This window comes from Schistocerca piceifrons, unplaced genomic scaffold, assembly GCF_021461385.2.
Source record: "Schistocerca piceifrons isolate TAMUIC-IGC-003096 unplaced genomic scaffold, iqSchPice1.1 HiC_scaffold_1521, whole genome shotgun sequence".
NCBI lineage: Eukaryota > Metazoa > Arthropoda > Insecta > Orthoptera > Acrididae > Schistocerca > Schistocerca piceifrons.
The window spans coordinates 7,828-152,006 of NW_025727371.1; the positions used below are offsets into that span (position 1 = coordinate 7,828).

Below are 144,179 nucleotides of genomic sequence, written 5' to 3' on the forward strand. Positions count from 1 at the left end.
CAACACACAAAATGGGGGTCATTATTCAATTTATCTTGAAAGTATGTGTGAAACACACTTTCCACAAAAATGCTCAGATGCATAACTCTCAAAATATGTGTTTGAACAATAGGTCTGGAATTTTTAAAGACAAGGTGAAGAAACCATTGGATTGTATAATTTTTTTATTAATCACAAAGAAACAACATGATTCAAAGACATCAACAACAGCATTGGAAGTTCAAGTGAATTGTCTGCCTCCAATTCTGATCACAGAGAAACACTCCAATAGGAAAGAGGGCACAACACCCTGCTCCATTTTCAAAAGCTGCAATGTCAAATATTACAACCTGTAACAAAAAAAGGTCATGTGATAAATATTGTTTACATATCGATTACAGTAACAGAGGCATATATGGTCTAATAGGAAGGGGGAACAGAAGGGCAGGACATGGGGAACAATGAACAGATGAGATGTGAAACCACGGTAAGTTAATAGTGGCGATAATGCCAGTTAATGACATGTGTGGGAAAAGCAACCACTCTTGCAACTCAGAGCTACTCTTGTTTCTGCAACTGATCTTCCGTTCTTTCATTTTTCCTATATTTCTCATGTTAATAATTCTAGTTATAGAAGGTTTTCTAACTAAAAGCTTATTAGCATTTTGTAATGAAACCGATAAACAATACAGTCTCATTCTCTAATGGAAGAACACAGTACATCGCGTTCGTAAATAACTTGATCTAACAAAACTTTTCATATGAGTATCTGGACATTCATTACATGACATTTAATTTTAAGTATCAATACAAACACTTACATAAAACATTATTTACACTCAAAACCCATTATTCAAAACTGATGTCCATATGTGTAACTGTTTACAGTAGCAATTATTAATATAGTTACTATTGCTAGCTTTAATATGGATTGTTAAAAAGTTTAGAACGTTAACTTAAAAATGAACTGTAAGCAAAATCTTTTCTGTTAAAAAGTTAATGTTGAAACCACTGGAGAAACATTATAATGTATTATTGTAGTCATCATGTACACTGAAATAAAAAAAAAAGAAAAATATTTGCAACACCAATAAGTAATTAACGTAGAGTAATGAAATTTCAGGAACATATATGTCTAAGTAACTTATTTAAGTGAGTAACGTTGCAAGATCACAGGATAATATAAGTGCGAGATACACCATTCCAATGTGATACACTAATACATTGAAATCCAGTGTAACTGCCCGAATGTAACGATGCAAACGTACATGCATTGTGCTGGATATGAGTTTGTGGGATGAAGTTCCATGCCTGTTTCACATTGTCTTCAAAACAGGGATGGTTAATGCTGTTTTTGGGAGACACTGGAGTTCTTCGATGATGTCCCGTGTGCACTGAATTGGAGCCAGACCTGGTGTTTAAACAGGTCAAGGCAACATGTTGACATACTGTACAGTATACACCCATGCCTCCATCTTTGCTACCCTCCCTGTTTACCTCTACCCTGTTGCTTCATAACCTGGGTTGTGAGTAACTGAATCCACTTTCTCTTCTTCCCCTTCTTTCCCCTCTCTCCTCCCCGATGAAGGAACAAAGTTCCAAAAGCTAGGATACGTAAATTTTCTGTTATGTTTTGTGTATCTATTGGATGTACTGGCCAGCCCCTCTATCTCTTTGTTAGTGTTTGTTTCACGTCTTTATATGAGATTTTCCATCATCACAATAATGTTAGTTTATAATTTATGGACAGCCTAATCCATTATTTCCTGTCAAGGTTTGAAACTTTAGTAAATCATAATTTTTGTCTTGGTAAAATAAAGGTGATTAGATGTTTCCCTCATGCACATGTAAGAGACTGTCAGTTCACATCTACGTTTATAATCTGCAATCCACCAGGAGGTGCAAGGTACAGGGTAAGTCCCATTGTACCAGTTATCAGGGTTTCTTGCTGTTTCATTCATGTATGGAGCGTGGAAGAATGATTGTCTGAATTTGTCTGAATGCCTCTGTGTGAGCAGTAATCATTCTAATCTTATCTTCACGACCTCTGTGAGAGCAATATGTGGGGGGTTGTAGTATATCCCTAGAGTAATCATTTAAAGACAGTTCTTGAAACTTTGCTAATACACTTTCTTGGGATAGTTTACAACTGTCTTCAACAGTCTGCCATTTCAGTTCCTTCAGTATCTCTGTGACACTCTCCCATGGATTAAGCAAACCTGTGACCATGCTGCCTTTTTTTGTATACACTCAATGTCTCCTGCTAGTCTTATCTGGTACAAGTCCCACACACTTTAGCAATAGTCTAGGGGAGGTCACACGAATGACTTGTAAGCATCTCTTTAGTAGACTGATTACACTTCCCCATTATTATACCAATAAACCAAAGTCTACAACCTGCTTTACCCACAACTGAACCTATGTCATCATGCCATTTCATATTCCTACAAAGTGTTACACACAGGTATTTGTGCGAGTTGGCAGATTCCGACAGTGACTCACCAATATTATAGTCACAGGATACTAAGTTTACACATTTCTAAACATTCAGAGCAAGTTGCCAATCACTGCACCATGTTGAAATCTCATCAAGATCTGACTGAATATATATATGCAGCTTCTATGAAATAGCACTTCATTACAGATAACTGCATCATCTGCAAAAATCCTGATTTACAGCAAGGTCATTAATGGACAAGAACTGCAAGGGCCCCAACACACTTCCCTGGGGCACACCTGAAGTTACTTCTACATCTGATGATGACTCTCCATCCAAGGTAACATGCTGTGTCCTTCCTATCAAAAAGTCCTCAATCCAGTCAAGAATTTCACTTGATACGCCATATGATCATACTTTTCACAGACAGTGTAGGTGTGGAACAGAATCAAATACTGTTAGGAAATCAAGAAACACTATCTACCTGTTGCCTTGATCCAACGCTTTCAGCAAGTTATGTGAGAAAAGTGAGAGTTGGATTTCATATCATCTATGTTTTTGAAAACCATGCTGGTTGATATTGAGAAGGTAGTTCCGTTCGAGATACCTCATTATGTTTGAGCTCAAAATATTTTTTAAGAATCTACAACAAATCGATGTCAAGGCTACTGGATGGTAGTTTTGTCACTCCTACAACCCTTCTTGCAGACAGGTGTGATCTGTAACTTTTTCCAAAAACTGGGTAAGGTTTTTTTGGATAGATTACAGTGAGAAGAGAGGATAACTCAGCCACAAATTCAATATTGAATCTGACTGCGATTCCATCGGGGTCTGGAGCTTTGTTTAATGATTTCAACTGTTTCTCAACACAACTGACACTAATACCTATTTCGTTCATTTTTTCAGTGTACGAGGATTGAACTGAGGCAGTTCTGGGTTTTTATTTGCAAAGGAACATTTGAAAAACGAGTTCAGAATTTCAGCTTTTACTTTGCTACCCTCAATTTCAGTTCCTGTCTCACTTGCTGGGGACTGGACACTAACTTTTGTGCCACTAACAGCCCTTACATACGACCAGAATTTACTTGGATTTTGTGAAATGTCATCTGACAATATTCTGCTACAGTAGTCATTGAAGGCTTCATGCATTGCTCTCTTGACAGCCAAACATGTTTCATCCAGCGTCTCTCAATCTATAATCCTACACTTTGTTTTACACCTATTATGCAGTAATCTCTGTTCCTTTAGAAGTTTTCTTTACAGTGACTGTATACCACGGAGGTTCCATCCCATTATGAACTGTTCTACTAGGAACCTATCTACTCAGTGCATGGTCAACTGTTCTTTTCAAGTAGAGGAAGAGCACCTCTACATGCTCCTGACCTGTGCTGAAAGTTTCGAGTTCGTCACTGAGATAAGATATTACTGATTTCTACTTAGTTAACTGAACGCATAATAAGAGGGAAACATTCCACGCAGGAAAATATATCTAAAAACAAAAATTATGTGACTTACCATACGAAAGTGCTGGCAGGTCGATAGACACACAAACAAACACAAACATACACACAAAATTCCAGCTTTCGCAACCAACGGTTGCTTCATCAGGAAAGAGGGAAAGACGAAAGGATGTGGGTTTTAAGGGAGAGGGTAAGGAGTCATTCCAATCCCGGGAGCGGAAAGACTTACCTTGTTGTTGTTGTGGTCTTCAGTCCTGAGACTGGTTTGATGCAGCTCTCCATGCTACTCTATCCTGTGCAAGCTTTTTCATCTCCCAGTACCTACTGCAACCTACATCCTTCTGAATCTGCTTAGTGTATTCATCTCTTGGTCTCCCTCTACGATTTTTACCCTCCACGCTGCCCTCTAATACTAAATTGGTGATCCCTTGATGCCTCAGAACATGTCATACCAACCGATCCCTTCTTCTGGTCAAGTTGTGCCACAAACTTCTCTTCTCCCCAATCCTATTCAATACTTCCTCATTAGTTATGTGATCTACCCATCTAATCTTCAGCATTCTTCTGTAGCACCACATTTCGAAAGCTTCTATTCTCTTCTTGTCCAAACTATTTATCGTCCATGTTTCACTTCCATACATGGCTACACTCCATACAAATACTTTCAGAAATGACTTGCTGACACTTAAATCAATACTGGATGTTAACAAATTTCTCTTCTTCAGAAACGATTTCCTTGCCATTGCCAGCCTACATTTTATATCCTCTCTACTTCGACCATCATCAGTTATTTTGCTCCCCAAATAGCAAAACTCCTTTACTACTTTAAGTGCCTCATTTCCTAATCTAATTCCCTCAGCATCACCCGACTTAATTAAACTACATTCCATTATCCATGTTTTGCTTTTGTTGATGTTCATCTTATATCCTCCTTTCAAGACGCTGTCCATTCCATTCAACTGCTCTTCCAAGTCCTTTGCTGTCTCTGACAGAATTACAATGTCATCGGCGAACCTCAAAGTTTTTATTTCTTCTCCATGAATTTTAATACCTACTCCGAATTTTTCTTTTGTTTCCTTTACTGCTTGCTCAATATACAGATTGAACAACATCGGGGACAGGCTACAACCCTGTCTTACTCCCTTCCCAACCACTGCTTCCCTTTCATGTCCCTCGACTCTTATAACTGCCATCTGGTTTCTGTACAAATTGTAAACAGCCTTTCGCTCCCTGTATTTTACCCCTGCCGCCTTTAGAGTTTGAAAGAGAGTATTCCAGTCAACATTGTCAAAAGCTTTCTCTAAGTCTACAAATGCTAGAAACGTAGGTTTGCCTTTCCTTAATCTTTCTTCTAAGATAAGTCGTAAGGTCAGTATTGCCTCACGTGTTCCAGTGTTTCTACGGAATCCAAACTGATCTTCCCCGAGGTTGGCTTCTACTAGTTTTTCCATTCGTCTGTAAAGAATTCGTGTTAGTATTTTGCAGCTGTGACTTATTAAGCTGATAGTTCGGTGATTTTCACACCTGTCAACACCTGCTTTCTTTGGGATTGGAATTATTATATTCTTCTTGAAGTCTGAGGGTATTTCGCCTGTTTCATACATCTTGCTCACCAGATGGTAGAGTTTTGTCAGGACTGGCTCTCCCACGGCCGTCAGTAGTTCCAATGGAATATTGTCTACTCCGGGGGCCTTGTTTCGACTCAGGTCTTTCAGTGCTCTGTCAAACTCTTCACGCAGTATCATATCTCCCATTTCATCTTCATCTACATCCTCTTCCATTTCCACAATATTGTCCTCAAGTACATCGCGCTTGTATAGACCCTCTATATACTCCTTCCACCTTTCTGCTTTCCCTTCTTTGCTTAGAACTGGGTTTCCATCTGAGCTCTTGATATTCATACAAGTCATTCTCTTATCTCCAAAGGTCTCTTTAATTTTCCTGTAGGCGGTATTTATCTTACCCCTAGTGAGATAGGCCTCTACATCCTTACATTTGTCCTCTAGCCAGCCCTGCTTAGCCATTTTGCACTTCCTGTCGATCTCATTTTTGAGACGTTTGTATTCCTTTTTGCCTGTTTCACTTACTGCATTTTTATATTTTCTCCTTTCATCAATTAAATTCAATATTTCTTCTGTTACCCAAGGATTTCTACTAGCCCTCGTCTTTTTACCTACTTGATCCTCTGCTGCCTTCACTACTTCATCCCTCAAAGCTACCCATTCTTCTTCTACTGTATTTATTTCCCCCATTCCTGTCAATTGCTCCCTTATGCTCTCCCTGAATCTCTGTACAACCTCTGGTTCTTTTAGTTTATCCAGGTCCCATCTCCTTAAATTCCCACCTTTTTGCAGTTTCTTCAGTTTTAATCTACAGGTGATAACCAATAGATTGTGGTCAGAGTCCACATCTGCCCCTAGAAATGTCTTACAATTTAAAACCTGGTTCCTAAATCTCTGTCTTACCGTTATATAATCTATCTGATACCTTTTAGTACCTCCAGAGTTCTTCCATGTGTACAACCTTCTTTCATGATTCTTAAACCAAGTGTTAGTTATGATTATGTTGTGCTCTGTGCAAAATTCGACCAGGCGGCTTCCTCTTTCATTTCTGTCCCCCAATCCATATTCACCTACTATGTTTCCTTCTCTCCCTTTTCCTACACTCGAATTCCAGTCACCCATGACTATTAAATTTTCGTCTCCCTTCACAATCTGAATAATTTCTTTTATTTCATCATACATTTCTTCAATTTCTTCGTCATCTGCAGAGCTAGTTGGCATATAAACTTGTACTACTGTAGTAGGCGTGGGCTTCGTATCTATCTTGGCCACAATAATGCGTTCACTATGCTGTTTGTAGTAGCTTACCCGCATTCCTATTATCCTATTCATTATTAAACCTACTCCTGCATTACCCCTATTTGATTCTGTGTTTATAACCCTGTAGTCACCTGACCAGAAGTCTTGTTCCTCCTGCCACCGAACTTCACTAATTCCCACTATATCTAACTTCAACCTATCCATTTCCCTTTTTAAATTTTCTAACCTACCTGCCCGATTAAGGGATCTGACATTCCACGCTCCGATCCGTAGAACGCCAGTTTTCTTTCTCCTGATAACGACATCCTCTTGACTTACCTTAGGGGGGGAAAAGAACAGGTATACACTTGCACACACACCCATATCCAACCACACATACACAGACACAGGCAGACATTTGTAAAGGCAAAGAGATTCGGCAGAGATGTCAGTCGAGGCAGAAGTACAGCGGCAAAGATGTTGTTGAATGACAGGTGAGCTATGAGCAGCGGCAACTTGAAATTAGCAGAGGTTGAGGCCTGGCGGATAACGAGAAGAAAGGATATACTGAAGGGCAAGTTCCCATCTCCGGAGTTCTGTCAGGTTCGTGTTAGTGGGAAGTATACAGATAACCCGGAGGGTGTAACACTGTGCCAAGATGTGCTGGCCGTGCACCAACGCATGTTTAGCCACAGGGTGATCCTCATTACCAACAAACACTGTCTGCCTGTGTCCATTCATGCGAATGGACAGTTTGTTGCTGGTCATTCCCACACAGAAAGCTTCACAGTGTAGGCAGGTCAGTTGGTAATTCACATGGGTGCCTTCACACGTGGCTCTGCCTTTGATCATGTACACCTTCGGGTTACAGGACTGGAGTAGGTGGTGATATGAGGGTGCATGGGACAGGTTTTACACCGGGGGCGGTTACAAGGGTAGGAGCCAGAGGGTAGGGAAGGTGGTTTGGGGATTTCATAGGGAACTAAGAGGTTACGAAGGTTAGGTGGACGGCGGGAAGACACTCTTGGTGGAGTGGGGAGGATTTCATGAAGGATGGATCTCATTTCAGGGCAGGATTTGAGGAAGTCGTATCCCTGCTGGAGAGCCACATTCAGAGTCTGATCCAGTCCTGGAAAGTATCCTGTTACAAGTGGGGCACTTTTGTGGTTCTTCTGTGGGAGGTTCTGGGTTTGAGGGGATGAGGAAGTGGCTCTGGTTATTTGCTTCTGTACCAGGTCAGGAGGGTATTGCGGGATGCGAAAGCTGTTTTCTGGTTGTTGGTGTAATGGTTCAGGGATTCGGGACTGGAGCAGATTCGTTTGCCACGAAGACCTAGGCTGTAGGGAAGGGACCGTTTGATGTGGAATGGGTGGCAGCTGTCATAATGGAGGTACTGTTGCTTGTTGGTGGGTTTGATGTGGACGGACGTGTGAAGCTGGCCATTGGACAGATGGAGGTCAACATCAAGGAAAGTGGCATGGGATTTGGAGTAGGACCAGGTGAATCTGATGGAACCAAAGGAGTTGAGGTTGGAGAGGAAATTCTGTAGTTCATCACTGAGAGTCCAGATCATGAAGATGTCATCAATAAATCTGTACCAAACTTTGGGTTGGCAGGCCTGGGTAACCAAGAAGGCTTCCTCTAAGCGACCCATGAACAGGTTAGCGTACAAGGGGGCCATCCTGGTACCCATGGCTGTTCCCTTTAATTGTTAGTATGTCTGGCCTTCAAAACTGAAGAAGTTGTGAGTCAGGATGAAGCTGGCTAAGGTAATGAGGAAAGAGGTTTTAGGTAGGGCAGCAGGTGATCGGCGTGAAATGAAGTGCTCCATCGCAGTGCGGCCCTGGACGTGCGGGATATTTGTGTATAAGGAAGTGGCATCAATGGTTACAAGGATGGTTTCCAGGGGTAACAGATTGGGTCGTGAAGGCACAAAGTCGGAAGTTGTTAAACCTTCAGAAACAAGATTTTCAAAAGTACTTCTTCTCAGATACCAATATTTTGCCCCTGTTTGTGTCGGATACACAGATGTCTCAGTTGTTATCACATAATTTGAGCGTAGTGACTGAATCTAGAAAACAGTTTCTTTTGCTTCCCTGTACCCCAAGCATTATGTGCAATGCAGGACTCCTAACAAGACAAACACACAGAGCACAGCCCTCTGTCTTCTCTTGCCGTTTCTGCAGTTCGGGAGCACAGTCCGGAAGTCTGACTCATGTCGACCGGACCGGCAGTGCGAAAATGGTCGACGTGGGTTCGAAGCCGGTGACAGAACGGACTGCTACAGCACGAGCAAAGGTTTTTGTGGGACCCAAACTGATGAAACTCGTACGAGAAAATGGCCTGAAGAAAGGTGACGTACTTAGCGTTGCTCGCCTGGCGGGAATTGTGGGGGCCAAGCAGATGTCCAGCCTTATCCCTCTGTGTCATAACATATCTTTATCCTCTGTGGCTGTGGACTCTGCTCTCAACTGTGTGATTATAACTGGCATGGCAAAGTGTAGAGGGCAGACGGGCATGGAGATGAAAGCTCTCACTGCTGTATCGGTGTCTGCCTTAACAGTGTACGATATGTGCAAAGCTGTGAGTCATGACATTGTGATATCTGAACTAATGCTTCTGGCCAAAAGTGGGGGAACTAGAGGAGACTTCCACCGGACATGAGCATCTGTGTGGGTCAGTGAAATAAGTTAAGTATACCTGGTGTGATGTAGGCAAATTTCAAAGTCTGTTCGTAGTTATCATAAATTATATACACATCGAATTGGCCTGAATATAAGTTGCACCTTTAATTTCGAAAAAGAGAGAAACTTAATTAAAAATAATTTGTCAAGTTGCCCATTTACAAAAGCTTTTCAAAATGTGATTTACCCTTAACCACTTTTTTTGTAGTACACTGTAGATAAATTACACACAAAAACAAAGCTTTCAGTTGCAGTTTTCATGTAAGACACTGTTAACTTCACTAACATTCATTGTTTTGTAACTGTCAGTATTTTTGTCACTCTCCTCCCAAAGTACAGTGCCGTCACTACAATCCCGGACATTGCATGTGCAGCATTTCTTGAACCGTACCTTTAAAAAGCACATCTGTTAGATGAATAACTGTGAGTTTGAAATTTGCAACGTAACTGTACCAAATTCCAAAATTTTCTCTCACTGTTGTTCTTCATTGGTGAAGAATAATATATATTCTTGATTTGTGACAGTATACCGCTGATGACGAAAAAAATTGGACCCAAAGATTTTGAGATGTGGTACAATAGAACTTTCACTCTAGTTGAAGCGGTAAGATGCAAATGTTGTATTCACACTTTTAAAAAGCTCAGAAAAGTGTTGTAACTTTTTCAGAAGTCTAAATCAAACTATGGAAACTCTCAGTAGGAACTTAGAAATATAGGAAATGATAGAGTGCTACTTACCATAAATACATGTTAAGAAGTCTATTTTTTTTTCTTTTAACAAATCTAGCACTGCATATTACTGCCAAATTAGTCATTACCTATGATTGCCCCAGTGGCAGAAGTATGTATAATAATGTCAAAACGTTTGTGACACTACACACTAGGAGAAGCTCAAGTTTCAGATACACGTTGATTGCGTTCTTGATGATGCTATCTACATGTTCATCCACACTCTGCAAACCACTATGAAGAGTATGACAGAGGGTACATCTCACTGTACCAGATATTAAAGCTTGTTCATGTTTCAAGACCATTTAACTCTTTCTCTGCATGCTGTAATTAATCTAATATTGTCCTCACGGTTCCTATGGGAGCAATAGTTACAAGGTTGTAGCATATTCCTAGAGTCGTCTTTTGGTAAGCATACTTTCTTAGGATAGTGTACATCTTATCTTGAAGCGTCTGCCAATTCAGTTATTTCAGCATCTCTGTGACACTCTCCCTTGGGTCAAACAAACCTGTGACCATTTGATCTGCCCTTCTCTGCATGCATTCAAATCCCCCATTAATCCATTTTGATACAGGTCCCACACATTTGAGCAATATTCTAGGATGGATCATACAAACGATTTGTAGAATGACTGCATTTCTATGGTATTCTACCAAAAAAAAATCTAACTCTTTCGCCTGCCTTACCCCTGAGTGGGCCCATATGACTGTTCCATTTCATATCCCTACAAAGTGCTTCACCCAGGTAATTGTATGAATAGACTTAATCCAAGCAAGACACCCTGATACTGTAGTCATACCACACTGCGTTTTCTTCATTTTGCAAAATGCACGATTTCACATGTCTGAACATTTAAAAGAAAGTTTGAAATTATCAAGATCTGACGAATGTTTGTACAATTTCTTTCAGACTGTACTTTATTCTAGATAAATGCACTATCTGTGAAAAGAGTGTTTTACTATTAATATTGTCTGCAAAGTCATTAAATTACATGAACACGAACAGCAATGGTCACAACATACCTCTCTATGACACATCTGAGGTTACTTCTACATCAGATGATGACTCCCCAGCCAAGATAACATGTAAGTCATTCCTACCAAAGTATCCTCAATTCCAGTGACAAATTTCACTCGATACCCCTCACGGTAGCAATTTTGATAACAAGCATCGATCTGGCACTAAGTCAAAAGCTGTTCAGAAATCGAGAAATACTGCCTGCACCTGTCGAGTCAGGAAGACGAAAGTTTTAAGGTCAGGTTGACAAAACCGATTTTTAATACTCTTGGAAACAACCCTAAAGTTTCTGACGTAGTTCAGGGGAATGACAAAGGGATCTTTGACAGGCTGGATTAAATCTAGGCAGCGTCTCAGACCGACCAGAGTTACAACTTTAAAGGCTTCTACGCTGAGCAAATACAACGGGCTGTTGGAGGAAGAATGCAAAGGCAGCTTCTAGTAATGTGCAATTGCTATTCTGCATGGTCTTTAATGGCCATTATCAAATTTTAAAAAATTAAGAATAACAATAACACAGTACACAACAGGAAGGGTACAGCAGACTTTCCCTGATAGTTCCTTACATTACCTTTCCTTGATTTTTTTTTTTTAAATGATAATGTTTCTAAGTCTTTCCTGGTTTCCATTTAAAGGTTTGGATTGTTTCAAAGATTAATTTACACATTTTTTAATATTTTAATGTATTCTAGGACAGGAACTCAAAGAGCACAAGTATAAAAAAACTGCATGTAGGACATTCATGTAAAGCTTCCCATTTTTAACCGCAAGGTAATGCCAGTCTATTTTGTTACAAGAAAATGAATCGGGACTTAGTTCTCCAGAGCTGATACTATTATAAGGAGTTGTGATGGAAGAACATGAGTTCCAAACAATGGATGCCTTGGATCTGTTTGCTGCTGCTTCTTTTTAATCTCTGCTGCTAATCCCATGAGTGAAAGATCTCTACCAATGAAAAAGTAGATTTGAATGACATCAAGTTTCTTCTCTTGTCGATAGTTGTTTCTACTGAAGAGAAATGAGTCTGGTCATCTTTGTCCATTTGCAGTAATTCAAAGGTGTCGTGGCACCTGACATGTATGCTTGAAAATAACAAACGATCAATATTTTAATTAACAAAAGTATTGACAGCAGTAAGCTGTATTTATGACATTCAAAAAGTTTGTAATAGCTGTGGACTCTTGTTTTATCATATCAATCCATTTGTGCCAGTGGCTAACAGAGTACCGTTCACGATCATGTCAAGTGGCAATAACAGTTTGCTTGCATCATAAATATTGAGTGTCAAAAGTTAATTCTAACAATATGAAATAGGACAGATTGCTACTCACCAGTTAGAGCAGGCAATGGGCAGCAGACAAGCATACTGAAAAAAAAAGAAACTGTCAGATACTATATACTCAAAAAAACACTTAGGTACTGAAGGAATTATCCAAATACCAAATAGGGCTGAAATCAGTAAATGTGACATACATGTGAAGACAGAAAAATAATTACAGTTTCAGAAAAAACTGGACGATTTATTCAAGAGAAAGAGCATCACAAATTGGATGAGATGGTCCACCTCTGGCCCTTATACAAGCTTGGCTCTGGCTGATTGAGTTGTTGGATGTCCAACAGAGGGACATCATGCCAAATTCTATTCAAATGTCACGGTAGATAGTCAAAATCTCGAGGTGGTCTAACGGCCCTGCCCATAATGCTCCTTACATTCTCAATTGGGGAGAGATCCAGCAACTTTGCTGGCCAAGGTAGGGTTTGGCAAGCACAAGGACAAGCTGTGTGCGGACAGGCATTATCTTGCTGAAATGTAAGCAATGTATGGCTTGCCAAGAAGGGAAACAAAATAGGATGTACAGTATTGTCAACAGACGACTATGCTGTAGGGGTGACATCCATGCCACACCTACAGCATAGTCGTCTGTTGACCAAAAGGGATCTGTTACGAAAAGAAATCGCGCCCCAGATCATCAGTCCTGGTAGTTGGACCGTATGGGATGTGACATTCACGGTGGTATCCCACCGTCTGGGGCGTCTTCAGACACATCTGTGCTGATCATTGGGCCTCAGTTCATAGTGGGATTCATCACTGAAGCCAATTATATTCCAGTCAATGCAATTCCAGACCAGGGACGTGCCTGGGGACACACCAGATAGCAGTGCGATACCAACCCGGGTGCTGGCTGCCATACAGCCAAATTAGGACTGATGGTCTACTGTGCCATTTCTTTTCATAACAGGACCCCTTTGGTTGTCATCTGTGTCACCATTACAACACAGATATCTGTTCACGATATTATAAACCCCATTTTGTTTCTCTTCATGACAAGCCATCATTTGCTTACATTTCAGCAAGATAATGCCTGCCCACACACAATTCGTCTTCATACTTGCCACACGTTATCTTTGCCAGCAAGGTCACGGGATCTCTCCCCAACTAAGTATGTCTGGGGCATTATGGGCAGGGCCACCCAACCAGCTCATGATTTAGACAATACAATGCGCCACTTGGATAGAATTTGGCTTGATGTCCCTCAGTAGGACATCCCACATATCTATTAATGCCAAGCTTGTTCAAGAGTCAGAGGTGGACCAACTTGCTCAATTTGTGAAGCTCTTTCTCTTGAATAAATGATTCAATTTTTCTGACATTGTAATTTTTTTTTTTTGTCTGTGCACGTACATCACATCTACATATTTCCATCCCACACAGATAATTCTTTCATGCTGCATAATGTTTATTTTTATCTTACGAGTGTAATCTAATGGACAGAGCCCACCTCAGCATAGGGAGTCTCTGCTGGTTGGGTGTGTGGAGGTGGACAGACAGAGAGAGGTGTACTAGGGGGACAGTAACAGTGTGTGAGGTTGGAATGGGAGCAGGGGAGGGCATTGAGGTGTGGGGCCACAGGTACGAAGCCTAGAAACTCTAGCTGCGACATATTCTTCACTCCTGTAAACCCCCGTTACCTAAACCTTTGCTAGTCTCTCTGTCTCACATATCTAGGCCTTTACCTGCTCCCACCCCAGCCTCACACCACCACACCTGCTTGATGAGGACTGTCCCATACTTTCTAATATCTAAAAATCTTCCTTCAATGCGCCAGTCTGCCACTCAGTGTCTCCTCTAGGTGGGGAGCAGAAAGCTATCCTATTTCATATTATTGTTATTCCATCCCAGATTTCCCAATGCTTAAAAATTAATTTTAGGCTTGCCGTAAAGTATTACACAAACACTAAGTGGTTATTTTTTCTGATATTCAAATTATATTTTACTCTCATTTTTGTCCCTTTATCTAATCAACTTTGCAGTGTGACATTTCTGACGAAAGTACGAGTTATTCAGAAAGTAGGTAAAAAGTAGTGAATTCTTCCTTTGAATCACTCTCACTTTGTCTCAGGCGCGAGCAAATGTGTGTACCCGTGTATGCGTTTAGCTGTATCAAATTATCTTCCCCAACACACAAAATGGGGGTCATTATTCAATTTATCTTGAAAGTATGTGTGAAACGCACTTTCCACAAAAATGCTCAGATGCATAACTCTCAAAATATGTGTTTGAACAATAGGTCTGGAATTTTTAAAGACAAGGTGAAGAAACCATTGGATTGTATAATTTTTTTATTAATCACAAAGAAACAACATGATTCAAAGACATCAACAACAGCATTGGAAGTTAAAGTGAATTGTCTGCCTCCAATTCTGATCACAGAGAAACACTCCAATAGGAAAGGGGGCACAACACCCTGCTCCATTTTCAAAAGCTGCAATGTCAAATATTACAACCTGTAACAAAAAAAGGTCATGTGATAAATATTGTTTACATATCGATTACAGTAACAGAGGCATATATGGTCTAATAGGAAGGGGGAACAGAAGGGCAGGACATGGGGAACAATGAACAGATGAGATGTGAAACCACGGTAAGTTAATAGTGGCGATAATGCCAGTTAATGACATGTGTGGGAAAAGCAACCACTCTTGCAACTCAGAGCTACTCTTGTTTCTGCAACTGATCTTCCGTTCTTTCATTTTTCCTATATTTCTCATATTAATGATTCTAGTTATAGAAGGTTTTCTAACTAAAAGCTTATTAGCATTTTGTAATGAAACCGATAAACAATACAGTCTCATTCTCTAATGGAAGAACACAGTACATCTTGTTCGTAAATAACTTGATCCAACAAAACTTTTCATATGAGTATCTGGACATTCATTACATGACATTTAATTTTAAGTATCAATACAAACACTTACATAAAACATTATTTACACTCAAAACCCATTATTCAAAACTGATGTCCATATGTGTAACTGTTTACAGTAGCAATTATTAATATAGTTACTATTGCTAGCTTTAATATGGATTGTTAAAAAGTTTAGAACGTTAACTTAAAAATGAACTGTAAGCAAAATCTTTTCTGTTAAAAAGTTAATGTTGAAACCACTGGAGAAACATTATAATGTATTATTGTAGTCATCATGCACACTGAAATAAAAAAAAAAAAATATTTGCAACACCAATAAGTAATTAACGTAGAGTAATGAAATTTCAGGAACATATATGTCTAAGTAACTTATTTAAGTGAGTAACGTTGCAAGATCACAGGATAATATAAGTGAGAGATACACCATTCCAATGTGATACACTAATACATTGAAATCCAGTGTAACTGCCCGAATGTAACGATGCAAACGTACATGCATTGTGCTGGATATGAGTTTGTGGGATGAAGTTCCACGCCTGTTTCACATTGTCATCAAAACAGGGATGGTTAATGCTGTTTTTGGGAGACACTGGAGTTCTTCGATGATGTCCCGTGTGCACTGAATTGGAGCCAGACCTGGTGTTTAAACAGGTCAAGGCAACATGTTGACATACTGTACAGTATACACCCATGCCTCCATCTTTGCTACCCTCCCTGTTTACCTCTACCCTGTTGCTTCATAACCTGGGTTGTGAGTAACTGAATCCACTTTCTCTTCTTCCCCTTCTTTCCCCTCTCTCCTCCCCGATGAAGGAACAAAGTTCCAAAAGCTAGGATACGTAAATTTTCTGTTATGTTTTGTGTATCTATTGGATGTACTGGCCAGCCCCTCTATCTCTTTGTTAGTGTTTGTTTCACGTCTTTATATGAGATTTTCCATCATCACAATAATGTTAGTTTATAATTTATGGACAGCCTAATCCATTATTTCCTGTCAAGGTTTGAAACTTTAGTAAATCATAATTTTTGTCTTGGTAAAATAAAGGTGATTAGATGTTTCCCTCATGCACATGTAAGAGACTGTCAGTTCACATCTACGTTTATAATCTGCAATCCACCAGGAGGTGCAAGGTACAGGGTAAGTCCCATTGTACCAGTTATCAGGGTTTCTTGCTGTGTCATTCATGTATGGAGCGTGGAAGAATGATTGTCTGAATTTGTCTGAATGCCTCTGTGTGAGCAGTAATCATTCTAATCTTATCTTCACGACCTCTGTGAGAGCAATATGTGGGGGGTTGTAGTATATCCCTAGAGTAATCATTTAAAGACAGTTCTTGAAACTTTGCTAATACACTTTCTTGGGATAGTTTACAACTGTCTTCAACAGTCTGCCATTTCAGTTCCTTCAGTATCTCTGTGACACTCTCCCATGGATTAAGCAAACCTGTGACCATGCTGCCTTTCTTTGTATACATTCAATGTCTCCTGCTAGTCTTATCTGGTACAAGTCCCCACACACTTTAGCAATAGTCTAGGGGGGGGTCACACGAATGACTTGTAAGCATCTCTTTAGTAGACTGATTGCACTTCCCCATTATTATACCAATAAACCAAAGTCTACAACCTGCTTTACCCACAACTGAACCTATGTCATCATGCCATTTCATATTCCTACAAAGTGTTACACACAGGTATTTGTGCGAGTTGGCAGATTCCGACAGTGACTCACCAATATTATAGTCACAGGATACTAAGTTTATACATATCTAAACATTCAGAGCAAGTTGCCAATCACTGCACCATGTTGAAATCTCATCAAGATCTGACTGAATATATATATGCAGCTTCTATGAAATAGCACTTCATTACAGATAACTGCATCATCTACAAAAATCCTGATTTACAGCAAGGTCATTAATGGACAAAAACTGCAAGGGCCCCAACACACTTCCTTGGGGCACACTTGAAGTTACTTCTACATCTGATGATGACTCTCCATCCAAGGTAACATGCTGTGTCCTTCCTATCAAAAAGTCCTCAACCCAGTCAAGAATTTCACTTGATACACTATATGATCATACTTTTCACAGACAGTGTAGGGGTGGAACAGAATCAAATACTGTTAGGAAATCAAGAAACACTATCTACCTGTTGCCTTGATCCAACGCTTTCAGCAAGTTATGTGAGAAAAGTGAGAGTTGGATTTCATATCATCTCTGTTTTTGAAAACCATGCTGGTTGATATTGAGAAGGTAGTTCCATTCGAGATACCTCATTATGTTTGAGCTCAAAATATTTTCTAAGAATCTACAACAAATCGTTGTCAAGGCTACTGGATGGTAGTTTTGTCACTCCTACAACCCTTCTTGCAGACAGGTGTGATCTGTAAGTTTTTCCAAAAACTGGGTAAGGTTTTTTGGATAGATTACAGTGAGAAGAGAGGATAACTCAGCCACAAATTCAATATTGAATCTGACTGTGATTCCACCGGGGTCTGGAGCTTTGTTTAATGATTTCAACTGTTTCTCAACACAACTGACACTAATACCTATTTCGTTCATTTTTTCAGTGTACGAGGATTGAATTGGGGCAGTTCTGGGTTTTTATTTGCAAAGGAACATTTGAAAATCGAGTTCAGAATTTCAGCTTTTACTTTGCTACCCTCAATTTCAATTCCTGTCTCACTTGCTAGGGACTGGACACTAACTTTTGTGCCACTAACAGCCCTTACATACGACCAGAATTTATTAGGATTTTGTGAAATGTCATTTGACAATATTCTGCTACAGAGTCATTGAAGGCTTCATGCATTGCTCTCTTGACAGCCAAACATGTTTCATCCAGCGTCTCTCAATCTATAATCCTACACTTTGTTTTACACTTATTATGCAGTAATCTCTGTTCCTTTATAAGTTTTCTTTACAGTGACTGTATACCACGGAGGTTCCATCCCATTACGAACTGTTCTACTAGGAACCTATCTACTCAGTGCATGGTCAACTGTTCTTTTCAAGTAGAGGAAGAGCACCTCTACATGCTCCTGACCTGTGCTGAAAGTTTCAAGTTCGTCACTGAGATAAGATATTACTGATTTCTACTTAGTTAACTGAACGATTAATAAGAGGGAAACATTCCACGCAGAAAAATATATCTAAAAACAAAAATTATGTGACTTACCATACGAAAGCGCTGGCAGGTCGATAGACACAGAAACAAACACAAACATACACACAAAATTCTAGCTTTCGCAACCAACGGTTGCTTCATCAGGAAAGAGGGAAAGACGAAAGGATGTGGGTTTTAAGGGAGAGGATAAGGAGTCATCCCAATCCCTGGAGCGGAAAGACTTACCTTACGGGGAAAAAAGAACAGGTATACACTTGCACACACACCCATATCCAACCACACATACACAGACACAAGCAGACATTTGTAAAGGCAAAGAGATTCGGCAGAGATGTCAGTCGAGGCAGAAGTACAGCGGCAAAGATGTTGTTGAATGACAGGTGAGCTATGAGCAGCGGCAACTTGAAATTAGCAGAGGTTGAGGCCTGGCGGATAACGAGAAGAAAGGATATACTGAAGGGCAAGTTCCCATCTCCGGAGTTCTGTCAGGTTCGTGTTAGTGGGAAGTATCCAGATAACCCGGAGGGTGTAACACTGTGCCAAGATGTGCTGGCCATGCACCAACGCATGTTTAGGCACAGGGTGATCCTCATTACCAACAAACACTGTCTGCCTGTGTCCATTCATGCGAATGGACGGTTTGTTGCTGGTCATTCCCACATAGAAAGCTTCACAGTGTAGGCAGGTCAGTTGGTAAATCACGTGGGTGCCTTCACACGTGGCTCTGCCTTTGATCATGTACACCTTCGGGTTACAGGACTGGAGTAGGTGGTGGTAGGATGGTGCATGGGACAGGTTTTACACCGGGGGCTGTTACAAGGGTAGGAGCCAGAGGGTAGGGAAGGTGGTTTGGGGATTTCATAGGGAACTAAGAGGTTACGAAGGTTAGGTGGACGGCGGAAAGACAGTCTTGGTGGAGTGGGGAGGATTTCATGAAGGATGGATCTCATTTCAGGGCAGGATTTGAGGAAGTCGTATCCCTGCTGGAGAGCCACATTCACAGTCTGATCCAGTCCTGGAAAGTATCCTGTTACAAGTGGGGCACTTTTGTGGTTCTTCTGTGGGAGGTTCTGGGTTTGAGGGGATGAGGAAGTGGCTCTGGTTATTTGCTTTTGTACCAGGTCGGGAGGGTATTGCGGGATGCGAAAGCTGTTTTCAGGTTGTTGGTATAATGGTTCAGGGATTCCGGACTGGAGCAGATTCGTCTGCCACGAAGACCTAGGCTGTAGGGAAGGGACCGTTTGATGTGGAATGGGTGGCAGTTGTCATAATGGAGGTACTGTTGCTTGTTGGTGGGTTTGATGTGGACGGACGTGTGAAGCTGGCCATTGGACAGATGGAGGTCAACATCAAGGAAAGTGGCATGGGATTTGGAGTAAGGCCATGTGAATCTGATGGAACCAAAGGAGTTGAGGTTGGAGAGGAAATTCTGTAGTTCTTCACTGAGAGTCCAGATCATGAAGATGTCATCAATAAATCTGTACCAAACTTTGGGTTGGCAGGCCTGGGTAACCAAGAAGGCTTCCTCTAAGCGACCCATGAACAGGTTAGCGTACAAGGGGGCCATCCTGGTACCCATGGCTGTTCCCTTTAATTGTTAGTATGTCTGGCCTTCAAAACTGAAGAAGTTGTGAGTCAGGATGAAGCTGGCTAAGGTAATGAGGAAAGAGGTTTTAGGTAGGGCAGCAGGTGATCGGCGTGAAATGAAGTGCTCCATCGCAGTGCGGCCCTGGACGTGCGAGATATTTGTGTATAAAGAAGTGGCATCAATGGTTACAAGGATCATCCCAGCCACCCCATGTCCCATGCACCCTCCCACCACCACCTCCTCCAGTCCTGTACCCCGGAAGGTGTACACGATCAAAGGCAGAGCCACGTGTGAAAGCACACACGTGATTTACCAACGAAACTGTCCATTCGCACGAATGGACACAGGTTGGTTGGTTTAAGGATGAAAGGGACCAAACTGCAGAGGTCAACGGTCCCTTTTTCCAAAATACTAAAAATACCCACAGAGATTAAAAAATGTTCAACAGAACAGGAGACAGACGACACAGAACAAAAGAAACGTAGACAAGGACCAGACAAAACGAAATAAAATCACACGGAGTGCGACGGTGGTCAGCCGACCATAGGAACAAAAAAAAAGGAAAAGTCAACCACCGAAAACACATTAAAAACTGAGTTTAAAACCGTAGGCCAAAGGCCAAAATCAACAAATAAAACACACGCATTTGTATTAAGCGATAAAATCCCCCTGCCTGAATAAAACGCAAAACTAATCCGCTATGGCAGAGTCGTCAGTTAAAAGCGCAGGGAGCCTATCAGGCAGCGCAAAAGTCTGCCTGAGCACAGTTAAAAGGGTGCACTCCAACAGAATATGGACCACCGTCAAGGACGCCCCACAACGACAAAGAGGTGGATCCTCACGACACAGTAAATAACTGTGCATCAGTCGGGTGTGGACAATGCGGAGCCGACAAACGACGACTGAGTCCCTGCGGGTGGCTCGCAGGGATGACCGCCAAACAGTCGTCGTCTCCTTGATACGACGGAGTTTGTTTGGCACGGGCAGGTTGCGCCATTCAGTGTCCCAGAAATCGAAAACTTTGCGGCGTAATAGTGCCCGCAAATCAGTCGCCGGGAGGCCAATCTCCAGAGGTGGTTTACTGGTGGCCTCTTTCGCCAGGCGGTCAACATTCTCATTGCCGGGGATCCCAACATGGCCTGGGGTCCACACAAAGACCACAGAGCGGCCGCTACGTGCAAGAGTATGCAGGGACTCATGGACAGCCATCACCAGACGAAAACGAGGGAAATACTGGTCGAGAGCTCGTAAACTGCTCAGGGAATTGCTACAGATAACGAAGGACTCACCTGAGCAGGAGCGGATATACTCTAGGGCACAAAAGACGGCGACCAGCTCAGCTGTGTAAACGCTGCAGCCATCCAGCAAGGAACGTTGTTCAGAACGGTCCCCTAGAGTAAGCACATATCCGACACGACCAGCAACCATCGAACCATCAGTGTATACAACGCCAGAGCCCTGATACGTGGCCAAGATGGAATAAAAACGGCGGCGGAAGGCCTCTGGAGGGACGGAGTCCTTTGGGCCCTGTGCCAAGTCGAGCCGAAGGCAAGGGCGAGGAACACACCATGGGGGTGTCCGCAAAGTGGCCCGGAAAGGAGGTGGAACTGTAAAAACCCTAAGCCCGGAGAGAAGTTCTTTGACGCGGACCGCGATCGTACAACCTGACCGGGGCCGATGTTCAGGAAGATTGACAACCGATTGCGGGAACAGGAGACGATAGTTTGGATGCCCGGGCAAGCTAAAAACATGGGCAGCATAAGAGACCAGTAAACGTTGGCGCCTCAATCGCAGTGGAGGGACACCTGCCTCCAGAAGTATGCTGTCCACAGGGCTGGAGCGGAATGCTCCTGTCGCCTGTCGAACCCCACAGTGGTGAACGGGGTCCGGCAGTTGCAACGCTGAGGGCGACGCTGAGCCATACGCCACACTCCCATAATCAATCCGGGACAGCACAAGGGCTTTGTAGAGCTGCAGCAGCGTATTACGATCGGCACCCCAAGTTGTGTTGCTGAGGCAGCGAAGGGCATTCAGATGCTGCCAGCACTGACGCTTGAGCTGACGAATATGTGGAAGCCAAGTAAGCCGGGCATCAAACAGCAATCCCAGAAAATGGTAAGTGTCAACAACCCTGGGCATGGCATCCTGAAGATAGAGCTCAGGGTGGGGATGGACAGTTCGACACCGACAAAAGTGCATAAAACAAGTCTTCGCAGGAGAAAATTGAAACCCATGAGCTAGGGCCCATGCCTGCGCCTTGCGTATGGCTCCCTGCAACCTACGTTCTGCAACACTAATGGTGGAGGAGCTGAACAAGATGCAGAAATCGTCAGCATATAACGTGGGTGATACAGACGACCCTACTGCTGCTGCAAGGCCATTAATGGCCACAAGGAAAAGGGGCACGCTCAATACTGAGCCCTGTGGAACGCCGTTCTCCTGGATATGAAGTGAACTATGGGATGTGCCAATTAAAACGCGGAATGTCCGAACAGGTAATAGATTCTGAATAAAAATGGGGGGAGAGCCCCGGAGACCCCATCCGTGCAACGTGGCGAGTATATAGTGCCGCCACGTCGTGTCATATGTTCTGGAGAGGTCGAAAAAGATGGAGACAAGGTGTTGGCGCCTGGAAAAAGCAGTGCGGATTGCAGACTCAAGAAAGACCAAAGTATCGGCGGTGGAACGGCCCTGACGGAAGCCGCTCTGGCACTGAGCCAGAAGACCCGAGACTCGAGCAGCCAACACAGCCGTCGACTCACCATACGTTCCAGTAGCTTGCACGGAGTATTTGTCAAGCTGATGGGCCGATAGCTATCCACAGTAAGCGGGTCCTTACCAGGCTTCAGCACCGGAATGATGGTACTTTCTCGCCACTGCGACGGAAAGACACCATCGCCCCATATGCGGTTGAAGATGACAAGAACACATCGCTGACAGTCCGGGGACAGGTGTTTGAGCATCTGATTGTTGACGCCATCTGGCCCAGAGGCTGTATCGGGGCACTGTGCCAGGGCACTTTGGAGTTCCCACAAACTAAATGGGGCGTTATACGTCTCAGGGTGGCGAGAAGCAAAAGAAAGCCGTTTGCCTTCCTCCTGGCGTTTAAGCGCGCGAAACGCAGGCGGGTAATTCCCCGACGCAGAGGCCCGAACATAGTGCTGTGCGAAATGCTCGGCGATTGCATCAGCATCGGTGGATACCGCCCCGTTGACGGTAAGCCCTGGGACACCTGTAGAGTGCTGCACTCCAAAGATGCGCCGAATCTTCATCCACACCTGGGAGGGTGAAGTACGGGAACCAATGGTGGAAACGTACCTCTCCCAGCACTCCTGTTTCCGCCTCTTGATGAGCCGCCGTGCCTGAGCACTGAGACATTTGAAGAAAATGAGGTTCTCCAAAGACGGGTGCCGCTTATGTCGCTGAAGAGCCCGCCGACGTTCTTTAATGGCTTCAGCGACCTCCGGAGACCACCAAGGCACTGCCTTTCACCAGGGGCACCCTAACAAACGAGGAATGGTACGTTCCGCAGCGGAAACAATTGCTGCAGTCAGTGTCTCAACCGCCACATCGATGGTACCGTGGGGGAGAGATGCAACAGTGGCAGCAGAGGAGAATGTTTCCCAGTTTGCCTTGCTAAATGCCCATCTAGGCAGGCGTTCATGGGATCGACACTGGGGTAGTGAAAGGAAGATGGGAAAATGGTCACTACCACACAAGTCGTCATGGACTCTCCAGTGGACCGATGGTACAAGCCCTGGGCTGCCCAACGACAGATCTATGGCCTAGAACGTGCCATGCGCCACACTGAAATGCGTGGCAGCGCCAGTGTTTAAGAGGCAGAGGTCGAGTTGGGAGATGAGATTCTCGACATCTCTGCCTTGGCCAGTAATCTTCGATCCACCCCACAGGGGATTGTGGGCGTTAAAATCCCCAAGGAGAAGAAAAGGCGTGGGAAGTTGGGCGACAAGTGCAGCCAATTCGGTCAGGGAGACTGTACCACCTGGAGGGAGATAGACACTGCAGACGATTATGTCCTGGGTAGTCCTTATGCGGACAGCCACAGCTTCCAAAGATGTTTGAAGGGGCACAGGAGCACTATATACAGAGGTAAGGACATACACGCAGGCTCCACCTGACACACTATTGTAAGTGCTACTGTTGCAGTAATAACCCCTGTATCCACAGAGGACAGGGGTCCGCATTGCCAGGAAACAGGTTTCCTGGAGAGCAATGCATAAAGCAGGTGTCATGCTTACAAGCTGACATAGCTCAGGTAGATGGCTAAAATAAGCACCACAATTCCACTGGAGGATTGTACAAAGCGTGTCCTGTACAAGCATTCAGGCACTGAAAATGCAAATTACTGGGCAGGGTCACATGCTGCCACCGACTGAGTGACGGACGTCGCTACGGCCATCATTTCTGAGGAGACGGCGAGACCCAGGTCATCAGGGGACGCAAAGAGCTCGACCTCATCCTCAGAGGCTGAGCTGACAGGAAGTGTTGGTGCGGGAACCACTGGGTCCTTATCCTTCTTGGAGAGCTTCCTCTTCTCTCTCTTGTCTTTGGGAGGAGGGTTGGCATGCTGGGAGGGCTTTCCTGACGCATTATCAGGAACAGAGGAAGAGCGTGAAGCCCTTCGACCAGCAGCTGGTGGCTTCTTCAGCCACTGGCTAGTGTCTTGTGAGACACTGGGGAAGTCCTTGGAAGGGACTCCCCCAAGGGATCCCTTCCGAACAAGTGAGGCCAGAGGAGGCTGTTGCGTCTCCGGCTGAGCAGCCGGAGAGAGCTGTCGCTTCCCCGGCTGAGGAGCCGGAGAGGGCTGTCGCCACTCCGGCTGAGAGGTGGGGACCGACGTCCCCGGTTGCTTGGGGCGCACTGCTCCCAAACCGGGTGTTTTGGGAGCAGTGGAAGAGAGAGTGGCCCCCACCGGTGGTGGAGCAGGCGAAACGTGACTGTTCGGTGGGCCAACTGTGAAAGGAGTCTTTGCAGGAACTGGTGGCTGCAGTGTTACAGCAGCATAACTCTTCAACATAGGTGTGGGGTTGAGCCATTCTAATTTCTTCCTCGCCTCTTGGTAAGTTAAACGGTCCAGGGTCTTAATTTCTTGTATCTTCCGCTCTCGTTGGTAGGCTGCACAGTCTGGCGAGCAGGGAGAATGATGCTCCCCACAGTTAACGCAGGTGGGAGGTGGAGCACACGGAGCATTTGGATGCGAAGGTCGTCCACAATCGCGACACGTGGGGCTGGCAGTGCATCTGGAGGACACGTGTCCGAATTTCCAGCACTGGAAGCATCGCATAGGGGGCGGGACATAGGGCTTGAAATCGCACCGGTAGATCATGACCTTGACCTTCTCAGGCAAGCAGTCGCCCTCGAAGGTCAGGATGAAAGCACCGGTAGCGATCCTATTATCCTTGGGTCCCCTAAAGACACGACGAACGAAGTGTGCACCTCGTCGTGCCAGGTTCGCCCGTAGCTCGTCATCAGACGGTAGCAGAAGATCTTTATGAAAGATAATCCCCTGGACCAAATTTAGTGACTTATGGGGAGTGACGTTAACAGGTATGTCACCAAGCTTCTCACAGGCGAGCAACGCCCTTGACTGTGCAGAGGAAGGTGCTTGTATCAAAATGGCCCCGCTCCGCATTTTGGAAAGAGAGGCCACTTCCCCGAACTTATCTTCAAGATGGGTCACAAAGAACAGAGGCTTAGTCCCCAAAAATGAATCCCCATCAGTTCTGCTGCACACAAGATATCGCGGTGAATATGGCTCCTGTCTGTCCGCAGCCCTGCGTCCCTCCCAGGGCGTGGCTAGGGAAGGGAACGATTTGGGGTTATATGCCACAGCGTTAAAGTCTACTTTACCGCGCTTAGAGACGTTGGTGGTCGTGCGACCACCGGATTGAGATTGTACCCGCTTCATTGCGGGGTATCCGCCCCGATGCCACCCACTCCGACCAGGGGCTCTCTCCATGGGTGCCATCCAGCCACAGCAAAGGCCACCTAGCAGGATGGCCGTTGCCGGGAGTCCTGATGCCCCGGAGAGACGGGCATCTACTCCTTGGCTTACGTGGGGAGGCGGCAGTGCAGGCATCGGCAGTAAGATCCCTGTTTTGTCAGGGGCTACAACCTAGAGGGTGCATGACGACCCCACCACAACAGGCTGGCTACCGTGCTGGATTTTGGGTGCCATGGGTAGTCCATAGTGATCGTGGGTGCAGATTATGATGCACTAAGGGCGTAACTTACACAATCCATCAGGTGTGTATGCCCAAAATGAGGGATGGAGGGCGCAGTTACGACACCCAGACGATAAAGAGTGCCAAGGTCTTAGGGCACAGAGGACTGATGGTGCACCACGTAAGGGGTCCTTCCCCAAAAGGCTCTTACTTCTGTTGAATTTGGAAAAATGGAGGTCAAACCCTAATGGGGACCATCACATTAAAGGCCGAAACAGTTGAGACTCCTTTTAGTCGCCTCTTACGACAGGCAGGAATACCGCGGGCCTATTCTAACCCCCGAACCCACATGGGGGAAATGGACACAGACAGACAGTGATTGTTGGTAATGAGGATCACCCTGTGGCTAAACATGCCTTGGTGCACGACCAGCACATCTTGGCACAGTGTTACACCGTCCGGGTTATCTGGATACTTCCCACTAACACCAACCTGTCAGAACTCCGGAGATGGGAACTTGCCCTTAAGTATATCCTCTCTTCTCGTTATCCGCCAGGCCTCAACCTCCGCTAATTTCAAGTTGCCGCCACTCGTACCTCACCTGTCTTTCAACATCATTTTTGCCTCTGTACTTCTGCCTCGACTGACATCTCTGCCGAATCTCTTTGCCTTTACAAATGTCTGCTTGTGTCTGTGTATGTGTGGTTGGATATGGGTGTGTGTGCAAGTGTATACCTGTTCTTTTTCCCCCTAAGGTAAGTCTTTCCGCTCCGGGGATTGGAATGACTCCTTACCCTCTCCCTTAAAACCCACATCTCTTCGTCTTTCCCTCTTTCCTGATGAAGCAACCGTTGGCTGTATATCTATATCTATATCTATATCTATATCTATATCTATATATATATATATATATATATATATATATACACACACACACACACACACACACACACACACACACACACACACACAAAGATGTAGTGACTTACCAAATGAAAGTGCTGGCAGGTCAAAAGACACACAAACATACACACGAAATTCAAGCTTTCGCAACAAACTGTTGCCTCATCAGGAAAGAGGGAAGGAGAGGGAATGACGAAAGGATGTGGGTTTTAAGGGAGAGGGTAAGGAGTCATTCAAATCCCGGGAGCGGAAAGACTTACCTTAGGGGGAAAAAAGGACGGGTATACACTCGCACACACACACATATCCATCCACACATATACAGACACAAGCAGACATATTTAAAGACAAAGAGTTTGGGCAGAGATGTCAGTCGAGGCAGAGGCAAAGATGTTATTGAATGACAGGTGAGGTATGAGTGGCGGCAACTTGAAATTAGCGGAGATTGAGGCCTGGTGGATAACGGGAAGAGAGGATGTATTGAAGAGCAAGTTCCCATCCCCGGAGTTCGGATAGGTTGGTGTTAGTGGGAAGTATCCAGATAACCTGGACGGTGTAACACTGTGCCAAGATGTGCTGGCCGTGCACCAAGGCATGTTTAGCCACAGGGTGATCCTCATTACCAACAAACACTGTCTGCCTGTGTCCATTCATGCGAATGGACAGTTTGTTGCTGGTCATTCCCACATAGAATGCGTCACAGTGTAGGCAGGTCAGTTGGTAGATCACGTGGGTGCTTTCACACGTGGCTCTGCCTTTGATCGTGTACACCTTCCGGGTTACAGGACTGGAGTAGGTGGTGGTGGGAGGGTGCATGGGACAGGTTTTACACCAGGGGCGGTTACAAGGGTAGGAGCCTGAGGGTAGGGAAGGTGATTTGGGGATTTCATAGGGATGAACTAACAGGTTACGAAGGTTAGGTGGACGGCGGAAAGACACTCTTGGTGGAGTGCGGAGGATTTCATGAAGGATGGATCTCATTTCAGGGCAAGATTTGAGGAAGTCGTATCCCTGCTGGAGAGCCACATTCAGAATCTGATCCAGTCCTGGAAAGTATCCTGTCACAAGTGGGGCACTTTTGTGGTTCTTCTGTGGGAGGTTCTGGGTTTGAGAGGATGAGGAAGTGGCTCTGGTTATTTGCTTCTGTACCAGGTCGGGAGGGTAGTTGCGGGATGCGAAAGCTGTTTTCAGGTTGTTGGTATAATGGTTCAGGGATTCCGGACTGGAGCAGATTCGTCTGCCACGAAGACCTAGGCTGTAGGGAAGGGACCGTTTGATGTGGAATGGGTGGCAGCTGTCATAATGGAGGTACTGTTGCTTGTTGGTGGGTTTGATGTGGACGGACGTGTGAAGCTGGCCATTGGACAGATGGAGGTCAACATCAAGGAAAGTGGCATGGGATTTGGAGTAGGACCAGGTGAATCTGATGGAACCAAAGGAGTTGAGGTTGGAGAGGAAATTCTGGAGTTCTTCTTCACTGTGAGTCCAGATCATGAAGATGTCATCAATAAATCTGTACCAAACTTTGGGTTGGCAGGCCTGGGTAACCAAGAAGGCTTCCTCTAAGCGACCCATGAATAGGTTGGCGTACGAAGGGGCCATCCTGGTACCCATGGCTGTTCCCTTTAATTGTTGGTATGTCTGGCCTTCGAAAGTGAAGTAGTTGCGGATCAGGATGAAGCTGGCTAAGGTAATGAGGAAAGAGGTTTTAGGTAGGGTGGCAGGTGATCGGCGTGAAAGGAAGTGCTCCATCGCAGCGAGGCCCTGGACGTGCGGGATATTTGTGTATAAGGAAGTGGCATCAATGGTTACAAAGATGGTTTCTGGGGGTAACGGATTGGATAAGGATTCCAGGCATTCGAGAAAGTGGTTGGTGTCTTTGATGAAGGATGGGAGACTGCACGTAACGGGTTGAAGGTGTTGATCTACGTAGGCAGAGATACGTTCTGTGGGGGCTTGGTAACCAGCTACAATGGGGCGGCCGGGATGATTGGGTTTGTGAGTTTTAGGAAGAAGGTAGAAGGTAGGGGTGCGGGGTGTTGGTGGGGTCAGGAGGTGGATGGAGTCAGGTGAAAGGTATTGTATGGGGCCTAAGGTTCTGAGGATTCCTTGAAGCTCCGCCTGGACTTCAGGAATGGGATTACCTTGGCAAACTTTGTATGTGGTGTTGTCTGAAAGCTGACGCAGTCCCTCAGCCACATACTCCCGACGATAAAGTACCACGGTCGTGGAACCCTTGTCCGCCGGAAGAATGACGATGGACCGGTCAGCCTTCAGATCACGGATAGCCTGGGCTTCAGCAGTGGTGATGTTGGGAGTAGGATTAAGGTTTTTTAAGAAGGATTGAGAGGCAAGGCTGGAAGTCAGAAATTCCTGGAAGGTTTGGAGAGGGTGATTTTGAGGAAGAGGAGGTGGGTCCCGCTGTGACGGAGGACGGAACTGTTTCAGGCAGGGTTCAATTTGGATAGTGTCTTGGGGAGTTGGATCATTAGGGGTAGGATTAGCTGAGATGAAGTTAATGCTACAGTTGTACATCCAGAAGCCAAAAGAAGGAAAGCGTTGGGAGGTGGAGGAGAAAGTGGTATGTTATCTACAAAAAAATATATATGTAAGTGGTATAAATGTCAACAACGTACACAAACAATAGTGAACCAGGGAAGAGCAACAAACATTATGATGCGGAATGTCTAGCAAATAACACAGTGCCCCAGGTGTTTGAGGATTTTTTTTTTCTGAGAAACTAATGGATACTATTATTGAACAAAGCGAAATTTATGCTTGCCAACATAACAGAATAAATTTTCTGCTAACCAAAGAAGAACTAAAATTATTTATTGGCGTACTACTTCTGAGTGGTTATCATAAGCTTCCCCACAAGAATAAGTACTGGGAACAGGTTCCTAATGTCGGTGTTCCTTTAGTCTTCAACTCCGGGTCAAGAAATAGGTTTTGGGAAATAAAGAGATTCATTCATCTCAATGACAACTCCAAAATAGACAGAAACGACAAGATGTACAAACTGAGGTTATAATTTGAAATGCTGAAATAGGAATTTGGTAAATTTGGCGTATTTCATTCAGAACTCTCAACTGATGAAATAATGGTACATTATTATGGCAAACATTCAGCTAAAATGTTTCTGAGGGGAAAGCCTATCAAATTTGGATATAAAATTTGGTGTCTTACAAGTTCCAATGGCTTTCTTTATAATTTTTCACCATACCGTGGCAAGACTGACAACAAACAGGAGCCCTTAGGATTGACAGTCTGTCACGCTGACCACTCAGCTACCAGGGCGGACAGCAAATTGATGGGAGGACGGGTGAGCACAGATGTACGACTAGATCCAGGAAATCATTTCTTTGTGCCAAGTAAAACACAGAAGAGATGTGCTTACTGCAAGAAAAAAACAACAAAAATTTGTGATAGGTGCAATGTTGGTGTACATGACAAGTATTTTGCTTCATTTCATACTGAATATGCATTCCATAATATTAAAATATTCTTTATTTAATGTTTGTGTTGCTTCTTACAATATTATGCATGGAGAATAAGATTGTGAATTTGGATAGCGCATTTGGCCAATGTCCCAAAAATGGGACGTCTGTAGTTTTTGTTCTAATAAACTGAAACTTTTCAAAACAACTTTTTATTCAATTTATCACTCAATGTAACATATTTATGTATAAAAGTTCGCAAAAAAAAGATCCAATAGTGTTCTGGCCGGTAGAGCGTTAAGGGAAAACCAGATGTAACACAAAATGTCTGGCAGAAAATCTGCTACAGGAACTACATCACAAACCCCGACTGCTCACATATTATGCAAAGGACAATGGTAACTTCCGAAAATTCTCAAAAATACACATTTATTTGCATTGATATACAATGAAATTCAGGGGTGATGTATACTTTGGCTGAGCTGTGAACCACAAAGCATTGATTTGCTACGTAAATTACGTATACAAAACACTGGTAGCACTAACTTACAAAGTATAGTTTTGCAGGCATCTCAAAATTCTGAAACTAAACTATTTCTCACATAATTGGACAACAAAATAAGAGACAGACTATTGTGAATGAGGATGATAGGCATACTGTTCTAAAAATTTTTGAAAGAGCACAATTTAGTTTAAGCCTACAATTGACGCTAATAGTACTAGTTTATCACGGGATTCCCAAATGTTTGAAATTTCACAACATATCAGAATTCAAACAAGTATCGATACAATCAATGAAAAATTACGCAGAAGTGACATGAACAGCAAAATATACTAATATAGAACTTCAAATAGACACATTATCTAGTACAAACAGTCCCCACATAAGGGAAAATTCCTAAGTCAGCTTTATTTAAATGGGTAAATAAAATAAATAACAAAACTGGAAATTGTCCCTCCTCTTGCAATGGATTGCTACTGGACAACTGCTTTTGTACATTAAATGGAGAGTACAGTACACATCTAATTAACACCAATGGATTTATTTTCACAGAATAACAATCTTTGGATACTGTACTGCATAGTGTGGGAATTCTGAGACATTCTGGGTTGCTGCAGAGTGATTCATTTTCTAAAATAGACAGTGTAGTGGTGTACACTGTTAACACACTAGGCATATTACACGGGCCACTTGTTCACTCCTTTTGTACACACATCAGTTAGACTGAGGTAGCAATGGAGTTTAAAAGAAGACATTCATACATGGCACTGAATTTAAGATAGAAGTGAATTTAAAGCAGTATTTGGAATCTCTTCATGCAATAAACCAACAGTCTGCTGCTGATGTAATGATTTCTGAGACACACTCTTGAAGACTGAAGTCAATAATGACAGCCACTACTGAAGGAAACTAGCTTCACCTCTGGATAATGATGACTGAAGAGGACAGCTCCCCACTGTCTCTACCAACAAAATGAATGCAATCTTTGAATCAGATCAGAACTAGTTTGTTGAGTTCCTGCATGGCAATCTTCAGATCAGAAAAATAGTTGTGAAGATCAGAAAAATAGTTGTTAGATACAACACCTTTTAACACTTGAGTAAAAAAACTTGCTGCTAAATCCTGATATTAAACAGTTGAAAAATTTGATTCTCAGTGGTCAAAAGCAGCATACAATAACTAATGACAGAAAACAACTGTACCAATCTTAGAAACAAACATGTGATAGACCTTCTCAGAACACACCCATATGGCAAAAGTGAAAAAGAGGACACAAAGATTATTAATGTCATTGGATGAAAACGATACTTTTCAACTTAAGATAATATAGTTACTAAAAATATTTTTAGTTAAGCAACTAGTTTCAGCTCGAAAAGCCATTTTTCGGTTTACACACATAGCAGGGTCTCTCAGAAATAAAAAGGCAGCAAACTCACACTATGTGCTACTGTTCATCATGGCTTACAAATTACAGTAGAAATGCTACTGTTTGTTGTACTTTAAAAACATTTAAAATGGCTTTTTGGGCCAGAACTAACTGTACAGGGTGATTCAAAAAGAATACCACAACTTTAAAAATGTGTATTTAATGAAAGAAACATAATATAACCTTCTGTTATACATCATTACAAAGAGTATTTAAAAAGGTTTTTTTTCACTCAAAAACGAGTTCAGAGATGTTCAATATGGCCCCCTCCAGACACTCGAGCAATATCAACCCCATACTCCAACTCGTTCCACACTCTCTGTAGCATATCAGGCGTAACAGTTTGGATAGCTGCTGTTATTTCTCGTTTCAAATCATCAATGGTGGCTGGGAGAGGTGGCCGAAACACCATATCCTTAACATACCCCCATAAAAAAAAAAAAAAATAAATCGCAGGGGGTAAGATCAGCGCTTCTTGGAGGCCAGTGATGAAGTGCTCTGTCACGGGCTGCCTGGCGGCCGATCCATCGCCTCGGGTAGTTGACGTTCAGGTAGTTACGGACAGATAAGTGCCAATGTGGTGGCGCTCCATCCTGCTGAAATACGAATTATTGTGCTTCTTGTTCGAGCTGAGGGAACAGCCAATTCTCTAACATCTCCAGATACTGTAGTCCAGTTACAGTAGCACCTTCGAAGAAAGAGGGACCAAAATCTTTATTGGCTGAAATGGCACAGAAAACGTTCACCTTAGGCGAGTCACGTTCATACTGAGTTGTTTCCCGCGGATTCTCAGTGCCCCATATACAGACATTGTGACGGTTGACTTTCCCGTTAGTGTGGAAAGTTGCTTCATCACTAAACACAATCTTTGAAACGAAAGATTCATCTGTTTCCATTTGAGCAAGGATAAAATCACAGAAATCGATTATTTTAATCTTATCAGCTGCAGACAGTGCTTGAACCAATTTCAGACGATAAGGTTTCATAACTAACCTTTTTCGTAGGACTCTCCATACAGTTGAATGTGGAATTTGCAGCTCTCTGCTAGCTCTGCAAGTCGATTTTCCTGGGCTGCGAACAAATGCTTGCTGGATGCGTGCTACATTTTCATCACTCGTTTTCGGCCGTCCAGAACTTTTCCCTTTGTACAAACACCCATTCTCTGTAAACTGTTTATACCAACGTTTAATACACCACCTATCAGGAGGTTTAACACCATACTTCATTCAAAATGCACGCTAAACAACTGTCGTCGATTCACTTCTGCCGTACTCAATAACACAAAAAGCTTTCTGTTGAGCGGTCGCCATCTTAGCATCAACTGACGCTGACGCCTAGTCAACAGCGCCTCAAGCGAACAAATGTACAATTAAATGAAACTTTATAGCTCCCTTAATTCGCCGACAGATAGTGCTTAGCTCTGCCTTTTGTCGTTGCAGAGTTTTAAATTCCTAAAGTTGTGGTATTCTTTTTGAATCACCCTGTATAATTAAGGAGAGGTCTTATTAAAATACAACAGCTTAAATGGAAAAAATATCACCTTCATTCATTATGAAGGTTGTCGTAATGTCAGAGACATTTTGAATGTATCACACATATGTAAATTTAATTACCTGAGCAGATCAGTATCCTTCATCACTCCAAGTAATGTTGTAAACAGGATATGCAGTCTTCAGAATTTCTACAGTCTTGCTGTGGTCTGCCTTCCCAAACCCCTGAAATGAAGCAGTCCTTGGGTATTTTAAAACTAAAGTACAATTAAACAGTGTGCTACATATCACAATAATAATTAAACACTAAAACGAGAACTCTTAACTACAACTACATCATAAGTAAACAATGTGCTTGTACGTACACTAAAACTGCATCTAATACAGAGCACATGAAACCGTAAAGCAATCTGAAATTTTCTACACCACACATCACAACACAAAAGCAGCAGAAAAAGGGAGTGTGTAAAGACCTTCAGAACAGATGTGCAAGATGCAGCATCAGAATTAATTTTTCTATTGATGGGTCTGGCATTGTACACAACACTGAAACACAAGCAGCAGTAACCGTGCAAAAAAATTAAACACGTACCCACAATCTGCAACTGTATTAACTGTGTTAAATGAAACAGGTAGGTCACAAAATGTGTGAAACACAGTCTGAAAAGTATAAAATAGGTGCAAGGGGTACAGAGGAATCATTTGGTCTGCTCCAAGTGCAAGGAATTGTTGATTTGAGTAATTATGACAACTGTCCTGGCAACTGGAAAAAGTCTTGTAAAAACACCAGGCTCACCACAATCCATGTGCTGCCGTAACTATACTCAATCAAAAGATACAGAAGCTGGTAATAATAATAATAATAATAATAATAATAATGTCATAAAATTATGGGACAGAAGATCCTCTCTCTCTCTCTCTCTCTCTCTCTCTCTCTCTCTCTCTCGCGCGCGCGCGCGCTACATATACAACTCTCTCTCGCTAAATATACAAGTGGAAGCAAGGATTGTGGCCTCAAAAGTAATCTGAAAGGTGTAAGAAAAAATCCTGAATCAGATTGAACAGCACAGTTGGTATCAGCATTGTCCACGGGATCAGCATTGTCCACGGAAGGCAAGGTTTCAGGATGTAGTCCTGGCCCGGCACATAGTTTTAATTTGTCAGGAAGTTTCATAATCATGGCTGCTACCCAGAACAACAGTAGCCATTTCAACCATAACACTTGTCCACAACACCACGCCCAAATTATTGTACACGGTTGTAAGAAGCATGATGATGATTTACAGGTATTAATATCTGGTGACATTTACTTCTGACCATCTAACAAGGTATTCTATAATTTGTGCCATGTAACCAAAGCAGAAACTGCTTTCCCATGGAGGAGCTTGGCGTATAACATTCTTAAAAGCTTTAAAAATACTTGAATTATAGGGCACACAACGTATGAACAGAAACTTCACTGTTCTTAAAATACTTTTTGTTAACTGTGGTCTGCAGCTTATACGAATTGTAGAAATGACATCATGTAACACTTTAAGCTGTTGATAATTTTTTTTTACGATGCAACCAGTTTTGGTCAAAGACCATTTTCGAGCACCTGTTGTTCCCACAGCATAGAAACAGGAAAAATTCAGGCAAAAAGGATATTTCAAAATTGTAGTAACAATACATACAATGCTTGTGGATATTTAATTTATATTTCTGACATTGTATTCTTTTGATATATATAGTTTTTGCTGGTAATCAAATTCTGTAAGTGTTGCTTGTATTGTTACTATAATTTTCAAACATTCTTTTCATCCCAAATTTTCCCGTATCCGCGATGTATATACAACAGGTGCCTGAAAATGGTCTTCAACTGAAACCATTATGGTCTTCAACTGAAACCAGTCACACAGTAAAAAATTAAGTTGAATAACAGCTCAAGATGACACATACTGTCATTTCTACAACTCACTGCTTTTGGTACTACCTGTGAGTAGCTGTACACTTTGATGACCTTGACACTGGGGTCATGCTGTATTCTGCCACCACCAGTGCACTCTGTATCAACGCCGAGGCCTTTCACCCTGTCCATCGTCTCATCGTAGATGTCCGAATGGAAGCCAACTCACTTGTATCCTCGCACCTAGTAACAGGAACCATAGTCAAACTTTGAACAAAATGTATCAAGAGTACTAAGCAAGAAGAAAACACAAAAGTAGCAACGTGAGTGGAAATTGTGGCATCAAAAATAATCTGAAAACATAACTTAAAGGAGCTGTTGTTATATCCACTATCTATAGGAAACACACACAGGAGCTTCTGTTTCTTTTTTTTTTTTTTTTTTTTTTTCCCCATACCTACGGCAAATGCAAATGAAAGCTTTTGTATATTCGGACATGTGTTCTCTCGGAAAACACTGAACATAACGTAAATCATCTAGCTGACAAGGTAGTTGGCAACATCAGCACATGGCTTTTGGAGAACGGATTAATACTTCACTGCCAACAACTGAACTCTTGTAAAATAGAAATAGTCTTGTCCTGAGCTGGTCGAACAGACATTTTAAATTCTTAAGACTGAAGATAGATGAAAAGCTCTCTCAGAAGTATCATGTTCAACACCTTAAGCAGAAAATGAACACTTCTGTCTTCACTATACACTATGTCTTGGACACAAACACAAAAGCTTGTTTACTTTTGCTCTGTTATCTCATATGGTGTTATAGTTTGGGGCAATTCTGTGCACTTGGCAAGAATATTCTCATCCCTGAAAAATGCAGTCAGCAAGCTCTGCAGTGTCAGCTTGTGAACATTCAGGGTTGCCGCAAGTTTCCCCAAGTGACGTTCCCCGATTTCCAGCAAGTTTTAGCATTTTTCCGTGACAAATTTCAAGGTCTCAAGGGGAAGTAAAGACAAGTTCACAAAAAAAAAAAAAAATTGTAAGGACTTCTGTATTTCTTCCCCTCATGAGCAAAAATCTTAAGTACTAATTTCAGCATCTTTTGTAATGAACAGTTTTTAGATGGAGAAAGAAAGACAATGGTATATAATATTCCATTAAGACCACTGATGTTATTTTATTTCAATAAAACTAAACATATTTGGTGACACAAATACGCATTTCCTTGGAGTCACAAGACAGATTTAAAATACCTACACTGATTTCAGAAATAACCTCAGAAAAAAGTAGGCCTATTGAAAGAAGTATATAAGGCACGCCAAAATATACAGGTACATAGCATACAAACCGCCTGTGACTGCCACAAGTTGTTCTTCCTATCGCTCATACTTTCTAATATACAGGGTGTACATTACATCTGGGAACACTTTCAATTATTTATTGCACAAGAACCAAACATAGCACAGATATCACACACGTCATTTTGAAGAGAAACCCTGAAAGTTCTTTTTCATGTATACCACCACAGCATACTTTGGTGATTTGCCGATAGCACCAGTCATAAATATGGCAAGTTCAGGTGCGGAGCGAACTTTCTGTGTGTTGGAGTTCGACAAAAAAAGTGTGTGCTACAGCTGTTCAATGGATGTTTAGAACAAAGTACGGTAAGAAACCACCAACAAGGAAGGCACAACAAATTTATTATGACGGGTTGCTTGTGCCCAGCACAGAGAACCAGACATCCCAGTGTGAGTGAAGTGAATTTGGATTGCATACGAGAGACATTCATAAGGAGTCCAAAGAAATTGGTGCGTCGTGCATCCCATGAACTCGAAATGGCTCCACTGACTGTGGCAAGTCATGCGACAGAAGTTGTCTATGAAACCATTCAAATTGGAGCTAGGGTAGAAGGTCAATAACGACGACAAAGACAAGTGTTTTGAGTTTTGTTCACAGTTGCAACAATTGAATAAGGACGGGGATGGAATTTTGATCGCTTAAGTTTTAGCAATGAAGCCACTTTTGACACTAATGGGAAAGTGTACAGGCATAATTGTCGAATCTGGGGTACAAAGCATCCACACGAATGCATTGAATTTGGGTGTGATTCGCTAAATGTAAATGTTTTTTTGTGCTTTGTCGTGTCGAAAACTGTACGGGCCATTCTTCTTCGCCAAGAGCATTGTCACTGGATATTCCTACTCGGATATGTTGCAGCAATGGCTGATGCCTCAGATGCAATTGGGCTCTCCGTTCATCTTTTAGCAGGATGGGGCTCCACCCCATTTTCATCGTGAAGTTTGTGGGTACCTGAATACGGAGCTGCCGCATCGATGAACTGGCCGTGCTACAGAAGGGAACAGCTGTTTCATGAAATGGCCTCCCTGATCACCAGATCTCACTCCGTGTGACTTTTTTTCTGTGGGGACACATTAAAGATCCGGTGTATGTATGGTCTCTACCACGTGATGTAGCGGAGCTCCGGGAGAGAATACGAGAAACAAATATCACAATTGACGATGCCATGCTGGGACAGGTATGACACGAATTCGATTACTGTATTGATGTCTGCCGGGTCACTCATGTTTCGCGTACTGAATGTTCGTAAAAAAAAAAAAAAGATATGTACATCCTGTATAAATTATTTTCTAAGCCCCAAAATGTACTAGAATAAATAAAATGTTTATAAAACAATGTACCGCATAATGTACTTGCAGTGAGAAAGTCACAATTCCTGAACTCCATCGCCCGTGGCCTCTGGCCTGCCGAGGAGCACCACAGTCCTGATTCCTCGGATAAATCACGAAAACCCACTGCATTATACCACACACAAACAGAGCCGGCCTGGGAGCAGATCGGCGAGACTAGATCCGATGGGCAGGGCTTGCACATTATTGGGAAACGATGGGCTTCAAATCGGCAGCCCCAATCCGTTAGAGAGACCCACAGAAATGGCCTGTGGTTTTGGCCCATCATGGAAGTCCATTCATGTGGCCAGCTTTACACAAGTCACTGACATTATGTTGACGAAATGAGATGGTGGTGATAAATCCATCAATTTGTGCAAATACTCTGAGAATTAATGCTAATGAAGATAGGTAGCAACTCACCGTAAAGATGATCGCTGAACCATGGACAGACACGTAGAAAAGACAATCACACTCTCACAACTAAATTTTCGGCCATAGCCTTTCTTAGAAAATAAAACACACACACACACACACACACACACACACACACACACAAAAATCACTCAAACACAACTCGTGCACATATGACCGTTGTCTCCAGCCACTGGGTCAACAATCTCCAAGAATCATATCAAAACAAACCACCCCTCACGCCTCCCATCGGCAGCTACTAGGCTAGTGGCAAGAAGTGGTGGCAGCACTGACTGCAAGCTGAGGGGAGTGGTAGGAAGTGGAGAAGCAGTAAGAATGAGGGAGTAGGGAAGCGGTGCATGTATTAAGCTGCATCCAGCCAGCGACGATGCAGGAAATCCCAGTAAACAAACTGTTTCATCTACTGAGACAAAAAACAAGATTTCTCCAGGTTTTTTTTTCCAAATTTCCCAGCAGGGCAGAAAAAAAGAGTGATACATGTAAGTATTCAAATCCACACACAAAGGTTACCTCGTGGTATGCTACAATTCTGCACAAGAGACCCTCACAATACATGAGAACTTCTCTATGCAACATGTAATTTATCCTAATTTCTCTTAATTTCATATTTTATTAATTCTGTAATTTTTTGTTTATAAATTTTATATTCAGCTATCTGTAAACTAGGTACCACCTCATCCCACGAGCTTTGGCTCAAAGTCTCAAGATACGCGATAAAAAAAATAAATGTCAATCCCAAAACCTCACACGCCAATATAATGATCTGCATGCAATCATTCTGTTGATAATGGCACATTAAATTTGGAAAAAAAAAACTGATGCCCTTGATAATTCAAAGCTGTCATTTAAAGTCACAATTGTATGTATTATAGAACACTGTACAGGAAAAATGGAGTTGTAAATGTAGCTGTGTTTTAGTGAAAACGACGTTTTTTCAAATGATGGAGAACCAATGGAATACTTGTTGGTAACATCTGCTCTATACCATAAACCAGCACAGTACGGCACTTTATGAAGTTTAGTCAAAGGCCTGTTTTGTGAGATAATTTCTTTCTGGAAGTTGAATGCATTGCTTCCGTCACCAAAGCAGGTGTAAAAAAAAAAAAAAAAAAAAAAAAAAAAATTTGCATTCAGCCCCCTCACATCATTACGTCATCAGTGCAAACCAGACGATATTTCTCGTGTAAATCTACACGGCTATCTGGCAGTTCACACTTAAGGATACAGGGCATTTTTCCAGCTCAATATTATATTTCTTTCAGGCACTGTTTATAATGTATATGTTTCAAGATTTTTTGTTGATATCAGGTAATAGAGCACACTTTTTAAACAAATTAGAAGTATTTTGAATATTTTTGAACCTGCTTAGAGTTATTTAAAAAAAGTAACAAGGAAATTCTTCCTCAAACTGAGGTACCATTTAATCCAATGTTATACATTTGAAGGAGACCAAATTTTTACCAGACATTCATGACATGGCTGAGATACTAGACCTATTTAATTCCACCTATTACGTATATTACAAGGATAAAAAAGTATCACATCTTACATTTTAATATTTATAATTTTTTCAAAATAAAAATGTTATTTTTTCTATGATTTAGCTGATTCTGCAATAAAGCTTAGGTCTACTACATAAGTATGGACTACCAAAAGTTACAGAAAAAATTAGAGCAATGCTTTATAAACTTTAGGAAATATTTGTACCTGAATTCTGAAGAAAACAACTAGCGGGAAATTGCGAATGAACATATGAGTCCAATTAAACTGTGCCTCAGAACATTCCTGAAGCATAGTCTACATCCTGCAGCCTTTCTTCATCTTCAAGCTTCCTCTTGGCATTCCTTTTAGCACTTCTTGCTTCTTTGGTAACTTGAAGAGCGAATCTTTCAGCTTCATGCACCCGTTGTGTGTCACACAGAAGAAATTGATCTTTCATATTAGAGCAACATTTTATGCCTAAATTTCTCAGGACTTCCTACCTTCCTATCACTCCGTCATTGAAACATAGCACACCATCTAGTACACCAACTTTTAATGTATTTAGTCCTACAAAAACATTCTTGAGTAATCTTTCCCGTATGGAATGGTTGAAACTTTCATTTGTATTCTGAGTGCCCCCATGAAGACCTTTACCGTATTTACTCGAATCTGAGCCGCACTTATTTTCCGGTTTTTGTAATCCAAAAAACAGCCTGCGGCTTAGAATCGAGTGCAAAGTAAGCGGAAGTTCTGGAAAATGTTGGTAGGTGCCGCCACAACTAACTTCTGCTGTCGAATATATGTAGCACTACACAGGCATGCTTTGCAGGCACAAAGATAAATACTGGCGCCAAACCCTCTGCATGAGTGCATTAAAAAAAAAGGGGGGGGTGGCAGACAAGTTTTTCCTCCGTCTCGAGTTTCGACCACTGCATTTTCATACATTATCCAACGAAGTAAATACAAATTCCGTATTGTGCACCTTTGAATGTAGCAGCATTTCAATGCGCTACGAAAATCCGACTGGCAAGACTGTTTGGGATGTTTGTCAATATGGCCAACTTTACGTTCTGAATTTTTTCCTAACTGTGAGAAGAGATGGTTCCTTATAGGAACTTTTATGAATTGTGAATAGCATGCAGTATTCTCTTCACATAAGAATAATTAGAATATAAACATTTTGCCATGTATTCTTTCGTGTTTGCTGCTAACTCATTTAAATCCTGTCTGCCTAATAAACTACGAAACTAGAGTGAGGCAACAGCAAATGCGGAAAAATATAGATATCATCCCATGTTTATATTTGTATTATTCTTATGCCTAATAGTGATACAGTCAGAAATGAAGCATGGCAATTGACTAGATTTTTAAATCTAAGATGACTAATTTCAGTGCAGAATGTAATGTACTAAAGAGGTGCCTGCAAAGATTTTCAAACGGAGAAAAATTTTCGCTAAACTCCCGTTCAGAATATCTTCTATCATACGCTGTCTATTATTTGGTTCTTGTTGATCATTCTCAAAGAAAGCAGGAGTGTAGGTAACAGCAAATAGCAGTCTCTTGCCATTGTTTCGCTAACGAAGTACGCGAAAGAGGAAGGGTACCCGTATAATACGGACGGAGCGCCTGACGCATAGCAATGGCTACCTGGTAAAGCTTAACTACTGAGCTTACGACTCGAACCAAACTACTGTAGCTGTATCGTCATTCATTTGACCTAAATTGTGTCTCATATTACAATGGACCAAGTTTGTTTCGATTTGGAGGTGCGGCCTAAAACTTTTCTCTCCCCTTGAATTTCAAGTCTCAAATTTCAGGTGCGGCTTAGATTCGGGAAAATTTTTTTTCCTGGATTTCGAGTCTCATTTTTCAGGTGCGTCTTAGATTCGAGTAAATGTGGTACTAAGCAAAACAGGGTCCACTCAGATCTCTAAAAATTGGTTTTATTTCATTCATAACAGGCTCAAGAAGATAATGCTTATGATATTTTGATAGTATATTTGACCACTTTCCTTTGCTTTTTGGTAACCACACCTAAGAATCTGCTCCTTTAGGACAAAGTCCATGAACAGTGTGGTCATCTGTGGACAACTTATGAAAGTAGGTGACCCATACAGCTTTCCTCATTGCTGTATCATCATTCAGAGGTGCATTTTGTCTAATGGCCAGTCCTTAATACCTCTGAAGGAGGTCTGTTTCAGTTTCTGTCAATCTGTCTCAGCCAGACAGAGATTTTCAATCAGATAGCAATTTTCCTTTCATTTCTCTTCTTAGCTTCCTCAATCTAGCACCCATCCTCTTTTGCACATGTCCACAACACTCCACTTTTGTTACGAAGCTATCACCATAAACTTTGAACTCATTAATTTTATTGAAAGCTTTAGAGTACCCATCACCTAGGTACTTTGTATATCTAACGTTATAAACGGGCACTGACCTCTGAAATAATTTTAGAGCTCCATCACACTCCATACCTCTACTGTAACCATCATAATTATTATAACACTGATGTTCAATATGTCCTTCAGTGTTACTATGTCAGATGTGGCAATAATTAGATATGCACTCAACATCAACAACTTTTCCATTCTCCACAGAAGTAGCACTTAAAACACCATTCAAGGAACGATGTCCTCGATGTTGTCATGTCCCATCAAGTGCAACAGCAATGTCCCTTGTTTCACTAATATTAACAGTTTTTTCTGCTGCACATTTCATAGATGCTTTAGACACAACCGTCAAGGCACCTAAAAGTATTCTTATGTACTTGCTGAACCTACTGGGAGGAGGAAGGTCAATCAAATGACAAAACGTTTGTGCAGCCTTTTTTTCCTTTTCCTATTGCACGCATTGCGTACACTAACCTCAAATTCACATCATATGAATTATGCACAATGTTCAAAGTCATTTTCGAGGTAGATTTATTGCAGGATCTACACAGACCAACTAATTTTGACGCTAAACCCTTCCTGCTACTTTGTTGTTCAGTTATTTCCAGACAGCCTACACCATCACATTGTTTACATTTTTCCACTTTCTTTATCAAAGAAGATAAGATACCCACACCAACAACAACAAATCCACTACAAACAGCGTCATTTTTAACACAAAAATTTGAATCACCAGGAGGCGTGCCATGTGCGAATTTCTTCACTGAAGAACTGACACGTAGGTTACTTTCAACAGTGTGGCTTGTTTTGTTTGTGAACTGGTTACCACAGAATTTCCTTTCATTGAATTTCTTGATGTGTGGCACACTAACAAATATGTATTTTCACAAATATATGTAGCGCTTGGGAAACAAACGTTTATTAACATGTGAACAAACTGCTTCAGAACACAAAAGTAAATACTTGCAAAGATAATCATTTACAGATGCTAGAAACCTGCACTGTTACCAACATATACAATGTATCATACACATAATCGCTGGAAACAGAAAGAAAGTGCACAGTTCTTTTCAAAATAATACTAGTTTCTGTAACAGAAATAAAGGGGGCATGGCAGTATACAAGGTGTGAATGTAAAGTAATGACACTGATGTGAAAAAAAATGTTGCTTACAGTTTTAGTCAATTTTCGTGTTGTCTCCTTCAAAGTTCCCTTCTGATTGCACACACTTTTTTTAGCACTTCTGGCATTGATGGTAACATTTCTGGAACTCATCTTCTGTAATATCCTCCAAGACCTTCGTCACAGCTTTTGGGACATCTTGTGTTGTTTGAAAATGGTGTCCTTGATCGCCATTTTGATTCTTGGACAGAGAAAAAAGTTGCACAGAGCAATATTTGGTGAATAAGGTGGCTCTGGCAGTATCGAAATTTGTTTTGAGGTAAAAAATTACTGTACTGACAGAGCAGTATGGGATGGTGCATTATCGTGATGCAGAATCCAATTATCAGCAATGTTATTATTAGACAAACCGTTCCTCGATTGATGTGCAGTTCTCCTGCAATCATTTTCATGGATAACCTTCTATCAGATTTTATGAGTTCATGCACCCTGGCCAAGTTGACATCCGTCCGTGAGGTTGACAGTCGTCCACTGCAGTCTTCATCTTCAACATTTGTTCTGCCTTCACTAAACATTTTATGCCAATCAAAAACTTGAGCTTTTGACATAACCTCCTCTCCAAAAGCCTTCTTAAGCTTACCGTAAGTTGTCATCGCGTTTTCACTCAATTTAACGCAAAAAGAAATGGCATACTGTTGCGCAATATTATGCAGTTCCATTTCCGTGATGAGAGACACTAACACGTGTTAACTTATTACAGCACAACTAATGACTGAGCAGTTGCTTCAACATGCTGCTTGAACTAGAAGCGGCTTATAGACCAAGGTCACAGATATTGTGCCTACGCAAGCCTGCAGGGGTGCCACATCTTGCAAAGAAAATCAGTCTCATTACTTTATTGTCGCACCTCGTACATGACCGTAACTTTAAAATTTGGTATGTATAGGTCATTTTTCATTTCAAACCCTACAGTGTATATATCAATGTAATCAGGAAAGACTATAGAATTTAATAAAGTCATTTAAAAAATTTTGATTTTTCCACCATTTATAAGTATCCTGTATCCTTAAGTGTTCGGCAGAGGATTCATCGAAAAGCCTTCAGACTATTTCTGTAACATTCCCCTCTTCAACAGCTTCTGTGGGAGCTCTGATTTCTCTTACTTTATCACGATAATAATTTCTCCTTATGTAGGTGGGTGCCAACAAAATATTTTGCCATTCAGAGGAAATTTCTTGAAAACATCTCATCATAACAAAAAACACCTTTGTTTTAACGACTGTCACCCCAACTTGTATATCATGTCAGGGTATATGCGGACAAGGAAAAAAAATTCCCAGATTTCTCAGTCGAAAATACACTTTCCCCCAAGTGAAAACATACTTTTTCCTTGTTAACTGACGGTATATTTTCTCTTGGAACTGTATACCTTATAAGTCCTTTGATTATGGTTTTATACACGGGCGTAGAATTTCCTGGCGCTTTAAGAAAAAAAAAACACGCATTTTGGAACGATCTTTGATGTGCAGCAACATGTATGCTGCATATTTTTGTATTAGGAAAGTATAAACTCGAATTCCACCAAACACCGCATGTTACTTTCCAAAGCATTGAAATTGAGATTGGGATGCGCTTTTGTAAGTTAGTCATAGCTCATTTCATGCGATTTCGCCAGCCGATCACAGCAGGTATTCAGAGCTTAGGACACGTGATGTAGTCAACCAACAGCAACATCACTGTTAAGTAGCGCGAACACACAAACAGAAAAAGTTAATGGCTCAAATTAATGCAAATAGTGTTGCTAAACGAAACGCAAAGCCTTCACATATAATATTGGTCTATCAGATTAATACGCTGCAAGAGAAGCTAAGCTTTCTCGTAAAATGTTGGTCTTTTATGCGCGTATTACAATTTAAGATGTATCACATAAAGGTGCCAGTAAAATTTTTAATAACGACATAAATGTCTGATCTTCCAGGCTCAAAATTCATCTAAATGGCTCATCATCAAAGAGTTGATTTTTAAATGAGAGTCAAACACTTTGTGATTTAAGAAATTCATCGTACATTATCTCACATAGTTCTGGTGTAACTGCTAGAATGGTACTTTGATGGTAACGATTTTCAACCCACCATTCGAAATATTTTCCCACGACCTGTTAGAAATAGGTTCGTTTCTGCAGTTGCCAGAGAGCGCCAGATGACAGGCGTCACCGCGCAAGCGCAGCTACGATGTCGTAGGGAGCCCGCATGTTCGTACGTGTGAAACATTAAAAGATCTTACATTATGTAAGAAACAAGACATCAGAGGATACTCCAAGAGAATCGGAATTTCGTGACCCATACTAAAATGTTCACATTTAAAGTGCAAATTTGTATGTCCAGAATCCCACGACCATTAAGCTTTTCTATGTGGTTTTTGGGATGTAAATTTTCTTGGAGTACCAGTACTGTCCTGTCTCATGTTTGGTTCTTTATTATGGCGTAATGCCAAATGTGCTAGAAGTTGAAAATGTGCACTTGAAATGCAGCAAACACAGTGTGTGGAATTAAACACTTTGTCTCAAATATATTGTCTGCCTTAGTGGAAAAGATTAATGAAAGAAGATTTCTTTGGCAAGCCAACAAAAATAACTTCATTGTTCTAAAAGGCAATTAACGCTTGACTGTCAGAAAGATGGAAATAAAATAAAATCTGCAACTAATAACACCGTTTAGCCTTCCATTATTATGTGAATGTATTTTAATTCACTTGATAGCTCCCGGCCACAGAAATCTGTTTTGTCTTCATTTGATGTGGGAGCAGTAAATGAAGAGGAAACAGCAAAAACACTAAATGTAAAAATGGGTCACGTGTAGACTACCCACTTCCCAACTGTAATTCAGACTGTTCTGCGCATCAGTCCCGGATCTAGGGGGAAAAATGGACGGGTATACACTCGCACACACACACATATCCATCCACACATATACAGACACAAGCAGACATATTTAAAGACCTCTTTTGTGGGGGTGTTGTGAGGGTGACATGGTATTAGAAGGTGGAAAGTGTAACATGAGGTTGAAATGAAAATGAAAGATAAAAATATATGGGGAGAGATAAAGGTGAACTAGAAAGCAACTGGAAATCTGGTATGAAAAAAGGCGAAAAAGTGTTGGTTAAGTTGATCCTGTGGTGAACTTGGGTTGGTAGACAGCGATGTGCATAAAGGTTAGGTGGTTGTGTTGCCGCTAAAACACGTTAAAGGACGGAGAAATTCGGGAAAATTTCAAAAAAACGTGTAAATGTATTAAAAGGAGTGGTGTTGTGGTGAAAGATTACGAAAATGGGGCTAACAATTGTCTGACGAAGAAATAATGACGTTAAAACCTGTGGGGAGCGGCTGAAAATGATCAGTGATGTGCAAAAACGGAAGTGGAAATAAAGTGAAAGTTCTTAGAACTAGCCGAAATGGTTGTTTAATACGTGAAAGCAGCTGTTATTCAACTAGAAACGGTGGATTTTATAGCAGCGGTAGTGTTGAAAGCGGAAAATAAAATTTTTTTGGTTATGTTTTGGAAGTGGGTTACATATTATTGAGTATATATAGGCGGGATAAAATTGTATAGTAGATTACGGTAAAAAAGGGAAGGTGAATACAAAGTGAGACTACTGGTAAAAACAGAAAGAGAAAATAAAGGAAAATAAGACGACAGGAAAGATTTCGAAATGCAACAGCGACAATAACAAACGTAATTGTTGGGTTCAAATTAATGATATGGTTATAATAGAGGGAAACATTCCACGTAGGAAAAATATATCTAAATACAAAGATGATGTGACTTACCAAATGAAAGTGCTGGCAGGTCGACAGACACACAAACAAACACAAACATACACACAAAATTCAAGCTTACGCAACAAACTGTTGCCTCATCAGGAAAGAGGGAAGGAGAGGGAAAGACGAAAGGATGTGGGTTTTAAGGGAGAGGGGTAAGGAGTCATTCCAATCCCGGGAGCAGAAAGACTTACCTTAGGGGGAAAAAAGGACGGGTATACACTCGCGCACACACACATATCCATCCACACATATACAGACACAAGCAGATATATTTAAAGACCTTTTTTTTTTGTGGGTGTGTTGTGAGGGTGACATGGTATTAGAAGGTGGAAAGTGTAACATGAGGTTGAAATGAAAATGAAAGATAAAAATATATGGGGAGAGATAAAGGTGAACTAGAAAGCAACTGGAGATCTGGTATGAAAAAAGGCGAAAAAGTGTTGGTTAAGTTGATCCTGTGGTGAACTTGGGTTGGTAGACAGCGATGTGCATCAAGGTTAGGTGGTTGTGTTGCCGCTAAAACACGTTAAAGGACGGAGAAATTCGGGAAAATTTCGAAAAAACGTGTAATATGTCTGCTTGTGTCTGTATATGTGTGGATGGATATGTGTGTGTGTGCGCGCGAGTGTATACCCGTCCTTTTTTCCCCCTAAGGTAAGTCTTGCCGCTCCCGGGATTTGAATGGCTCCTTACCCTCTCCCTTAAAACCCACATCCTTTCGTCTTTCCCTCTTTCCTGATGAAGCAACAGTTTGTTGCGAAAGCTTGAATTTTGTGTGTATGTTTGTGTGTCTGTCGATCTGCCAGCACTTTCATTTAGTAAGTCACATCATCTTTGTTTTTTACATATACACACACACATACACACACACACACACACAAAAATATGTTCATTTTGTAGTGCACGTCTTTCTGAAGGGTCTGATGCATGCAACATGTGTGTTTGAGGAAATGTAAGACATGTCATAAGTGTGCCAAAGTGCAGTGTCTCGTCTCCTCACACAGCATTCTCCTATCGCACGTCACTGTACTTCGCTCTGTGGAATTGAAATGTGTATATTTTGTAATGGATGCCATCAAACCATATTCAGGACAGTGGAAATTAAAATGTCCTGTGGTGCCTCTCCTGTTTACAGTTGGCCGGTTTGACATTCTGTCCCTCTTTTTTTAAAAAAAAGAACTCTTCAGAAATGTGCACTCTTTGTTCCCTATCAGCTAACAACTTGCTGCTTTGTGTGACATAAAATTAAATATAGGATATATAAACCCAGTAAAGACATGAGACAAGCAAGACAATACATGTTTCTTCAATCCTTAGCTCCTAGAATTTTTTACCCTCTAATCTTGGTACAGCTTTACATGGAGTGCTTTCCTTCTGTGAAAGAATCTATTACCTCATCAAAGTTCGTCAAACATTTTGCTACACGAAAAGTCGAAATGTCGTTGCCTAATACTGAAAAAGCTGTTAATACAAATAGGACCCAAGACTGGTGTTGTTTCCCGATCTGATTACACCTATTTTGTCACTGTCTGCTAGATAAAACAAAATAGGCCTTTCTAATACTACAACAATTGTAATACACACAAAATAAATGAGACTGTTTTGGCACAAACGGTCTGTTTTGTAAGGACAGAAAATAATTCACAAAGTACCAATATCAAATGCCTATTAGGCCAACTACAAGCAAAAAGCTTTACGTTAGGAAATAGTTTCACACTTCATTCGTACACTCCAGTTCCTCAAGCACGAGATCGAAAAGTAGTAGTATGAAATTTTTATACGAACTTGGAATCGTCATATTGTTCCATAATTTGTGTGATGCCCCCATTTCTTCTCCTTCATCATTCTAACAAACAGTCTTGTTATCGCTAATTCTGTAGCTATTCCTGCCAATGCCAAAGCTTATTTGCAGGTTAACTTCATTAACTCTACCAGAATCACCGGTTTAGCTATCGCGTGATTATTCTCCGGTTAGGCGTTGTTACATGGTCGTACAACACATTTTCCGTGCTTCTTCCGGAACAGAACTTAAAGTAGCTGCTAGCTGGGGACTGTACAACTCGCCCTTACTAGTATAGCGATCTGCCCAAAAATTTTTTGTCAAAATTTCATTTTCTTGTATACACCGCGAAGGTAATACGTAATCATTCTTACGTGTTATTCGTTTATTTCCACTCCTGTAGTCTGAATCTATGGATTCCGCTAGTAATTACAACAACGCTCATCATTCGCAAACACAATCAACCACACAATCAGACAGCGGTTGGTATTCATCCGTTCAGCCGCTCAGCTCTGTCAGATTCCACTGACAGAGGAAGCATGTACACTATGCACGCATTCACAAATCAACTTACGATTCATTCAAAATCAACTTAGAATGTGTTAAAAATGTTCAAAAACCGACAGGGATGAGTTTCAAAGTAATATGAATAATCGATAAACTAACGAACTAACGTGCGCTGGATGCGAGTCGCTTTGTGAAACAAGGTTTCCTCCCCCCCCCCCCCTCAAGAATATGAATTTGCCCCCCCCCCTAGATTTGGACCTCCTGCGCATGTATAAATCTAGCGGCTTGGGCGCTCCAGTAAAATTTTTCCCGGTAGCATCTAGCTGCTTGCTGCGACTGCTTACACAGCCAACAATTTCTGTAGCCAGAAGCGGGAGAAGGTACTACTCAACTGTGCATGCGCATGATCGAGCTCGTAACTGCTAAAATGAATTTAATGTAAACAGTTGTGACGTCACGCTCAGCGGAGGCAATTTGCTGTTACGAAGCATTGCACAGTCTTCCTAAGGCCTTTGACACATTTTACTGTTGGCGGACACTTGTATGAGCACTGTTTTGTTGCTGTATATGGTGCATTTCCCTTGAAATTTAAGTTTTATTTTCGTTTTTTCTCTTGTTCATGTTTTATTGCTGCAGTATTGAGACACAGTAATATCCTTGTTAGAGTATCGGTTCTTACCAATCAAGATTACAAAAATTTAACTGAAAACAAAAACAATGAAAAATTTCCCGGGTTTTTCCCCGGATCGTCCGGGTCGTATACACCCTGCATGTCCATGGCGCACTCCCCCTTCTTAGCTATAAAACAACATAAGTTGCTCTTCTTTGAATGCCTTTTTATGTCCTCTGTCAACACTATCTAGCAAAGATACCATAGCACACAGGGCCATAACTGTAGTTCAACAGTGTTTCAGTGAAAATCTTTTGTGCGTTTTCAGTTGTATCGCCATCCACCATCTCACTTCCAATTTAACAGTAAACACTGAAACACTATGTTATGCAGATAACAACCAACCTTAGGCTACAATTCCCCATTGCAAGTCACCGACATCAGAAGAAAAATTCAACTGAGAAAACTGAAAAATGATGCTAACGACTGTCTCTCAAATAATAATGTATCACAAAGTTGACCAAATATTAGTTTACCAGTTACTGACCACTAATTTGCTCGGTTCTTTGCCATCAGGACCCTCTGGACCAAAGACACGTATTAGAACATACTTAAATGTTCCTTCTGGGTCGATATCCACATCAGGAACAGCGGCAAGCTTCTCTGCTGCTGTCATTAGTGTCCTGTTAAACAGATGTTAAAATTATTCCAGGAATATTTATATACAACAGGTGAGAGAAGAATAGTGCTGCAGTCACAATGTAAACAATACAATTCTGCATCTAGGATTTATACTGGAAACAATGTTTCCTTCAGAGAAATAATGATCTAATATTTGGATTTTGAAACGTGTGCCTATTAAGTAAATACAAGCATTCCGTGGAAGATCGTACACCATCCAAACCATAAAACTATCAATTAATTGTATCCAAAGGGAAACATACTTGAGAAAGCCATAAAATTACAAAGAGAGACAACTGCATTCTCGTAGAAAGAATTCGCTGGGTGAATTCCTTCATGTTTGGTGGACTGAAAAATATTTTTTAAAAACATTTATTGGTTATCGTTTAGAAAGAGCAGCCATTTTTGTTTCAGGCTTTCTTACACTTTTATAAGCGTCTGTGGTTTTTTAAATTATTCAGTAATGGATTGCCCCAGACCTTTCATATAAGAGGTATTTATTTCAGCAGACACTGGACTATAAATTAAAACCATGATCACCCTGCTGAATGTATTAGGGAATACACTTTTAATGTCCCAAAGTTGTTGGTTGTAAATTTAAAAAACCCATTTTTAATACTATCTTTCCAAAGAGTAGTTTCTTAGCCTTAATACATTTTGTGGTATTACACTACTCAGTACAGATACCTTTTTTTTTTTTTTTTTAGAGAAACAATTATGACAAGCTTATACTTAGAAACACTTTAAAAACAAATCTTTTGAATTTTTTCATTCTTTGGTCTGCAAATCTTTGTTAATGGACCAGATATAAATCTGAAAATTACACATTTAATAGCCCTTTATGATATCAAACTTCTGTATAAATTTCAACCTTGAGATTCCATGGACAAAAAAAATTTCAAATATGAGTCAAAAATATGTTTCTTACTGTTTGCAATATCTGGGCTGATGGAAACAGTGTATAAATTACATAATTTAAAAATATCTAGGATAACTCTTTAAAAAATGAGACAATTCATTACATTATCCCGTTCTCAACTTTTTTGTTTTTGCTACGTTGTTTATTGAACAACAGAGATATTTCTTCACTCATGTTGGGCACAGAGTGAAATGTTCGCCTAGTCACAGTCATAAATTCCAGGGGAGAAGACAACTCCTTTAATGCATTTTTAACAGGCCTCTCATGTTGATCCTTTTCAAATTTTTTAAATGGGGTTCTTGGTGCTGGTAAAATGTAACATCCACATCTTGGTTTTGACGAGCAATGTTACCAACTTTGGCAATCCACCACTGTTCATCATAGACACAAGCCACTATGTCCTTACTTTGAAGTGTCAGTGGTACAAGTTTTCCACAGTGATGACATTCACTATCAGAGGATGTTGATGTGAACTTACAGTTGAGCAAGTTGTATGACTGAGGTATAAAACAATGAAAAGATCGGGTGCCTTTAATCTTCTGACAAGTTTTGAATCTTTCCTCCAAGACATTGGCATAGAGTTCTCATATTTCCTCACATTTAATGAAACATACGTCATCCCTTTTACCTATTCTTTACAGAATTTGAACATTTCTTGACGTGTCCAGATTTGGTTCTCATAGGTCCGTTGCAGACTAGATTTTCTGACAGCTCGCTTTGTTGTACCCTTTATGCCATCACACTCATTCTTCCCAGGACATGATGCAAAAAAGTGCTATTCTGCACCGAACCAACAGTCTTTTTTTCTTTGAGAAAGGAGATATTAATATTTGTTTGCTTTTATATTGGCTTGCAGCACCATCAGAGAAGTTCATCAGTTTGTTTATGGAACTGTCGTGCTGTTTTACGTAGTTTGTTAACTGCAGGTGAAAAGCATGCACTGCTGTAGCTTTGTGCTCAAAGTAATCATTTGCAACACAAAAACTATGACTCTAGTCTATCTGGATCTTTATAACAGAACACAAATGGACAAACTGTGGCCTGTTTGTTTACCCAGTGGCGCCCTTGTATTTCACTTGAACAACAAAGGAATAGTTTTCAGAAAAGTCAGCAAGAGGAAGAACTATACATTCATCAACTGCCAAGGTTTGCTTTTGCCCTTCAGAAATTTATCCTGACTTTGGCAATTAAATGACACACTATTGAGTTTTCAAGGTTAGTAACCAACACTTAGAAAAACTATTCTCGTTATTTTGAGACTCCATTGCTCAACTGCACACTTCAAGGGCTCATTATTAGCTAAGTGTGAGTGAACAGATGTTGGTGGAAGGGGGATGACAACACACAGATTTGTACAGGCTTGTCTACATGTACATGGATACTCTGCAAATCACATTTAAGTGCCTAGCAGAGGGTTCATCGAACCACCTTCGCAGTTCTCTATTATTCCAATCTCGTATAGAGCGCAGAAAGAAGGAACACCTATATCTTTCCATTCAAGCTCTGATTTCCCTTATTCTATTGTGGTGATCGTTTCTCCCTATGTAGGTCAGTGTCAACAAAATATTTTCACATTCAGAGGAGAAAGTTGGTGATTAGAATTTTATGAGAAGATTCTGTTGCAACAAAAAATGCCTTCCTTTTAATGATGTCCAGCCCAAATCCATTATCATTTCTGTGACACTCTCTCTCATATTTCGCAATAATACAAAATGTGCTGCCCTTCTTTGAACTTTTTCAATGTACTTCTGTCAGTCCTATGTGGCAAGGATCCCACACCGCGCAACAGAATTCTAAAAGAGGACGGACAAGCGTAGTGTAGGCAATCTCCTTAGTACTGCCAATAAATTGCAGTCTTTGGTTAGCCTTCCCCACAATATTTTCTGTTTGTTACTTCCAATAAAAGTTTGATATCATGAAGATCCATTAAGTGTGTAATTTTCGGACTTTTATCTGCTCTCCTTACAAAGATATTGTAGGTCAAAGAATGAAAAAATTCAAAAAATCAATTTTTTAAAATAGTGTACATTTTGTGTAAGCTTCTCACTATAAGAAGTAGTTATACTGTATAGTGTAATAGCACAATAAATATTAAGGCTGAGAAATTACTCTTACTTTGGAAAAATACAATTAGGATTGATAAAAAATCTACTCACCAAGTGGCAGCAGAACTCGCACATAAAAGACGGAAGAGGGGTGAAGGAAGAGAACTGGAGAGGTCTAGGAAAATTGGTAGATATCGGGAAAGTGACCCAGAACAGCAGGTCACAGGAGACTTACCGTAAGTAATGTCTTTCCTTCTCATCCCGTACAGTAAGTCTCCTCTGACCCGCGGTTCTGGGTGACTTAACCAATATCTACCCCTTTTCCTAGACCTCTCCAGTCTTTCTCCTTCACTCGATTACTTCCCCTTCCACCCTTCTGCCTGAAGAAGGAGCCACTGGCTCCAAAAGCTTGCCAATTACAGCTGTCTTTTATGTATGTGTTCCGCCGCTGCTTGATGAGTAGAATTTTTATCTATCCAATTAAATAGTTTAAAGAATACGCTTTTTTAGCTTGCAATCAACAAGTTTGAGCCATTAAAAGTAGGGCCTATATTAAGGAATACATTCAGCATGGTTATCATGGTTTTTAATTTATAGTCCAGTTAATGTTTCTTCAACTCAGTACTGAATAATTTAAAAAAAAAAAAAAAAAAAAAAAAGGAAGGAAAAGAAAAAAAAAGAAAAACAGATGCCTGTAAAAGCAAAAAATAGCCACTGTTTCTAAATGTTGAGAATAAAATTTTTTAAAAAATGTCTTTAAACCCATTAAACATTCGGGAATTCATCCAGCAAATATCAATTTTTTTCTGAAATCAGTGCACCCAACAACCTATATTTTTCTGTTGAGGCTGTCCGTTTTGAAGTATCGTATATTACTGCGTGTGCCAAAATGGCGAGAAATTTTCCAGATTTGAGCGACTTTGTAATGGAAGATTTATACCATGTTATGGAGAACACCCGAAGCTCAATACAATGGGCTAGGCAACAAGATCTTATGAAGAACGATATGGTGTGTGAAAATGGGTATTGTGTTGGATACAACGAGATGAAGCTGGAGAAAACTACAGGGAAAGATGGCGAAATTTGGAGCTGCTCCATTGGCAGGGACTGTAGAAAGAAATGTTCAATCAGGAAAATGTCATTTTTTGCTGGCAGTCATTTAGACATTTCTAAAATTTTGCAACTGTCTTACATGTGGGTTTTCGAACTCAATAGGCAATAGTTTTTAATGAGGGAGCTCAAAATTGGCAGTGAGCACACTGTGGTCGATTGGTGCCAATTTTGTAGAGATATCTGCCATGAATATTTCTTAATTGAGCCAATAGTTTTGGGCGGCCCTGGCCATCCTGTTGAAATAGACGAGAGCTGCTTCGTCAGCACCATCGAAGTCATAGGTGCGAGAGCAATGGGTCTTTGGTGGTTATGACGTTGAGACAAAGCAAAGCTTTATGGTTGCTGTGCCACAACGTGATGCTACCCATTTGCTGCCAATTTTGCAACAGTATGTTTTGCTACTGGAACCACAGCTGTTTCTGATTTGTGGCAACTTACAACACCATAGGTAACTTGGGCTACAATGATCTGGCTGTTAATCATTCGCTTTATTTTCTCGATCCCTTTACAAACGCAACCACAAATCACATGAAGTCAGTCTGGCAAAAAGCTAAAGAAAAAAATCCTATAAGGCCTTTCAGAACTCACCGTGCTATGCTGAATAACTACCTGGCAGAATTTCTCTGGCGTCAATGTTTTGGGAAAATCCATTCCACAATTTTGTTATTAATTCCACCTTTCTTGAAGAGAGAGAGAGAGGAAAAAAAAAATTAAATTCCGTGCATACATATGCAATATGTCATTTTTGATACAAAAAAAAATTTGAGACAGTTAACTGATTTTTTTTTTTTTTTGCATCCAAATGAAAAATAAGTACTTTTTTGGTGAAGAGGGCGTCAGATATGACTGTAACACTCAAGTTTTGAAATAAAAAAATTTTTGGTATTCAGCGCATATATATGCTTATATCTTCAGAAATACGTGTTTCCTTCAAAAATAGGTACTTTTCTCGTGATCAGCGCATGTACTCCCTAGACTGCATAAGTGCCACGAAAAGCAGGATCAGATGTTTTCCTCGACCTATACAGCTGAAAGGAAGCCCAGATAGCAAGGAACCAATACAGCTGATAGGAAGCCCAGATACCAAGGAACCAATAGCTACAACCCAAAGAGTGGAATCAGACATTTCCCTTGACCTATGTAGCTCAAATGCAGCTCTCAATACCTACCAGCAATAATAATAATAATAATGAAAACAATGTAAACTTCACACACCAACATAACTCAAAAAACACCACAAAAACCAAAACCTTCAACAACTCGAAAACGCAAAAACTTGTATATACACCAGATCAATTAAAACCAACCAAAGTACGATAAATGTAAATCAGACAGAACATCAGAATTACTACAGATTAAAACAAAAATAAAAGTTTATTACCAACAAAAGCATGCAACAAAATCACCTAGGTTGACCGCCGCTACCAGTACGTACACACACACACACACACACACACACACACACACACACACACACACACACACACACACAAAACTAATCAAACCTAACAAAATGCCACACACATATATAACCATCACTGAAAAATGAAGATTTCCAAATCCACATTGCAGCACTGGCTACCCAGACTCAAATAAACCCATGTTACCATAGTGATAATGAACCCAATATCACATGTTAAACTCAACAAACACAAACCAATTCAAAAACACACACACAACACCATTATCTCATGGGTCAAAGGAGACAGGTGGAATAGAACACTTCCAATAGCCCCTTAACTTAGTTCCTACCTCACACAGACAGACAGGATGTGAGGACAAGAATGAATAGTTCTGAAAAATAAGATTAGTGTTTCACTTTTAAAAGTGTTGATCAGCAGTAGGGCCTCCTGGGATCTTGCTTCCTTGACTATCAGTAGTGACCAGCCATACTGTTTCTTTATAAAACAATTCCTTAATAACTTCATTGTTTAATATTTGGATTCTTGCACTGATGTCACCTCACGTGTAAGATTGTTCCCCCTATTGTTATCTAGACAACAAACTTCAACTCTAAGACTTGATATCACGGTACATAAAAAGATTTTTACATGTTAGTCTGAGAACGTGGACAGTGACTAAGAAGGCATACCCTAAAATTGCACTTACTTTAAGTTTTCAAAATGTCACAACCCCTTTCTTCTGTCATTTATCACTCTTTAACCTCTGGCAACAATCTGTTAATATAAAAACTGCATTGTTTTTAGAGTTCATGTTAAACCACAGACCTCTCTATAACTGACTGGTTGGAGAAAGGCAAGACAAAGAACTGGTTATGAACTGTTGTGTCCAAATCAATCTTTGAAATGCCAACAACAGGATTAGTTAAAAATGTGATACCAAGCTTATGAACGACAACACCCTTAACGTGGTGGAGATATAAGACACAGAACTGATCAACTGCTCACATAACTAATAACACGAAAACATTAGCGAAATAAAATGCTAGAGACTAACAGGATCTCTGTGAGAAAAGGTAGTTTTGGGCCCATGATGTTCTTTCTATTAGTCCTTCAAATATATTAAAAACTTGAAAATACCAGACCACAATTCGAAAATGGAGCCTCACATAGGTACTTAAATGTATCTATGGAATGACCTACCTTAAATGTATCTGTGGAATGACCTACCAACCCAACCTATCCTAGATATATGTTTACACTAGTCTACAGATCAGCCTGTCAATGTAAATGAACACATATATACATCTTGTATGCCACAAGCATTCCCCCAGTCGAACACCATCTCCAGTAGGCCTAGACTTAAAGTACACCTAGCAAACAATACAGTCTAAGCTACCAGCCACAAAAAATAAACTTCATATTATGATCAAAACACACACTCAAAATATTTCACTGAAACAAACAAAATATCATAGATGCCATATGACATCACAGTTCATATAGGCTACCTATGGCTCATGTTGTTCACTGGACTCCAAACACGTTTATTTTTTCACACACAAGCATTTATTGCTTAGTCCAGTTTCTTGAATAAGTATCATGGGGCTATCATGGTTAAGTTTGTCAAATTAACTCTCAAAAACATCTTTTTGATAGCAATATTCTTGAATACTGGTTGTTTCTAAGATTCCACACCCCCTTCAGAATACCAGCTTGGTGCTTTCTGGGGTTTAGATATTAGCTACACAGTCATAGTTACGCTACCAAGACCTTACCAATGATTTACGCTACAATTGAAACAAAACTTATTCACAAATCCAATTACAATAGCTACACATTTCATGTACCGGTATTCGTAAATACAGATCTTTACATACTTGGTTTAGGTGAAATAATGCCAATGTGTCACAATTATTTCGATGTGAGCAATGAAACTTCACGTAAAACATGACTGCGATACAATGCGTAATAAAATAAATATACCGAGGTCTAGAAATAAGCATGATTACACATAAAAGGGATGATTAATACAGTTCAATACTAAAAAATCTGTATTCAACAAAACCGTAGTCCTTCAGAACTGGAGGGGTGCGACGGTAATGGTTTTATTTTATCAGTGAAATTACATACCAGTACTGGATGTTACTAATGCTCCAAAACATCAGACAGTATATACAATAATGGTATGCGACAACGAAGGGAGATTATTTTAGGACGTATTTTCATCAATTTTGAGATGTTATGACTCGTAATAGCCCTGGAGACGTCTTTTACAACAATCGAATAATTTGTAGCAGTACACCGATAAAAATAACTGCTTGCAGCTAGCAAGTAATCGCGCAACGCGCAACCAAACTTCGAACACACAAATAACTTCTTAACCCGATACGATTACATGACAATGGACACCATACGCATACTCAAAATAACAAACCTAGATAAACACAGCACTGTATTTCGTACGCCTCCAAACAAACTGCTTTTCCGAGATTGTATTTTAATAAATGAAGACATACCGGAGCAGTGGATTTTAATAATGCCGACAACCAAAGACAACAAAGCAACAGAACTACGCACTAGAACAAGCCAGTTTATTTGATTAATTTAAAATGTGAAGGAAACAGCAGAGTTGTTATTTGCTGACATGAATCCATGGCTTTTTAGATTAAAGTACTGACTTCGAAAGTGGGGGCATTTGATGACAGAATCAAAAATCATTATTGACGAAGCCAATCCAATCCAATAGAGACCGTAGATCTTACACTAATAACTAAACAAGAAATTTGCAGAAACTTACCTCCGCTTATAAAAATGTCCACAGTGTGCCTTAGAAAAATGTGTAGAAGAATGAAACTCAAGGAGAAAATACGAATTGCTTTGGAAGTAAAGGATACTTATTATAAATGTCACTATCTTTATAGTAAATTTTGCATATGATTTTTACCGCTTAATTCTTTGGTTGCTATTATTGGCTCATTGTAACACGAGAGTTTCTTATTTAAATTTGAACAAAACCATTAAACAGAGGCACATTTTCGAAGTGTTGTTTGACTGTTTTAGTCACTCAGTACAAAACACCTTCCTATACTCTTTACTAGTTTCAAAAAATGGTTCAAAAGGCTCTGAGCACTATGGGACTTAACTTCTGAGGTCATCAGTCCCCTAGAACTACTTAAACCTAACTAACCTAAGGACATCACACACACCCGTGCTCGAGGCAGGATTCGAACTTGCGATCGTAGCGGTGGTCTGATCACTGAAAATATTACTGCAACTTTTCTGAAGTGTATAATCCTCGACTCATTTGCCAGATTTATGCATTCTGTAATCTCACTAAATAGCTCAAGGAAAATAACAGAGACAGTTCTATCCTTCTCCAATCCGTGCATGTATCATGTCTTCAGTGAATTCGGCACCGACAGGACATTACGAATTTTACTTTTTTAAATGTCCAACCACACATGCATATTTCCTTGTCCAGCAGTTCATTCGGTTGGGCAGTCTCCAGTATACGTTTCCTTCTGTGTTTTGTTTGTACAGCACCAATCATTCACATAGATTTTAACTTATTTTTTTGCCAGTGCACTGTTAGTATCTGCGAAAACAAAAACTGCTGCACAAGCTCTGCAAACAACAAATGTGATCTTACAAAACATCAAACAATGGTTCTTCGACAATAAAATGAAAACAAATGAAGAAATAACACAACAAAATCTTACATGTAGCCTTACAAATGTTGCATACCCCGATAATATGGAGGCTATCAAACTGCTGGGATTCCTGGTTGACAGCAAATTAATAATGAATGAACAAACAGTGTATGTGTGCTCCCAGCTCTCCGATGTACTGCCTGCAGAAAGTAAGTTGACACTCGGCGCCGTGGCTTATGGGAATGACTGTAAATGGGAGATGCCTCCACTGTCACTCGCTTCAGCCACCGCGCCGAGTGTCAACTTAGTTTGTGTGTACAGTAATATACCTTCTGAGGAGAACAGGTGTATTAGCTGACCCATACCTTATAACAGTGCATTATGCAATATTTAATAGCCACATCAATCATGGGCTACTGTTATGGGGATATTCTGAAGGCTGCAAGAATGTGGCAGTGCTACATAAAAAAAGTAGTCAGAATCTTTGCATCAAGCTAAAGACTGCAGCACTGCAAGCCTATGTTCACCCAATTAGGAATAATGAAATCTACATCCATTACGTGTTTTTATACCACATCAGAGTAAAAGAAAACCAAGGTGTTATCTGCATGAGGCAGGACATGCATAATCATGAAAGGAACATTGATACAATGGTTGCTTTAAAAATATTCAACTCATTGCCCCAGAAGTGCAGTTCCTGTCACCAGGACCATTCAAAAGGACAACTGCACAAGATATGAAAGAGTAATCTTCTCTCTCTCTCTCTCTCACACACACACACACACACACACACACACACACACACACACACACACACATACACCGAAGCGCCAAGGAAACTGGCATAGGCATGTGATTTCAAATACAGAGATATATAAACAGACAGAATATGGCAATGCCTATGTAAGACAAGAAGTGTCTGGAGCAGTTATCAGATCGGTACCTACTGCTACAATGCCAGCTTATCAAGATTTAAGTGAGTTTGAACATGGTGTTATAGTCAGTGCAAGAGAGATGGAATACAGCAGATCTGAGGTAGCGATGAAGTAGTGATTTCCCCATATGACCATTTCTCGAGCATATGGTGAATATAAGAAATCCAGTAAAACATCAAATTTACGACATCGCTGTAGCTGGAAAAAATCTTACAAGAATGGGAGAAACGACGACTGAAGAGAAGCATTCAGTGTGACAGAAGTGTAACCCTTCCGCAAATTGCTGCAGATTTCAATGCTGGGCCATCAGTGTGCAAACCATTCAATGAAACAGCATCAATATGGGCTTTCGCAGTCGAAGGCCCACTTGTGTATCATTGACAACTGCACAACACAAAGATTTACACCTCGCCAGGGCCCGTCAACAATGACTGATACCATGTTGCCTCTTTTCAAATTGTATCGAACGGATGGACATGTATGAGTATGGAGACAACCTCATGAATTCATGGACCCTGCATGTCAGCAGGTGACTGTTCGACCTGGTGGAGGCTCTGTAATGGTGTGGGACGTGTGTAGTTGGAATTAAATGGGACCCCTTATACTTCTAGATACGATTCTGACAGGTGACATATATGTAAACATCATGTCTACCTGCCTCCATTCATGTCCATTGTGCATTCCGACGGACTTGGAAAAATCCAGCAGGTCAATCCGACACCCCACACGTCCAGCACTTGCGCTGGCCTCCAAACTCTCCAGACATGAACATGTTTGGGCATACCTGGGATGCCTTGCAACAAGCTGTTCAGAACAGATTCGACCCCCTTCTACTCTAGCAGACTTATGGGCAGCACTGCAGGATTCATGGTGTCATTCCTTCCATGACTACTTTAGACATTAGTTGAGTCCATGCCACGTCATGCTGCAAAACTTCTGCATACTCGCGGGGGCCCTACCCGATATTAGGCAGGTGTACCAGTTTCTTTGGCTCTTCAGTGTGTGTATCATATATATTTCCTTATATATATGAAAAATGATAAATAACTCTTAATCATGACAAATAACAACCATCCTGTGGTTTTCCACACTCATGCAGCATATTTGTTTGCAGAACCATTATAGCCGTAGTTACGGCATGAGTGAATAAACACCAAGTATGAAGAAAAAATTACGACTAATCGTGGTAATTTAGAAATCTGATAATTTCCGGTATGAAAAACTGTCATCATACCCACTCCTGTGTGTGAGCTTCGTCTGAGGCGAAACGACGGGAAACGCAAAGCGGTCACAAGTCAGTGTAGTGCGATTTAGGTTTAACAATAAGTTGTAAAACGAAGGGCAGCAGCGATCGAGTATTCGCTGCTGCATGGTGGTCTTACGTAGCAGCGGCGTGCGAGACGAAAGTGGAGGAGGCTGGCAAAGAAGGCGTGGCCAATATCTTATTCACAATCTCTCGACGTCAGCTATTATCGACTGATCGAGAAAAAGAAGTAGTCCATCTTTAGGCAAAGCCTTTACAAACTATTTCATTATGCCTAACTTTATATGTAGAGGTGGCAGGAGGACGTTATTTGGATCTACAAGGTTTTGTGTAGTATGTTCTTCTCACCAGGGTTTAAAGACTTCCTCACAGACGAGTTCTTTCTGTACCAGTGTTCATCCCTAGCCCTACTGTCCCATTCACACAAGAAACATGGAAATTTGGTAAAGCCACCTTGCTGACCAAGGAGCATGCATGTTACTTTTAGATTGCCACATATCATCCAACCATGAGCAGAATAGCCTATTTTATTTAACATTTTTTCTAGATTTTCATAGCTTTTTTTCATGTGTACAGAATGTCCAACAGGTATAGATGCATACATGTTACAATTGTCTAATAAAACAGCCTTAAAACTAGTTTTGGATGAATCAATAAACAACCTCCAGTCTTCCTTGTTGTATTCAATACCAAACTCATTCATCAGACCTGGAATGTCTGAGCAGTGCACTAAATCACCTTCTTGTTGAAAAAAGTTGGAAAATTGCTGTTCAGTCTTTCTATGCATGTATATGCTGGTTTCAACTGCTAGTAAGTTCTTTTCTTTTAATCTAAAGCCAAGCAATTCAACTTTTTCTTTCATTAAGCCCAGATCCCTAACCAAATCGTTAAGCTCGGTCTCAGTAAACAATTTGGGCTCTAGACTTTCTGTATTACATTGGAATTCATCATCATCTGGTTCATCTAAATCACATTGTGCATCAGAAAATACTTCTGTTAGAACAGAATTTAAATCATCTGGTGGGTCAGGAAACAGCAAATCTACACCATACCTTACTGGTCGGATGGCAGATGAAAGGTTAGAGTAGCTTATTACCTTTTTTGTTTTCCTCATAATGACCAGTAATATCAACACTGCAAAAGTAGCAATCATCGGAATGATTTCTTGGCCTCCTCCATATCATGGCAACAGCAAATCTAAAGGCTTTTCTCTCCTTTTTGAACCATTTTCTCAGGTCTCCAACACACACACAATATGCCTTGTGTGGCGCCTAAAATTTATCTTGATCACCAAGTTTAGATCGAAAGTATGATAGATAAACGTTTTTCAAAAAGTCAACAATGTTTCTTTGGTGTTTTTAATCACAAATTCAACACAAATGTAACAAAAACTGTCAGTAGAGTTTTTACAACCACAATTAAACACTGTATTGAGCACATGTACAGGAAACGAGAAAGTGAAGTTAGATTGACAGTATACAAACCACCATCTGTTAACACAAAAATAGAATTGACCTTTTGTGCCAGCAAATGTTTCTCATCTACATTTATTACACCTCATTTTAAATTATTTTAACTATACAAAAGCTGTTAAATTCTTTAAAAAATCGCTTAATTTAATGAATTTAACTGTAAAGTGTGAAGAAATGGTGGGTGATACAGTTTTTGAAGTATCATATTTAGATTTCCCATCCTAACAATAAAAAGAATAAGGTATTTTCACCAAAAAGTTTTCCATTGTTGGTCTGTGTAATTATTTGTTAATATGGATTTCTCTTCACTGTAACTTTTCTGGTGCTGTAAGCTGTATATTTTTCTCAAATTAGTAACTTTCTGCTAATTAGGAGATAGCATTTCTTTGGAAGTACAGTTGTACTGACCATTCATATATGATGCAAAAACACTTGATAAAGGTTTGTTTTCAAATATGAGCTGTAACGTTACATGCATTCTGCTTAACCTTAATGAAAGTTATCTTAATCCATTTTGACATATAAAAAATGTTTGTTTTGTTTTTTCTCTTGCATGCAATAATTCATATTGTCACACAGTATGCAGTTTCATGGCAAGTCACATCTCCGATGGAATAAACAGCCGAACCAGCAAGTACCACAAAAGTAAAGTAAAGCAGCTGCCGTCATTCCACCTTGCAGACATGTGGCGCCCATCCTTACCCATGTACATGCACAGACAGTCATAAACTTCCAAACAACGTGCTATTCTAGAACAACAAACTTATAAAAAACCGGTATGCTCACTATGATACTCATCATTTGTCGGCCTGGTAGACATTGTGCAACACATTACCTTACCCAAGTGGTATGTTATACTGTATGTCACCTTTTTGTGTATGTAAATGATGTCATCACAACCGCAGGACATAGAGAAATAAATAATACTGCTAGTTCAGATTGTACATTTGTCTTCAGAAACGAAAATTGTTAAAACTTTGTAAAATAAAAACCCTTTACTTATGGTATTTGAACTAAGTAATATTTCATATAATTCCATTTCAAAACATCTTTACTCATGATATAGCCCTAACCTTACTTAATGATTACTTGTGGATTACTTACAAAGACTCATTAAAAATTTATCATTTCAATGTATCTGATCTCAAATACTATGCTTGAGGTCGGATAAACACTGGTGCAAAGTAACCATTCTTCAATAGGAATTTGAATTCTTGAAGTAAGTTATAGTCTTAAAATGTTATGACCATATATTATTTTTTCATTGTCTCTATTTATGTATGTGGACCAGCCACAATGGTGGCTGGTAAACCAGCTGTACCTCTGTTTTAATTATCAATGGTCTATTCAGACACAGTGAGTATTCATAGCCTAGTCATGCTGACTGGACATGGAGTAATTATTAATTCCTATTATGAATTGATCATAGTTGTATCTTCATCTGGATTACCAACTAAACTTGTGAGGAAACATAGGCTTAGGAGCCTCATTTCTTATTTCCTCTACACTTCCTTCAAGTAGGATAAGGTAAGCAGGCAGTTAACCTACTTATTCTAAGTTAAGCTAACATTCCCTAAAAATGTGTATAAACTAAATCATGTGATTTAACCATCCAAAATAAGTAAAAATTCCCCTCGTAAAAAGCTCCTAGCAAACAAAGGTACTGCTAACCATAAGAAAAGTACGAAACATTCTAAGGAATAGTTGTGAAACACGCAAACATCCCAAGTCGTTGGATGTATCCATTCAGTTCTGACAGCAAATTATAGTTTTCCATAGACACTTCGAGCTTTTCGGAGTTTATATATTAATCTGTCAATTCCAAACAATCAAATGTAATAAATGTTGAGAACAACTAATGTAGTAAACTCGTTAACTTCCTACTTTCTGTGTTAAGAGCAGCACACAAAGTTAAGACAATTCTGTCCTAGTTATCCATTTCTGAAATGAGTATAAGAATTAGACCACAAAACTCAGGTTCGTTCCTATATTTTGCAACTTTGGAGTAATCCTCAAAGCTAATAGTATCCTACTTCTGCAGAAACCCATAAATACTCCTCCTCCTACAGAAAAATCCTTCATAAAGACCATTCAAATTTTATAGCTATATTGGCCCTATATATATGCCTCCATTTTTCCTCCATTTAAACTTAAGTAATACTCCCTTTATCCCACCTGCACTATTCATAATATAATTCATGTATATATGCGTATCATAGCCTGTTCATTATTACATCACTCCCATTAAACCGCTACTTTCTCGTCTTTCCTCTTATAACTTTAGTTACCTTAATTCTATTGTATTTTGAACCCATACCTTATTACTGAGCTTCCTCTTAAATATACTACTGTCTCTTAAATATACGACTGTCTCTTAAATATACTACTCTTTGTTCAACTCAGCATGAGCAAGAAACATTATTTTGAGTAAAGTCATCTAGACCGAGATTAAGATTTTCTTCATTTATTACACCACTTCAGCTCCTGCCACTATCAGAGATCGAAAAGCTTAGAACTTACAGAACAAGGTTGTCCTTGACAAAATATATGTTGTTCCTTTTACAGAGTAGCCTTTTTGGACTTAGAATGTAATCTGGATATTCTTGCCATTTATTACCATCTCTCTATGTGGTGATGGCTATGCATGTAAGAGAGAATCTATTCAGTTCTGATGTCTCTTCTGACCTCTTGTTCTTTTTAAATGTGAGCTGTGGTAAATTATGGTGACTTCTGTGAGTAATGAGTAATTCCTTAATAGTAAATGCTATCTTCTCATGCATACTTATTTAGATATTACTCACAAAATATTTATTCTCATCTATTATGTAGTGAAGTTCATAGTCAGTGTGAAATAGTGACTTGTCTTGCTTCCAAATTGTTCGGTAATTGAGTAATTCAACTCATGCTTGCCAATATTTCAGGTAATGAAAGCTGTTTTTCTTTGAGCTCCCTCTCCTGGATTCGATTCTCCTTGGTACAGCTCACAACCCAAGTTGAATTATTATACATCAATGGCTAGTTTGAACACCTGATTCACTTTAGGATGATGCTTTTGCTGTAGCTTGGTTAATATTGCTAAAGTCTTCTTTTGTACTTTCATCACAGTTCCAGATAGTTTTCTATTTCAATAAGTTCGATAAATGAGCATCTTTCACAGCCTAGCCTCTTGCAAAGCTCCTATCGAATCCAGCCAAATCTAAAAGTGATCATAGATGCTTAATATTTCTAGTCTCTGGACAGTCTTTTATAACTTGCATTCTTTCTGGTCTCGCGTCCGTCGGCTGTCGTAATTTAATATATTATTATTGTTGTTATTATTTTTTGATTGTTGCCGACTTACGTGGTGGCCCTTAATAAAAATGATATTTCATTTAATTTTGATTTACGATTAAATGCTTTCCTGAAGTTCTCCTTTTTAGCAATATTAATCGCAAATTATTTGTTACGTTAATGAATGTTAGACTTGCTGAATCTTAAAACATGAGCATATAAGCTGAACAATGTAATAAACTTTTCATATTAATTTCCTCGGCTAGTCAGCTCACTTTAAAGCAAAAGATCTTTAGTTATTAATTACAATTGCGGCCCACACACGCGCGAGAGTATTTTTTCTTACATCCATTAACCATTGTATTGTAGTCGGAGTCCTGGCTCTGGCTCTCGGCTATGGTACTGAAAATAAGAATCTTAAAGCTACGTATTTCTGCAGCTTCATGCGACCGTGGAGAAAAATTGATATTATGTTAATAGCGGGCGAGTATTTCGCTTCCGCTAATTTTTCATAAGTTAATATCGCCACGTAATGGCGTCGTTGGCTGCATCAGCCGCTGCAATTGTTGAACTGTAAATTACTTGAATGCAGGTTAATTCAAGGAAGGCGGACATGAAATCGGGATCACCTCTTATAAATTAAAAGTGCACAATAATATTAAATATATTTATATAATATTATTATATTAAATATATATATAATCTGCTTAACTCATACAAAGATGCTTACATTTGCCAGCACTCGTAAGATGTCCATCTATACACAATCAAGACAAGAGAAGAAGTGAAGACTACTAAAAAAATTAACGAAAGAGCGTATCTTGTTGTCTCTTTAGATCACTTTGTTATATTTCTCTGCATTGCATTTCTTTGCATTTCTCGACAGAGGAATTATTATTTTACGGCTACATGATAAAAATATATCATTCAATTTTTAAATGTCTCTTCTTTATAAATACTGTTTTTTAAGTCTTTTCGTAATATAGCACTGGGGACGCTATATACTCATAAAATATTTATTCTCACCTATTATGTAGTGAAGTTCATAGTCAGTGTAAAATAGTGACTTGTCTTGCTTCCAAATTGTTCGGTAATTGAGTAATTCAACTCATGCTTGCCAATATTTCAGGTAATGAAAGCTGTTTTTCTTTGAGCTCCCTCTCCTGGATTCGATTCTCCTTGGTACAGCTCACAACCCAAGTTGAATTATTATACATCAATGGCTAGTTTGAACACCTGATTCACTTTAGGATGATGCTTTTGCTGTAGCTTGGTTAATATTGCTAAAGTCTTCTTTTGTACTTTCATCACAGTTCCAGATAGTTTTCTATTTCAATAAGTCCGATAAATGAGCATCTTTCACAGCCTAGCCTCTTACAAAGCTCCTATAGAATCCAGCCAAATCTAAAAGTGATCATAGATGCTTAATATTTCTAGTCTCTGGACAGTCTTTTATAACTTGCATTCTTTCTGGACATGGCTGTATTCCCATTATTCCCACACTGTGTCCCAAAAAGTCATCTCTTGTCACCAAAAGTATGTTTTAGAAACTTTTATTAGTAACCCTTTTTCTTCCAGTCACCTCAAAATATATATCAATAATTGTCAACAGTCTTCCCAAGTCTTGTAGACTATTAATAAATCATTGACATACATTATTAATTCTTGCACTAATTCCCTCCCTAATAAATATTGAGCAGGAATGAAAACTGACACAGGAATGTCCAATTCGGTAATGGAGTAATTCAATCATGCTTGCCAAGACTTCAACTAATGAAAGCTATTGTTCTGTGATCACCCTCTCCTGGATTCCATTCTCCTTGGTACAGCTCACAACCCAAGGCGAATTGTAATACTTCCATGGCATTTACTTTAAACTGTAAAGATTTTCTTTCAAATGAGAAGGCTGTGTATGGCCTTGAGTGTTCATGTAATGCTACCTGCCAGTATCCTTCCATGAAATCTATGGAAATATGAAATTCTGCTTCATCAAAGTTAGATAACATCTCTTCTGTACTCAAGATTCTAACCCTTTCTGTCTCTTTGTGTTTATGGAGTGATCATGAATCTAAAACTAAATGAACACCTACCACAAGTCTCTTAAGTACCCACAACAAACCCTAAAAATACATTGAGTTATGTTGCTGTCTATCTCCTTTCGTATTTCATCTCTCACTGCAATTCGAAGGTTTATTGGTAGTGGATATGACTTGCAAAAGGAAAAAAACTGTGTCATCTTTTACTTTAAAGTTACAGAAGTATTCCTTCATTAGTCCCAAGTTATCTGTGACCACATCTTTATGTTTTAACAGAATACCTTCTAATTAAAATTTCTGTTCTTCTCGCACTACAGGTGATTCTCTTGCTGTCGATTAAATGCCAACTCCTCTTGATTTAATACCTCCCTTCTTTTTCTTGTTTATTTTCATCTGTTGCAATAATATCAGTAAACACAACTAAATGAATATGCTCCTCTGATGATGGGCCTTGCTTAGATTTCAATGGATTACTTTGGAAAGCTATGCTAGCTACCTTTCTACCTATTTTCCACACAAATATTTTCTGGTTGAAATCCAATCGATAATAATTATCAAGTAACCAATCTTATCCTAACAGGATATCTATGGCACCAGCAACAATGTTTGATGGAAGTTCCACTTTTTAATCGTAACTGGTAGTCATGTTTCTTTTTTAATTTGCTTCCCTTTATTACAGGTGGTTCAAGTAACACACACTCCCATTACTGGTACTAGGAGGCAACAATATTTCTTCCTCATTAGCGCTAGCCATGGTGTAAGATTAATGATATTTTATGCACAGAATATAGGTGAACATCAACTTTCTTTCCAAAAATGTCACTCACTACTATTGGTTTACAATGTTCTTCCTTAGCTGTTACTTTTCCTTCTTTAAACAACTATTCAAGAATAGGTCTCAGCCATGTGAGGATTACTGTCTTCTCTGAATGAGGGCCTACTATTCTATTATTAGTTTGGCATGGATCTTAGTGTCAAATCTCTTTCCTGAACTTCAGGGTGAATTTTACAGCAATTCATCCACAAAGCTTTAATGTAGCAAAAATTATGTTTATATATTTTTTAGTAATAGGTCAAATTTCGGACAACTTTTTCCATAATGAATCATATTTCGACCAAATTTTTTTCCAGAAATCCAAATGTTTGTCGTATTTTTAGGTACACAAGAATATAAACATGAAAATTTTGCTGACATGACAATGTTTGAGGTAATGTTGTCACAATTAAACACAATTACTACAAAGATTTATTTATCGGGTTTATATTAGACAAGCAGTGTAACACATTATGTAGTCCATTCACTGATGTAAAGATTGTTGCACAGAGTCTACAAAACATTCTCGAAGCCAACAAGGGTGGCTTCTGGCGTAATAAACGTAGCACAAGTACTCGCCCCATTCAGTTTGAATACAAACTTAGTCCTATTCGACGAAACCAGGGGAGAAATTCTTCAGCAATGACAAGGAAATATTATTTTATAAACTATATGAAGTTAAGGTTAATGGGGAAACGGCTTTATAGTGTAAAAACACTGCAACACCTCCAAACACAGTAGCTGCACGAAGATAAGTGCTGAAAAGGACAGCAGACGAACACTGTTATTTGAGTAGACATGTCCATCTTCAGAGGTGCAAGAACTTGTTTAAGATGGTGGTGTCTTGCAATGTTCTATTGGAGAAACTGAAGAATCCCCGCTTCAGACAGTTCTTGAAGTACAAAATAAATCCAGTTCCAGATGAAGCTACGCTGAGAAACGACTATTTATCTGTGTGCTACGAGGAAGTGCTCGACAAAATACGAACTAAAATTGTTGACCAAGAGATTAGGGCGTCTATCGGAAATCACCAATTTAGATAGGGGTTAAATTGTAAATACTTTTGTTGGTGTTCTTAAAGTTGACGGACCTGGAGAAATGTTTCTCCTAAGGGTGTGAAGCTCTCAGCAGAATAAACAGCTCGACAACCGCCTTTGCGTTTGACAACTCAATGAAGCTACTGTCGCTAGTTGGTGTGAATAGAGACCAATAAATGGTGCTTCATACATGGCTGTAGCAGCCTACAGACTTCAGAGTCTCTATCCCAGTGTGGCACACATCACTTGCCTTGCACACGCATTGTACAGAGCTGCAGAAGAGGTGAAATTAAATTGCACTGATGTGAGCCAACCGATCTCCTCTAGCAAGAAAATCTATGTGAAAGCTCCACTAAGAGTACAAAAATTATAGAACAGGAGCTTCCCTCCATTTCCCCCTCAGCTTGTACTTACACAATGAGGTTCTTGGGTTAATGTTGTTGAGTATTACTGTACCTATTACACCAAAACAAGACGATCTTTTCTGAGCCTGATAGTGATTAATAAAGTGCTATCAGAACTGCGAAAGAGTTCTTTGCAGATACGTTGTCTCTAAACTTGACATACATCAACGCGCTGTGTCGTCCGAACAAGACACAGGTGCAAAGATGCGAGCTGGTGCCAGTGCCATAGAGACTCTCCACTTGCGCGAGTTCCACCTGCGCCACTGTCGGCGCACGTGCGTCTCGCGGGCCCCGAGGAATCGCTTCATGACGTCATCAGAAAGGCTGAAAGCGTGACAGCGCTGCCTGGTGACTAGCCCTGTTAACAACTCTGTTGACGTAAGTGACGTCAAAACAGCGTTTATACAGACCTGCCTTCAGCTGTTGTTTTGGAACGTCAAATCAATCCGGATTGTTTGAATGAATCTTGCGTTAACAGAATTAAATGTAGAAAGAAGATTTGAATGCGAATAATCTCGATTATAGTGACATAATAATCCGCAGCGTAGTCAAAGTTACATATTAGAGTCTTACGTGATTGATTGAAGCCAACTGATTACAAATTATTAGTCGAAAGGCAGAGTGATTTATAGCATAACACATATTACGCATTGAGGACAATGTGTCTAAATGTTTTTAACACATTAACTGCAGCTTACTAATGTAGACTAACTACCACTGAGACGTTTGCAGCACGAATTTGTCTTTGAACCCATACCAGCAGTAGCAAATGCGGAAAAACGAATCAAATATGGTAAAGGATACGTAGTGGAACGCCCATTGCATTTTTCCAGTTTGTGTACGATATCTGTATGTAATATGCATCAAAACACGTCGGATGCTTATTCATTTTCTAATATATGTTTTTGTGGATGACCTAGAAGTTTTATTATTTTTTTAATTATGAGAAATGCGTTAAATGTGGGAAAAATACATTTAAATATGCCGCAAACAAATATTAGGCAAAGCCACACGTCTGTCTGTTACCACAACCTTTATTTCTCATTCGCTGTGTTCCACAACTGTCAACGAAATGATCTCTTTTTCACCCTAATCTATACCTTAGACTATGCTACAAATAAATTTATAACTCCAGCCAAGGTTTCTAGGGAAAATGGGGGGAGGGGCGGGGGGAAGCGGGCGGAATCCAGTATAGTGCTCTAGCCCAGATATGTGCTCTTGCCCAGTGTCTGTTACCGATATGCTTAAATTTTTATCGTTTTTCTGTAAACAGCTATATGCCATCTTCCTGTGTGTAGTTTCTCAAAAATCCAGTTTATGTGATCTTAAGATAAAAAGAGCTCACTGAAGGAATATTAATAGATTTAAGCAATACTGACATCTCCAAATTGTAAGACTGCTATAGATGCAAGTCACTGACTGTCAGTGTGTATCAGTGGGAGAAAACATTTGAAGTAAATCACGAAGCTTTAGGTTAGTTCAACTATTACTTCTTAATGTAGTAAGTAGTCACAATTAACTTCCGTATTTTGATGTATATACATACTACACAAGCAACCAAATGGTACCTGGTGGAGGGTACCTTGTACCACTACAAATCACTCTTTCCTGTTCCACTCGCAAATAGAGAGAGGGAAGAAAGGCTATCTACTATCTGAGCCCTGTTTTCTCATGCCCTCTAAATTTTCTCAATAGTGTTATAAAAAAAGAACATTGTTTCTCCTCCAGCAATCCTCACACGAGTTTGCCAAGCATCTTCATAATACTCGCACATAGTTTGAAACTACTGGTAACCTATCTAGCGTCCAACCTCAGAGTTGATTCAGTGTGTTGCTTAAATCTGACCTGGATCTCAAACATTGGAGCAATACTCATGAATGTGTCACATAAGTGTTCTATACGGGTGGTGTAAGTGATCTTCCCCTCATTTTCAGTCACAAAAGATATTCATCTTCACAGAGGAAGGAAGTAATGACCGTGACAGCTAGAAATGTTTTGTTTTTTTTATTCAAGTTCTGTTTTTCTCTCATACTTCGTACAAAGCAATGAGTACTGTCAGCCCTGCATAAAATGATAAAATTAAAATCCTGTTAATTTGAACCGTAGTGTTAACTAGCATATGCATCCTTGAGTCGAAACATTACATTTAATTATAATTATAGAAGGAGAGACTAATAAAATATTTTTTTTATTTTGTATTTTTTTTAATATCTTAGGATATTCAGTTTTCTGCCTGATGGCTAGCGGCAACCTACTGAAGACTTTCGATCCAAATGTGAAATTCCATTCTGAATCGTAGGCATGGATGTATAGTCTTCATGGACATTGTTTTTACTTCCAGTATTTTGCAAGTTCATTTAACTGAACGGAGTAAAATTACCCCGATTATGGACAACAAATACTATTAGGGAGTAAATATGTTGACATGTAAGTGAAAGACTCCGAAGGGCCCTGAAGAGACTTCTGTAAGAAGCTGCGCTATCGATTTTACACAATACTTTTACTCACATGGATAAAAAGTTCTGTTGACTTGCCACATCAGATTTGAATAAAACTGCAAGCTTTTCATAACAGCCTCCATCACCATCATCAGTAATGGTACTGAATGGTATGGTGTACTGTAGCAGCACATTAAGTGTTTCAATTGAATTGATTCTGCATTATTTCTCTTCCCCATGTCCTTGACATTAATGCTACCAAGTTATGTTCTTGTATGGTAATTAGTTTCCACATTATAACATGTTAAATATAGAAAGTTTAACCGTAACCAAGCAGTAGTTTTCTTTGATGACAATATCAGTTCCAGTGCACAACTGAATTTCAAAATCTGTCTTGTGGGGTGAAAATCCATTACTGCTGCAATCTTGTGCTGACAATGAGATGATTTTCATAGAAATACCTAATTATTTCATTTGTAATACAGTTTCATAGTTTTTGTAGTTGCTCATGATCTTTACACTTGTGTGCAATGGATGTAGCATCGGCATACAGAACTATCCTTGAATTTGGGGAGCAGTATTTTGTCATTTACATAAATCAACAAAAGTATCCCAGTACAAAGTCCTGGGTACCCTGTATTACATATCGGCAATGTCAGATCTGTGTGTGTCACTCACCATCCTTAAGAGTGAAAACTGATTTGTGTTAGATAAGGTTTTATTAAACTTTGACAATTATCAGCATAATTACCCAGCTGTTTTCCCAGAGTGTTTACTATCTCTCTCTACAAGCAACTGATAGAGATTAGCTAAAAAAATATCTGTACTTTCAGATGGAGGTCTTTCTATATCTAAAATTATGTTTCCTTTCCCATCTATAGCTTATCACAGAAAGTTCAGTAACACCTTCAACACGTAACGAATTACATCTTTGAGCACCAATTATTGCCACTTTTTGCAACATCACCATAAGGTTTGATATCCCTACTGAAAGATGAGCAGAAATTCTTTGTTAATGGGTGCATAATAAGATTCTTTTTTGGTATACCAGTGCTCAGTAATAACTGAAACATCTGGTTTATTAAAACATGCTGTTGTTGTTGTTGTGGTCTTCAGTCCTGAGACTGGTTTGATGCAGCTCTCCATGCTATTCTATCCTGCGCAAGCTTCTTCATCTCCCAGTACCTACTGCAACCTACATCCTTCTGAATCTGCTTAGTGTATTCATCTCTTGGTCTCCCCCTACGATTTTTACCCTCCACGCTGCCCTCCAATACTAAATTGGTGATCCCTTGATGCCTCAGAACATGTCCTACCAACCGATCCCTTCTTCTGCTCAAGTTGTGCCACAAACTCCTCTTCTCCCCAATCCTATTCAGCACCTCCTCATTAGTTATGTGATCTACCCATCTAATCTTCAGCATTCTTCTGTAGCACCACATTTCGAAAGCTTCTATTCTCTTCTTGTCCAAACTATTTACCGTCCATGTTTCACTTCCATACATGGCTACACTCCATACAAATATTTTCAGAAATGACTTCCTGACACTTAAATCTATACTCGATGTTAACAAATTTCTCTTCTTCAGAAACGCTTTCCTTGCCATTGCCAGTCTACATTTTATATCCTCTCTACTTCGACCATCATCAGTTATTTTGCTCCCCAAATAGCAAAACTCCTTTACTACTTTAAGTGTCTCATTTCCTAATCTAATACCCTCAACATCACCCGACTTAATTCGACTACATTCCATTATCCTCGTTTTGCCTTTATTGATGTTCATCTTATATCCTCCCTTCAAGACACCATCCATTCCGTTCAACTGCTCTTCCAAGTCCTTTGCTGTCTCTGACAGAATTACAATGTCATCGACGAACCTCAAAGTTTTTATTTCTTCTCCATGGATTTTAATACCTACTCCGAATTTTTCTTTTGTTTCCTTTACTGCTTGCTCAATATACAGATTGAATAACATCGGGGAGAGGCTACAACCCTGTCTCACTCCTTTCCCATCTACTGCTTCCCTTTCATGCCCCTCGACTCTTATAACTGCCATCTGGTTTCTGTACAAATTGTAAATAGCCCTTCGCTCCCTGTATTTTACCCCTGCCACCTTCAGAATTTGAAAGAGAGTATTCCAGTTAACATTGTCAAAAGCCTTCTCTAAGTCTACAAATGCTAGAAACGTAGGTTTGCCTTTTCTTAAACTTTCTTCTAAGATAAGTCGTAAGGTTAGTATTGCCTCCCGTGTTCCAACATTTCTACGGAATACAAACTGATCTTCCCCGAGGTCCCCTTCTACGAGTTTTTCCATTTGTCTGTAAATAATTCGCGTTAGTATTTTGCAGCTGTGACTTATTAAACTGATAGTTCGGTAATTTTCACATCTGTCAACACCTGCTTTCTTTGGGATTGGAATTATTATATTCTTCTTGAAGTCTGTGGGTATTTCGCCTGTCTCATACATCTTGCTCACCAGATGGTAGAGTTTTGTCAGGACTGGCTCTCCCAAGGTTGTCAGTAGTTCTAATGGAATGTTGTCTACTCCGGGGGCCTTGTTTCGACTCAGGTCTTTCAGTGCTCTGTCAAACTCTACACGCAGTATCTTATCTCCCATTTCATCTTCATCTACATCCTCTTCCATTTCCATACTATTGTCCTCAAGTACATCGCCTTTGTATAAACCCTCTATATACTCCTTCCACCTTTCTGCCTTCCCTTCTTTGCTTAGAACTGGGTTGCCATCTGAGCTCTTGATATTCATACAAGTGGATCTCTTCTCTCCAAAGGTCTCTTGAATTTTCCTGTAGGCAGTATCTATCTTACCCCTAGTGAGACAAGCCTCTACATCCTTCCATTTGTCCTCTAGCCACCCCTGCTTAGCCATTTTGCACTTCCTGTCGATCTCATTTTTGAGACGTTTGTATTCCTTTTTGCCTGCTTCATTTACTGCATTTTTATATTTTCTCCTTTCATCAATTAAATTCAATATTTCTTCTGTTACCCAAGGATTTCTATTAGCCCTCGTCTTTTTACCTACTTGATCGTCTGCTGCCTTCACTACTTCATCCCTCAGAGCTACCCATTCTTCTTCTACTGTATTTCTTTCCCCCATTCCTGTCAATTGTTCCCTTATGCTCTGAAACTCTCTACAACCTCTGGTTCTTTCAGTTTATCCAGGTCCCATCTCCTTAAATTCCCACCTTTTTGCAGTTTCTTCAGTTTCAATCTGCAGTTTATAACCAATAGATTGTGGTCAGAACGCACATCTGCCCCTGGAAATGTCTTACAATTTAAAACCTGGTTCCTAAATCTCTGTCTCACCATTATATAATCTATCTGATACCTTTTAGTATCTCCGGGATTCTTCCAGGTATACAACCTTCTTTTATAATTCTTGAACCAAGTGTTAGCTATGATTAAGTCACGCTCTGTGCAAAAGTCTACAAGGCGGCTTCCTCTTTCGTTTCTTCCCCCCAATCCATATTCACCTACTATGTTTCCTTCTCTCCCTTTTCCTACTGACGAATTCCAGTCACCCATGACTATTAAATTTTCGTCTCCCTTCACTACCTGAATAATTTCTTTTATCTCGTCATACATTTCATCTATTTCTTCATCATCTGCAGAGGTAGTTGGCATATAAACTTATACTACTGTAGTAGGCATGGGCTTTGTGTCTATCTTGGCGACAATAATGCGTTCACTATGCTGTTTGTAGTAGCTAACCCCACTCCTATTTTTTTATTCATTATTAAACCTACTCCTGCATTACCCCTATTTGATTTTGCATTTATAACCCTGTAATCACCTGACCAAAAGTCTCGTTCCTCCTGCCACCGAACTTCACTAATTCCCACTATATCTAACTTTAACCTATCCATTTCCCTTTTTAAATTTTCTAACCTACCTGCCCGATTAAGGGATCTGACATTCCACACTCCGATCCGTAGAACGCCTGTTTTCTTTCTCCTGGTAACGACGTCCTCTTGGGTAGTCCCCGCCCAGAGATCCGAATGGAGGACTATTTTACCTCCGGAATATTTTACCCAAGAGGACGCCATCATCATTTAATCATACAGTAAAGCTGCATGTCCTCGGGAAAAATTGGAGACATTGGAGAGCTGAATTTGGAATACCACCACCAACAAGAGTAACAATTCTAATAATCAGAGATAAGTTTGAAATCGAAGAAACAGTGCACAATGAGAAGAAGAGACATAGCGGACGAAAGAGAAGTTCAACAGACAACGAGGGTTTTGATGCAGTAATCCAGGCATACACACGATCCCCGAAGAAATATGTGAGGCAATGCTCTCATGGGGCTGGGATCTGCAGAAGCAGTGTTCATACAATTTTGCCGTCTCAGAACTTTAAGCCTTACATTCCAAGACTTCTCCATGCTCTTAACGAGGATGATCCTGATAGACGAAGCGAATTTTGTGAGTGGCACATTAACAGATGTGAAGAAGAGCAATGTTTCCAAGATCGAATTATTTGGTCAGATGAAGCGACGTTTGAACTTGATGGAGCAATTAACAACCATAATTGCGTGTACTGGGCCAGGGAGAATCCATACGTAACTGAGCAAAGGCATATTAATCTACTAGGAGTAACAGTCTGTTGTGGTCTGTCTTCTAGAGGGTTAATCAGGCTGTACTTCTTCAATAACACTGTCACGGGTGACTCGTACTTGGAGATGTTGTAAATGATAACTCCTGGTCTTAGCGTTGTGTCTGGAAATGAAGATTATTACTTTCAACAGGATGGGACGCCACCTCACTTTCACCTGGATGTGAAGGCATTTCTCAATCATACATTCCGTACCAGATGGATAGGACGAAGATGGAGTGTGGAGTATCCTGCTCAATCTCCAGATTTAACTCCTCTAGACTTCTTTCTTTGGGGTACTCTCAAGAATACAGTTTACACTGTGAGACCACACACACTGGATGACCTTAGAGAGCAAATTAAACAAGTCTGTGCTGCTATTCCGTTGGAAACAATAACATTGGCATGTCACTCAGTTGTAAGTCTTTGTCGACAGTGTATTGCGATGGACAGACACCACTTTGAACATTTACCATCTTAAGTCGGGCCATGAGGCACCTAGTACCACTAAAATTGTATTTCTAACCCCTTTCATTAAAGAGATGTTCAGTTTCAAAGAATGTATACATTATTTTGGGACATTCTGTATTTCTTATAACTACCAGGATGCCAACTATTACTATAATATTTTGGGCCAAATAACTCTAGCATTAACTTTTCCTGTGTGCTGGGCAACCAGTACTTCTTAAACATTTCCTGAAAATCATTCCAAGAAGGGAATTCTTCGAATGACCAGTTCCTCATTTAGCACCATCCTCTTCCAAATAACTCAGGGAAAAACAGTTTTTTGTATTCATCACAACACTTAAGCAGGGACTTATAAAATATTTTTAAAAACATGTAGAATGTACATCTGCCTCTGGGTTTAACTTAATACCTCCAGTTTCAATATTTGCATAAGTAGTATCCAATTTATTATTAAAGTCAGATTTTAATTCTGCAAAAACCTTGAATAGCTCTTCCATCTCATATTGGCATATGGTAAAACCATAACGAGTTTGTACCTAATATTCTACTGCTGCTAACTTGAAGCTAAACAAGTGCTGTATCGTTATAAGAAGCACAGTGGAAAGCTAGTGTGCAGGGGTTTACTCCAGTTCACTACTACCAATGTCACATCATCATAACATCTGTGCTTAACATACAAAGGATTACACCATAATATAATTGTGACATTAAATCTAAAATAAATGCTCCAAACTTCATCAGTGTATGCTTAAGTATATTATTTTTAACATTTTAAGGTCTCAGAATGATCAAATGAATATGAAGGGCTTATATCAATAATTGTACAAGTCCATTTTTGTTCATTCTGAGATATAGAGTCCTAAAATTAAATGAGAGCTGAAAAATCTGCAGTTGAGGTACCAGAAATATTCAATTATACTATTGAAATAAGCCCTTCATATGTCAGGCAAAATATACGACCTTAAGAAAAAATAGTGGCACTAAATAATAGAACTAGAGAGCTAAAAACTGGTCATAATATACAAATGCACATCATGTACATCACAATCAAAAGTTATTTGGGTTTTTATGAAAAATTAAAGGTTCTAAATACTAGACTTAGAAACATCCTCAGTAAGATGTAAACATCTTCTATATGTAGCACCAATAAGTTACCTCTATTGGTTTTCAAATTATTTACTGAAAACCAAATTTGAAATGAAGTCCTTACTCATAATTGATTATCATTTGTATTTGTAATAGAAAGTTGTACTTATAGTACGCAATTGCAATAATGCAGTAATACAGCTATAGCAAGTTTCGAGACAGTTCATAAATAACTGTGAGAACAAGGAATCTTAAAAAGGCAGTTCAGAGGTCATGTTCTACTGTCGATTCCGCTTTAAAAAATTGTAGCCAGCTAAAACATTTTAATAACTAAACCAAACTTAATTCTATTTATATACAAATTGAGAAGATTACAAATTGTTAAACAATTATTATTAATTAATACGTGTCCGAGAAATGGGCCTTTTAGATTCTGACCCTGTCCCTAGGACGACTGATAGCAGATGTTCCCTTTCGTGGTCCACTGTGGCCATATATAAAAATGGCCAGAGAGGCAGTTAGGAGAGACATTTTGAACCTGGATATCAATATGTTCATGTCAGTCAAATGCCTGCTTGCCTGGTGTCTTGGACGACGTCAGAGCTTGGCAGAGTTGAATGCGATTTTCCATAAAAGCTGGAAGTGAACCTGTGAAGATATTCCACTATCCTGGTTCCCTTAAATTTCACAGAAGTAACTGTGTGTCGCCCACATTGCTGACAAAACCACGTGGCAAGTGAGGAAATTATTTTTCCGCTATATTGGCAATGAAGTAACTTTTGGTGATTAGAAATCAGGATGATATACCATTTTACTTGGAAGTTCCCACAGTGGTCATCTCTGTACTGTTAATAGTGCTGTTTCTGAAACGATTATTATTATTATTAGCAGGGATATTATTATATTTTGTACATGTGAACTTTTACAGAATGTAGCAATCAGTTAAAACTCAAAAGTTTTACTAATAGTCGTAGTTCCTGATCCTGCTGAGTAAGCAGCAAAGAGGCACATTTTCTTTCAGTGAGCATAAAGAGGAATCTGGACTTGCAGACTGGAAATTATGCTCAGTATGTTCTCCACTACTTTCTGCCAGATTGCAAAATTAGTTTCCAGGCTCTTGTAATTATCAAAGGAAGGTGTAAAGCATGCACACAAAATTTAAGTGCTTATTCATAACTACATAACAAAAGAAATGACCATTTGAATATTTACCCGCGACCCCATGAACTGTCAAGCTGGCGTATATATATTTCGTTCAATGTCTCTGTTTTTGGATGTAGACACTTTTAAATTATTTCACAGTAGGTACTACTGTCACAAAAAAGTAGTATGAATTAAGTACAGCTCACCACAGTTGCTGTGCAGTATGGTGTGTAGCGGACACTGATGACGAGCTGGATCACTGTGCCAGGTGGACTCCATTGCTGAAAGTTAATGGGTGGCTGACACATTCACTTCTCAATTCTATGACATAGTTGTGGAACCAATGAAACAGTTTTAGTCCTTAGAAATTGTGATTGACGATCTTCCCACTCATTCTTCAACAGCAGAGTTGATGGCTTTAATAATTACTCATCAACCAAGCAGGTATTCTAAAGTTTCTTTATTGAATTGCTGGTAATCGCTCGTGTGCTACTGTAATCTCAACTATTGGTCACATAGTTAAGAACAACAACAATATTTTTCGATGAAACCTCCTTCAAAATCGTTATTTTTTCCTGGGTTTCTGTTTATTTTTCTTATCAGATTTACAGCACAGAAGTAGTCTGGGCTCTTCAATGAGTTGTCAGGATGAAGTGTTTTCCCTTTTGTGAGACAGTATGTTTAGATTACGGCCATTATTTCAATTTATGATCTACTTCTTTATTGAGTGTTCTGACAATCATGTAATTCTTCTTTAATGTGGACTAATTCCCCACTGCACCTCCTCAGGTGGTGGAAGCTGTAAACTTTGTTAATTAATTATTAATTAAGATCAACCTCTACACAATTCTCATATTCTTCAAGTTTAAGATAGACCTTCTCTTTCAGCCACTTTAGTGAGACCTGAGGTACCTATGAAGGTAATATACTAAAACGTCTTGTAACTAGACACTTGTAACTACACTGCGTTTTCTCTAGTTGTTTGTGTATCTGTTTTTAATATTTGATAAGTATTATGTTTGTGCACAGGCTGCCTTAGGCTATACTGGCGGTGGTTTTCTTTTAAAGCAAGGGACAACTGTGTATGAAGAGACATGTAACTATTAATACAATTTACTGTTTGGAATAAGGCCCACAAGATGTTTCAGTTATGGAAACAGCTAATGCTCTACTCCTGCTACATTTTTTTTCTCCAGGAGAATCACCCCACCCAACAAAACCAAATCTTATATGAAAGTGAAAGAATGCACAATATGAACAAAGTTACAGTTTTTCAGAAAGACATTTATGTAGTTTACTCAACAGATAAAATCTGCATCCATATACATGCCAAATAGTTTACCAGATATTCACTGGCATTAAACCAAGTATTTGATAACTTGAAGGACTCACCGTTTTGTAGTTTCAGTTTGTTCACCTCTTTTCCAGAATTTGCAGTCATTGTGTCATCTGCATCATGTACAGATATACATGACAAATTACTCTGAAGATCATTAACAAACATTGCAAATGACAGTGCCTGAAGAATTGATCCTTAGGCAAAGGTTCCAAGTCGTGGATGCCATAATGCCTTGGTATCTCCAGTTTACTAAATCAAATACATTACTCAGATCAGCTAGAGTGACTTCAGTAGATGGTTTTGGTTCAAAAGAAGCTTGCACGAAAGAAATAACATTTTCACATCTTTGAATATGAACCATTGGGGCCTGAAACCACACTGAGACCTAGTGAATTATGAACAGTGTGTATAAAAACAATCATATGATTTCGTACATCAACATTTCTGAAACTAAAAATAAAATATACAATGAACTTTGTTTTTTGATGAATGGGATACTCAAAAAGTTTTTTCAACTTAAAAGGTCATATTTTTTATATTAAAGTTGGATATGGGAGCGGACATCTTGTAGCAATCACTTGGGAACATCCAGTATGCTAATAAGGAAGTTATCTGCTTGAGACAGCATTCATTTTAAAATCATTTTTGAATGAGTAACATCAATTTTGAAATCTTTTTTGAGCTATATTTGTGGCTCTGTAGCAAGATCTAGTACATGTATGCAAGCTGTCATGCCACCTCACATTAAATTAGAAGTAACACTGAAACATCTGGCAAACTGAAGTCACTGCAATATTTGTATATGTTTGTTTCACTGGTGCAGCACTTATTTTGTAATCAAAATTTACAAAGTTGTGGAGAAAAGTAATTACTCAGTAACAGCACCAATATGAACAATGTCATATTTGCATAGTATTTTAATGATGGACAAGAGTAGTTTTAATTCTCTAAAGTTAAAAATTAACTTCTATTTCGCCATAATACTTACACTCAATGACTAAAGCAAGACCTTATTATCACTATACTGAAATAAAAAATACCTTTACAGTATTGAGTGTTCTGCTGTAATATGAGCTTCAACAAGTCCATTCTGCCAGTAACGATACTGTTTAATCATTTCATCGCTTTGAAAGATGATATGTTACTCTGATACAAATAAATGATTATAAAGAGTTGTTGAATGTTAAAAAGATGTCCCTGTCACATAGTTTAAGAAAATTTTGTCACTTTAGAAGGTATTCATTTACTTAGTTGAAGAGCAAGCACATTATTTTGGTATGACGCTAACTTTTCACGTAAATAAACAAACGATTCTAGATCTGTGCTGTTGAATGAATCAGAGTAGCATGAGAGCAGATCCACTAATCATAGTTGCTGAAACTTGTAGATGATGGTGGAGGAGGTAGAATGCCACTTAACTTTCAAAAGTTAGGTGTAAGTTGGTATAACAACATGCAAATTGTATGTTTCCACACATATGTTGAATTATGGGAGTGGTAGCAGGAGATCTACTTGTAAGAAATTCATGCCAGTAGAAACCCAGTTTTAGAGCCAGGTATGGACTTCTGATTACCAAGAGCAGGGGAACTGGCCTTTGTAGCATTGTGACAACAAAATGAAAGATTAAATTTGTGTTAAGTAACATTAACATCATAGATAGCTTTTTCACACTTTCTGCTTCTACCTAATTTTATGTTAATGATAATCCAAGGAGATGGGATAGAGACCATGATGTGGAATATGAACTAGAAATAATTAAAAATACAGAAACATTATAATTAAAGTTAAACTTTCAAACCACTGTAGAAATAACACCACCGGTCAGAATAACTTCAAATTGATATGTAATATTATCGGAGATGGGGGAAAACGTATGGCAGAAGAAAAACAAATAGTTACAAAATGTAGCAAAAGAGGGCCCTGTAAGCATCATGATTTAATAGTGGTCGACTAAAAATGAAGAATGAATCATACAACGATACCTAAGGTGTATGTTTGACTTTAAACAAACTGTACTACTCAGTGTGCATGGGTGTACAGTTGTGATACTGTTAATTAAGTAAGCCCATCCACCATGGCAAGGTCATATCACATAAGATGGGAAAAATCGATTTTTAATGTCCTGAGGTCAAAACCGCATAAAAAGCATCACTCACATGGGTTTTTAATTGTTCTGAGGCATAAAACCACTTAAAAAGTATCAGTCACATCGGTTTTTAATTGTCCTGAAGCCAAAAACCGCATAAAAAGGATCAATCACATCGGTTTTTAATTGTCCAGAAGCAAAAAAGCGCGTAAAAAGCATCAATAAAAATCAAATCGTATTATTAATTTCCATGTGACTGGCGCAAAACATGTGCAGTATGCAGTCCACCGTTTTCCACAACACTATGCCTATTGACACACAGTCAACATGGGTTCAGAAAACATCGTTCCTGTGAAACACAACTAGCTCTGTATTCACATGAAGTGCTGAGTGCTATTGACAAGAGATTTCAGACCGATTCCGTTTTCCTGTATTTCCAGAAGCCTTTTGACACTGTACCACACAAGAGGCTCGTAGTGAAATTGCGTGCTTATGGAATATTGTCTCAGTTATGTGACTGGATTTGCAATTTCCTGTCAGAGAAAAAATGGTTCAAATGGCCCTGAGCACTATGGGACAACTTCTGAGGTCATCAGTCCCCTAGAACTTAGAACTACTTAAACCTAACTAACCTAAGGACATCACAAACATCAATGCCCGAAGGAGGATTCGAACCTGCGACCGTAACGGTCGCGCGGTTCCACAATATAGCGCCTAGAACCGGTCAGCCACCCCAGCCGGCCCTGTCAGAGAGGTCACAGTTCGTAGTAATTGACGGAAAGTCATCGCGTAAAACAGAAGAGATTTCAGGCTTTCCCTAACGTAGTGTTATAGAGCTTCTGCTGTTCCTTATTTATATAACCGCCCCCCCCCCCCCCAACCCACGAACCATGGATCTTGCCGTTGGTGGGGAGGCTTGCATGCCTCAATGATACAGATGGCCGTACCGTAGGTGCAACCACAATGGAGGGGTATCTGTTGAGAGGCCAGACAAACGTGTGGTTCCTGAAGAGGGGCAGCAGCCTTTTCAGTAGATGCAGGGGCACAGTCCGAATGATTGACTGATCTGCCCTTTTAACACTAACCAAAACGGCATTGCTGTGCTGGTACTGCTAACGACTGAAAGCAAGGGGCAACTACAGCTGTAATTTTTCCAGAGGGCATGCAGCTTAACTGTATGGTTAAATGATGATGGCGTCCTCTTGGGTAAAATATTCCGGAGGTAAAATAGTCCCCCATTCGGATATCTGGGCGGGGAACTACTCAAGAGGATGTCGTTATCAGGAGAAAGAAAACTGGCGTTCTACGGATCAGAGCGTGGAATGTCAGATCCCTTAATTGGGCAGGTAGGTTAGAAAATTTAAAATGGGAAATGGATAGGTTAAAGGTAGATATAGTGGGAATTAGTGAAGATCGGTGGCAGGAGGAACAAGACTTTTGGTCAGGTGAATACAGTGTTATAAATACAAAATCAAATAGGGGTAATGCAGGAGTAGGTTTAATAATGAATAAAAAATAGGAGTGTGGGTAAACTACAACAAACAGCATAGTGAACGCATTATTGTGGCCAAGATAGATATGAAGCCCATGCCTACCACAGGAGAACAAGTTTATATGATCACTACCTCCGCAGATGACGAAGAGATTGATGAAATGTATGATGAGATAAAAGAAATTATTTAGATAGTGAAGGGAGACGAAAATTTAATAGTCATGGGTGACTGGAATTCGATAGTAGTGAAAGGAAGAGAAGGAAATGTAGTAGGTGAATATGGAAAAGGGGTAAGAAATGAAAAAGGAAGCCCTCTGATAGAATTTTGCACAGAGCGTAACTTAATCATAGCTAACATCAAGAATCATAATAGAAGGTTGTATACGTGGAAGAATTCTGGAGATATTAGAAGATATCAGATAGATTATATAATGGTGAGACAGAGATTTAGGAACCAGGTTTTAAATTGTAAGACATTTCCAGGAGGAGATGTGGACTCTGACCACAATCTATTGGATATGAACTGTAAATTAAAACTGAAGAAACTGCAAAAAGGTGGGAATTTAAGGAGATGGGACCTGTATAAACTGACTAAACCAGAGGTTATACAGAGTTTCAGGGAGAGCACAGGGGAACAATTGACAGGAATTGGGGAAAGAAATACAGTACAAGAAGAATGGGTAGTTCTGAGGGATGAAATAGTGAAGGCAGCAGAGGATCAAGGAGGTAAAAAGAAGAGGGCTAGTAGAAATCCTTGGGTAACAGAAGAAATATTGAATTTAATTGATGAAAGGAGAAAATATAAAAATGCAGTAAATGAAGCAGGCAAAAAGGAATACAAACGTCTCAAAAATGAGATCGACAGGAAGTGCAAAATGGCTAAGCAGGGATGGCTAGAGGACAAATGTAAGGATGTAGAGGCTTGTCTCACTAGGGGTAAGATAGATACTGCCTACAGGAAAATTCAAGAGACCTTTGGAGAGAAGAGAACCACTTGTATGAATATCAAGAGCTCAGATGGCAACACAGTTCTAAGCAAAGAAGGGAAGGCAGAAAGGTGGAAGGAGTATATAGAGGGTTTATACAAGGGCGATGCACTTGAGGACAATATTATGGAAATGGAAGAGGATGTACATGAAGATTAAATGGGAGATATGATACTGCGTGAAGAGTTTGACAGGGATTGTGATATGGTTAAACATACTTTCTTTCTAGAGATAGAACACAGCCAATCAGCTGCAAATTGGCTGGTTTATTAAAACCCCTTTACCAGATTTTCAACTTCTATAAAAACGTCTTCTTCAGAAGGCAATATAGACAGTGTAAGCAAGTTACCAATGGAAACATACATACAGATACAATCATATCATTTTTTTTAGCTTCTATTTTTGAGGGTGAATGGTTACCTATTAATTTAAATTTCAGGAAATTCGCTGTGAAAGTTATCAAGATGTTGCTGACCTTGTTGTTGGCAAATCTAAACATCTGTGTCAGCACAAAAATCCAAAATGTCTCGATCAAGGTACATTCAAAACGCTTCCTGAATTTGCCAGCAATCAGAGTCTGAAGTTTTCGACCAGTTGATTGCATCACTCAAGAGTAGATTTGGGAACCAATCTGCAAAATTTTTCAAATCATTGGAAAAATTTACTCTTGGGCATCCTACAGGTGTCGATTAAATTGTAAAATTTTTAAAAAAAAGATTTTGATGGAGAGAGATTGATAAGTGATAGAGACATGTTTTTGTAAGTTTTGAATAGATAAAATGAGCACGAAAAGAACTTGAGAGGAGGTTCTCAGTTCTTAAAAATATTTGAATGGGCAATGGGACTAAATCCTAGATTTGTGCACTTCCTTCGTTTGCCTATTACATTTATCATCCTTTCCTAATGAACGAAGGTTTTCGTTTTTACATCCATCGAATCTTATTTAAGATCAATCGACTTAATTATCTTGTTATTTTACATATTGCTGAGAGTTACTGTATCACAAATGAATATTTAGACACTTGAAAAACACAAGAAGAAAAACGAACATATACACAGTTGAATAACGCAAGCTTTATTCAAAACCAAACCAAACAAAGGCACATGACCAAAAGGTAAAAGATTACACACTTGTACTGCCAACTGCTGAAAACAAAGGTACAGAGTTCAGTTATTAAATTTGCAAAGATGAAAAAAAAATACAGCACCACTCTCCCTTATTTACTAACTTACAGAATCCAGTATTATTACACAACCATTGAAATCTAACTGAAAACAATGGTTTCGTTGATATGTCAGTAAGTTGTCCTTCAGTGTCCACTTTTAAGTCTGTAATTTCACTAGCACTAACAAACGTGAACAAAGATGTGTCTTATACGAATATGCTACGTTTGTCGATGAAATTTAGGATTCTAGGCTCGCTGGATAGCAGCTTTGCTATCAATATGTAAAATTGGTGTCGATTTCAACTGATCCAATTGTGTGAAAAGCTTCTTCATCCGGACTATCCCTCAAGCAGCTTCGCTAGTGGCTACAATCTCAGCTTCAGTTGTGAATATGGAAACAGAAGATTGCCTTTGACTAATCCAGGAGATAGGTGCCTCAGAATAAGGACAAAGAACACCTGATTTTGAGCGCCCTGTGCCAACATCTCTACTCGGATCAGAATCACCATAGCATTCAAAAATCCCCCTTTTTGAGCTTTTTTATAAACAAGCCCATAATTTGTTTAACCTCTCAGGTATTGTAGAATCCTCTTAAATCACGACCTGTGGTTTGTCCAGATTTGTAGATACCACACTGACAGCATACGCAGTATCAGGAACTGTCCCACACATCAGAAACATTAGTGTTCCGACAGCTAGTCTGAACCGAAATTCAGAGTAATGATGACTTTCTTCTGCATCACTGTCACTCGCAACCGAGGTAGATATAGCCTTGCACTTATTCATGTTGAAGTGCTTTAATATCTTCTCTGCAAAATGAGACTGACGTGAACAGATCCGTCTTCTTGTTAATCAGTTTCCAGTCCTAAGAGAAATGATGCAGGTGATGAAGTAATTTTGAAATCTTCTGTTAAATCAATGATAAATTATTGTAGTTACTATTCACTGTGAGCTGCAATCAAACCATCATCAACATAAAGCACAAGCAGTATTTTATTTAAAAAATGGCTCTAAGCACTATGGGACTGAACATCTGAGGTCATCAGTCTCCTTACTTAGAACTACTTAAACCTAACTAACCTAAGGACATTACACACATCCATGCCCGAGGCAGGATTCGAACCCGCTTCCTTTGCAGCAACGTGGTTCTGGACAGAAGCGCCTAGAACCGCAAGGCCACAGAGGCTGGCGAATATTTTATTAGAGCCTTTCTATCTCATGACAATACAAGAATCAGCTTCGGTCCTCTGGAAGCCAAGTTTAGAGATATGATTACTGAACTTTTCATTCCAGCAACAAGGAGCCTGCTTCAGTCCATGCAAACCTTTCTTTAAGCTACATTCTCTCCCAGACCCATCATCACATCCTTCAGGTTGCTGCATGTATGTGGTTTCTTTCAAATCATTAAAAAGAAAAGCTGTTGGAACGTCAATTGCTGCAACACAGAGTAGTGCTTCATTAGTAGACACTCGAGTTACAAGACTAAAGGTTTTATCTTAGCCAACTCCACTCCTCTGAGAGTAGTCCTCCACCACCAATCTTGAATTGAATTTATTGACTGATCCATCAGCATTTGTTTTCACTTCGTATACCCAACTGTTCGGAATGACCCTCTTTCCTGGTGGTAGTTCAACAAGGTCCTGTGTTTTATTTTCCTGGAGAGTTTTTATTTCACAATCCATGGCTTCCTTCCAGCCAGACTTCATGGCTTCACTGAATGTTTCTGGTTCTTGGAACCATGCTGGGAGATGCATCACACAATCTCTAAACTTTTGTGGAGCACTGAGAGTTGACTAATCACGCAGAGGAAGTGAGGCTCCTTCATTTATGTCTTCTTGATCTTCCTCCTGAGTGACTTCATGTATATTCACACATCTGTTAGACTCATCAATAATGGACTGGTCATCAGTCTGATGTGTTGAACCCTGCTGATTTAAAAGTAGTCACTGGGGAAATTAATGTTTCTCAGATTTCAAATGCCTCTTCAAAGATTACATCTTGTGATCTAATGAGTTTACCCTCCTCTTTCCAATAAATTCTGTAATATCGTATCCAATAAGAATTCCTTTCACTGCTTTCCAATCCGTCTTCCTTCTCTGATGTTTCGGAATATAAGCATAGCAGGTGGAGCCTGTCTTCTGCAAACGTTTCAGTCTTGGTTTCTTGCTATACCATAGTTCATATGAGGATATCCCTGGACTATTGGAAGGTCTGTTCAGATCAAGATGTAGGTTGCAGTATTCACCATCTTCGCCCAAAGCTTTTGTGGAATATTTCCATGTGTATGCATTATGGCTCTGCCAGTTTCCACGACATTGCGAAATTCTGTTCCATTGTCACTGAGAAGTTCCTTGAAGATATATCCAGCAGTTTTTGCTTCAGCTATGAACTGACATAACTTATTTGCAACTTCAGATTTTTCTTTGATGAAATTTAGTCTACTAAACTTCGTATAATCATCATTAAAAAGTACAAAATACCGATATCCCGTTATTGAATTCTGAAACCGACCACACAAGCCTGTGTTCTGAAGTTCTCTTCCTGGAGCCAAATGGCAAACGATGAGCCTTGCCATAAATAAGCCTTCACACAGTTTACTGTCCATTTCCAGATTGATGTTTAGCTCGCTGCTACATACAGACTTCACATGGCGCTTGTTTTGGTGTCCAAATCTTGAATTTATTTTTAGATACAAGATAGATCATTTCTGATTTAGCTAGCTAAAAATACTGGAAAAAAGAGGACGATCTGATTCTAAAGATGAATATATAAGGGCAACTAGTGCATACAGGGACAACCAAAATCCTTACTGTTGTTTTAGCAGAGTATGTCATTAACTGCCCTTTGAACTGGAGATGTTATTCAGTTCTCTAATGTAATGTGGGAAGTTATTCTATAGCTGGGTTCCTGCCGTGAGAAAGACTTCATGAAAATGGTTAGAGTGGCACAGAAAGAATTTTGTTATGATGGGAATCGGTGTTTCTGTCATGTTTTCAGATAAGTGCGTTGAGATCGAATAGATACATGAGGGTCAGTGTTTGTTGATATGACAGTAGATAAGACAGAGAATATGGTAATCTCTGCACTTGTCTCTTGCAGCCAGAATAGCTGTGCAAACGATGGTGAAATATGGTCAAAGAGTCGAACATCATGGATATAACGATCAGAGGGGTTCACAACCAGTTACAGGCACCATGAGATTTCCTGAAAAAGGCCTTGTATGATAATATTGCTGTAATCCATAAGTGGAAGTGTAAGTGTTGAGGAGTAAATGAAACAATAATTTTTTACTATGACAAACGAGACATAACGAAGCCTCTGGTGGTTAGTAAATGAACTAACAAATCTGTCTATACTAAAGACACTGCTGCTGTTTATAGGAAAATCATGGTACTAACACCCCTATCAGTAACTGTTGCCTCTGACAACAGACTGAAGCTATTTTCCTCTTTGGAATGACAGTTACACTGAGGGCTCAAGTAATCTTAGTTTATGGTATAATTGTTTAGATTAATTTTTATTTATTTATTTATTTATTTATTGTTCTGTGGGACCAAATTAAGGAGAAATCTCCATGGTCATGGAACGAGTCAATACATGAAATTATAACACGATAGTAGAAACAGTTAAAATGAAATATAGGATATGTATTAGGCGACAATTCGTAAGTTTAAATAAAGAAAATCAACATGTAACACTGGCATTTGCTTAATTTTTCAGCTCTTCCAGGAGCTTCTCGACAGAATAGAAGGAGTGAGCCATGAGTAAACTCTTCAGTTTACACTTAAAAGTGTTTGGGCTACTGCTAAGATTTTTGAGTTCTTGTGGTAGCTTATTGAAAATGGATGCAGCAGAATAGTGCACTCCTTTCTGCACAGGAGTTAAGGGAGTGCATTCCACATGCAGATTTGATTTCTGCCTAGTATTAACTGAGTGAAAGCTGCTAACTCTTGGGAATAAGCTAATATTGCTAACAACAAACGACATTAAAGAAAATATATACTGTGAGGGCAATGTCAGAATTCCCAGACTATTGAATAGGAGTCAACAAGAGGTTCTCGAACTTACACCACATATAGCTCGAACAGCCCATTTTTGACCCAAAAATACCCTTTTTGAATCAGAAGAATTACCCCAAAAAATAATACCATATGACATAAGCGTATGAAAATATGGGAAGTAGACTACTTTTTGTGTTCAACTGTCACTTATTTCAGATACTGTTCTAATGGTAAATAAAGCAACATTTAGTTTATGAACAAGATCCTGAACATGGGCTTTCCACAACAGCTTACTATCTTTCCAAACGCCTAGGAACTTGAACTGTTCCGTCTCACTTATAATATGCCCATTCTGTCTGATCAAAATATCGGTTCTTGTTGAATTGTGAGCTAGAAACTGTAAAAACTGATTTATCATCAAATTATTTTCCACAAGCCATGAACTTATTTCATGAACTACATTATTTGATAATGTTTCAATATTACACACAAGAACCTTCGCTGCCAAGCTGGTGTCATCAGCAAACAGAAATATTTTTGAATAACCTGTAATACTAGAAGGCATATCATTTATATAAATAAGAAACAGCAGTGGCCTCAGCAACGACCCTTGGGGAACGCCCCACTTAACAGTGCCCCATTGGGACTGAACATCACTACCACTCTCAATATTGTGGAGAATTACCTTCTGCTTTCTGTTTTTGAAGTAAGAGCGAACCAATTGTAAGCTACTCCCCTTACTCCATAATGGTCCAATTTCTGCAGTAATATTTTGTGGTTAACACAGTCTAAAGCCTTAAATCTTACAACTCAATTTTGAACCACTTCCATTTGTCCAATTGCCTTCAAATCCTCCGTAAATACCTATGCAGTTCACATGACAATGTATCAACTGATGAAATGACCATGTCGACAGGATTATCCGACCTGGCTGCTGCTTGCCACCTCCAAGTTTGTGCCGCCTGAGGCCATGCCACTCCCTCATCTCTCCCCCCTCCCATGCCATCTCAGCAACTCTCCATACTATGCAACTGTTAAGCCTATCTCACAAATGTGGTATTGTGGAAGGAGCAGAGCTACTATAGAATGATGTTTTGAGGAACACAAAAACTTATGGTGGAATAACTAATTTTACTTCTCTCTAGAAGTTTTGTTGTATTAAGTTTCACTGGATACATCTGTTCACTTTGGTCTTTCAACTACTCAGTGATGCCAACGCCGTCATCCAGATGGTGCAAACTCTGATGAGGGCCCATAATTAAAAGACCAAATCTGGTCAGAAGTCTACATTGGCTATGATGAAGACTGTTTTTAAATAATTTTATACAGCTTTTCATTTTATTATGAATGTATTCGTATTTCTTAATGTTCGTTTCCTCCATGCCATGGTATGATAGATACCACACATGGGTCGTGTGTTAAACATTGGACATCTCTTCACTCACATACCCATGAAATGACATCATAATATATATCATCTTATCTCCTATTTCAGTGACATATAACTTGGTGGTTCCCCTGTCTGTAGAAATCTGGACACCACAAAAAAGAGCTAAAGAGTTAAGAGCTTACAGTAACACAGTGGCACTTTCTTGTAAATGTGGTACAAGATATTATACAACAGTGCTGTGCAAAGTTTCTCGTTTATGACGTGAGTGAGCAGTGAGTACTGAAAGAATATACTGAACTTTCTAATTGTATTAGTTAATTATCACATCATGCCAAAATCACAGTATATACAAACTTACAGAAAGGAGTGGTAGGATATGTTGGATATTAAGGAATGGATGCCACCAGTTGTATCAGAGACAACTACAGCATTTTACAAAGCATAATAAGGGCAAAATTATACTATTTAAAAGGTAATTTCCAAGAATGTTTACCTATCGAAGTCGCAGGCTCCAAACAATAGACATCGAACGTGCCATTCTAAACTGATCACGCGACTGTGATTATGAGCACGTTTGTAGTGGTCATTGCAGCAACGACAAAAGCAGAGCGTTACTGAAATAGTTGTAATTACAAAGGAAACGACTTACCTCACTCGTCGTCGACGTTGTCGTCGTGACAGAAAGTCCATTTGATGTGTATGCTATGAGAAGCATTCCCTTTTTGTCGCAACCTGAGTAGATTCTGCCAATGTCACGCAAAAATATGGGTAGAGTGTCACATTTCTGACAAAAAATTCAAACAATTTTCTACATTGCATAAGCATGGAATTAGATTCTATCACGTGAGGCAGTCGGCCAAAGAAACATCTACAATACCAGACATCCCACTCACTACTGATATGAATCGTTTGGTTTTTCCTAGTAACTCGGATATATCGATTTAGAATCACATGTTCGATATCCATCATTTGGAGCCCGCAGCTTGGTTGGGCAAATTTCTTGGAAATTACCATTGAAAACATCATTTTAAAGTTCTAAGCAATACTTTCCAGCATCTATTTCATTTAGTAGTAATGTGAGAATAAATTCATGTTTAAAAGAGTTGATGAAATCACAGGTGCGAAAAAGGCCGAAGTTAGATCAGCATTGTACATTGCAACAGATTCTGAAATAATGAGTACTGATTATCTGCCACAATTATACAATAAGGTATTTCCTTTGAGTGACAGTAAAACAGTGACCCTCATCTGCATGTGATGTAATGTATGGGCATAACTGCGAATTTACTCAACTCGCATTTCACTTTCTGTTAGTGTGAGATACAGCCAAACTGAAATTCAATCTTACTATAGATGAATTGACTGACATCTCAGTATCCAAATTATTAGCAGTTGCTGGGCAATATTACAGCACACAGATGAACGAAATTTTTGGGTATTGTTGAGCTACTAAAATGTAATTATGCATTTTTAGGAATAAAACAACTTGATCCAAAAAATATTCAGGGGCTCAAAATAGACAACACCAGCATGTTGCATGGTGTTAACAGTGAGGTATATGTTCAGATGAAAAAATAATTTGAAAACAATTGTTTTGTTCTTCTGCTTTGCTTCTGTCATTAACAACAGTTTGAACTTTTTCATGCTACAGAGGAAACTCTGCCCAGAAACTATTATGTACTTATGCATGAAACTCATGAATAATTGTCATGTTCTTCTCAGTGCAACTTTAAAAAAAGTTTAGGCACATGCACATTTATCGTGAATAAATTCGCAATACTTGCTTCTTATACAGTACCACAAGGATACATCCATTAAGATGCATTCTGTTATCGATGGAAACTGGCTGCATTCTGGTAGCTGTTGAATGTTCATGGGTGCTGCCAACGTTAGCTACATAACAGTGTTGTGCTCCGTAACAATAGTTAGCTGTTATATAGTAGTGATAATCAGTAGTGCAATGTTGTGCTTAGTGATTGTTTATATTATTTACCAAAATGGGCGAAGAGGCTATACCTTGACCTGATCCTTCTAGTGACTCGCCACCAACTTTTGTGTCACTTCTGCAGCTCATTAACCTATTACACATTCTTATTTTCCATGAGCTGTAAGCTGGCTGCTCTTGGAAGAAGGAGGCAGGGTGTGTATTAGCAGTGAGTGTGGTACGTACCGAATGCAAGCTTCCACCTCCAGCATCCTCCGTGCAGGAGCCAAGTAAAAGTATGTGATCGATCTAAAAAAATCAATAAACTTTCAATCCGAGACTGCGGATCCCAATAAGTTATTAGATAGTTTGGCCAATTTAGTTCGGTCCATAAGAGGCAGCATAATAAATCCCACAGCTAAAATTGATCCCATTCAAAGCAATATTGCTAATCATATTGATCCATCCCCATATCTCTGTTACTCGGTCGAAAGTGAACTAAAACTCTCCAGTCTGTCCGATGACGAAAAGAAAACTTTATGGCACAGATGAATTTTACAAAAAAAGCTGGTTGAGGAGTTTCAAAATACCCATGCAGATAACTTTGAAGTAATCCACCAAATGAAATTGCTAAATATTAGAGACACCTTGAGAACAGTGAAACATTCTATTACTGGTTTGGTATTAGTTAATGGTATGAGTTTTAAGCAAAATGACGACAATATTGAAAACCAGAGGGGAAACGTTAGCTATATGAAATGGATAACTCAGACATCCACTTCTGAATTCTGCCAAGAAGTAAGTACAGTGATGCCAGAGGTGAAAATCATTTTACAAAATTAGTCTCACTCTCATTTTCAGTGTTAACTCTAACATGCTCCAGTGCAGGAGCCAAGAGAATTTTTAGCCAGGTAAACTTGGTGAGAAAAAAAACCTCAGAAACAGAGTTAAAAAGAATTTACTCTCTGTTATTATGACTGTAAGATATGGATTGAAATGTTACCATTAACTGTTCTTCATCTGAAGTCCCAGCAGAAATAGGAAGCTTGTTGGTACAAATGCCGCATATGCGAGAGTGACCAGTGAAATCTACAGCACCAAGAAAAGAAATGAACTTGAGGAGAGTGATACTTATTTTTGCTGGATGAGTGTTTTTTCGTATTTTTATTTTTTTATGTATTAAACACATTGCTTGTAGCTTAATCACTGTCTTGTAATGTGTAATTTTGGACCCACACGAAAGGAGGGACTTTTTGTTGTATGTATTTTTTGTTAGTTGGAAGTCAAATTCAAGTACATTTTTTTATGGATCCCATTGCTTTACTTTCTCTGCCTCCCAACTAGTCCATTCTCTGAGATATTTACCCAGTCTTATACCACTCTTAATATTTGTGTTCCATTCTCTGACTTCTTTCTCAAGCCCACAATTGAACAGCAATGCTGAGAATCCATCCCTCTGTCGCACTTACGTTTTTATTTCAAGGGATTCCGATAGTTCGCCCATAAATTTAACGTACGAAAATGTATTTGTAAGGGTCACTCTATCAATCGAATAATATGCTTTTTTGAAATCAATGAAGGATATTATGTATGTTTTTGCCCTTGATTTTTGGTATGCCATGATGTTTCTGAGGTTTAGTATTTGTTCTGAACATGATCTAGCCTTTCTAAAACCTCCCTGGTATTCCCTGATTTGCGGGCCCATTTGCGGCTCTGCCCTGTTCAAAAGGACCTTAGAAAGAATCTTGTATGTTATATCCAGCAGTGATATTCCTCTGTAATTGTTGGGGTCTGTCTTCAAACCTTTCTTGTGGATAGGGTGGATGAGAGCTGCTCTCCATTCTGTCTGGATCTCTTCTTCTTTCCAGATTTCTTCGAAAACACACTGAAGGGATGTAATTGCATTTTTGTCAGTTTTTTTCTATAGTTTGGCTATTATTAGGCTTTCTCTGGATGCTTTGTTGTTTTTAAGTTCTGAAATGACCTTCTGTAGTTCTTCAGTAGTCGGTGGTTCTGAATCTGGCTTCTCACGGTTATTTGGGATGGATTCAAATTTTTCAAGGATGGGTTCACAATTCAAGAGTTTCTCAAAGTAGCTTGCTAGTAATCTGCAATTTTCTGCGTTATTGTGAGCGATGGTCCCATTTACATCTCGAAATTGGAGGGTGGGTGCTTTGTATCGTGATTACCTCTGTTTGAAAGTTCTGTAAAAGCTTCTTGTGTTGTTTTTAGTAAATTCTTCATCAGTTTGGAGGAGAGTTTTGTTTTCATGTGTCTTCTTAATCCTTTTAATATTTTTATCTACCAGTTTTCTAACTCTAATGAAATTCAGTCTACTTTCTGTGATTGCCAGTTTTGCCATGCCTGTTTCTTGTTTCAACGAGGGTATCACATTCCAACGACCACCAGGCATGTTTTTTTACTTTTTGTGTTAGGTGCTATCCGTTCAGCTGTAGTAATGAGGTTTTCCTTGATATCCTCCCAGCTTTGGTGTCTGAATGGTTTCTGTTGCTTTTGTGAATTCATCTGAATTTAATATCTTTTCCGAAACACTAAACATGAATTTCAAAGGCCAAATGGAGAAACTTGAGCTAAAGGAAAGAAAAATTTTAACAAAAATTATAGGACCAAAATTTCAAGACAGTTAGATTATAGTCATCAAAAATGAAACTCTCTACAAGAAAACTGAAAAACTTTCAAATACTATGCGAAAAAGGAGGATAAATTTTTATGGTCATTCTCTGAGAATGAATTCCAAGAGATTAACCAAACAAATCTTTGACTTTTTCCGTAACCACAAAACGAAACCCAACTGGTTTAAAGAAACTGAGAAAGACCTAGTAGAATTAAAGATTTCAGAAAATTCACTTATCGATCGAACAGCCAAATTAATTTCTAAAGATGAAAACATAAGGTTCCAAAACAAATCTACACAAAAGTCGAAAGCCTTCATCTCGGAAGAAGAGAGGAAAAGAAGATCAGATAGAATGAAGAAATACTGGACCCTAAGAAAGAACAACGCGCAAAGAAATCATTGATCCAGCGTACCCCAAAGAGGGTGAAACGAAAGAAGAAGAAGAAACATATAAATTATATTTTAGCCATTTTTGGCCGTTTTGTGAGAATGTTTTAGTATTTTCATTGTATGATAGTTGGCAACCCTGCGACTACTTTTCAAATGAGCGCCCAATTGGAATTGATATTGAGCATATATTGTAGCTTGTCACACATTATTCTATGTGGATATTTAGTAGTAAATAAATCTCACAAGGTATAAAAATATATAAATTTTAATATTCGTGTTTAGCTACTATGTAGCATTGATACGATGCCGAAAAGTTGTTCGTTCTAAAATAATGATTTGCTGTTTCCGAAACATTGTTATTTTGTGTTTGTCATTAATGCTTTTGGTTTGTTGAGATGAAATATTAAGTGTTCAATGTTTTATGATTGTGTTATTTGTCGTATAGATTCCTGTACATCGTATGTTGTAGAACTGCCCTCGTAATTGGATATACCCTTTAGAACAACATTGTTTATCATTCACAGTGACGGCGACATATGAAAAAGATAATTTTAGTTCAGAAGCTGACAGTAAAACTCAACGACTGAGTTCAGTATATATGAAAGTATTTGTAGCAATTCCGTGGTTGCTCGTAAACAGTGAAAGCTGATTGTTTTAATATCGTAACTGCAAGTAGAGTCCTTGATTATGTTTGAGTTTAATTACTAGTAAATCTTGAAGTTCAGGTATGAAACGCTTACAAATAATAGTGAAATACATTTACAATTGTTAGTTTTGCTATCAGTCTGTGAATACATAACAAACCTAAAAAAGCCTATTTAAAGAAGTAGATTAGTGATCGCATACTTCGGTGTGAAGCAATCAATCCAGAATACTGAAAAAAAACAGTGATTATTCGTTTGCCAGCTTTCTAGTAATAATTATTTCACTGAGAATTGCATCTAATTATCTAGCAGTAAATATCATACGGTATCTATTAAATACTGGACAGCGATCATTATTTATTTATCCGACATACTTGCGTATCCTTTTATGTGGGTCCCATCAGTGCCTTAATGACATGTCATTTCGTTCGGCTGTTTTTCTTTGTTTACAGGGGTCATCCCACAATGATATAGGATTTGCCCTCACAATACGATAAAAATAAATAGCTCCAGATATACAGATATATAGAATATGTAAGATTACTTTTATCAGTCGTCAACCACGACATTATCCTTCTTGGCATTAGCCTGAAATGATTTAGGAAAATCATGAAAAACGTTAATTAGGATGGCCAGATAGAACAAACTCCATCCTACTGAGTTTGAAGTTAGTAACTGAATAAGCACACTGCCTCATTCAGTTGACCCCTATTGTGCAGTTTGCTCCAGATACTTATAAAACATTGTCACTAACTCCAGTCTGTTTAGAAAAACTGACTCTGGACCTTTACAAGTCACGTGCATGTCTGCCATTGTCATAAAAACTGTGTGAGCTTGCCCCCACCCCCCGCCCTAGTGTGATGTTGAGCTCAGGAAAATTACAAGGCACACACTGTAGATCTTTTTCTTTTAAAAGAATTTCATTATGACCACATATTGTGCTGTGACAGGGTGCTATAGTTATCCCTTTCCATTATTAACCACTGTTCAGACTCATGTAAATGATTCATAACTGTGTACATTACTTATGAAGAATGTTATAGCTGTCTTTTTAAACAGATATATTTTAGTAATCTCTCTCATTTTCTTGGATAGGATGTATTATACAGTTTTATTTTCTGATAGAAAATGCTGTTTTGAGGTTTATGTTTGTTTTTCCATTTGTAAATGTAAGTCTGAATTGGCTCTTGTTTCATGATTATGTATGGAACTACTAGCTGTTACCTGCAGATGCTCTGGCAGATCAGTTGTCCTGTCATGACGGGTGATGAGTAAGTAGGCTATTTTACATGCAGTAACATTAGCAACCCTCACCTGTCTGCCTGTTTGAGTAACCATAGCTTGTAATATACACTGCCCCTCCTCCCAACTTCTGCAATGCACGAGATGGCTGCATTGCTGCCAAGCAGTGTGTGTGGAGGGCCATGGGCAGGAGCACACATCTATGCATTGTACTATTGAAGTGGCAACACATTATATGGTGTATAGCTTACATTTTGGTACAGATTTAATATTTTTTTAACATGACATATGTTCACTGATGTAAAATAGCTACAGCGGTTTGGTTGTGAAAAGCTAACAGGCAACACATACTTTTGTTTTTATAATATTAGTAAGGGTTAGTGGATACTTAGTAGACCAGATGTTCTGCCCAATTTGCGCAACAGATTATTGGATGTAGGCATACTCACTCGGTACGGTAAGTATAGCCAGTTTTTATAATAATTCTTTACATTGAGCCTTAACTTCCTCTTAGGTATTATTGTTACGGCCCTTTTCTGAAATTTAGAAATGGTGTTCAGAATATCATAGGTAAGAACTGAGTGTATGTAGGAATAGTATGTCACCACAGGACATTGGCTGTTACACACTGATAGTAGAACCCTAAGAACATAACATGCCGATGACATTCTTTTGTCAGTATATTTGTGTATTCATTCCACGTTAATTGACAATCAATATTCATTCCAAAAAAATTTGTGTTGGTTACAGAATCCTTAGATGTATCATCAGCTTAATGCAAAATGCTTGTTTTCCCTTTTTATGCAGGTGTGCACACTGTTTTCTTTATGGTCAGTGTTAATTTATTACATATCGCGTAATTGTAAAAGATAAGAAGTGAGTAGGTATAGATACATGTTCCAGTCTATGTGGTCTATGTCTATGTTGCTTAGACACCATACATGCCTGTACTGCCCAGTTGTAAAAGATTAGAAGCCAGCAGATATGGATATTGTCCCAGTCTCTGTTCTGAAGGGGTGCATATACAGCACACATGCCCCATTAACAAATGGAATAAATGAGTCCTTCAATTCAGGTATTTTTCCAGAATACCTAAAGCATGCACAAAGTTGTGCACTAAAGAAAGATAAGGTGTAAAGTATTGAAAACTACAGGTCAGTTCTACTGCTATCTGCACCCTCATAAGTTATTGAATCTATCATGAAAGATAGTTTAATGATTTACATGAATAATTACAGTTTTTATCTAATAGCGGTTTATAGGCAAATAAGCAGACTTGTCCATGGTTTTTGACAATGTTGGCTACAAAATACTATAAAAAGCTAGAAGCAGTAGGTGTAAAAGGAAAAGCAAATGGTTGTATCACTCTTACCTCGAAAAAAGGGTGCAAGCGCTAGAGATAGTTTACACATAAATTTTTTGTAAAACAATTTTTAGACAAGAAACATATAAACATAGGTATCCCTTAAGATAGTGTACCAGATCCAGTTCCGTGTTTAGTATGTATCAGTGTTCTTCCAGATAGTACGAGACATGAAGAAAAAGTTCTCGTCGATTATAACAGCGACATCATAATTGCTGATAAAACACCACAGCTTCTATTTGCTAAAGCAAATGAAATCCTCAAGGATGTTTATAATTGGGCAGTACATAATAAATTAGCATCGCACACGAAGTATGCACTTCAGCATAAGGAGTAGAAACAATTTGGTCACATTATGCATAAATGATAAATCGATAGACTTCATAGTAAACTTTTCAGGGATTGTCAGTTAACAGGGAATGAACACTTGGAGATACTGGCATCCATCAGCATGCTACCAAGCTTGCCATAAGTTCTGGAAATCAGGGAATTTCAAACTTATCAGGTAAATCTGGAAAAAAATACCAGTGGAAAAATCTTTTTGTCTCAGTATATGAAGTGGATTGTTTACTGAGATGTCATGCATTGTTACTGGCTGGGCAGAGCTCACTCAGTACGTGTGCCACTTCCCAACTTTATCATTTTTACTGCTTCTCCCCTTCCTACCACTCCCCTTAGCTCGCAGTCAGTGCCACCACCACTTCTTGCCACTAGTCTAGCAGCTGCCGACAACAGGCAGGGACGCACGAGGTGTAGTTTGTTTGGGTCAGATTCTCAGAGATTCTCGACACGGGCCGTAGACGGTGGTCACACGTGCACGAGTTGTGTCTGAGTGATTGTGTGAATGCGTGTGTGTCATTTCGTTTTCTGACAGTGGCTGAAAATTTAATTGTGAGAGTGTGATTGTCTTTTCTGTGTGCCTGTCTGTGGCTCAGTGATACTCTTTATGGTGAGTTGCTACCTATCACCATTAGTACTGATTCTCGGAGTATTTGTGCATGCTGTCTGTTGCAAGGATCGATCACTGCAGTCTCATTTCATCAACACGGTGTCCGATACACGAACAGCTGACCACACGAGTGGACTTCCGTGACGGACCAAAACCGCAGGCCATTTCTGCAGGTATCGCTAACGGATCTGGCCTGCCGATCTGAAGCCCATAATTTCCCACTAATATGAAAGCTGTGCTTGTCAGATCTGGTCTCACTAATCTGCCCACAGGCTGGGCCTGTTTTTATACGGCATAATGTGGCAGATTTTCGTAATTTATCTGAGGACCCGGGACAGCAGTGCTTCTCGGCAGGCCAGAGGCCACAGGCAATGGATTTCAGGAATTGTGACTGTCTCACCACAAGTACATTGTACAGTGTGGTGTTTTATGGACATTTTATTTATTCTAGTACATTTTGGCACTCTGAAAGTAATTTTTATATTACAGAGTATGGATAATAAGAAGAAAAAAATTGTGGCAGTCCCTGGTAGTTTGTACGTTATGTATTCATATATTTCTCTAAAGAAAAATTACACGACACCTGTAAAATAATAGACATAACACAATGGGTAATAACTGACAATAACGAATATAATAGGACTAACATTTTATTGGCAGTCACATATACTGTTGGTTACATAAGCCTTCTGTGCCTTATACACTTCTTCCCAAGGTGCCTACTTTTTTATGAGGCTATTTCTGGAATCAGTGAAGGTATTTTAAATCTGTTTTGTGACTCCAAGGAAATGTGTATTTTTGTCACCAAATGTGTTATGTTTTATTGAAATAAAATAACAACAGTGGCCTTCATAGAACACATATACCGTTGGGCTTGCTTTCTCCATCTAAAAACATTTCATTACAGAAGATGTTGATGTTACTGCTGAAGATTTTTGCTCACACAGGGGAGAAATACAGAAGTCCTTAAATTTTTTTGTCAACTTATGTCTTTACTGACCATTGAGATCTCAAAATTTGTTAAGAAAAAATGCTAAAACTTCTCTGGAAATCAGTGAAATATCAGGGAATTTCACTTGGGAAAACTTGTGGCAACCCCGGTTATGTTTTTAAGAGCTTTTATCATCAGTATGTAACAACCGATGCCTCGTGGTGACATATTCTTCCGACATAAACCCGATTTGTAACTGTGGCATACTTTTCTGGGGCCGAAGGCACGAAACGTGGACACGATTTTCGAACTGCTGAAAAGGGCCATAGGAGTAGTAACTAGAAGTAGTCGGGTTTATTGTAAAGAGCCATACTGAGTGAGTGCCTCTAAACGATCTGAAGTCTATATCGAGGAAAACATTACTAAATAAATTGCTAATAGTTCTATACATAGCTATTAAAAAAGAGCCATTTTGGACTTACATTTACCAAGGAGAAACAAATAAAAACCCAAAACAGCATTTTCTATTGGAATAAATAAGTGGTATGTACTACTTCGAGGGTTCAGAGTGGCGATTAATAATGAAAGGGGGGGACAAGTACATCACCCTGTCCCATTTCAATACATTATCATGGTTCACTGCTTTTGCAAGAACATCATTTATCAATATCTAAATTGCATGTCATTCTCCTGTGTTCAGCATCTCACTTATCATGGAAGGATGCTGACTTAATTTTTCAGGTGAAGTCAGTTTTCAGAACAGACTGGAGCTAGTGCAAATAGCATATCTGCATCCTTAGGGCCAGAAGTCATCAGTGGAAATGCTTAGTGTGTATGGCAATGAAGAGAAAAACTGTTTTGTATTATAAGCTTTATCAGAGTACTTTGTATAGTAGGCGCCTACTGAGTGACCAGCTGAATGAGGTGGTGCAGCTGTTAAGACACTGATCTCATATTTGGGAGGATGGAATTCACTTTGCCCGGCCATTCTGGTTTGGATTTTCCGTGGTTTTCCTAAATCGTTGCAGGAAAACGTCAGGATGGTTCCTTCGACAAGGGTGTGGCTAACCACCTGTATCCTGTGCAGTTATATATCGAGCTACCCGTGACAATTGCTATATCTTTTATAAGAATGAGTGATCCCCTTCAATTTACATACAATTGCTACGTCATTGTGAGGTGAGCATTAGATTGGGGGAAAAAAATTAAATGAAACATCCTTCAGGGTTTCATTTGGCTTTTCTAAAAGGGGTTCTTGTGTTCTGTGCGTGAATATGCTGTTGCTGTCATAAGCAAAGAGAACTTTCTCTCCATGTCTTGTATTGCATAGAAAGTGATTGCTATAGGCGTAGTCCATATCAGTTCAGGAAGGCTAGGAAAAAAAATCTTACCTTTACAGTCTCGGATGTTATTGAATTTAGCATATGTTAAAATGAAGGACTAAGTAAGAAACACACATTTTTTTGTTATCTCAAAAAAAAAAAAAAAATTGTGCTCTGAGATACAGCCCTCCAAAGATGACACTGTGCAAACCATGTGGAAGATGCAAATTTTGGAAAAAATTTAAAATGCTGTATACCTGAAACAGTACCAGGTATATTGTTTTTTTTTTTTTTAATATTTGAAAGATAGTTGCTTTATGATTACAAAGAAACCCTCCATTTGTAGATATGTGTCAAAGTTCTTTTACTATAGTGTTCTGAACTCTTTTTATAATTTATGGATTTTTTTAAAAAAATGCTAATCCATAAATGTTTTATTTTTTTCTGTTGATTAGTACCATATAGTTTACTTTCCTTGAAAAGGAGAGCTTCCACTTTTAGGTTGAACAGGTTTTATAAACAATTGAAATTTTTGGCATACATATAACCTATTTTATTGCCACATTATCACATAATCGGCTCATAAAAATCGAAACCTAGCCTTATTTAACATAATTTTAGTTTTTGAAGATGAGTAAGAGAGGCGTTTTTCGAGCATTTTAAATGGTTCCAAAATGTATGTGAAAGGTCCAAAGACTTAAAGGTTTCAATTTATGCAACTTCTGTGTACTCTGTTTTGTACTGAAATTAGTCAGTCAGTGAACTAAAAATGTGTTCCACTGCTTTAGTATCTTCCTTTGATATAGAGTGATGCCTTCCTGTTGAACCAATAGGAACTGGAGCACTTACAGTCTTCAAAACATTGTGAACAGGAAGTCATCACTGATGGTGTTATTGCTGTCCTTAAGCTGATAACCTATAACCAGCAGCTGGTCCATGTGATAACATAAAGTTCACTACAATTTCGTTTAACTCATGAACTGGTGTCTATAGTCTCTGCAATCCACCAGTCACAGTCATACACAAATGCCATGAACATCCACCTTCTCAGGTTGTGAATCTCAATATTATCCTGCTGCTTCTGAGGTGTTGGCCGAACAAACAAGATTTCTTCTTTCTTTCTCTTTAAAGTGCCCATCACTTTGAGTCCAATAATTTGTCTTCTTTGTTCCTTTCACAGGAGTAGTTTGGTTGGACCATTCTTCTTTTTCCTGCTCACAGAATTCTTCGATTTCATCTTTGGACAAAAGAATGAGGGCTGTGGATGTGTTAGATTTCACGACTCTTGTAAAATCCTCAGCATTCTGAATCGCAGCTGTATGTGGTCTGGAAAAATTGTTTTGTAGCATGGTGCTACAGCAGGCCTCCTACAACACAAGACCCCTTCCCGTGACCAGTAGCACTGTATATCCAGTCAGTTGGCACAAGCAGCTTACTCAATTCAAACAACCAGTAATGAGTTTTAAAATGACTAGGAGCACCATCACAAATAATGATGATCTTTTCTGCCCTTGTGTGCAGTTGAAGAATTTTGCACATTGCTAGCAAAGCATCTGCTGAGTCATGTTGCCTGTCATCACTTATAGCTATAACACTTGCGGTTTTGTTTTGAAAATATGTCACTCCTGTAAACAGTGTAACCTGGTCATTACTCCAATGATATAACCTTGTACTTCTTGTGGGAGAATTACAGACCAGTTCTCAGCAAAATCACAGTGAAGAACTAAACATAGTTCTTCAGCGTGTACACACCCTTTCACTTCTGAAATGTGTTGTTGCAATTTCTTCAGATGCTAGTGTGTTACTGCTTACACTGACTGTTTACCAAGTTCATCAACGAAACTGTCAAAGTCAACAGTTGTCTCAATTAGTTTATTTTCCCCCATGCTGCATGTGTAATTTCTACAGAGTTATCTGCTACATCTACCAGGCCAAGTGTCTGTAAAGACAGTCCTCCCTTTCCAGGGCAGTCACCACATTCTTGAAACAAACAAGTCTCTCACTTTACATCACAGTCCACACGCCCAACCAGGGTGTCATATGTCACGTGCTCCAGTAAGTTCTTCAAAGTTACCGCACAAAGTTCAAAATTCATGCAGTACACACATAAACAGACATCTCTAGGTGGGTGTGAAACTACCCACTTAGGTCGTAGTGCATAAAATTTTGATCTTCCAATATGTGAAGTTGTATAGTTGCTCTTATAAACTGCAAAAGTTTCTTTAATACTGCAAGTCATATACCTCTTCATTTTCACAACTTTTTGGACCTTCAACTGTTACAGTTATAGTGTCTTTCTTGTTGGCACTTTGGAAATCCCATTTATCTTCCAGATAAAATGACTGCACTATTTGAACTTGAGCTGCTTCTACAGGGTGATGATAATAGGGATCTGCTCGTGATAAGACTCCTTTTACAGACCTCGCATTTCTTGATTTGTCTACCATGTACTTTGATACTGATGGAATGTGGTTCACAATTGTTTTCTTTGAAAATGTCTCTGGAATAATAGTTAAAACTCGCACCTTTTCACCGTAGGATGCACAATATTCAACAGCTGAATTGATATTCGTGAAAAAATCCTGGCAAGAGATGCAAGAGTGCTTTGGCTCATTTTCTTCTGAAGATGGAATTTTACTTTGAAGAGTGTGGTTAGTTTTGCTGTAGTGTATTCATCATAGCTTCAGTAATTCTCTGCGCTTTCTTGATGCATAGAGCTTCTGACTTTACTTCACTGACCATGGTTTCTTAACAGGACTAACACCTACCTCTGTAATTGACTGATTCAGGGTATTTATTTCTTCCTCCGTTGATGTAAAATCTGCATCACCTGCACCATGGGAGGCTTCACCTTGTTCAGATACTATCATTGTTGTTATTCTGTCAAAACATGTAGAACATAAAAAGTTGTCACTTTGAAGCTGAGTCTTCAGATGAGACCTCTTATTCCCAACCTGAACAAAGCCCGTTTTTTTGTTTGTCTTATATGTCACTCTTTTATGGATTTGCAAATAGTCAGCACACTTCACTCTCCTGTGGCCCCAGTCAGAAGACATTGCAAACAATCCTTTTCACATAACACACTGCAACTGCGTCAACTGGCTACTTGCTACTTCCTCACAAAAACACAGAACTCACTAGAGGGTCTCAGGTATCTTGGAAGCCTCTTCAGTAAACAAATTAGCATTGAAAGACTACAATACGGAAACCTGCAAGTGAACAACCACGACAAAGAAACTGACAAGAAACTACAACAAAGTGTAAGAAATATCTGTAACAATGAAAGTGAAAAGAAATAACTGCAACAAAGACAATACTAATAAACATTATAACAAAGAAATTGGTAAGAAACAACTTCAATAAAGACATACATTAACCTTGAAAGTTAAAAAAATAGATTTTTTAAAATAAACCCCGTCCAACTTAAAAGTGGAAGCTCTCCTTTTCAATCCGAATGTAGAACTATGTGGTACTAATCACCAGGAAAAAAATAAAAATTTTATTGATTGGCATTTTTGAAAAAAAATTGTTTTCCATAAATTATAAAAAAAGTTCAGAACACTGTGGTAAAAGAGCTTTGACGATAAGTCCAAACGGATTATTTCTTTGTAATCATAAAGCAATTATCTTTCAAATAAAAAAATCCCAACAAAATATCTAGATTTGTTCCAAAATTCGCATCTTCGAAATAGTGTTCACAGTGTCATCTCTGTAGCCCTGTATCTCGGGGCAGGAATTTTTTGAAGCATATTTCACTAGGGGGGAAAAAGATACCCCATACAGAAAAATTAAAGAGGCCTTTGGGTAAAAGAGAAGCAACGGTATGTGTATTAAAAGCTGAGATGTAAAACCAGTCCTAAGCAAAGAAGGGAAAGCTGAAAGGTGGACAGAGTGTATGGAGGATCTGTGCAGGGGAGATGAACTTGAAAGCAATTTTATAGAAAGAGAAGTGGACGTAGATGAAGAAGAGAGGGGAGATATAATACTGTGAGAAGAATTTAACAGAGCTCTGCAAGATCTAAGTCAAAAGAAGGCCATGGGATAGACAATATTCCCATAGCCTTTGGAGAGCCAGCCATGACAAAACTCTTCCATCTGGTGTGCAAGGATGTATGTGAAAGGTAAAATACTCCTAGATTGCAAGAAGAATCTATTAATTCCAATTCAAAAGAAAGTGTGATAATTGCTGAGCTATCCGTTTAAGAAGTCATGCTTGCAAAATACTAACGCAAATTCTTTATAGAGGAATCTAACCCAACCCAACCCAACCCAACCCAACCCCAACCCCAACCCAACCCAACCCAAACTCAAACCCAACCCAAACCCAAACCCAAACCCAACCCAACCCAACCCAACCCAACCCAACCCCAACCCAACCCAACCCAACCCAAACCCAAACCCAAACCCAACCCAACCCCAACCCAACGAGTTTAAGTCCAAGATGGCGGCGAGTACACACGTAGTTTCAAATCGCTCGGTAATTTGTGATCGTATTTCGTCAGTGAAGTGTACCATATGCCACAAAATTGTGTTAAATGGATTAAGAATTTGCGCGTTCAATCATAAGTGGTGCCATACCCATTGTTTCTCACGATCGGAAGTTCTAAATAAGTGCGACTGCGGTATAGAATGCAACGGGCGGGACAAAGGCAGTGAAATGCACAGGGCAGGTTTGCAAGTGAATGTAGAGAACGAACTTAGGAAAGAACTCGGTTATATTATAAAATACGCAAAAACGCTTGAAAACTTGATAATAAGTGTGAGAAATTCCTCAAAATCTAGCCTACAAGAGTTCTCAAATACTAGTCAAATAAGCAGCACACGACCAAAAACAAAAACAGCGGAACTTATTTTAAAACTAAGTAATAGGTTTAGTGTGCTTGAAAATAGCACAGAGGAGAAAGAACAATCAAATTGTACCATCATCCACACGAGTAGTTCAGTGATCAACGCTAAATTGCGCTCACAAAGCAAAACAAATCGGCCTGCTATTTGTAAACAAAACAAAAAACTCACGTTGGAAAATAGACATGAAATCCTTATTCTAGCAGAAAGCCATGGAAGAGGTGTAGCCGAAATTATGATTTCTAAGAAAACAGGATTCAAGGTAACGCGTAATCAAACCAGGAGCGCCACTATGTGAAGTTTTACATAGCTGTAATCAATCTATGACGAATGGCAGCACATGTGTGATAATTGGAGGCGCCAACGATGTATACCACAATGAAACTAGACGTGCTACAACAGTTTTAAAGCAAGTAATTTGTAAAATGCCTGAAGTGAAATTTTTTGTTGTCAGTATCCCTCATAGGTATGATCTCTTGGAAAACTCTTGCGTGAATACTGAGATTATTACCGCCTACAGACTTTTCGCTAAGATATGTCGAGGTTATCCTAATGCTCCATATGTTGGGATAAATAGTGATTGCAGAGAGCATTTTACAGAGCATGGACTTCACAGAAACATGAAAGGGAAAGAAGCCATGAGTGCTGAAATATCGAATGCCATTGAAGACTCTAAAGTAGAACGAAACACTATTACCCTGTCTGAAAACGGCCTTATTAAAGTATCAACATTAGTGGAAATAGGAAGAGCTGATGTCCCACAATCATTGGTAGCAACAGAAGATTCTTTGACGTTAGAAGAAGTAAAAAAATCTGAAGTGTCGTCCAGTACAGCAGCCACGTCAGCCAAATTGTCAGTAGTGTCGAAATCATCAAAAACAGCTGAACCATTATCATCAGCAGCAGATGTACCACACTCCCCAGCAGGTTCAAAATCAAGTCCAGAATCCGTGACTAGTCCATCAATCAGAAGAACAGAGGCAAGAACAGTGGTACAAAATGCCACTCAGATATCATCAACAGAAGAAAAATCAACACCATCGGAGCTTCATTTATCAGCTTCATACGCAGCTTCAACGTCCACAGTAACGTCAGTGCCAACTGTAGTTCAAGATTTAAACGAAAATACCGTTTCAGCAAAAGTTCCAGTATCAATTGGAACATCACTTCCAGTATCAGTTGGAACATCACTTACAAAACCAGACTCAGCATCAAAACTGGCAGCATCTCCAACATCCACTGAATCATCAGCTTCAGAAAAACCTCCAGCATCCACTGAAACAGCAGCTACAACTACAGATACAAGAAGTATGGTGGCACGTCCAGGGGTAAGAAATACAAGGAGCAGGAAACGTGTAATTCTTAAGGATTTTTGGTACCCAGCCTCGGCAAGGAACAGCCGGTAACATTGGGAAACATGAGTACAAACTCCTCTCAATCTAATTTCAATAATTTCAAAATAATGAGCCTTAACATACAATGCATTAAAAATAAAATATTAGAACTTGAGATTGCAGCCAGTGAAGCTAGTATAGATTGTATTTGCATTCAAGAACATTGGTGCATGAGTTATGAACTAGAAAATATTTGCATTTCCCCATACAAATTAGTAAGCCATTTTTGCAGGAAGGAAACAAGACATGGCGGTGTTTGCATTTATGTAAAACCTGGAGTAAAGGTTAAAAATATGACTGTAACTGAATCCATGAATAAAGAAAAACATTTTGAGGCGGCAGCAATACAGTTGAATATGCAAAAGAGTAAATTAATAATGTCAGTGTACAGATCACCATGTGGTGATCCGGAAATTTTTAGAAATAAGTTAGAGGCATTGCTCAAAGTATTACATCATAAAAAATCAACAATAATTATAAGCGGAGATTTTAATGTCAACTTATTGACTGAAGGTGCATCCAAAGATGAGTTCCTGAATGTTTTACACAGCTTCAATTTGTATCCACATATAACTAACCCTACAAGAATAACAAACTCTTCAAAAAGTTTCATAGATAATATCTTCACAAATATAGATGCCATAGACATAGATGTAATAAATGTTGACCTAGGAATATCTGATCACAATGCACTTATCCTTAAATTTCCCATAGCCCCTGTGACCAAAAATAGTTCATACCAAATGTACAAAAGAACCTTCTCCACAAATAGTTGCAGTCACTTCATAAATGCACTGACTAACCAATCATGGGCAGAAGTACTGTTACAAACTAGCACAAACACCGCATATAATGTTTTTTCTTCCCTGTTTATGTTGAATTTTGAAATGTGTTTTCCTAAGAAACTTGTCAAAACAAACACATATGGGCATACACATGCTAACTCCTGGATCACAACAGGTATTAGAAATTCCTCCAGGACCATGCAAATGCTTAACTATAGACTGAAAACTTGGACTGACCCCAAGTTTAAAGAATATGTAACAAATTACAAAAAAATATAGAAAAGTAATTACAAAAGCAAAATTACTAAGTAATGATAAATTAATAAGAAAATCAGGCAATAAATCAAAAACTATTTGGGGAATCGTGAAAAGGGAAACAGGTAAGGGCCTCAAGGATCAGGAAATAGTACTCAAAAATAGTGAAAATATTGAATTAAAAGATGAAACTCTGGCAAATTACATTAATAATTACTTTTTAAGTGTACCAGTGTCATTAAGTAAAAACTTTACTAAACATGAGAAATTAACAGCCCTAAAAGTAGACAGTAGTATGTTGTTAATTCCCACAAATGATAATGAAATATTAAAGGTGATAAAGAGTCTAAAATCAAAAATGTCTGCAGGTGTGGATGAAGTGCCTGTGTCAATAATGAAAAAAGTTGCCCAACAAATTATAAAGCCCCTGGTACATATTGCCAATTTGTCTCTCAGCGAAGGTGTGTTTCCTGAGAGGTTGAAAATCTCTAAGGTTAGACCTCTGTTTAAAAAAGGAGATCCATACAAGGTAGAAAATTATAGACCAATATCCCTTCTCCAATCATTTTCAAAAATTCTAGAGAAATTAATGAAAACCAGACTCATAAATTACTTAGATGCTCACAAACTTCTAAACTGCAATCAATATGGCTTTCACTCAGGCCACAGCACAGAATCAGCTATCCATGCCTATACCAAAGAGATTGTCAGGAGTCTCGACACTAAAAAATGTGTAGTGGGAATTAACTTAGATTTATCTAAAGCTTTTGATACAGTAAATCACAAAATTCTGTTAAACAAGATGGAGGCAATAGGTGTAAGGGGAGTTGTGAAGCAGTGGTTTGAATCTTACCTTCAAGATAGAACTCAGGTGGTAGAAATCATCGCAGAGCATAAAAATCAGAAAATCAAGTGGGTCTCAGATGCAAAGAAATTGGAAATAGATGTCCCACAGGGCAGTGTTCTCGGTCCTTTATTATTCTTGCTTTATATAAATGACATAAAAAATCCTAATATTTCTACCAAAATAATGTTGTTCGCAGATGACACTAGCATAATTATAAGTGATGATAAAAAATTATTAACCACCACAACTGATATAGTCCTGAAATATATTCAACATTGGTTTAATGCTAATGAGTTAACACTTAATCTAAGTAAAACAAATTATATACAGTATGGCAAAGCAACTCAAGATATGGACCTCCAGTTAAAACTAATGGATAAGAAGATAGAGAGTGTACAATCCACAAAGTTTTTGGGCATGCACATTGATCAAAACTTAAGCTGGAAAGACCATCTCAAGTACTTATCCCACAGGCTCAATTCGGCATGTTTTGCATTGAGGATATTATCTAGAGTATGCAGCACAGACTGTACTAGACTAGTGTATTGTGCTTACTTTCAGTCCATCGTGTCTTATGGCATAGTGTTCTGGGGTAAAACTAAATCAAGCTTAACAGATATCTTCAAATTTCAGAAAAGAGCTGTACGAATCATAACACATAACTCTCCAAGAACTCATTGTAGGCCCCTTTTCAAAGAACTGCAAATACTCACAATACCATCACCGTATATTTTTAAAAGCATTCTGTGTACAAGAGCACATATGAAAAATCTACGTACAAATGAGGACTGCCATAATTATAATACTAGAACTCGTAAGAATTTGTATGTAGAAAGGGTAAGGACAACACAAACCCAAAAGCATGTAAGTTATTTTGGAATAAAACTCTACAATGCCCTGCCAGTGTACATGAAGGCAATAATAGATGAAGTAAAATTTAAGACTGAACTTAAAAATTACCTTTTAAGCAAAACTTTCTATGACGTAGATGAGTACTTTGATTGTGTGTAAATTTATTGCCAAAAATTTTAATTTGTATGTCTAAACTTGTACTTTTAAAAAATGTCTTGAAATTGATATTCCATTATTATGTCTCTAGTACTTGTACTAGTATGATAACTTTGTTGTGACAATTCCTACATCATGTAAATGATATACAGGAAGATAATAAAATGAAATGAAATGGAAAAAACTGGCAGAAGTCAACTTTGGGGAAGATAATTTTGGATACTGGAGAAATGTAGGAACATGTGAGGCAATACTAACCTTGCGACTTATCTTAGAAGATTAAGGAAAGACAAACCTACATTTATAGCATTTGTAGGCTTAAGAAAACTTTTGACAGTGTTGGCTGGAATACTATCTTTGAAATTACGAAAGTAGCCAGGGTAAAATGCAGAGCACAAAAAGTTATATGTGTCTTCTATGGAAATCAAACTGGAGTTATGAGAATCGAAGGATATGAATGAGTAGCAGTAATTGAAAAGAGAGTATAACAGGATTATAGCTTATCCCTGATGTTATTCAGTCTGTGCTTTGAACAAGGAGTAAAGGAAACGATGGAGTAATTTGGAGTAGAAATTAAAGTTGAGGTAGAAGAAATAAAAACTTTGGTGATTGCAAGTTGTCAAGAGACAGCAAAGAACTTGGAAGAGTTGTTGAACAGAATGGACAGTGTCTTGAAAGGAGGATATAAGATGAACATCAACAAAATTCCAGCAAAGGTAATAGGCTGCAGCTGAATGAAATCAGGTGATGCTAAGGGAATTAGATTAGGAAATGAGACACTTAAAGTTGTAGATGAGTTTGATATTTTGGATGCAAGATAATTGACAATGTCCAAAGTAGAGATGATATAAAATGTAAGCTGATCGGTTTATGGGGCACATTCTGAGACGTCAAGGGATCACCAGTTTAGTGTTGGAGGGCAGTGTGGGGGGTAAAAATCATAGAGGAAGACCAAGAGATGGATACAGTAAGCAGATTCAGAAAGTACTTATTCAGAAATAAAAAGGCTCACATGGGATAGAGTAGCATGGAGAGCTGCATCAAGCCAGTCTTCGTACTGAAGACCACTACAATAACAATATCCTGTGACCAAAAATCACATAAAAAGCAAAATGATAATGGTTTCTATTGTTGTGAAACTGCTGCAAGACATGTTTATATGCATCGACCATTTTCTACTTCTCAAGTTGAAATCAAGAAACAGCATGTTCCACAACAGCTCAGAGTGTCTTGGGGTCATGTTCAGAAAGTGTTGTACTATGAGTGCCTTGAATTCAGCTGTTTTTAATTGGAGCACTGATCACAACATCCTTCGGATAACCCCACAGCCAGAAGTCACACGGATTAAAATCAAGTGACGTGGATGACCACATTCTAAGGAAATTATGGTTAATAATAGTAGAATTTCTTAAATGCCTTTGTACTGGGTGTGTGATGTGTGGAGGAGAACAGGGTTGTATAAAAAAAAAAAACCGGCCACACATCCACACTGTTGGAGAAATGTAATAATATTGGTGCGCATCAAAGATGGTACAGGTAACAGGTCCCGCAGAACTCATGTCCTCAAAAAAATACAACCCTGCAGTAAACGATGCCATCACCCCACACCACACAGTCACCTTTGCAGAATAAAGTGGTTTTTTTTTGGTCATCAGTCTACTGACTGGTTTGATGCGGCCCGCCACGAATTCCTTTCCTATGCTAACCTCTTCATCTCAGAGTAGCACTTGCAACCTATGTCCTCAATTATTTGCTTGACGTATTCCAATCTCTGTCTTCCTCTACTGTTTTTGCCCTCTACAGCTCCCTCTAGTACCATGGAAGTCATTCCCTCATGTCTTAGCAGATGTCCTATCATCCTGTCCCTTCTCCTTATCAGTGTTTTCCACATATTCCTTTCCTCTCCGATTCTGCATAGAACCTCCTCATTCCTTACCTTATCAGTCCACCTAATTTTCAACATTCGTCTATAGCACCACATCTCAAATGCTTCGATTCTACTGGTACTGGTTGATGTGCATGTGGATTTTCCATTCCCAATTTTCTGCAATTCTGCATGTTGGAGATGGAAATGGGCTTCGTCTGATCCACAGAATGTTCCATTGCCATTCATTGTCCAATTCCATGTGAGCAAGGAGTTCCAGATCAAGTATTCATCTTGCTGGTAGGTCAGCAGGAAGCAACTTCTGAACATGGGTGATTTTGTGTGAACAGTAATGCAGGATATTTTGTAGGATTTTATGCACCATGCTTGTAGGCATGGCCAGTGCTCTGGCAGTTCCCTATGCACAGCATGTTTGCATGCCACTGCTCGACCCCTCCTGCAATTCTGTGGCCACTACTTTGATGGACGTCAGTTCAGCTGCTTTCCTCCCTCCGCCACACTCACACTGCACTTCAAAACAACCTGTCTTTTCGCATTTTGTAACGATTTTCTCCTGACCCTTAGCAGACATTCTGTGGCCACTACTTTGATGGACGTCAGTTCAGCTACTTTCCTCCCTCCGCCACACTCACACTGCACTTCAAAACAACCTGTCTTTTCGCATTTTGTAACGATTTTCTCCTGACCCTTAGCAGACATTGGACAAATGCCTTTTTTCATAATCTCGAGTGTCTGGAACTTCTGCAGTGCTTCTGGCATACAGTCACCGTTCTTGTAAAGAGCCTTATCAGCAGTGTGCGACGCTTCATGGAGACAGCCATGTTGGGTGTCTCGGATGCAAACTGAGCAACAGTCATGTGACGTGCATCAGTCGGTTTGCATATTCGGGTGCTTACAATACAATCTAGTCATAAAATTTTTTTCAAATTTTGTTTTTGGTGCATGACATTTCGCTCTGTGTCAGTATTGTGCTGTTCAAATCTTATAATATGCTGTTCAAATTTGATGTCATTCTGAGCAGTGGTTCTCTTTCTACAATGTTTTTAAACTCGAACTTTAATTATGGACATCTTATATACTAAGAACAGAACAGGATCCAATACACTGCCCTTAGAGACATATTTGTTTATATGTATCTTTTCTAATAATTGTTGTACTAAAAATCTATCGTGAGTAGACAATCTGAACTATCTCTACCCTAACACTAAGCACCCTGTTTTGCACATAAGTTTGCTGTTTCTCTTAACGCTTTGTACTTCTAGCTTGTAAAGTAGTATTTTATGAACAGTGTCAAAAGCCTTGGGCAAGTCTATGAATATGTCTGTGACACAATCATCCTTGTAAAGATCTTCAAGTATCACTTTTGTGAATTCTTTAATGGTCAATACTGTTCTTTTCCCACTTTGGAAGCCGAATTGTGCGTCATTAAAAAAGTTGTAATTATTAATGTAATGCATTAGTCTAGCTTTCATGAGACATTCATTTAATTTTGAGAATGCAGACAGTAGTGGAAATAACTTGTTGTTTTTAGTGCTCTCCACACCTTTCTTTAACTAAGGGCACATTTCATGTGTGTTTCTTGTACTTGAAGCAAAGGACTAATTTATTAAGTTTGTTATGGAGCTTATATGCTGTCTATGCACACCTTCAGAATAGAGACTGGACCTCACCTGTGCCTCCTGGCTCCTTATTTTTTAATTTCTGTCTTGTTTTCATGACTTTAAGCTCTGTTGTGAGAAACATCATTTTGTTTGCTGTGTAAGTCATTGGAAGTGTACATGCATTCTAAGAAGATTTGATAGAAACTTCTTTACAATACCGAATAAATAATCATTTACAAAATTTGCCAGTTCCAAAGGATTTTCGGTTATTCTGCTCCCATCTGTATTCATGTGTAATTGTACTTCTGTCTGTCTTTTCCAGTCTCTTATTCTGCGACATCCCATATTACTCTGTTTTTATTTTCTGCGTTATACAAGTATATTATTTTGTCATTGAATGTTTTTTTCCCAGAAAACAATACTCCTCTGTATATTTTTTATATCTGTGACAGTAATCTAGGAACTGTGGATAAGTATATAGAACTTTTGTAAAGAATGGAGAAATTTTAGTTTTTGGGAGGAATTTCAGATACCTGCAATTATCGATCTATTTTCCTTACCTGCTGCTGTTGAAGTGCTTACTTTTAGGAACATCTCCTCAAAAACTAATTTAAACAATTTACAGAATTCAGGGAACTTAGATCAACATTGTCATACTTCATCATATGTTTGATTAGCCAGTGCCCTAGAAAAAAAATGTAGTTTATGTTCCAAGAAGATCCTTTTAAAGCCTGAAGTTTTGTGACTTTTATCAAGCCTATCTTTAGTTTTATTATGTACAGGGTGCAGCCAACTGCAGTTGGTGGCTCATGTCAGTACCAATGACATGTGTCGCTTTGGATCAGAGCAGATTCTATCTGGTTTCGGGTGGCTAGTGGAAATGGTAAAGACTGCCAGTCTTGCTTCCGAGATTAAAGCGGAGCTCACCATCTGCACCATCATCAATAGAACCGGCTGTGGTCCTTCGGTGCAGAGCCGAGTGGAGGGTCTGAATCAGAGGCTCAGGCTGTTCTGTGACTGTGTAGGCTGCAGATTCCTTGACTTGCACCATCAGGTGGTGGGTTTCTGGGTTCCACTTAACAGGTCAGGAGTCCACTACATACAGGAGGTGGCTACATGGGTAGCAGGGGCTGTGTGGAAGGGACTGGGTGGTTTTTAAGGTTAGAAGGTCTCTGGGAACCATAGAAGTGGACAGGTAAAACACAGTAAGGTAGTTGTAGAAACGATTGGTATTGTAGTTGTAAATTGTCGTAGCTATGCTAGGAAAGAACCAGACCTCCAAGTCCTAATAGAAAACACTGAAGCTCAAATAGTTATAGGTACAGAGAACTGGCCAAAGCCAGAAATAAGTTCAGCCGGAATTTTCTCAGACGATCTAACAGTGTTCAGAAAGGATAGATTAAATACAGTTGGTGGTGGAGTATTTATTGCTATCAGAGGTATCTTGCCTTGTAGCGAAATTGAAGTAGATAGTTCGTGTGAAATAGTATGGGAAGAGGTTATACCTGACAGTTGGACTAAACTATTAATTGGATTGTTTTACCGACCCCCAGACTCAGAAGATATAGTTGTTGAACATTTCAAAGAAAACTTGAGTCTCATTTCAAATAAGTGCCCAACTCATACAATTATAGTCGGTGGTGACTTTAATCTACCCTCAATATGCTGGAAAAATTATACGTTTAAAGCCAGTGGCAGGCATAAAACATCATCCAAAATTGTACTGAATGGTCCCTCAGAAAATTATTTTGAACAATTAGTTCATGAGCCCACTCGAAGTGTAAATGGTTGTGAAAGCAACAAATAATCCTGGACAAATAGTGAGTATTGTGATGAATACAGGGATTAGGGCGACCACAAGGCAGTTGTTGCTAGGCTGAATACCATAACACCTACAACCATCAAAAAGAAACACAAAGTATATCTATTTAAAAAAGCTGATAAAAATGCTCTTATCGCCTTTTTAAGAGACAGTCTTCACTCCTTCCGATCTGATCATGTAAGTATAGAAAAGTTGTGGAATGTTTTCAGAGATAGTATCGACAGCAATTGAGAGATATATAGCACATAAATTAATAAGTGATGGTACTGATCCCCCATGGTATACAAAACGTGTCAGATCGTTGTTGCAAAAACAACGAAAAAAGCATGTCAAATTTAAAAAAATGCAAAATTTCAATGATTGGCAAATTTGACAGAAGTTTGAAATATAGCGCGTACTGCAATGTGAGATGCTTTTAATAATTTCCACAAGGAAATTCTGTCTCGAAATCTGGCAGAAAACCCAAAGAGATTCTGGTCATACATGAAGGACACCCGTGGCAAGACACAATCAATACCTTCACTGCGTGAAAACAACGGTGAAGTCACTGATGACAGTGCCACTAAATCAGAGTTATTAAACATGGTTTTCCGAAACTCCTTCACCAAAGAAGATGAAGTAAATATTCCTGAATTCCAATCAAGAACAACTGCCAAGATGAGAAACATAGAAGTAGATATCCTCGGTGTAACAAAGCAGCTTAAATCACTTAACAAAGGCAAGGCCCCTGGTCCAGATTGTATACCAGTCAGGTTCCTCTCAGAGTATGCTGATAAAATGGCTCCATATTTAGCAATTATTTACAACCAGTTGCTCACAGGAAGATCCGTACCTGAAGACTGGAAAATTGCTCAAGTCACACCAATACCCAAAGAGGGAAGTAGGAGTTCCGCTAAATTACTGGCCTGTATCACTAATGTCGATTTGCAGTAGGGTTTTGGAACATATACTGTATTTTAAAATTATGAAGTACCTAGAAGAAGATGATTGATTGACACATAGTCAGCACGGATTCAGAAAATATCATTCTTGTGAAACACAACTAGCTCTTTATACTCATGAAGTAATAAGTGCTATCGACAGGGGATGTCAAATTGATTCCATATTTTTAGATTTCCAGAATGCTTTCGACGCCGTTCCTCACAAGCGTCTTCTAACCAAACTGCATGCCTATGGAGTATCGCCTCAGTTGCAGGACTGGATTCATGATGTCCTGTCAGAAAGGTCACAGTTCGTAGTAATAGATGGAAAGTCATTGAGTAAAACAGAAGTAATATCCAGCGTTCCCCAAGGAAGGGTTATAGGCCCTCTATTGTTCCTGATCTTTATTAATGACATAGGAGACAATCTGAGTAGCCATCTTAGATTGTTTGCAGATGATGCTGTCATTTGCCATCTTTTAAAGTCATCAGATGATCAAAACAACTTGCAAAATGATTTAGATAAGATATCTGTAAGGTGGGGAAAGTGGCAATTGACCCTGAATAAAGAAAAGTGTGAAGTTATTCACATGGGTACTAAAAGAAATCAGCTAAATTTCGATTACGTGATAAGTCACACAAATCTGGAGGCTCTGAAACCACTTATTGATGATATTTTGTTGAATGGTTTGCACACTTGACACTTGTTAATGGACCAGCATTGAAATCAGCAGTAATATGAGGAAGGGTTGCACATCTATCATGTTGGGCAATTCTCTTCATTCTTTGTTGGTCCTTCTTTTGCAGTCTTTTTCAAGCCCCAGTGATGTCGGAGATTAGATGTTTTAGCGGATTCTTGATATTCACAGCACACTCGTGAAATGGTCATATGGGAAAATTTCCACTTCATTGCTACCTTGGAGATGCTGTGTCCCATCACTCATGCGCAGACTACAACACCATGTTCAGACTCACTTAAATCTTGATAACCTGCCATTGTAGCAAGAGCAACCGATCTAACAACTGTGCCAGACACTTGTTGTCTTATATAGGTGTTGCCGACGACAGTGCCATATTCTGCCTGTTTACATACCTCTGTATTTGAATATGCTTGCCTATACCAGTTTCTTTGGTGCTTCAGTGTATATACAGTGCAGGCACTGTAAATATTTGTAAGTATTTGAATTTATTTCTGCAGCACTGCCTTGGTGACATTTTTCCATGACCCCTTCCTATGATATGTGATTTGTAAGAAATGTGATAGGCTTTGTTAGGTGTTTAGAAATACGGTTAATTATTCTAGGAGACATGCCATGCAATCTCTCTCTCTCTCTCTCTCTCTCTCTCTCTCTCTCTCTCTCTCTCTCTCTCTCTCTTTTCTTTTTTTTTTTTTTTTTTTTTTGGGGGGGGGGGGGGGGGGGGAATTTAATTATACTTGTGACTTCTGTCTCATCTGTAGGTGATAGGAATATACAATCTGTTACTTTTTTGAAGCTTTTTATGTTATTTACTATTTGACCATTCTAATTTTTGCCGAACACAACCATTACATCTACCTGTATGTAGTACAGATATAAAATTCCACATACTTCTTATGGACCATTTAATTGTGTTCCTTCGTTTGTCAGTGTGATATTAACATAAGCTGGCATTTCTGTCTATTTTCTGCCAAAGTTTTGGAGACATTTGAGGAAGTTTCAGTTGTATGTTTGTAATAGCTGGCTTTTGTCTTCCTTATCAACCTGCTATGAGCTATCTACATTTCTTTATAGACCTCACTCTTCGCTAAGCATTTATCCTCCTGATAATCTTTATGTGCTTCTTTTACTTCTTCCCTACTCTGAATAATTTTTGGTGTGATCCAGTTTCTACTGAGCTTTTTTTACTTTCGTAGATACTTTTGGACATTTAACATTTGTATAAAATTCACAGAAGATTTCCTGACCTAAGTTTTTTTCGCAAATCTCCTCCCAGTTTTATGTTTTTAGTAAAATTTCCAAGATATTTAGGTTTTCATCAATTAAATTCAAAATCTCTTCTGCCCCCTTAGGATTTCTACCAGCCTTCGTCTTTTTACCTACTTGATCATCTGCTGCCTTCACTATTTCATCTCTCAAAGCTACCCATTCTTCTTTTATTGTATTTCTTTCCCCTGTTCTTGTCAATCATTCCCTAATGCTCTCTCTGAAACTCTCTACAACCCCTAGTTCTTTCAGTCTATCCAGGTCCCATCTCCTTAAATTCCTACCTTTTTGCAGTTTCTTCAGTTGATAACCAATAAATTGAGGCCCGAGTCCACATCTGTCCCTGGTAAAGTCTTACAATTTAAAATATGGTACCTAAATCTCTGTTTCACCATTAAATAATCTGTCTGAAACCTTTCAGTGTCTGCAGGCCTCTTCCACATGTACAGCCTTCTTTCATTATTCTTAAACCAAATGCTAGCTATGATTAAGTTGTGCTCTGTGCAAAATCCTACCAGGTGGCTTCCTCTTTCATTCCTTACCCCCAGTCCGTATTCAGCTACTACTTTTTCTTCTCTTCCTTTTCCTACTATTGAATTCCAGTCCCGTGTACTATTAAAGTTTTGTCTCCCTTAACTATCTTAATAATTTCTTTTATCGCATCATACATTTTTTCAATCTCTTCATCATCTGTGAATCTAGTTGTATATAAACTTACACTACTGTGGTAGGCACGGTCTTTGTGTCTATCGTGGCTACAATAATGTATTCATTATGCTGTTCGTAGTAGCTTATCCATGTTCCTATTTTTTATTCATTATTAAACCTACTGCTGCATGACCCATATGTGATTTTGTATTGATAACCTTGTATTCACCTGACAAGAAGTCTTGATTCTGCTTCCACCAAACTTCACTAATTCCCACTACATCTAACTTTAACCTATCCATTTTCCCTACTTGCGTGACTAAGGTATCTGACATTCCATGCTCTGATCCTTAGAATGCCAGTCTTCTTTCTTTTCTCCAGATAATGATGTCCTATCGAGTAGTCGCCACCCGGAGAACCAAATGGTTATTTAACCATTCAGTAAAACTGCATGCCCTTAGGAAAAATTACATCTGTAGTTTACCCTTGCTTTCAGCCGTTTGCAGCATGAGCACAGCAAGGCCATTTTGGTTGATGTTATCAGGCCAGATCAGTCAATCATCCAGACTATTGTCCCGGCAGACAACCCTCCTTTGTGGTTGCACCTACGGTACGGCTATCTGTATCAATGAGGCACGCAAGCCTCCCCACCGACAGCAAGGTCCATGGTTTACATTATACACCATTATTTCATTTTCCTTATTCCATGCTCTGCCATAATTAAAAACGATTGGCATATCAGTAGCTAATAATACATTAAAATTTCATCTGATTTATTGGAAGCACATTGCACATTTTGGATGTGGTGATGCTTGACTACATCGCAATAGGACTTGCTATTATTGAAGCTATTTGTTTATCAGTAGGCAATATGAATTTGTCGTGGGACAGACTCATTTCTGTAGCCGCCGACAGTGATGCCTTAAAAATGATTGGCCATCACCAAGATTTCACATTTTGTTTATCATGGTGCAAATTGCCACCAATTCAAAGGATTCCTGATTGGTATGGAAGTAGGGTATGGGGACATACTCATCACAGCACACTTCATCGGCCTACCTGGGGAAAGGATTTTGATGATATTTTCTGTGCCATTCATAAGAAAATATCCCTGCGTCTCAAAATGAAAGGGGAAGTAATTCATTGCCTAAAAGATTTGATGCCTTTGGCTAAAATAAATATACATCTCAACAACTTAAATTCATCATTGCAGGCCAAAGAGCAGCTGATAGTTCACATGAACGATCAAATCAAATCATTCATAGAAAAGTTATCTTTGTTTGAGAGGCAGAGTCATTTGCCTTTAAAACTGCCTCAAGGTACCAGTTTCACAGTTACAGAGCCAAGGTAAAGAAGCTCACCATATCTCTTGAAACCAGATTCAAAGAGCTCACCAACTTAGAATTGGAAATGAAATGTTCAGCACTTATTTTCAGTTTCTTCCAATGGTTTGCTAATGTCACTGCAGTTAGAAGTATTAGACTTGCCAAATTCAACTTTGATGAAATAAGTGCTACAATATGTTTAATTTGTCATTGTGGTACTATTCATTACAGCAAAAAACATTTCCCAAGCAGCACAAAAATACCACATAGGTCATGTGTGTATTCGGCACTACATACTTTTGTGAGTAGCTTTTTTCAGCAATGAAAAGAATAAAAATAGAAGAACGACTGTTTCTTCAGAATGTGACAATTAAGAGCATCCTCCACGTTAATGCTGTGAACGCCTTAACACCTGATATTTCTGCTTGTGTTCTGAAGAGAGACTATCAGATTTCAGAAGTGTAATAAACGTACCTAATTTCTTTATTTCTTTTAAAATAGTTATTTCTTATTTATTTCCTTTATTTCCTGTATCCATGAATAACAAAATGATGTCGGCAATGATGTAAAGCACAAGCAACAAATTGAAAGGCTCACAGTGCCAACCCAATGCAGTACAGTTGTTCACAGTTAGTGCTATGTGGAGTAAGGGTGCTCTGCAGCATAACAGGGAGTGCACCAGCTGGAACAGCCTGAAGCCAATTAATTTGTTTTGTACAGTCCAATAAATGCAAACATGGGAAAGTACCACTAGGTGGGGAGGGGGGTTGGGTGCCAAAGGAACAGCACTTAATGCAGCATGATGTATATTCCATAAGCTTCCAGGCATAAATTTGTTGTTAAATTTCAGGGTTCATGTTTTGTTATTATTTTCATTATTTATTTCTTGTTTCAGTGCAGTTCTCTTTTGGTCATTAATTTTTGGGTGCACTGCTGGATGATAGTCACTAAAATAGTACACTGTGAATTACTATTAATTGAACAGTTTCATAGTGCCATATTTTCACTAACACTAAACATAAGTACATGAATGTATTAATATGTCAAAGAGAGAACTTCAGATTTTTGATGTTGACATTAAATTGCTCAAGTCATCTATCAGAAAATGGAGTGCTGTGGCATTGTTGGAGAACATGATAATCTTAGTGACTGATAGTAATTGATGTATGCAGGAAAATAGTTTTTTTTATATAGTGTTAAGCACATTGAGAAGCCAGTTTTGGCATAACTTTCCTCTTGCAGTGTCTATCCATATATAGTATAAACATAATAATTGCATTACAGTACACTGGGAGCTCAAGTATAAGTGAAGATATTGTTGACAAATTGTCATGGGGAGACTCCACAAGCTAGTGTAAATACCTAGCCAATGGTTGTAGTTACAATCAGTAATGATGAGGGAGATTATGGAAGTTAGTCCAATGGTTCCTGTACAAACTACAACACAATAATACCATAAAGAACCAAGTATTAAAACAGTTTGAGGGCTTATTGACAAATCATTAAGTGCAGTAATATTTCATGTACGTGGGATACTTAATAGGCACATAGTTTAGGTTTGAAGGTTCAGGTAAACCTTGCATTGTCATGAAGATAATGACACACAAATTAAATGTACCTTGACCCTTTTCTAAAGTATAGATTAGATTAGATTAGATTAATACTTGTTCCATAGATCATGAATCCGACACTTTGTAATGATGTAGAATGTGTCAGGTTAATAAAAGATGTCTGTACAAGATATTACATTACACAAAGTATTGCATGACACTAATGTTTAAGTTGGTTTTTTTCCCCTACCTTAATTTATATCTAAAAATTCAGCCAATGAGTAGAAGGAGTTGTCATCTAGAAATTCTTTAAATTTATTTTTAAATGTTGGTTGGCTATCTGTCAGGCTTTTGATGCTGTTTGGTAGGTGACCAAAGACTTTTGTGGCAGCATAATTTACCCCTTTCTTTGCCAAAGTCAGATTTAACCCTGCATAGTGAAGATCATCCTTTCTCCTGGTGTTATAGCTATGCACACTGCTATTACTTTTGAACTGGGTTGGATTATTAACAACAAATTTCATAAGTGAATATATATGCTATGAGGTTACTGTGAGGATCCCTAGATCCTTAAATAGATGTCTGCAGGATGACTGTGGGTGGGCACCAGCAATTATTCTGATTACACGCTTTTGAGCAATGATTACTTTTCTACTCAACGATAAATTACCTCAGAATATGATGCCATACGAAAGCAGTGAATGAAAGTAGGCATAGTAAGCTAATTTACTGAGATTCTTATCACTAAAATTTGCAATAACCCTAATAGCATACGTAGCTGAACTCAGACGTTTCAGCAGACCATCAGTGTGTTGCTTCCAGTTTAACCTCTCATCAATGGACGCACCTAAAAATTTTGAAAATTCTACCTTAGCTACAGACTTCTGTTCAAAGTCTATATTTATTACTGGAGTTGTGCCACTTACTGTACGGAACTGTATATACTGTGTTTTATCAAAATTTAAAGAGAGTCCGTTTACTGAGAACCACTTAATAATTTTATGAAAAACATCATTTACAATTACATCACTTAGTTCTTGGTTTTTGGATGTTATTACTATACTTGTATCATCAGCATACTTGTGTTTATTAGCACTTGATACATATTTAGTGCTTTGTTGCACGTACAGAACAAATTGCTTGCTTGCAAAATTTATCTTACATTCTTCAGCATACATTTAATCTATTGCTCATATACACTTAGTTCTCATGTATGTTTACAAATTTTGTTTCATTTCTCTCCTTGTCTGGTGTTATTGTTGAATGTTAATTCAAACTATTTCAGATGGTCACAAATTTTGTATCATTAGAAGATGTTTTCTTTTGCAGGAGTCAGTATGTGCACTGTGTGGTCTCTTGAGAGAATCTTCTCTGATGACGTAAACTATGAAGGAGAAAGACACGAAAGGATCGTGCTAAATGAATCTCTAGATTGTGTAAGTGTTTTCTTGATGTTTTTTTGTTATTTTGTGTACTTGAGTTTTTGAATAGTGTTCTTGTTTAGTGGCTACCTAATTTTTCGCCATCATTGGTGAGAAAACTTTACAGATAACTACATAGATTAATTTACCTTAGCCAAGAACAGTTATAAAGAAAGCCAAATTATGAAATTATTTTTAACCAGCAATAGTCTGATGAAATGAATAAATTAAGCAGCTGTAGGAAGTCCTATAAATTGTTTTTTTTTAAAAAAAACTTTATAATCATATTTGTCATTAGCAACAAGTGCTTGAGCGAACATCTGTATCTTCATAGCAGGGGTGTGCTGCTGCTACTACCACTGCAATCTGTAGTGGAAATATTATGAACTTTTGCAGCCACTATGATGTGGCCATTCACATCAGAAAAGCTAAATAATTTCATTTGAGGTTACTCAGTTCTCTGGAATTTTCTCTTTTTTTCTGTAGGAAAATGATACATAGTTAACATTCCTTCTGGTTATTGTATAGTTGTTCTTTTCATATTTACAACAGCCCATTTATTTCAGATTACTATTAGTAATGGTGATACTGGTGAATCATATTAATGTCAATTAACAAAAGATAATGCCTCATCAAAGTTTCAATGTCAAAGTAATATTAAAATACTTATTTATTCCTGGTTCTCCCTTCTGTGTCATCATCTCTTTCAACTTTTTGCTCTTTTGTTTCTTACTTTTTTCTCTTCAGTTCTTTTGTAGCTTTGTGTTGCTGTCCGATTTGTCACTTCCTATTATTCCTGCAAGTAAGTAGGGCAGTTCTAGATTTTAAATTATTGAAGTTTTGTATTAGGATACGCCTTCTATCATAAAATCCTATGTCTTTTCCTGGGCAGTAGAGATCCATATACTTGTCTTGCGGAAGCTTCTGAATCATTCTGAATAGCATCCCACATCAGTATGCAGTGGTGATGCACAATACTATTGGTTGACTGTCTCACAGTGGGACAAACATATATGCAACCAGCATGATGAAGCAAACTGAATTACAGTTGGAAAATAAGACCTGTTGACAATTAGCATACCAATTTCACACGTGTTCACCCTCTAGTCAGTAATTTTAGTGGTCAAGGGTCAGTGGCAGTCATAGTGGTGTGCTGCAACTGCATTGAATGAATTATTTATTTATCAGCAACTGTCATGGGAATTAATCAGATACTTAGATGGCAGAATAGATGGTATTTTTTCATGGATTTTTTTGTGTTTCAAGAAATATGTAAAATCCACAAGAAATGTGTGCAACAATCTGAAGTTGAGCTGATATTTCAATGAAAAAAAATCAGTTTTTGAAAATATAATGTAATTGTATGGATAAAAAAATCTACTCGGCAAGCAGCAGCAGGAGAAAACATATATAAAGGTATCAAAATTAGCAAGCTTTTGGAGCCAGTCGCTCCTTGTGGCAGAAGAGGTGAAGGGAAAGAAAGAGGGAAGAAGGAAAAGGAGTGGTGAGTTTTAGGAAATGGGGAGAGTATGGAAAAGTCACCCAAAATCCCAGGTCAGGGGAGACAGTGGATGGGATGAGAAGGAATGACTAATTCAGTCAATTCACTTGTGAGCGACTTTTCCCAAATTTTCTCCATCCAGTTTGAGTCAGTCTTTCCTTCTCATCCCATCTGATAAGTCTTTTTATTCATCCTTCTTCCTCCCTCTTCAACCCTTCTGCCAGAAGAAGAAGCCAGTGGCTCCGAAAGTCTGCAAATTCCAATACCTTTATATGTGGTATCTCCTGCCACAGCTTGGTGAGTAGACTTTTTATCTATCTGATTAGATTATATTTTCTGAAGTTCAGGTTACATGTACCCCTAGTAAATAAAACATAAATCTTTCATTTGATCAAATTGTGGCTGGTTTCAATGTTTTTCATAGTGCTACCATATTCACACCATAATACATTTTTGTTGTATATAAATGCAGATGTGCAGAAATGAAAGTATAGGTGTATTTGACAGTATTTGCAATAGCAATTAATGGCATGAAATTGATGATAAATGATTGGATTAATTACTCCACAAATTAAGTTGAAACAGCAGGCTCCCTTGACTTTGTTACGGTCCTTAGTTGGCTTTTACATTACATTTGACAGATGGGTGAAGTGAACTGGAAAAACTTATTTTAATCTATAGGCCAAGAAATTGGTGTCTCCTGACAGTTATTAGTGTCTGGTTTCTAAACACAGTGTGAAGACACCATTCTAAAATTAGCATTTTTTGAAGTTTTTCGATCTTAACACTTCGGGTACTGAGTCATTGCGCACGGGTGTCTACCATAAAGACTGGCTGATTTTAACGTACTTTAAACTACTACAACTCATTAAAGGTTTCAGTTATAGCAATAAAATTACTCTTATTGAAAAACCTAGACTTTCTTGTTTAAAACCATATATAATACCTTTCTCTTGAATTAATACATACTTTTGACAAGCGTTATTATTATAACATTGTTTTTGAAAAAGGGAAAAATTGGTCAAAGGTATGTTCACTGTATTTTCTAGAAGGAAATCTTTTTTATTTTACACAAAAATTGTAATTATGATGGATACAGTATGCCTTATCTACAGTAACCTCCTGTAACTATTTTAGGATGCAATTTTGTTCTTTTTGTGGTAAATTTTGAAGCACGGCATTTTGCACAATGCTACTTTACATTCACTACACTGGTAGCTTGTGTCTTTTCGCCACACTTTTCCAGTCAGTTTTTTTTCTGTCAGAGAACACACTACACACTGTTTTTGTTTCTGTTTCTTACCTACTTCTGTCTCAATCTTTTCCAGGAAATTATTTCCAGTTAATAGTATTGAGAGTCCAGATGGACCAGGTCGGGGTTCAAGATCTTTGCTTTGTGCAATATCTGCACAGATAACTATCATGAAGTTGACATATTTCCTTTACGCCTGAAAATAAGTTCACCTCGCTGAAGGTTCAGATCTTTTATAGCACGAGGCAATCCCTGCCGAGATTTTCTTGTTGTTCCCACAAGAGCAGTTTTTGCAGTTTCCAGTTCTGAAGCAAGTATTGGACTTGTGTAGAATCTGTCCGTAAACAAAGTGTAGCCTTTTCCTGACAGATTTGCAAACAATGTCTTTACCAGATTCACTATGTCAGACCTTTCACCCGCATAAACGGAGAAATTCCAGAAGTAACCTGTGTCAGATTCAGATAACATGTACAGTTTCATACCGTATTTATTTGGTTTTTGTGGCATGCACTGTTTGAAATACACACGACCTCGAAATTTACACACGGCTTCATTTATTGTAATTTTTCGAGATGTTGTATACGCACGCTGGAAATTAGCACACTCATTATGTAGGAGGGATCTCACCTTGTGCAGTGGGTCATAGCCAGTTTCTTCTTTCCTCTTAGCTAAGGAATTATCACTAATGTGGAAGTTTCTCAAAATAGAAAGAAATCTGTCACGGCTCAAGATGTTTGGACAGAAATTACACGACACAGCAGGGTTCTTGGACCAATGCTCTCGTATACGTGGCCTCACACTTACACACATATGGACTTCCTTATTTCCGTAAGTGTAACTTCTTTCCACTTTGATAATGAGCAGGTGGGTGAAACGGAATTTGTGCTTCATAATTTCCTGATGCATTGTTGAGCATACATATGTTTCATCATACTGTCTGTCAGGAAATATGAAAAAAAAATCTAGAGGTGCACTGATCTGGTCCAAACTGACAACATTGCATATTCCAGATTGTCCTGAGAATAGATCAATATCCCCTGATGCACGATCAGTAGCCGTCCAACCTTCCTCAGAATTGGTGCGGTGCGCAGGTCTCGGCTTCCCCCTCGCCGTCAGTCTCACTCGTTCTTCAGGCGGGATTATTTGCTGTTGAAGTGCTTGGACACCTGCTCTCCTCTTCTGAATCTACCAGAATAGTAGTATTTGCAAAGAAAATCATAATTATGTACTGAGAGCTTTTTCAGTGAAAATCTGAACAAAAATTATACATGTTTTGTTGTCAGAATTCTTTAACTGAACTGCCAGAAACTACTTCTTGAACATAGTCCACATCATCATCAGAGTCATCTACAATATCTTCCTCTGACAAATCAATGTCACTTTCTTCTAAATCACGAAGTAACTCGTGAGCACTTTCTTCATCTGTCAAACCACGCTTTGCCATGTCGACGCTACTGAGACCGTGTGGGAAAAAATCACCGCTGAATAAACCCGACAAATAAAAGGGGAAACACACCCTTCCACAGCATGCCCGCAGCATCTAGTGACCAATACTCGAACTACAGTCCATGCAGCACCTCCCAGACAAGCGGGAGCTGTAACAACACAAAGGAAGGAAGGGGAAGAACGAGAACATGCGTCCGTAAAAGTACAGGCATTGGACTTTCGGGCAGGTCGCGCACGCCTATATTTTTAAGGGCGTCGGTGCCTAAGTGTTAAACATATATGACTGTAAAACACAGAGTACAGCTCTACATGTATGCAGAAAATGGAGTATGCGACTGCTGTACCTTTACTTTGTAGTATGGCTGTTAATTCATCACGCTAGTGTGTGTCACTAGCCAGTGGCTTTGTCGCAGTGGTAACACCGGTTCCCGTCAGATCACCGAAGTTAAGTGCTGTTGGGGTGGGCTAGCACTTGGATGGGTGACCATCCGGTCTGCCGAGCGCTGTTGGCAAGTGGGGTGCACTCAGCCCTTGTGAGGCAAACTGAGGAACTACTTGATTGAGAAGTAGTGGCTCTGGTCTTGCAAACTGACATACGGCTGGGAGACCGGTGTGCTGACAACATGCACCTCCATATCCACATCCAGTGATGCCTTTTGGGCTGAGGATGACATGGCGACTGGTCGGTGCCGTTGGGCCTTCCAAGGCCTGTTCGGACGGAGTTTTAGTGTGTGTCACTAAAAATTCTAGATGCAATTCTCCATTAGACAATCAGATTGATTAGAGGAGATCTTAGAACTTGGAAAAGCATTCCGATCAGCAGATATCAATACAGCTTGCAGTTACTTGTCCATTTGTGAAATGACATTTTAAGACTCATTTGGGAGTAATGAGATTGTTTCGAATTTGTACAAGAAATTACCATGTAGTATTGTGGTAACATTAATTATTTATACAGTCTTGAAGAAAATCACCTCATATTTTTGGGAAGCCCAGGATAATTTCAAATTTGATAAAATTAAGACAAAGAATGTATTTGTAGCTTAGATTTTGTTCTTTACTACTTAGTGTATTAGATAAATACTACAGTTATTATGTAGTATGTATAGATGATTTGGAGCAACAGGCTCTATTGACTGATCTGTCTTCTCCATTAGTTGTAGCTTGTGCGTCTGCCTCCCAATGAATATCCTAAATCCATTGAGTGAGATTAGAGGGAAGATCTTTCTCAACTGCTGCAAATGTTTCTATACTCTCTCTGCTGTTGTTTGGGTATTAACCGCATTTTAAATAGTTTTTGTTTAGAAGTTTAATGTATTTTAATAATATATTGACTTGCAGATTGGATCATAGGTATTCCGAATAGTAAAACCAACAAAATTCTGGTGTGTAATATTTTTCTTCTTGTAGGTACTTGCAACAATGTTTCACAACTTTGTTTAAATATGGTGTATCAATTTTACAGGACCATATACATTTGAAACTGATTGATCTGACCTCACTTAACAGCTAACAATAACAACTCAATAGTGTTATTATTTTCCAGCTTGTAATATTTAATCCTGTAAAGATTTGAGTATTGAGTACCTGTTGTTTTTGACTTGAGTAGAGGGCAATGCATTTCATTGTTTACATCTTCCTGTATGGATAGGGTGACGTACAAACAAGGAAATGTACTGCCCTCTGTGCAAGTCAGAAACAATAACATTCCTCAATACTTAAAACTTTGTAGGAGTGCAGATACTGAACTGTCCTATGTGATCTTTGCAGTAGAAATACAGTATCTGGCATCAGTTTTACTCCTATTTGTTACTGTGTATTATGAACCTTGATAATCTTTATCTTGAATCATTGTTTCCTTTTAATCAGTGTCTGTTCATAATTGCCCCTGATCAGAGAAAATTTCCGACCCAGGCGGGAATCAAACCCAGGTCCTTAGGATTGACATTCTGTCGCACTGACCACTCAGCTACCAGAGGCGGACAATTCATTGATATCTTGATACTACACAATGCATCCACATTTCACACAGATACATACGGTGCAAATAAATGAGAACACTGTAGTATGCTATTACGTATAACTCCTATTCCCTGAGTATGAGTGTGTGGGAAAATATTTTATGTATTCTCAATCAAGGTTCAAATGATGTCCGTTACATATAGAGTCTAAATATCAACTGACCCATTTTAAAATAAGCTTGTTAGTTAACCCTTTTGCTTCTACAGACAAGGTCTTTGCATTTCTTGTTGTGGCTGCTTTTATTATGGCTGTACTGCTTGTCAAATGCTGGTGCCTGTCTGAGAGACAGTGTTCCGATCGATAGGAAATACTGAACCAATTTTTCGGAAAATATTAGGTGGAAACATTTGATTTCTGCACGCTTACAGTATGATAGCTGCACTCAAAGAACTGAATTTCATTTCATTGTCTGTCATATTTACTGTCGTACATCAAATTAAGTAAAATATCAGACGGAATTTTAAAGAGTTCACTAAGGTAAAAAGGCATTGCGTGAACTTAACATATGGTTGATTGTTAGCTTATATATTGCAGGGAATGAAATGTAGCCAAGATACCTAAATTTTATTTAAAGTTGATACCAAAAGTATATCTCATTTTGGGTTTTATATTTGAAGGATGGTAATGTGTGACTCACCCATTCACATCCTCACACATCACAACTCGAGTGCTCATAACAATCGTTATGTCTCATAAATGATTCAAGATATCGAAACGAGGTGTTCTGCAAATGACAGTACACAGTGAGGCACATATGTTATTGATAAATACATGAAACTTTTTTATTCACCGAGTATGGAAGTAACTCGTCCTCAGCATTGAGAGGTTAGCGGCTCAGGACGCATTCAGATGTCTATAACAGTGTAGAAAAATCAAAGCGGCACATGTATACATGTCCACAGCACCTGAGCAGCAATGTAGCAGGGCATGTATACACACCCACAGCAGCGAAAGGCAAGATGATGATAATCTGCATAACTCGTCATGAAAAAGACACTTCCACTTTCACATGGATACTGGTTGTCATCTAACTTGGGAACACCCAGCTTATGGTGTGCATGTAGATATACTGCTGCCATGATGTAATATCATCTGCACACTCAGACAGAGAAAATACAGTAGCCTTGGTCTGTCTCTTTATGTTTTAATTGTTGTTGACAATGATGATGATTTGATGAAGATGATGGTATCTTCAGACTGGTTTGATGTAGCTCTCCACATGGACCACCTTGTGCAAGCCTCTTCATCTTTGCATTACCACTGCAACCTATATCCACTTTAATCTGCTTACTGTATACAAGCCTTGTTCTCCCTCTACAGTTAGTGCATTACATTTTACTGGATGCATTCTGTTTTCAGACAACAGACAAGGGAATAGTGATAAACGGAGATCACATCTTTTCTTTCTTTCCTTTCTTTCTTTCTTTATTTTTTTTCTTTCTTTCTTTCTTTAGTTTTCTTTCTTTCCTTCTTTATTTTTTCTTTTTTTTTATGGTTGATGCAGCTGCTGTGGATCTCTTTTTAAAATTGTATGTTGCCTGATTGATTTCTCAGTCTTTCAAAGCTGATGCTTTAATGTTTTTCAGTGTGCTTAGCTCATCTCTGTTTTGTCTGATGTTCATTGCCACACATACAAATGTATACAGGTTGGAATTCTAAATTAGGGTGTTTTTGCTTAAAATGAAAATGTATTTGCAGGACATGCTGTAGGGATAAAAGAGTGAGACCTTGTGACTCCGAGAGATTTGTAAAGAAATGAGAACTGTTTCTTCTCATTGACATCGGAGACTTATAACATGGTGGATGTTTATAGGGACCCATTATTGCACTCATTATTTTTGCTCACCTAAGGCTCCAGTTGTTTCAAAAAATAATCCTAACTTCACAATCAGCAGCAACAAAAGTTATGAAGTATAAGAAAAAACAAATAGGCCATTGGAGCTAGTAGGTAGAATATGGACACCATGATGAAGGCAATCAAGAATTTACAAGACAGAGAGAGAGAGAGAGAGAGAGAGAGAGAGAGAGAGAGAGAGAGTTTCACGCAATGCTAAGCTTTTTCTTTTTATCGTTATCTTTACATCCTGGTGTATTTGTTTATTTTAATTATTTTAACATCTAGCTTATCAAAATATTTTATCATTATCAGTGAAGACAATGTTGTGTGCTGTGTAAACTCGTGGTTTCCTTCAACATTATGTTCATATCTTACTTACAAGGCCAGATACCTTGTTTGTTTTATGTTACACTTTGTAACTTTTGCAGCTGCTCCTAATTGTCAAGTTGGAATTTTCTTGAAACAGTGGGGAGCCTTATACATGAGCAAAAATAATAGCTGTAACAATATAAATCCTCAATGTTACAGAGAAGAAACATTTCGTATTTGTTTACATAGCTCTGTGTGTCACATGATCCTGCCTTTTTATCACTATTAGCAAGTTCTGTAAATATGGTTTTATTTTCAGCAAATGTATCCTCATTTAAAGCTCCAATCTGTTTAGGCACATCTGCTTCTCTATTATTGTACAAAATTGTGACATATTTCAGAATGAAGATAACAACAACAACAAGAACAACAGCTAAAATATCTAATTGAGAAGTCATAATTTATTCTTCAAACAGTTGGAACCTTATATAAGCAAAAATAATAGATGTTATAATAGTTCCTTATAAATGTGCACCTCGTTATGAATCTCAGATGTTACAGAGAAGAAACAATTCTTATTTGTTTACGTCTCTCTCTAGGTCATGTGGTCTCACTGTTTTATTACCATAACATCTCCAGTACATGCTTTCATTTTAACCAAAAACATCTTTATTTATAACTCCAATCATTTTAGGCATATTTGCTTCTCATCTATTATCCAACAAGTATAACATGTTCAACAAGTAAGATGTAGTGTAAGTTCACATACTCCATATCATGTATCACAGATATGATAACAGTTTGAAATTCTGTTTACAGTACAGAGTTGGAAGGGCACGATATAATGAAATCAATTGCCTATCAATGTATGTGTCAAGGTCTCACTGCAATATTGTGAAGAAAGACAAAGGATTATGCATAATAGATGGTGGGGTAAGTTATGTAATGTAGAGACTCGAAGTTAAAATAAACTGATTACTTCCTTGTAAACATTTGAGTATGAGTGTTGTATTTAATACACATTTTATTATTTAAACTGCTGCATGTAACTTTAAATGTCATGTTGGCTCGAGGAATAGGCTCAAACCCTTTTTAATGTGTACTTGCTAGATCTAAACAACAGTATAATATAAGAGAAACCAGTGGAGTGAGGTGTGGCATATAGAAACATGCAGTAGAAAACAGTATTCATATTAGCTTTCGAGCTCTTACTCTTTCTCTAGAAAAAGTACACATATTTGGGCACACAGACACCCAACCACATTTCTGCCGTGAGACTGGCTGTTGATTATCGCTTATTGAGAGCAGTTGCCTGCGCAGATGGTGGTGGGGAGGGAGGAGAGAAGAATGCACTAGAACTGAGGGGTTAGTAGGATAGTGTGAAGGAGGTCTTTCGACAGATGACTCAGTGTCTGCACAACAAGACAAAAGAAATTCAGAGGGTAGAGTCTGTAAGAGATAGAGAAAGGAAGTGCGGTTGAAAGGGATGGGAGGAAGGGAGAGGAAGGTAGAGATGAAGAGGGAGACAGGAAGGAAGGAGGAAGGGTGGAAAAGGGTAGAAGGGAGGGGGGGGGGGGAGAGAGAGAGAGAGAGAGAGAGAGAGAGAGAGAGAGAGAGAATGCATGCCACCTCTGGGGGTGGGGGGAGAGTGCTGGGAGAAGACAGTACATGATCTGGAGTGGAAAGGGGTGGTGAGGACAGAAGAGAGAAGGGAAAAGGTAATGAGGAACTGATTAACGGAGGTTTAGATCAGAGGAATTGCGTGAGTGCAGGATGTGTTGGAGAGGGAAGTCCCACCTATGTAGTTCAGAGAAACTATTCTGGTAGGGGAATCCATTTTCTCAGTTACTGAAGCAGCTGTTGAAGTCATTTGTGCTGTGGTACACAGCATGTTCTGGAACTGGATGATCAAGTTTGCAGACTGCCACAGTTTGACGATGGCCACTCATGCAAGTAGACAATTGGTTACTTGTCATGCCCACATAGCATGCTGCAGAGTAATTGCAGCATAGCTGATGTATAACATTTCGGATTTTACACATGACCTTGCCTTTTATTGGGTAGGAAATTCTCTGTCTGGACGGGCCCTGGGGGGCCCAAATGGTATCGAGTGATTGCCACAGCAGGTTTTAGGTGTCACGGGATGTGGTTGTGGAGGGGCATGTGGTCAGCCCACTGCTGTCCTGGCCATTGTCAGTTTTCGTGACCGTAACTACTACTTCTCAATGAAGTAGCTCCTTACATGGTTGTCTCAACGGCTAAGTGCATCCCGCTTACCAACATCCCAAGTGCTAGCCAAGCCTGACAGCACTTAACTTCAGTCATCTGATGGGAACCAGTATTATCAGTGTGGCAAGGCCATTGGAAAGGAAATGCTGTCATATATTAACAACTTATTGAATCATTCACTGTTAAGCTTGAGACTGTTGGGAGTCAGCAAGAGTGCTCCGAGGCAAGAAACCAGAGACGCACTGTAGGTACAGGCGTAAATCGTAGCTTTTAGGTTACTCTAGGGAAATAGTAATGGAAGAAACTTACGAACTGCAAATGCTTGGACAGCTGTCTCAGGGTATAAGTCATGATAAAGAGAACTAATTAGTATCTCCACAACCATCTACATTTTGTTGTACGTAGGCGATAATCATAAACAGGCATTTCTTAGCACATGCAGCAAGAATGACCATTACACCTAAGAATAGCCGCATCAGTAGTTTCACAGAAGTTAGATTGAGAGGGAAAATGAAGAAAACTGCTGAAGTAGAGGCCTCTGCTCATGAGATAGAAGCCTGCGTCTGCAGGGTGGAGCATGGCGATGTAAAACACTGTTGTTCCTTACCGTACTAAGAAGGGCAGTGATGTTTAGCTTTCAGCTGGATGCTGTTGCTACCAAATGTACAGCTTGTTAGTCTGAATGCTAGAAGCAGTCATCCAGCAGAGAAGAAGAAGGGGAAGGATGCAAAATGGAGTTGGTTGGAGGCACCATGAAGGAGAAAAGTCCCATGTTAGACTGGCAAATGACTGTGACATTCCAGTAGTGTTAGTGAGGTGGCTGCAGAAACATTGTGCTGTCAGAATACTTTCTAAAGCCTCAGGTTTTCGTATTCCAAGTATTTCTCAGTCAGAGTGTCGGGATTACATGTCGCTCAACACCAACCTTGGGTAATGTCCAATTTAAGTCTGTTTTCTCACTTTTAATGTTGCTCTCAAATGTTTGTACTTAATGAAGCACTGGGTGATTCTTCTTCTGTTCTCTCTCATCTATGTTTATAAATGGTCTTCAGTGTAGTAGTTAAGTTGGAATAAAGTAATTGATTGTTATGAAACTCTAGAATTCCTTGAGTCTCCTATAATATTGTGAAAGGATAGTTGCTACTCACCATATATTGGAGATGCCGAGTCAGATAGGCACAACAAAAAGACTGTCGCAAAGTTGTTTTGTTGTCCACATCTTTGACCCAGCATCATTGCTATATGGTGAGTAGCAATTATCCTTTTCATAATATTGTCATCATTCCATCCTGAATTTTCGATTGTTTGAGTCTCCTACAAGTATCCTCCAAGAGTCCCAAAATCCATGCCACTTGCAGGTGCTCCCTGTGACAGTGTTTGGTGCTGACCCAAGCAGCTACCTGCTATCACTGGATGTTTGTCTTTCGGCATTTGCTCCTGACTGCTCGAAAACTATGTCTCACCTGAAACTCCCCTAAAGTTCTCATACACTTCATCTAGCCTATATCAGAACATTACAATGCATATGACTTGACTGCAGTATGAGGTGGTGGATGGTGGGTTGGTGTATGGAAGTGTCTTGCTCCTGTGTTGACCAGAAGGAAATGACCCATGGGGTGCAGGATTGGGAGCTGTATGGCAAGGATATTCTATTGGTCTGGTGCTTGGCAAACCACTACTTTGGTTGATGTGGGTATGATTTGAGGTACAATGTCCCTCATCTCAGGGTGTAATGAGAGGTAGTTGAAAGCCTGGTGAAGGGTGTGGTTGAGCTTTCTGTTGATCTTTTCAAGGCCAAGGTGATACTAGCAGATCAGAGGAGTGCTGGTCGGTGGCTGGTTAACAGGTTTACTGGTGTTTCAGGAGATGACACAGCAGATCTGTCTGTGGACTAGCTCGATAAAACCTTATTGACAGACACATCGTGCAGTGTTCTACTGCCCACGCAGTTTACAGAATATCCTTATCCGTCCCTATTCCAAACCTACTCCGAATGCACCCCATGGGTCATTCCCTTGTGGTTAACTCCAGTGCAAAATATGTCCCACACACCTAACCATCTCCTATCACAGTCCACTCACTGGCATTTCCTAGCCAATAAAAGGCAGGGCCACATTTAAAAGCAACCATGTTTTGTGTCAGCTATGCTGCAGTTACTACCCAGTGTTCTATGTGGGCATGACAAGTAATCAACCATCTACTCACATGAATAGTTACCTCCAAACTATGGCAAACTGCAAATATGACCAACCAGTTGCCGAACATTTTGTGCACCACAACACAGGTGACTCCCACAACTATTTCACTAAGGGAACCATTTGGATACTCCCTGGCAGCACTAGTTTCTTATAACTACACAGGTGGGAATTGTCTCTCCACCATATCCTGCACTTGTACAATCCCCTTGGCCTAAACCTCCATTTAACTGTCTACCACTGCCTCACCTGACCTTTTCCCTTCTCTCATCTGTCTACAGCATTCCTTTCCTGTCCAGATGATGTCCTGCTGCCCCCCCTCCCCCTCCTCCCGCCTCGTGTCGTGTCAAGTGGGCTCTCTCTTTCTCCCCCTCCCTCCCCCCTCTCTTTTTCCCTCTCCCCTCCCTCCCTCCCCCTCTCCCTCTCCATTCCCCTCTCTCCCTCCCTCCCCCCTCTCTTTTTCCCTCTCCCCTCCCTCCCTCTCCCTCTCCATTCCCATCTCCCCCTCTCTCCCTCTTATCTCCCCTCCCCCTCTTCTCCCCCCTCCCCTCTCCCCCCTCTTCTCTCCCCTCCCCCTCTCTTCCCCTCCCCTTCTCTCACTCCCACCGCCCCCTCTCCCTCCCCCCTCCCCTCTCCCTCCCCCTCTCCTCCCAATCTACCTCCCCCCATCTGCCACCTCTTCCTCCACTCCCCTTCTCTTACCCGCACCCTCTCCACTTCCCTCCTCACTCCCCTTCCCCTCCCCACTCCTCTCTCCCCCTTCCCCTCCCACCCCCTCCCTCTCTTGCCCCTATCCCTCTTCTCTCACTCCCTCCCCCTCCTATATCCTCCCCTCTCTCACCCCTCCCCATCTTCCCCCTTCACACCTCTCTCTCACCCCTGTCCCCCCTTTCCTTTCCCACTATCTTCTGAACTACTTTTGTCTTGGTGTGCAGCCACTGAGTCATCTGTCGAAAGATCTTCCCCACATTAATCCCACTATCCCTCCTTGCCTTGTGTGTCCTTCTCTACATCCTCAGCACCTGCAGCTGTGCAGGCAACTGCTCTCAATAATCAATAATCATTAATCAACCTTTCTATAGTTGTGGGAGAGTGTGCTTGGGAGTTTGTGTGGTTGTGTGTGTGAGTATGTGCATTTTTGCTGGAGGAAGGTAAAGAGCTCAAAAACTAGTGTGAATAATGTTTTCTGTTGCGTGTTTACATGTGTGATACATCAGTCCTCTACAGTCCTTATTTTATGTTTTAGTTCATCCAGAAATTTCCATTGTTGATATATGGCAATATGTACAGGCAGTGGGTTATAAATTCCTCTTATTGTTTCAATGTGAAAACAAATTGACTTTTTCAACTTTAACTGCCATGAATGCCTTAAGCTATATTAGATCCTGCCAAATATATAACTGAAGCTGATTCCTTGTACTGATCTCCTCCTATAGAAGACCATAGCAGAGTGAGTGGATTATTGATAATTTTTATAAAACTGTGTTTGAGTTCACTCTCATCTCTAGTATTGAATAATTTCTGTGATTCAAAAGCCCTTAACATTAATGGCAGATTTCAAAAGAAATGTCCGGAATGTCTATTCCAGTGCCAAACTGTAAATGAAATTCATAAATTTATTAAGTAGTGAACAGACCCAAATCTGAATACAAGAATGTTTTTATTCTGTCTGTATGTTTCTGCAAAATAGAGTAGCTTCACTTAAATTTTTAAAAACAATAAGAACTCCTAAAAGATGTGTATTCACTATATTTCTGTCTTAAATTACACAATTTTTCGATTTTTTTATGCTTCTAAAATAGCTGTTAAGTATTTTTGCAAAAACTATAGCCCATGTAGGAAGGTGTTATCACACAGAGAAGTGGAGCAGTAGAGAAGTGTGGAGGGGACCAGATTTACATAAGAAAGGCAGTAGAGAGTGGGCAGACAAAGTCTGCATTGCAAGGCCTTGTTGCTGTGGGCAACAATCAGTTTCATTTGTTGGTTATGTGTTCCATTGATCATTCTCACAGTAACCATTATGATGTGGAATGTGTCAAGTACATAATAAATGCATACATGAATCAATTTTTTTATGCTTAAAATTTTTATCATGTACCCCATATCATTAAATGGCACAAAACTCATATATTATACCTATAAATTTATTTATTCCTATTCAAGAATTCATGTATGGTCTGTCAAACATTTTATTTCATCTGGTAATTTATCAAAAAGTTTTACAGCAGCATATTTTACCCCTTTCTGTGCCAAATATAGGTAAAGAAGAGGAGGGTGTAAGTCTTTCTTCCTTCTAGTATCATAATCATGAATGTCACTGTTGTTTTTAAAATGGTCCATGTCATTGAGAACAAATTTCATTAGTGAGTAAATGTTCTATGAGGCTGTTGTAAGAATTCCTAACCTTTTAAACAGATGCCTAGATGTGCGACTATGAGTCCCACAAATTATTCTAACCTCTTTCTTCTGAACAGTGAATACATTTGCCTAAGTGTTGAGTTACCCCAAAATATAATTCCGTATGACATCAGAGTGTGAAATTGTGCTAAGTATGTTAGCTTACTAATTTCTATATCCTCAAAATTGGCAATTATTCTGATTGCAAAGTTCCTGAACCTAGTCGCTTTAGGAGATCCAAAATATGAATTTTTCCAATTAAGAATCTCATCTATACGTCCACCTACAAACTTAGTATGCTCTACCCTGTCTACTGACTTCTGTTGATGTGCTATTTTTATTGAAGGAACTGTACTCCTTGTGGCAGAAAATTGGATGTACTGTGTTTTTTTTTAAGTTCAGAGCAAGCCCATTCGCAGAAAAGCAATGAACAACTTTTGCAAATTCATTATTTGTATCATTTTCCATTGGAGTTTCTTTTACTGGATAAATAATGATGCTTGCATAATCAGCAAATAGTGTCGGGTTAGCTTCTTGTTTCAGAGAAGTTAGGAAGGTTGTCCATTTATATCAAGAACAGAAGGGGACCCGGGATCAAACCCTGTGGAACACTTAATGTAATTTCACTCCAGTTAGATGAAGTGGCAAACTTCCTTAAATCATCTAAACCATAGAAAGAAACTTTTTTGTTTCCTCTTTTGTAGATATGGCTTAAACCATTCACATGCTGTTCCATTTATACTGTAGAATTGCAAGTTCTGTAATATAATATCATGGTTCACACAATCAGATGCTTAGGATAAGTCACAGAAAATTCCTATTGGCGATATTTTACTATTTAAAGACTCTATTACATGGGCAGTGAAACTGTATATAGCTGTCTCAGTAGAACAGCGTTTTTGAAATCCGAACTGTGATTTACTAAGTATCCCATTACTGTTGAGATGGCTAACCACTCTTGAGTACATTACATTCTTGGTGATTTTTGAAAATGCTGTAAGCAAGGATACTGACCGGTAATTATTGACATATGTGGTGTCCCATTTTTCCTAGAGAGGCTATGACAATGGCATATTTTAAACTGTCTGGGAAAATACCTTGAGTTAGTGATGCATTACATATGTGACTCAGAACATCAGTTGTAAATTCTCCACATTGTTTTAATATCTTGTTAGAGATGTCATCTACTCCAACTGAACATTTATTTTTCAAAGATTTAATGATTTTCCTTATTTCACAAGAGGTTGTTAGGTGAAAATTAATTTAAGATTTCTCCAAACTGACTCTTCCACGCGCTGCTTGTTTTTTTCTCTTGAACTGTTCTCACCAAGTTTTTTACCTACACTTAAGAAATGGTTGTTAAATACATTAGCTGCTTGTG

At 39.1% G+C, this 144,179-nt stretch overlaps 1 protein-coding gene and 1 pseudogene across 1 annotated transcript; one reads left to right on the forward strand and one right to left on the reverse strand.

Moving 5' to 3' along the window:
• Positions 1-8,744: 8,744 nt before the first annotated feature.
• Positions 8,745-9,627, forward strand: LOC124734580 (cyclic pyranopterin monophosphate synthase-like). The gene has a single exon (XM_047248547.1). The coding sequence runs from the start codon at positions 8,790-8,792 to the stop codon at positions 9,339-9,341; it is 552 nt and encodes a 183-aa protein (XP_047104503.1). The 5' UTR covers positions 8,745-8,789; the 3' UTR covers positions 9,342-9,627.
• A 5,084-nt stretch (positions 9,628-14,711) lies between these two features.
• Positions 14,712-59,388, reverse strand: LOC124734579 (annotated as a pseudogene).
• Positions 59,389-144,179: the final 84,791 nt, after the last annotated feature.

Excerpts from the sequence above, each read along its gene's own strand:
- LOC124734580 (XM_047248547.1), top strand. The coding sequence starts at position 8,790 with ATGTGCAATGCAGGACTCCTAACAAGACAAACACACAGAGCACAGCCC.